This window comes from Podarcis pityusensis (genome assembly GCF_964106645.2).
Source record: "Podarcis pityusensis genome assembly, chromosome: 1".
In the NCBI taxonomy this organism is placed as follows: domain Eukaryota; kingdom Metazoa; phylum Chordata; class Lepidosauria; order Squamata; family Lacertidae; genus Podarcis; species Podarcis pityusensis.
Genome location: NC_138028.1, coordinates 114,254,617 through 114,398,795, shown reverse-complemented (window position 1 = coordinate 114,398,795; position 144,179 = coordinate 114,254,617). Strand labels below are relative to the sequence as shown.

General features: G+C 44.4%; 1 protein-coding gene and 1 long non-coding RNA gene across 6 annotated transcripts; both read left to right on the top strand.

The window, feature by feature from the left end:
• The first annotated feature begins 47,605 nt into the window (after nucleotides 1-47,605).
• LOC308458894 lies at nucleotides 47,606-68,153 on the top strand. Its single transcript, XR_013977765.1, has 3 exons — nucleotides 47,606-47,708; nucleotides 65,460-65,710; nucleotides 67,922-68,153. It is a non-coding gene; the product is annotated as an uncharacterized lncRNA (long non-coding RNA).
• A 6,614-nt stretch (nucleotides 68,154-74,767) lies between these two features.
• On the top strand, nucleotides 74,768-140,928 carry ITPRID2 (ITPR interacting domain containing 2). Of its 5 annotated transcripts, none has more exons than XM_081023420.1 (19): nucleotides 74,768-75,823; nucleotides 76,835-77,098; nucleotides 77,885-77,933; nucleotides 99,370-99,419; nucleotides 100,351-100,407; nucleotides 101,467-101,506; nucleotides 102,488-102,586; nucleotides 104,434-104,642; nucleotides 106,755-107,434; nucleotides 117,435-117,507; nucleotides 124,765-124,856; nucleotides 127,155-128,348; nucleotides 131,106-131,183; nucleotides 131,970-132,097; nucleotides 134,075-134,225; nucleotides 135,698-135,763; nucleotides 136,111-136,524; nucleotides 138,926-139,049; nucleotides 139,693-140,928. In XM_081023420.1, exons 2-18 carry the CDS (start codon nucleotides 76,912-76,914, stop codon nucleotides 139,034-139,036), a joined length of 3,678 nt encoding a protein of 1,225 aa, XP_080879546.1. In that variant the 5' UTR covers nucleotides 74,768-75,823; nucleotides 76,835-76,911; the 3' UTR covers nucleotides 139,037-139,049; nucleotides 139,693-140,928. The 5 variants fall into 5 exon arrangements, with proteins under 5 accessions (XP_080879546.1, XP_080879545.1, XP_080879547.1 ...); XM_081023419.1 differs by having other exon boundaries at nucleotides 74,768-76,198; XM_081023421.1 differs by having other exon boundaries at nucleotides 74,768-77,098; nucleotides 77,888-77,933.
• The last annotated feature ends 3,251 nt before the right edge of the window (nucleotides 140,929-144,179 follow it).

Here is a 144,179-nt window from a genome sequence, read left to right as displayed (position 1 = left end):
GGATGGAGAAAGACCAACTGAGGAGGCTTTTTGGGCCATAGTTTTCAAACATGCTCTTCTAAATGAAGGGCAAACAAGAAGCATAAAGGGATGCCAATAGAAGGAGGGTGCTCTGAAGCCCCCTTGGTTTTCTTGCCCCAAGGAGATTCTGCCCTTCTCTCTCTCTCTCTCTCTGTGTGTGTGTGTGTGTGTGTGTGTGTGTGTGAAGGAGCTGTCAATGAACCAGGTCAACCACATGGCAAGCACACAAACGGGAGGCAAGGAATGCCATTAGCTCTTTATTAACAGAAAATAACAACACAGCAGAGTCCTCTGGTTCGAATCAATCCAGCTGAGACATTGCTGAAACTGACCACTAGCTCCACCCTTCCGCCTCTAGCTTCTCACTCTGGTTCCCTCCCAAAGGCTGTGTCAAGGGGGTGGGGCTCCTCCTCTGGGCCTGTCTGGCCCGTTGCTCAGCACCCCACCTTGAGTGGGGTGTCAGAAGGGGAGGAGATTCAGCAGGACTGGGACTGTCTGTGCTCACACTGTGACTCAAACTCTATCCTGGAAGATCCTCCTTCTCCTGACCTCTCTTGATTGCACAAACACCCTACTTCAAGCACCTCCCAGCTTGGCCCTTCTGTAGACTATTCTTCAGTGTTCCACCATTAGGATCCAGGATCTAAGCTGCCATCTTTGGAGCCCTCCTTGGGGGGCTCTTGGGCAGACAGCTCCCACCACTATTCCTCAGCCAGCCAGTCCCTGAGAATGTGGTGGTGGGGATTCAATGGTATTTCCAGGGTTTGGTTTTAGAGTTGGTCTGTTGCCCTTCAGGTGTTGTTGAATGTAGGCTTGCCATATTTCAAAAAGTGAAAATCTAAAAAAACAACAAAATGAATTGGACTCCCTGGCAGGTTTTGAATAAACATACACAAATTTATCGAGGGATAATACAGAAGATAGATAATGTAAGGATGTATACAGTTTTATAATATGCAGAAGTTAACATTGGATGAGAAATCAGAGAGAGGAGCTGAGGAAAGTTGTAGGGGGGAGGGAGGGAGGGTTTGTTGGGGAGGTAGGAGGGAAAAATAATGGGGAGGGACAAGGAAGATGATTTGTTTTGATAATTTGCTATGTTGAAATTGTTAATATTTTTTTTCCAAAAAAAACACAACAAAATAACAATAAAGTGAAAATCTGGACACAAAAGTTTTGGGCAAAGTTGTTCAGGCTTTTTTTTTTTTTTGCAAAATATCTAGAAGAAAAAAAGGTATTTTGGGGGGAAATTACCCAAAACCAGGTTTTCGACTGATTACTGAAAATTCTGCCCAGATGCCATTTTTTACAGACAAATCCTGGCTATGTCTGGGAAATTCTGGACGAATGGCAGCCCCAGCGAATGCCACCTCCCATCAGTCCCAGGAAGGATGGCAGATGGACTCCAACACTGGGGTTGGTGGGAGGTGGAGTCCATCAACATTTGGGAGGGCCACAGTTTCCCTATCCCTGAAACAGACAAACCAGTCCAGCTCCCTCAACCACAACAAGATCCTTTATATCTAAAGGATTCTTCTATTGGATTCGTGGTGGGGTGGGGAAAGAACTACAGATTACCATAGATGGTTTGCTGGAAAGCTCTTACAGAAACCTCTTGGAAAGCCAGTGTGGTGCAGTGGTTTGAGTTCAAAGCCCCACTTGGCAGGGAAGCTCACTAAGTAGCCATGGGCAAGTCTCTGCCTCTCAGCCTAAACTACCTCACAGAGTTGCTGTGGGAGATTAAATGAGGAGCAGGGAGAACCATGTATGCCACATGGAGTGCCTTGGAGGAAAAGGTGGGGCATAAATGCTGTAAGTAAGTAAAAGTAAAGGTAAAGGGACCCCTGACCATTAGGTCCAGTCGTGACTGACTCTGGGGTTGCAGCACTCATCTCGCTTTACTGGCCGAGGGAGCCGGCATACAGCTTCTGGGTCATGTGGCCAGCATGACTAAGCTGCTTCTTGCGAACCAGAGCAGCACACGGAAGCACCATTTACCTTCCCGCCGGAGTGGTACCTATTTATCTACTTGCACTTTGACGTGCTTTCGAACTGCTAGGTTGGCAGGAGCAGGGACCGAGCAACGGGAGCTCACCCCGTCGCGGGGATTTGAACCACCAACCTTCTGATCGGCAAGCCCTAGGCTCTGTGGTTTAACCCACAGTGCCACCCATGTCCTAGTAAATAAGGAAGTAGTGTGCAAATAAAGCTGGGCTATACCCACCAGCAACCTAGCTGTCTCCTTCCATTATGTGGGGATAGGTGATCATGCTATCACTGCTGCTGGATTGATGCTCTCACAAACATAGCTGTAAGAGAAATGTGCTCTTTTGAAAGTCCCATCCTATCTGTCAATCACCCAGCTTTCTTCCCTTTGCCTGAAAAAATAATAATGAAAAGATTGAAGGGCTAGCTCATGACAGATGCTGACAAGGGATCGGCATGTAGCTGACTCCCTGGGAACTGCCACGGAGGTTGACTGCCATACCTTTCTTCCTATGATCCATAGCCCTGAGGGGGAGAGTGAAATGTTGCCCCGTCTCCAAGCAAGATGCATTTCTCAGAGCAGATGTTCGCTGCTCACGCCAGCATCTGGACCGAGAAGTGAACTTCTGTCAGAGCAGAAGATACGAAGGAAGTTCTTCACATAGAAAAAAGAGAGCTGCTTTGTGAAAAAAGAGAGGTACTTTCAGATCATTTCACCTCAAACGGTGCACGGGTGAATAAATGGGAATGAAATGCTTCTCAGGGGTCAATTTCAGGTAGGCAGGTGTTCTTCATAATCTTATTTCTTCAGATGTTGTTCTCAAGGTGCCACAATCAACATCACTGTGCAGAGCAGCAAGGCCCATAAGCTCAAACTGGCTTAGCATAAATGATGATGACAAGGATGAAGGGCTGGATTTATTTGTGAAAAAAACAAACAAACCCTGAGTTGAATTTATGGCCTTGAGCAGAGCATGGAAATGGAAGGTTGTGTGTCCTTCTCACTTCCTGACCCAGACTGGGGCAATGGGGGGATCATCTCTGCAAGGTGCTCCTTTGCAAGTGGCTTCTCTGTGAGGAAGCTGCTTGAAAATGATTGATGCCTCCATGCAACAGCTGCTTGGAAACTGCTTGCAAAGCAGCACCCTGCAGGACCAATGCCTCCACTCCACAACTGATGCGCAGAGGCAGCAGGCTTGCCGGGTGCTCCTTTGCAAGATGGTTCCTTGCATTGATCCTGTGTGGAATTGCTTCAGGGACAGGATGTCAGTCAAGAAGAAGAGTCGAGCAGCCCTGGGCTCTTGCCTTCTCCAAGAAGCAGCAGCTGGTGGCCTGGTATAGCCGGAGGTTTTCCTGTGTGATGCCCACTTCTCTTTCCTGCCCTCTAACAGTCCCGAATTGCTCTGGGTTATCCAGCCTAACCCACAGCTCTGTGGGTCTCTCAACCCAATTCATTCAATGTCTGAATCTGTTTGAATAGGCCAATTTGACTTGAGCTTTCAGTAAATCTGGTGTATGGCCCTACCCTATACCAACAAAATATTGATTTTCTTTTACTGTAGCCATTTCTGGCCTGGGCCTATTTTTTCCTCTTCTTCTTTTGCAACGTCATCATCATCATCATCATCATCATCATCATCACCACCACCACCACCATCATCATCATCATTTAAATTTGGATACCACCCTATACTCACAGGTCTCAGGGCATTTACAACATAAAATCACAATAGGTAAAGGTAAAGGGACCCCTGACCATTAGGTTCAGTCATGACCGACTCTGGGGTTGTGGGGCTCATCCCGCTTTATTGGCCGAGGGAGCCGGCGTACAGCTTTGGGTCATGTGGCCAGCATGACTAAGCCGCTTCTGGCAAACCAGAGCTGTGCACGGAAAAGCCAGTTACCTTCCCGCCGGAGCGGTACCTATTTATCTACTTGCACTTTGACGTGCTTTCGAACTGCTAGATTGGCAGGAGCTGGGACCGAACAACGGGAGCTCACCCCATCGCGGGGATTCAAACTGCCGACCTTCTGATCAGCAAGTCCTAGGCTCTGTGGTTTAACCCACAGCGCCACCCGTGTCCCAAAAATCACAATAGAAAAACACAAAATACGTAATAAAAACAAAAACAATCTAAAAAGACCCCCCCCCCCCAGCACATTTTAAAAGGGCACTGAATGTCAATCAGTCAAAGACCTGGTTAAAGAGGAACGTTTTTTGCCTGGCACCCAAAGGTGTATAATGAAGGCACCAGCCAAACTTCCCTGGGGAGAGGTTTCCACAAACAAGAGGCCACACATCTGCATCTCATATGCATGTGATGTTTTAAATGTGGTCACTTGGTGGTGCTGTAGCTAATATGTTTCTGTTTGACCAAAGCAGTTCCACCCTCCCACCCCTGCTTATATTATTTTCCCCACTTGCCTTCTTTATTTATTGTATGCCACTTGGTCCAAAAAGTTCAGCTCAATGTTTCTTTGTTCCCTGTTGAAACCAGAGGCAAGATGAATTGGTTTTGGAAGTTCTTGGCATCAACGTTGCCACTCTTCAATGAGCATTATTCAAAAGGAGGATAATTGCGGCATGTTGTCAATGTGTCAGGTTGTTTTGACAGATTCTCTTGTCAAGAACTGATTGGGAACCTCTTCTTAGGCACAAAGATGACTGTGTCTAGATCTGATGAAATGAAGGCTTTATTACAATGGGAAAGTCTGAAAAATTGGCCACATCTAAAGAGTATCCGGAAGTGTTAAAGTCCATGAAAACAAGGCAAAGGCCAGTTCATTCAAATCCAAAGTGATCTCATTTAATAAGTCAAGCTTTGGTGAGAAAGTTACCCCGTCTTTAAATTATGGCTTTGATTTGAACTTAGCCCAACTTGTTCAATTACAGAAAAGGCAGTGTGGTGCAGTGGTTAAAGTGTGCAGATGAGGACCTGGGAGACACAGCCTCAAATCGCCACTTACCCCTTAAAACTGTGACCTTGGCTGCTATTGCTCAGGAAACTCTGCCAAACCTACAGGGTTGTTGTTGCCAGCACAGAAGTGACAGGGAGAAGTTTGTAAGCAGCCTTGGGCTTTTGGGAGGAAGAATAGTTAGTGTCTCTCTCTCTCTCTCTCTCTGTGTGTGTGTGTAATATTCAATTTTTACTATCTTGGGACTCAGCTACATTGGCAAAGAAAAAACGCTTTCTATGTGTTGTTTATGCATTCTAACACTGACTCCAGATGGCGTTGTGGAGTTCCATTTTTGCCAACCCAATTTCTCAAACAGAGTGTTTAACTGAAATGCTTCTTTGATGTATCTAGATCCAGCTTTGTTACACTCTGGTTATAGCTACTCATGGTCACATTAAAAAGGGTCTTTTAAGAACTGTGCCCAAAGGTCCCCAGCCTCATATTCCAGGGTTACATATCAGCACAAGTTATATATGTTACTGTGATGAATTTCTGTTGTACTTTTCCTCCCCCTCAGGGGTGCCATCTCACCCTCAGGATTGTGGGTGCCCACCACAGAGCACAGACAAGTGATGTCAATTGTACACAGCTGCACATAGTTGACTTTGTGGGTGCCCAGCCCCCACAATTATATTATTGTGGGTGCTCAGGCACCCACCCACCCCTGGAGTTGGATCCTATGCTCCCCTGAAAACCAAGAACCAGTCCTGTTAGATCTGGACATACTTCTGTAGAAGTTTGCGGGGAGGGAGGGAGCAAATGCATATCTACTGCAACACTTGCTCAATGAAAAGGACATAAAGTTTGTTGTAAGGACTGTGTTTCTCTTCTTCTCTTATCTGTGGTTGCCTCTCAACCACAAAGTGGTCCTAATAATAATTATTATTCATTTATTTATGTATACCCCGCCCATCTGGCTGTGTTTCCCTAGCCACTCTGGGCAACTTCCAACAAAATATTAAAAATACAATTAAACATCAGACATTAAAAACTTCCCTAAACAGTCCTGCCTTCAAAAAGTTAGATAGTTGTTTATTTCCTTGAAATCTGCAGGGAGGGCATTCCATAGGGCGGGCACCACGGCCAAGAAGGCCCTCTGCCTTTTTCCTTGTAACTTCGCTTCTCACAGTGAGGGAACTGCCAGAAGGCCCTCAGAGTTGGTCCTCAGTATCCAGGCTGAATGATGGGGGTGGAGACTCTTCATTCCATCCAGCTCCCCAGTATCAGGGGAGGTTGGCAGGCATCTGTAATGAAAATATGAAAATCATGGCAGGGGAATAACACTTGTAGTTTAATGGTGAATTTTGGACATAATGGAGATGTAAAAGATTTGGATTATCTTAAAAGATGCAGGAGGAAATAATTAACAGTAGGTCCCACAAAAGGGAGTAGGGAAGTCCAGGAGATTCTTTGGAATCTTGTTTTTATGTTGTATGTTGCATATGTGATTGTAAAACTTTAATTTGAAAAACCAAATAAATAAATTTTAGAAAAAGAAAGCAAATCATGCCAGGCATGGCTTTTTAAAAAAGACTGGTACTCTTGTCTTTTAGCTCCCACCCATACAAGGCCTCTTAAGGTACACTGCATAAATAAAAAAGGAATATCCCCCACCCAGTTTGAAGCTGTATTTTATATTGCGTGGTGCCATAATAATAATAATAATAATTTATTTGTACCCCGCCCATCTGGCTGGGTTTCCCCAAAGCGATGAGCAACAACAACAACAGGATTTGCTTTGAATGCCATTTGGAATTTTTGCATAAAAGAGCTAACAGATGCAAAGCTCACTGTTATCCAGGCACGTGATCCTGCACTGAGCAAGCACACAAGCCAAGATATTCTCTTGACGGTGAAACATTATATACAGAAGTAGCTTGCAAGGGGGCGGAGCTGTTACACTCACTTTCCAACAGGTGGTTCACTTTTGCTTACCGAGAGCATGAGGGACAGGTTGGTGGGGAGGCTGGCACGGTGTACAATGAATATGTCTATAAAGAACTTCTCAAGTCATCAAATATTCTTGTTTATGGGTGGGTTCAGGGGGCATCTATGCTCTTGTACCTCAACTCCCAGAAAGTCTGTCTCTAGAGTCAGGAACCCCATAGCTGTACTGACAGCTTAAGAGAACACTAATAAAATCCAGTAGCTGATGGTAGGATGGCTGGGAGAGGGAGGGAATTCTTACTTGACCTCCTGGTAATAGAGTTGCTGCTACTTGCTGAGGAGGGGGTGAGAGGGACATGGCGCTGAGGAAGTCAGCGCGGTGCAAACACATTGGCAGATCCATTATGGTGCTCCCTGCTGGATTGTTTGCACCATGCCAACTTCCCCTTCCCCTCTCCCTCCTAGTTGGCAGCAGCGAATAAGTTTTGCCCCTTATCACAATGTCTGCTTCTTAACAACGTCTATTTCAATTACAGCACAGTCAAGCTGACTGAGAGAGTAAAATAGTTTGTGTGTGTGTGAGAGAGAGGGGAGGGTATCCACTCACAGAGACTCAGGAGGGACAGGAAGTGGGCTCTTTAAAGATGCTCTCACTTGTATCACAGGTGGCTGCGTAGGCTGGTAGTAAGAAGAGAAAGAGGAACAGAGCAAAGGAGATAGGCACATACGTACTATAAAAATAGTCATAAAAGTTGGTTTTGTATTAATCAATGGTTGCAGTTAAAAGTGGACCACGACTCTCTCTTCTTCTAATTGAAAAACTCTATTGGTTTAGGACACTACAAAAGAAAGCCCTAAAGTCTCCTAAGTCTTCCTGATCACCTTTCTGTTCATCGCAAGACAGATGATGTTAACTTCCGGGATGAGAAAGCAGTAAAACGTGGCTCATTTCTTCTCTATGTTTTCAACATTGTATATGGTTTGCTAATACACAGACAATGACTCTTAGACTGGAAATCTTGTTCTACTTGGGATGTTAAAGTTGAGTGCTGAGTGCTAAGGAGAAAAAACAGTTCTTCTTCTTCTTCTTCTTCTTCTTCTTCTTCTTCTTCTTCTTCTTCTTCTTCTTCTTCTTCTTCTTCTTCCCCTCCTCCTCCTCCTCCTCCTCCTCCTCTTCCTCTTCCTCTCTCTCCACACACCCACATCAAGTTTTATCATATCTGGGTCTCTTTTTAAGCATTTTTTTTCATTAGCTTTTCAAATTTTACAAATTCTTTGAAACAACCATCGGAACATATATCTCATTATCATATCTGAATCTCAAAGCAGTTTACAAAAATGAAACAAAACATCATAGCTGAACTTAAATTAAGTTGATTTTTTGAAGCTTGTGTATAGCATGGTCGCTTATGCATCACCAGTGAAGAGAAAATATATTTTCAGAAAATAAGTCAGATAGAGATTGGCATAATGTTGGCATATGTTAATTCATATGCAATTAGAAAGAATTCGTATAATTGAAGCAGAAATGCAACACATCTCTCCATAGTGGAGAAGCCTGTGACCTGTGTGCCTGCTCAGTCCAGGTACATGGACTGGCTTTCCCCCTCCTCCTTTTACCCTCACAACAGCCCTGTGAGGTGGGTCAGGCTGAGAGAGAGTGTGTGTGTGTCAATGGCCCCCAAATACCCAGTGAGTTTTGTGGCTAAGTGGGGTTTTGAACCCTGGTCTCCCAGGTCCTGGTCCAACACTCTAACCACTATACCACATTGGCTCTCCTGCACCACAGTGACTCATTTGATCAGAGTGTTTGACAGTGTCTACATGCAGTAGGTTTGAAAGCACCCCTGCTTTCACCCACCACTTCCTAGACCATTGTTGATAGACCTGTCATGGCGGCAGCCATGGATAATGGATAATGGCATCTGCAAGGAAGCTCTGCAGCCCAGCAAGCACTGAACAGGCAGGAGGATTTTGGTATATTGTCCTCAGGCTTGTTCGTGAGAATCTTCATGAGTGCAATACAAACAAACACCACAGATTAAACAAGTAAATGGAGTAACAGAATTGGAAAATAAATATTTGCTTCCAGACATAACCGACAGTTGTTAGATATCCATTTGAAGAGAAAATCCTCTATATAAAAGAAAGAAAGCATACGAAGAAACTAAATTAGGTTGTATAAAACAGGCTCTTTCTTTCCTCAGAAGTATTTGATAGAATGATGCTTTGTCCTGAAGTGTAGAAAATTATGAAGATCGCTGCTACTATTATTTATTTTGGTAATTTACACACCGCTTCTCTGAGCAGTTTATGTTCTACAAATAGCACAAATGAATACAATAAAAGTTCCACATTTCAAACCAATGCAGAACAATTAGAAAAGATCACGATCAATTTAAACAAAAATGACGAACATAACAACCACTAGTGTAGACCAGGGGTCAGCAACCTTTTTCAGCCGTGGGCTGGTCCACCATCCCTCAGACCATGTGGTGGGCCAGACTATATTCAGTGTGGTGTAGTGGTTAAGAGCGGTAGACTCCTAATCTGGGGAACCGGGTTCCCGTCTCCGCTCCTCCACATGCAGCTGCTGGGTGACCTTGGGCCAGTCACACTTCTCTGAAGTCTCTCAGCCCCACTCGCCTCACAGAGTGTTTGTTGTGGGGGAGGAAGGGAAAGGAGAATGTTAGCCGCTTTGAGACTCCTTTGGGTAGTGATAAAGCGGGATATCAAATCCAAACTCTTCTTCTTCTTTTTTTTTGGGGGGGGGGGATGAACCAATTCCTATGCCCCACAAATAACCCAGAGATTCATTTTAAATAAAAGCACACATTCTACTCATGTAAAAACACGCTGATTCCTAGACCCTCCACGGGCCAGATTGAGAAGGCAATTGGGCTGCATCCGGCCCATGGGCCTTAGGTTGCCTACCCCTGGTGTAGACCATGACACAAAAATACCACACAACCAGTCCCATCCACCAAATATGCAAGCATGGATTTAGAGATAGACAGACACTCTCACTTTTGCTGCCAACTCTCCAACTTCAGCTCTCATTAAATGGTGGGGGGAAATTACACATGAAGCTTCCATATTGTCGCAGGGTCTGCCAGTCAGTAAATCCCACAGTTCAAAGATGGAATTAACTCTTTATTAGCAGAAACACAATTTCCACAGACTTGGCTGAGTGTCAGTTGCCAAGACTAAAGGACCCCCCTGCCTCACAGATATGTCTCCTCTTCTCCAGGGCTTTTCCCAAGCAATTAGAGACTGCGCCTGCAGGCAGCCAATCTCTCCTCCACCCTTTTCATACCTCTACTGGTTCTGGGACACAAGGGAGAGGGGAGCTTGCCACAGAAGAAGGGGAGACACCCTTGACTCTTCACCAGCCTAACTCAACTCTGCCTCCTGGGCTCCCTCATTCCCCTCACTTGCTTCAGCTTCTGCCTCTGATTCTGGACTTCTCTCAACCAGACTCTCCCAGTTCACTAAACCCTGTTACCTCTTCAGCTTCTGACACATCCCCTTCCCAGTCTTCTCCCTCTGACCACTCATCATCATTCCACCACTATTCTCCAGGCTCTGAGCCTTCTTCCCTCATAATAATAATAATAATAATAATAATAATAATAATAATTTACTTATACCTCACCCATCTGGCTGGGTTTCCCCAGTCATTCTGGGTGACTTCCAACAATATATTAAAAACATGATAAAGCATCAGACATTAAAAACTTCCCTAAACAGGGCTGCCTTCAGACGTCTACTAAAAGTCAGATAGTTGTTTATTTCCTTGACATCTGATGGGAGGGTGTTCCACAGGGCAGGCGCCACTACCAAGAAGGCCCTCTGCCTAGTTTCCTGTAACCTCACTTCTCGCAGGGAGGGAACTGCCAGAAGGCCCTCGGAGCTGGACCTCAGAGTCCAGGCTGAACGATGGGGGTGGAGACGCTCCTTCAGGTATACTGGGCTGAGGCCCTTTAGGGCTTTAAAGGTCAGCACCAGCACTTTCAATTGTGCTTGGAAATGTACTGGGAGCCAATGTAGGTCTTTCAGGACTGGGGTTATATGGTCTCGGTGGCCACTCCCAGTCAACAGTCTAGCTGCCACATTCTGGATTAGTTGTAGTTTCTGGGTCACCTTCAAAGGTAGCCCTACCTTCAAAGAACCCCTTGAGGGTTCTTCAACTGATTCCTCTCACCATTCCTCTACAGCCAACCAGACATGACACATATTCTGAGTCAGACCATTGCTGCATCTAGTTCCATACTATTGACACTGACTTGCAGTGGCTCTCCAAGATTTCAGATTGGGGGTCTCTCCCAGTCCTATGTGGAGATGCCAGGGACTGAACCTGGGGCCAAAACCTTCAAAGCAGATGCTCTTCACTAAGCTATGGCCTTTCCCCAATGACTCCTCACCCCTGTAGCCCCCTGCTGTCACCAGGGAGTGCCCACAAGCATTCCTCCCCCTCACAATACAGTGGTACCTTGGGTTAAGAACTGAATTCGTTCCGGAGGTCTGTTCTTAACCTGAAACTGTTCTTAACCTGAAGCACCACTTTAGCTAATGGGGCCTCCCACTGCCACCACGCCACCGCCACACGATTTCTGTTCTCATCCTGAAGCAAAGTTCTTAACCCGAGGTACTATTTCTGGGTTAGCGGAGTCTGTAACCTGAAGCGTCTGTAACCTGAGGTACCACTGTACCCATAAAAACAAAACATTGCGGGGGTTTTTTTAAAAAAAGCAAATGTAAAAGATTTGCTAAATATTTAAGTAAATGGGACCTAGAATTAGGTTGGTGTCAAAGATCCATAGCCAACGACAAGGGATGACTTATTTTAAGCAACTGCAAATTGCATGAACATGTGGACAGTCAAATATGTAGGTGAAGGAACATTAGAGACTTAAGTGTAACTGATCGTTGCCTGTCGCCAGCTGTTCACGCAGTAACGCTGAAAGATCTAAATTGATATGGGAGCTTTATTTCCTCTGGTTCACAGTGAGGAATGCCCTTGACTTGGCTAGCGACATGTGGCGAAAGCCTCAGACATATGGCAAGATTAATTTTGTTTGGAGATGTGTGCTTTTAAATGCCTTTGAACATTCAAGCATCAAATGTTCACCGGCAATAATACATGCAAGGGAACATTTTGTAACATGCTGCAGTCCTGCAAAGCTCGATTTTGTGCACTAGTTCATTTGGGAAGAGATTTTCACCTGCAACTGAACTGGGATCTAATATAGCAGCATTAGACATGGCAAACAGCTAGCAAGGGAAAATGAGACAGATTATTTGCTTATTATAAGACATATATCATCTGTTGGTTAAATTGAGAACCTTTGCTGATTTGTTTGCCATGCTTTGTTTTGTTTTGTTTTGTTTTGGGCAAAGATATAGAACTGGTATAGCAGTTTGAGGTTGAATGATAAAATCTCACCTGAGCTGCAGACACGCCAAATGGTTTTAGGCAAGACAGTCTCTCTCGTTCCCAGTTCTCCTTCTGCAATAAGGGAGTTATGGGCCTGCCCTTGAGGGTTGTTGTAAGGATTGCTTACATAATGAACATGAAGCCCTTTGAACACCCTAGAGGAACCTTTCTCAACCTTGGGTCCCCAGATGTTGTTGAACTACAACTCCCATCATCTCTAGCTAGCAGGACCAGTGGACATGAATGATGGGAGTTTCAGTCCAACAACATCTGGAGACCCAAGGCTGGGAAAGGTTGGCCCTAGAACAGTGTTTCCCAAATTTGGTTCTCCAGCTGTTTTTGGACTACAACTCCCATTATCCCTATCTAGCAACACCAGTGGTCAGAGATTATGGTAATTGTAGTCTGAAAACAGCTGGAGACCCAAGTTTGGGAAACAATGTCCTAGAGTGTATACCTATACCATTTTTCTTTAACCATTCAAAAGGAAGATTTAAAACAACAACTCGGTTTGAAATTTTGACACTGAACCAAAATGCTAATGAATAAGTAAGATTATGAAGTGGTGCCTTCAGCCTTGCTTCTCACACATAACCATGTGCGTATCCCACATACCAAATAATTAAATCTTTATATATCACACCCACCATATTTTGTGAAGAGTGGCATGTTGCAGCAATCTCATCCAGTCCAGAAACCACTTTAAGAACATAAGGAAAGTCTGTTTGATCAGGCCAATGGATCTCTTTCATCAGTGACAGCTTGTCCAAACTCCTAACTTATTTTTGAAGGCAGGTATTTGTTCTGTCCACACCTTATGTTTTCAGGTTGTGAACTCACATGCCAGAAAAATGGGATCCAGATTCTAGTTATGAGGCACTGAAATCAATGGGCCTTAAAAGAGTTGTAATTGACTTTTGATTTTAATGGGTCTTTTCTAAGCATGGTGGCTAAGTCTTGATCTAACCCATAATTTGTGAGGGAGAAAGGAGGGATAACTGTGAGACAAACTAGGTATTAGCATATGAATCCGGGATCGGAGAGTTGCACTTTTCAACAAATGTTTAATTCTCAACTGAGAGCTTCCCATGACTGAAAAATAGCTGCATACAAGTTCCTTCAATCTTTCCAACACCTGTAAGATAAAAATAGATACTTATTTTGCATTGAGGAAGTAAGAAGTCTTGGTGGAGGAAGGTGTGGTAGCAGGTTCTTACATATAGATCTAGTTTAAAAATAGCTTGATATAGACCGATGCTGCAATTTCAACATCTGAATAGTTTTTCAGAAAGCTTTGTAGGCTGATATGTTCACTGAACTGCAACCAGCATTTTTAATTTTTTTATTTGATAGCCTTCACCTGTTTTATTATAATTAAGTAATTGATTGGTTGGAGAATACTGTTTCTAAATAGTTGACAAAACATTTAAAAAAAAACCTTTTTACACAGACATTAAATTATAAACATCTGTAGTTCAAATTCATAATAAAGCAATCCCATTGAGTAAAAAACACACCACAGCAATTAAAACAAGACAAACCAAAACATCACCACACATATGACAACATCCCCTCCTCCTATGTGCTTATGAGCTTCCACACCATCAGTGACCACAGGTGCATAATGGTTACTTTTGCACTTCTTGGGTTTTCCATGGTAAGGAGAAAATTGGATTAAATGTAAAAGAAGAAGAAGAAGAAGAAGAAGAAGAAGAAGAAGAAGAAGAAGAAGAAGAAGAAGAAGAAGAAGAAGAAAATGTCAGGTGGCATTTTGATGACAACAATGTTATGTGGATTATGAAGAAATACTTTATGTGCACTAATACCACAGTGAACTCCCATCTGAAAGCCACACAGTTTTGTAGAGCTTAACTACTGTATGAAAGGATTGTTCTGCTATAGCTCAAAATGTAGTTTTGGTGGCATCATAGCACGAGGTTGTTATTTTGCATTAAAATGTCTGTGCTGTAGAGTTCCTCTAATAGTTGGTAATAACAGAAGGTTTGAGTGAGTGAGTGCAATTTCCATTAAATGTCTGTTGAAATGTTATATGCAATTATATGCTCTTACTAAATTTGACGCAGATGGCTCTGTGGTCTAAACCACTGAGCCTCTTGGATTAGCTGATCGGAAGGTTGGCGATTCGAATCTGTGCAATGGGGTGAGCTCCCGTTGCTCTGTCCCAGCTCCTGCCAACCTAGCAGTTCAAAAGCATACCAGTGTGAGTAGAGAAATAGGTACCGCTGTGGTGGGCAGGTAAACAGTGTTTCTGTGTGCTCTGGCACTCATCACGGAGTCCCGTTGTGCCAGAAGCAGTTTAGTCATGCTGGCCACATGACATGGAAAGCTGTCTGTGGACAAACGCCAGCTCCCTCAACCTGAAGCGAGATGAGCGCCGCAGCCCCATAGTCGCCCCTGACTGGACTTAAGTGTCCGGGGTCCTTTATCTTACCTACTAAATTTGAGAGTAAGACTCATATTGAGCAAGAGGCAGTAGATTTGATTCTGTGTATTTTATAAATGTTTACTTGAAAGCATAAATAAAGGAAGTGTCCTCTTGGGTTTCTCCACTGATGAATAAACCCTAAACATGGTACTAAGGCTTCCAGAGAGCAACTCCTATTGAATTCAGTAGGATGTATTTTTGAGTAGACATGTACAGTCCTATGCTGTTAGTTATGAACATCAGATGACAGAAATGAAATCCAGATCACTTAAGTCCTGCTGAAATTAATGTGAGTTAAGGCATGCCTAGCTAGTAGGTCAGTGAGCATAACCTAGATCCGACCTAAACAGCTACAGATCGGTCTTACTATTTTGTAGATTTACAGGCTGCAGTACAAAAATGTATTTGCTGTTTATGGTTGCTGGCTTATTTGGATATGTTCTCACTGAGGTTGCCAAGTGATAAAAGTCTCTGCTAATAAATAAATGGATTAATCTGATTAATCAAATGTAAATGCAATTGCTAATTACAACTGCTAGTGGTGCTTTGGTGAGTTATGGAAGTGTGAAATAAATTAGGAAAATTACAGTGAAAAAGGTAACACCAGATTAAAAAATGCTTTAAAAACCCCTCAAACAAGTGCATTTTCCAGCTTCAGCTCCACCAATTAAATTGACCACCCCATATATTTATCAACTAAAATTTTAGATTAACTTTAGCTGAACCCTGCTTCTTATGTAATTTGACCATCAATCCTGTCAATCAGACAGGTAGGCCTGTTCTTTACTCCATTAACCTGGTAAATCCCCATTACCATCAATAAGACAGTGCTGTTCTGGGAATATCGCTTGTAATTTCTCCCTTGAGGCCCACCTGCTTTTACTGAGATAATCATATCTGTGCCTCTTGGCAGTTCTGGCTCATGTTTCCCCCAGGGAAAATCTCCAGGCAACCACGCATTTGTTGCAGAACACAGTCCTTCATATGCCATATAGATAATTAACCTGCTTTTGAAAGCCCGTCACCACTGAAAAGCGATGCCTTTTCTTCTAAAGCTGTTGTTCTGTGGCTTGTCTTGATGGTCAGGGCACAAATTTGCTGTGCTGAACAACACACGCATACACACACAACACACTCTACTTGAAGTACCAAAAAGGTGCCAGTCATGACCATTCAGCCTCACCAAAGAATGGGAGGAAAAGGTGGTTCACAGGGAAACATCCTGTTCCAATATTTGCGCTAGCCTTGCCACTCCATGCTGTCGCAGTGCCTCCCACCATTGTGCCTATGCAGTGGCGCAGAATAATCTCCCCTTGGCTCTCCTGCTGCGCATGTTACAATTTGGTAAGCAAAGCAGATCCCTATCTTTCCGCCATCGCGGCAGACTCTGGGTAACAAAACATAAGGGAGGGTCATGGTGTCTGTAACACTGTGAACATCTATCGGGTTTAGGCCTGTATCTTATTTCCTGCTCTGATTTCTGAGCTCCTAATCGGTTATCTTCCGAGACATGACCTTTTCCAACCCGGGCACAGCTGTGCATCCTTTCCCCCACCTGCTTCCTTCTTCGATGATCCAAAAATAGACATCTGTTGTTGTAGGATTATTTCTAGAGAGAGAAAAAATAAAAGATTTCTGGGCATGTTGTCTGCTGTTTCCGAGGCCAACGTGTGAATGTTTATAGCATGGCTCCACTGTAATTAGTGAAGTATGGCGGTTAAGAGGCAGAGCTGTGAACCAGCCAAGAGCCTAGTCCAGGCAGTGCCACTGGGGCAGGGAGCAGGCAAGGGAGAAAATCTCAACTCCCAGTCCCCGCCCCCCAAATACCTCCTTCTTCTTCCTCCACCTACCACTCTGCATATGTGTGGGCCAAAAAGTGGGCGAAGCAATGGAGGGGACTCTTACCTTTGTACAGTAGGCTACAATCCAACCACACAAAAATCCGAGGTTTTGGCAAAACTTACTCCCAATCTCTCTGTTCTCCATGTAGGCAAGTAAAAAGCATCCTCACTTATTGTACCTTGGTAGGGATGTGGCTCAGTCATTCAGCATCTGCATTGCATGCATAAGGTCCCAGTTTCAATCCCTGGCATCGCTACTTACGACAGGGATTGTCCCTCTACCTGAGACTGCAGAGAACTACAGCCAGTTGCTGTAGATAGTACTGAGCTACATGGACCAATGTTCTGACCTTGATTCCTACCACAGTTCAAGGACACAATCCAGCCCAAGGCAAAACCAGTCAGGGAGATTGTGGAGCAGGTCCAGTGAGTGCCTGCAGATGGGCATGGTCTGGGGAAGTCCAGAGGGTCAGATAGAAAGAAGTGGAGGACTGCATTTGGCCCCATAGGTTCCCAACTCCTGTTCTAGATGATACCTCAGTCAGGGCCGGCCCACCCATGAGGCAAGGTGAGGCAGCTGCTTCAGGCAGCAAAATTCACCGGGGCAACAGATCTTGATGTCGCTCTTCCTTCCTCCTTATTCCCGATGTAGATCTTCCCTTACCTCTTATTCCCTGGTGGTGCCATTTTGAGGTCCACCTCAGCTGCCCAAAAGTCTGACCTCAGATAATCAGATTTTTCAAAAATTATTATATATTTTATTATTACATTTATGCCCCACCTTTCCTTCTAGGCGGTCTACACAGTTCTCCCCTGTTTTATCCTCACAACATCCATGTGAGCATAGGCACCAACTCTATGGGTCTGAGGACAGCTCAGCCCCCCCCCCCAAGTATGCAGGATTTGGGGCTGAACACCCCCCCCCCCAATCTTGAGGGGCTGCAACCTTGCCAGGCCTCCCCCCATCAGACCTACCCACGGTGGTGAAGGGCTTCACCAGGCCTTGTGGTCTCCTCTCAACAGGTGAGTTGTCATGTGCACATGACAAACCTCCACCCAAGTTGCGTGGAATTCGGTGCCTCTGCGTGCGAGATAGGCTGAAGAAGCATGACTGGCCCAAGTGTGAGAATTAATGTTCAGCTGCCACAAATTTCCAAAATTCCATCAGCTTGTAATCTTTATTGTATTTCTGGGTCTGTATCTTGGGGTGGGGTTAGGGACACAAGCTACGAGACACTGCCAGGCCCCCATCTGTTAATTAACTTGTATATGTTCTTTTATCCCCCTTTCCCCAGCAATTGCTGAATGGGAACATTTCATAGAAACTGCTTAGTATAAACTTGTTGAGGCCCGTTAAGGATAAGGCTATGGATAAAACAGATAGTTGTCAAAACTGTACAACAAAACGTGAACAAGTGGGAGTTGAATTTATTTTAAGGTGGTAGGTACATGAAATACAGAAGCAGGAACAGAATCTGGCCTCTTGTTTCCAGAATCATGTCGTTATCGTGGTATATCTGCTGCAAGGTATGAGTCAGCTAGAGACGCGGAAGCAGCCTGTGGTTTGTGGGTTCATTTGGGTTAGCCAGGGAATGCCTTATGGGAACCTAGGAAGCTCCTATATACTGAGCCAGACTTTTGGTCCATCTAACTTAGTACCGTCAACACTGATTAGCAGTGGATCTCCAGGATTTCAGACAGGAATCTTTCCTCAAACCTACTTGAAGACATTTTGCATGCAAAGCATGAGCTCTGCCACTGAGCTACAGTGAGCGCCTGCTTCACGGAGCCTCAGGCTGTACAATTCTGCCAAAGAACAAATTTAGTTAACCCCTTCTAGCATGTGGCTTGGATCACCTCCTTGAGTCATCTATGAGCTTCCAGGCAAGGTGTTCTGGTCCTGGGGGGTTACAGTGTGGTGAGGTCCAAGTCCAGTCTGAGGTCGAGGGTGCGGTATGGAGGCTGTCTGTCAAAGCTGAAGCAGGGTCCAAGGCAGGGAGTCGGGCGAGGTCAGGAACTCTGGCAGAAGAGCAGGACAGGGTGCAGACAGTTACCAACAATGTTGCTCCTGCAACTTGGGACTGGGCTGGCTGGCTTTTATCTGCCCCGAGGCATAGGGCGGTCCCGGTTCACAGGTGACTTGCCTCTCCTGGCCTTAAGGCGAGCACTCCTCCTGCGAGAACTTAGTTCCCTCCGACTCTCTGCCCTGAGCCTCTGCAGTTCAGGAGAGGCTGGAGGGTTACCAGACCCAGAGGCAACCTCAGCTTCCCCTGATGGGGCTAAGAGTGGAGCACCTGCAGGCAATGGGTCCTCGATCACCTCTGGAGCCAGAGCAGATTCAGCTGGTGTCTGCTCCTGAGGATCCAGCACAGGTGAGGACCCTTCAAACTCAAGCCCCAGCACTGGCTCAGCTGGTCCTGGAGGCGGGGACTCCTGTGCAGGCTGGGATTCCTCAGGTTCAGCCTCTGAATCTGATTCCTAGGCCATCACACCAGGGCTGGACTAAAGCTGCAGGAGAATGAGGTGGTGGACTGGTAAATGGACTAGCCACCTTGGATCAGCCATCTCGTTCTTTTGCAATGCAGCCTTTTTGATCCCTTCTGACTACAGAAATCTTATAATGCCAAGAGGAATATGTCAACAGAAGTAAAGCATGTGCTGTACACTCAGAATACGGTCCTATCTCTAAGAAAAGAGAGGGACATGGGAAAATGCCTTATATAGGGCTGCCATACTTCCAGATTTTCACTGAAATTACTGGGATTTCAATGGCGGAATTGATGTCCGGGGGAGAGGATTTCCGAAAGGCAGCGTTTTGTCCTGGATCTTTGTCATGTTTTTAGGTGTTTTGGAGTTTTTCACTTTTTGAAATATGCCAACGCGACCTTATACAAAGTCTGACCATTGGTTTGTCTGTCATAGCATTGTCTACACTTACTGGCTGTGGCTTTAAGGAACAGGATTTTATTTCTGGGGCAGATAACAGAGCTCCTATTCAGGGAGCACCTATCTTTTAAAATCAATTAAGCGCTAGCCTTGCCTTTTGGAATAGACAAATCTATCAGCATTGGTTTCTATCGGCTTCTAATCTTCCCACCTTAGTTCACCACATCTTTGCATCAGCTTTCAATGAGGTCCTCACAAAAATCCACCAACTTTTCAGTGCATATCTCTTCCAATATACGTATTTTTGCATGGAATTCCTTTTAACATAACACATATCTGCATGTTATTTACACCAATTTATTAATTTCCTTATGTGCATGCTTTCCCCTAATAGGCACATTTATGTTCACGCTTTTTTGGTTGGAGTACTACATTACAGCGCAAAATTTGGAGAAGTACAAATCTCAAAGGATAGCTGCGTTTCAGTTTGCATATTGTTTTGCAAAGTGCAAATGATGTAAGTCTGCATTTCTGCCCTATCCCCATTTGCTTCTGAGAACACAGCCTCATATTTATTTTAAAAGCATATTTTATTTTAAAAGCATGTCACTTGTCATGATATATGAAGTTGCAAAACATTATATTGGCATGCTGTTCCTGCTCATTTTCACCACAAGTCTGATCTGTGCTGAGGATGTAGGACTACCTATGCAGCCTCCTTTTCATGGTTTTGAAGTGTGTTTGTGTGTGCGGAAGAGGAGAGGTGCATTTATGGTCTGCTGCTGAGCTGCTGCTACGGCTGTTCCTGGCTGTCCAGCCTCCACAGAGTTTTCTTATAAACCTGTTTGCATGGAAAGGGATGGAAGACCTGCTTTCCTGACCAATAACTGAGATTGCCACTGGAGGAGAATGAATAGGACATAGGCAGTGCCATCCTTTCATTCTCCTGCACTGATGGCCCACTAATCTCTGTGTAACATTGGCACGGTCTACTCAGGATCCTGAGACTCTCCAGCCCACATATCTAGAGCTTAGGTAAAGGTAAAGGGACCTCTGACCATTAGGTCCAGTCGTGACCGACTCTGGGGTTGCAAAGCTCATCTCACTTTATTGGCCAAGGGAACTGGCGTACAGCTTCCGGTTCATGTGGCCAGCATGACTAAGCTGCTTCTGGCGAACCAGAGCAGCGCACGGAAACACCGTTTACCTTCCTGCCGGAGCGGTACCTATTTATCTACTTGCACTTTGACATGCTTTCGAACTGCTAGGTTGGCAGGAGCAGGGACTGAACAACGGGAGCTCACCCCATCGTGGGGATTAGAACCGCCAACCTTCTGATCGGCAAGCCCTAGGCTCTGTGGTTTAGACCACAGCGCCACCCGCGTCCCCTATCTAGAGCTTACTATTGTGCTATTTTTGTATATTAAAGGCTGCCAAGTTTATTGCCTCCTGTTCTAGCCTGTTAGGATCATAGAATTTTAGAGCTGAAAGGGACCCCAAGGGTCATCTACTCCAACCCTCTGCCATGCCGGAAACTCAGCTAAAGCATCCATGACAGACACCCACCCAACCTCTACTTAAAACCTTCCAAGGAAGGACAGTCCACAACCTATTGAGAAAGACCGTTCCACCGTCAAACAGCAATTACTGTCATAAAGTTTTTCCTGATGTTTAGTCAGAATCTCCTTTCTTGGAGCTTGAAGCCATTTGTTCAAGTCCTACCTTCCAGAGCAGGAGAAAACCAGCTTGCTCCATCTTCCCTGTGACAGCCCTTGAGATATTTGAAGATGGCTATCATAGCTCCTCTCAGTCTCCTCTTTTCTAGGCTAAACATACCCAGCTCCTTCAACCACTCCTCATAAGGCTGAGCTTCTAGACCAGTGATCACCTTGGTCACCCTCCTCTGAACACGTTCCAGCTTGTCAACATCCTTCTTAAATTGTGGCACCAAGAACTGGACGCAGCATTCCAGGTGTGGTCTGACCAAGGCAGAATAGAGCAGTACAGTGGTACCTCGGGTTAAGAACTTAATTTGTTCTGGAGGTCCTTTCTTAACCTGAAACTGTTCTTAACCTGAGATACCAGTTTAGCTAATGGGGCCTCCCACTACTGCCACGCCGCCAGAGCACAATTTCTGTTCTCATCCTGAAGCAAAGTTCTTAACCTGAGGTACTATTTCTGGGTTAGCGGAGTCTGTAACCTGAAGCGTCTGTAACCTGAAGCGTATGTAACCCGAGGTACCGCTGTACTATTACTTGCCTTGATCGGGACACTATACTTCTGTTGATGCAGCCTAGAATAGTATTCTCTATTCAGTCCTGGACTGTTAGAACAAGGGTGGTTCCTAAAGACCAGCATGGCTCCATAATCGCAGTGTACAAAGCGTAAAGAATTTGGGTCTCTGCTACAATTTGGGATCTTTTAAAAACAAAGCTGCCCTTTTCTAGTACGATGCTGTTTCTTTAAGAAGCTGCTGAGCCTTAAGATGAAATTGGCGGTAGTGACAGCTGCTCCCTGGTGGTTAAAGTGTTTCCTCGCAGAATCCCATTTCTGATTGACTTTCATATGAGGATGTCTCCCAGAGGGTTCTAGCTGAGCCATGTGGGTCTTGTCTTTTGACATGACAATTATTGCCGGATGCTGAAGCAATAGCAAAAGCAGCATGCTGGAGGAATCAGCGGTGAACTACTAATGAATGTTAATGCATTGTTCTAATTTACTACATTTGTTTTGTTGATGATCTTATTAACCTTCTGATCTGTGGTTAATAAGCCATTCTATTTTAGGGTACTGCGGTCTGAAGCAGCGCAGGGAGGGGGAAGACATGGGAAATCCTGCGATGTCTGATAAATGTCAACTCCTTTCGGGGGGGGGAAGGAGTTGACTTTCATATGTTGGTTTTATGTAAGTGAATGACATTTATGTAGTGCTTGAGCATGTGTCACATATGTTCTTTCAATAATACGACATCCCTGTGTAAAGCAAGCCTAGCTTAAGTTGATGCTGGGCTGGGCTGGGCTGGGGCAGTTCCCAAAAAATGTTTGTCCTTTTCCCCAAAAAGGAAAGCATAAACTAAAGTACCAGAAAATACATTTTGAAGTATCTTAAATATTTATTATTACATTAACTTTTGTGGATTAGAAAAAAAATGCTCTGAGCTTTTGTAGACTGGAAAAAAATGCTCTGAGCATGTGCAGGTATTTCACATTTTCATATTTCAAAGTCGCTGCTTGTTGTTTTACTCACTTCTTAACTTGAGTCAGTCTCCACCTCTCAGCCCATCCTACCTCACATAGCAATGACTGATATATTGCTGACATTTTCCTATAAATTTAGGAATCTAAAGAGGAGAGAAGAACAGATTTAAAGATGGCAATGTGCCCTATTTTACAGAGGATGACACTGTGTTTGAAGGGCTCTCCAGTCCAAGCCCAGTTTAAAGATAAAGAACCATAAGCAGAGAGAACAGAGAATGGCTTTGAAGTCCCCACCCCAACTACTGACACCTGGGCAGCAGACTGAGCAGGCGTACTGATGACCTGGAAAGTCTCCCCTGCCATGGTGTTTCTATTTAAATTATAACAATTATTTATAATTTTGCATTTGTACTTGTAAACTTGCACATGCAACTGTTATGGCAACCTGTGTCCTATTTTGTCCTCGTGATACATCAAAGGCCATGCCTGAGTTCAGGAATGGTTTTTCACAGGGTACAGGGAGCTCCAGCAATGGGTGCTTGTAAAACCTCGGTCCAGGGAACAAACACCACTGGAATCCTGACTATACTTCCATCAGTCATTCCCTCTCCACCACTTTAAAGCAATTTTTAAGCTTGCAAGTTATTTTATAGAAAGAAGATTGTTTACACGCACATTTCTCACTTTTAGTCTTACTATTTTGAAGATACAGAAGAAGGCATAAAACAGCTGTAGAAGAGGACTTAGGGCTTATAGCTGTCAAATGTTAGTTCCTTTAACCAGAGGGACATACCTTTGTACACTAAAAGGTACTCTAAATGTAACGTGCAAATTAGTACACTTCCAAGGCTTCAACCAGTCGGAACTGGGCGTGAATTTTGCATAATTTTTAAACCAATGGATAAATCCTACTTGGGTTCAGTTGAACTGGGGGTGGGGGGGACTATGGAAAGCAGAGTGCTGTAATTTTAATTTTATGATACTTTTACATTTTACTATTTTAATTTCATAGGTAAAATAGTAATTTTTCCCAACTGCCCAGCAAAAACAAAAACAAAAACAAACTTCCTGAAGAACACTTTTAGTGCTCTTCTGCTCCAACAGCAAAACCACTGAGATAACTAATAGCATATTTAAATGTTATAGAATAATTTTCATTTCATTAATAATAATTTAAAGGTAAAGGTAAAGGGACCCCTGACCATTAGGTCCAGTCGTGACTGACTCTGGGGTTGCAGCGCTCATCTCGCTTTATTGGCCGAGGGAGCTGGCGTACAGCTTCCGGGTCATGTGGCCAGCATGACTAAGCTGCTTCTGGCGAACCAGAGCAGCGCACGGAAACGCCGTTTACCTTCCCGCTGGAGCGGTACCTATTTATCTACTTGCACTTTGACGTGCTTTCAAACTGCTAGGTTGGCAGGAGCAGGGACCGAGCAACGGGAGCTCACCCCGTCACGGGGATTCAAACCACTGACCTTCTGATCGGCAAGTCCTAAACTCTGTGGTTTAACCCACAGTGCCACCCGCGTCCCTTAATAATAATTTAATTGTGTTTGAAAACCCCAAAGTTCCTCATGAAGAGTGATTGATTGATAAACTACTCTGTGAAATGTAATTCTGGGAGGGGAATAGGGGCCTCCTAACAACTCTCGGTGTCCTCAGCAAACTAAGGTTCCCAGGATTTTGGAGGGAAGCTGTGACTGTTTAAGCTGGAATCATAGTGTTTTAAAAGTATGGTGTAAATGTGGCCTACATTTGTCAAATGCAGTTCAGTCCCCCACATAGCTAGAGCAAACCAAGTAATCCTAAAACCTATTGCTCTCCTTAATGTTGAAGGGACTCTGAATGTGAAAACTATTCTGCACAATGTATACTATTTTGTAGGGATCTGGGGACAAAAAAGTAGGTGAACTGGGAACCCCCCAAGTGTCCCTATTTTTCAGGGACAGTCCCAGATTTACAGAACCTGTCCCAGGTTCTGATTTGATCCCAGAATGTCTTGCTTTTGCTTAGGGTGTCCCTATTTTCACTGGAGAAATGTTGGAACTACCCTCCAGGGTTTTACTCTTACCTAATCATAACTGGTTTTGAATTATGGTGCTGGAGGAGACTCTTGAGAGTCCCATGGGCTGCAAGAAGATAAAACCTATCCATTCTGAAGGAAATCAGCCCTGAGTGCTCACTGGAAGGACAGATCCTGAAGCTGAGGCTCCAATACTTTGGCCACCTCATGAGAAGAGAAGACTCCCTGGAAAAGACCCTGATGTTGGGAAAGATGGAGGGCACAAGGAGAAGGGGACGACAGAGGATGAGATGGTTGGACAGTGTTCTCGAAGCTACCAGCATGAGTTTGAGCAAACTGCGGGAGGCAGTGGAAGACAGGAGTGCCTGGCGTGCTCTGGTCCATGGGGTCACGAAGAGTTGGACATGACTAAACGACTAAACAACAATAATCATAACTGTCTTGATTTAATCTGCATAGGTCCTAAAATCATAGATGAGGATACGGTGGTACCTCGGGTTAAGAACTTAAGTCATTCTGGAGATCCATTCTTAACCTGAAACTGTTTTTAACCTGAGGTACCACTTTAGCTAATGGGGCCTCCTGCTGCCGCCGCACCGCCGCTATGTAATTTCTGTTCTCATCCTGAAGCAAAGTTCTTAACCCGAGGGACTATTTCTGGGTTAGCGGAGTCTGTAACCCGAAGCGTCTGTAACCTGAAGCGTCTGTAACCCGAGGTACCACTGTACTACTCTGCTTATGGGGTGGGGGGGGACAACCTCCAGGCTTTCCACTTCTTAAGCTCCCGTTTGAACAGGGTTGCAAAGCCATGCAACCCTTTTAGCAACTACGGCAGCAAGTAAACTGGAAAGCGTTATTGTCTGTATCAAAGAAAAGGATTATAAGCAGGAGTGACTCATGGAAAACCTTGATAAATATTTTCATTTCAGAAACAATGACACCCAGTCCTGACAAGCGTGCCTCAACACTTGCCATTTCTTACATCCACCCACTTAGACATGTATCCCGAAACACCCAGAGATGCAGGTACATGTGTTCTGTGGGTGGGAGTCTTCTTTGGGGAGTTAAGCTAAGACGTATTTTGTTCCTCTGGGCTTAAGGTGGCCAGGGTTTATTCTAAGATCTCTTCCCCTTACCACAGAGACAGCCAGCACACTGCCTGCCCACCCCAATTTTTTGTAACCAAAAGGAAGAACCAAGAAAAAGAGGGAAGAAGAAAATAAAAATGAGCACAGAAAAGAAGCAGATAGGAAGAGGGGGAAAAAAACACAGGGAAAGAAGGAAAGACAGGAAATTTGGGGAAATGGGAGGGGGAGAGTGAGGGAGCAAGAAAAACAGAGGTACCTTAAAAAGAATGGGAGAGTAAGGGGAATGCGCCCTAGTTAATTTGGGAGAAGCCATTATTTCCTTTCCTTAACCCATTATTGAGAACTGATACACCCTTCCCATACAAAGCAAAGCTATGAAGGCTGAGCCCCCATCCCTGCAGCTTGACCAGAAATAACAGTTAGTATCTGTTTAGCTAGAGGACGATTCCACATTGTCCTCCTTCAAATATTTCTATGCTCAACTGTGGCACAAGTGATCATAGCAGATTGGAAGGAAAGGATTTGGATCACTAGCTCAACCTGTTTCCATTAAATCTAAGTACAGTGGTACCTCGGGTTACATACGCTTCAGGTTACAGACTCCGCTAACCCAGAAATAGTACCTTGAGTTAAGAACTTTGCTTCAGGATGAGAACAGAAATTGTGCTGCAGCGGCATGCCAGCAGCAGGAGGCCCCATTAGCTAAAGTGGTGCTTCAGGTTAAGAACAGTTTCAGGTTAAGAATGTACCTCCAGAACGAATTAAGTTCTTAACCAGAGGTACCACTGTATGTACTTTGGTGCAACATTAGTGGGTTAGGTCTGAAACAGCTCAGTCTGCACCTTCTTAGTGGTGAGGCGAGGGTATACTCTGCACGTTCTCAGAGATGTGGCGTTATTCTTTTGCGTGTCCTAAGTCAGACGCCTGGCATTTAATCAGGTTCGAGGGTTCAGCTTTTGTGAATCAGGATTCATCTTCAAACCCAAACAAGGTATTTCCCCAGTGTTTTCTCTCTCTCCCTGCTGTGTTTTCCGAGGTAGGGAAATACTCAAGTTGAGATAGAAACCAGTGATAAGGAAGGAAATGCTAATAACTGGGGCTCCCTCCCCTGCTCTGCAAAAAAAAGAATAAAGAAAAAAAGAAAAAAAAGTGTAAATGATGTGAAGGTTATTTTTAAGCTCTACTTTTGTGATTAAAAATGTTCCCTTCTATTGTTTGTTAACAATGCCGAGGCACTTTGGAATAAGAATGGCCTCTTTTGTTTTGGTTCAGATGCTTCTTATTTTTTAATTAAGAATAATTATGCTTATGATTGATGAGATTTTTTGTTGTTACATTTCTTTGGAGTCCAAAGCACAATGAGTAAAAGGGGGGGGGGGACAAAACAAAATGTAAAGCAAAAAAGATTCCAAGGACTTAGTCTTAGGAAATCTTTTCATATGTTTCAGAGTGTTCCCACCCAATGACTGTGTGATGGCTGTCAAAAACATACCAAATGGCATTTTGCTTGTGTGTCTTATTCACTGAGAGTCACCTTATGGTCTTCCAGCCCTGCCTCTTGATAAACAGCCACTAGACATGGCTGAAGCCGAAGTAACAATTCTATCCTCAGTGGTATAAGATGAGTAGCATTATCCAGAAAGCATATTCATAGCAAGCATCTGTACAGTGGTATCTCAGGTTACAGACACTTCGGGTTACAGACGCTTCAGGTTACAGACTCTGCTAACCCAGAAATAGTACCTCGGGGTAAGAACTTTGCTTCAGGATGAGAACAGAAATCGTGCGATGGCAGCAGGAGGCCCATTAGCTAAAGTGGTGCTTCAGGTTAAGAACAGTTTCAGGTTAAGATCGGACCTCCAGAACGAATTAAGTTCTTAACCCGAGGTACCACTGTATCTTAAACTTGTTTGTTTCAGTGGAGTTATGGGAGCCACTGCAATGCTGCTCCTTTGCATACGACTGCAGTTGTGCAAAGCCCCAAACACACAGAATGAGCAAAAACGGGACCTGTGTGCAGGAATGGCCGCAATGTAAACAAAAGCAGGGGTCATCAACCTTTTAAGGCCCATTGGGGCTGTGGGTGTCCATACCTTCCAGCTACTTCTATCAGAATTATTCTGAGCCTTGAAAAGTACATAGAGCTGGAGGAGGAAGTGGGGAAGAGAATCATTCTTCCAACTTCCTCCTTCAGCTCTCTGTACCTTTAAAGGGAGAAATGAGGTGACCACCCTCACCATCTTATGACCACAAGGGCAGTGAGGAGGTAGAGGCTCAGACATTTTGTGTGCAGCAGGGGAAATCCTCAAGGGCACCATGGAACCATAACTGTTGCTTTGGAAATTGGGGTGATGTTGGTGTGGGAAGGACGACCCATCTGGGATTTTTCCAGTGCTTTTTTTCTAAAAAAAAAAAAAATATTGTTTAGGGGTACTCTGATTTTGACTCAAGAAAACCACCATTTTATAGTTCAAATTGGGAAAAATTAATACAGTAAATGGACAAAAGTACAAAGAACATGCATTACACCGGGAAAGGAAATGAAGCCGCCATTGGCGGTGGTAACAACAAAAGTGACCAATCACCATGCTAGATTCAAATTGCTACTTCACACATTAAACGCTTGCTTCCGTCTGAGACGCAGGAAACACCATGACAGGAAATGAGACCGCCATTGGGCGTAGCAACAGAACTGACGATTCACCGTGCTGGAGAAGAAACTAAATTTTCTCCCGTTACGTTCACAAAATGTTTAGGGGTATGTGCTGGATTTTCCTATATGGCCCCAAGATTCTCACATTGTCCTGACAGTTTGGGGGGAAATGTCCCAGGCCACCGACTTACGTAGCATGAGAAGGTGTATAGTTATGGTGCTGCAGAGAAATGCTTGTATTGAGCTAAGAATCTGGCATCCTCTGAGGTGACTATTATAACAGTTTCGTATAGGACATGAGCCTTTTAGAATTGCTTGTACACACCAGAACCTGTGGTTATGGAAAAGCCCCCATTTTTTTAGGGTGGTGCATTTGTTAGAGTTGACTCAGTATAAGTCACAAAACACACATGGAAAACAGAGTTTGTGGCAGCACAGATGACTCACTACTGAAAGCCCAAATGAGTTTGCTCCTATAAAATGCTCCTGTGAGGATTTTTTAATTTGAAATCATTAATTGGATATTTTCTGAATATTGAGATATATGCTGAATATGCACCAAATATGTCATCTAATCATTATTTTATTTCAATATTATATATTTAACAGTTTATGCCTGACACTATTAAACAGGTGATACACTGTGGAATTTAGTATTTGGTGGTATGAAGTATTAAATATTCCCCCAATGTTGTTTTGCGCTTTCAAAATGGAAGCCAAAAAATGTGAGCCTTCAGCAATCATGGCATTGCATGAGGAAATGAAACAAGAGAAACTTCTGAAAATTGCTACTCTTGCTATCCTTCGAGCAGATTTTCAGGACTCACCTAGGCAAGATGAGCAGTAGAGTGTTCATTGCTGGCAAAATAAGTTGCTGGCATGGAGGACAAAATATGGAAAAGAACTAAAACAGAAGATAACCTCCAACTAGGCATGTGGTCCCTGGAAGGCTGGGCCTTCAGACTAAAAATGGTGCACCATCTCTGGGTTAGATGGACTAATGGTTAGACGTGGTCCAAGCTTTGTATGTTCAGTTTAAGAAGAGTGGAGCAAGAGCAGGAGATAAACAGGTGGTTGCCTCTTTGGCTATTGTGTAGGGAAATGTAATGGTAGAAAGCAGTTCTCTGGGGTGCAACCTGATGACCTTATGCACCTCTGAGAGGCTGGGCATCCAAGTCAAAAGGTGTAGCTTCCAAGCCTGTTGGATTCCTCCCACCTTCTCATTTCAGGTTCCTATCCTTGTTCTTGGCAAGCATGGGAAAACTGTGTGCTGGAAATAGCTGTTTAGAGTTCAGATCTAGATCATGCCTCTGAAAGTCCATCAGCACATTTTCAGAGTCCTTGGCTTCTCTGTGGGATTGCAGAAAGCCTCTGCCGTCAAAACAGCTGGGAACGGCTGCAGTCAGAGATCTGTGATAACGGCTCCCATTGTTTGTCCACTGCTGATTTTGCTGTGGTGATTGTTAGCATTGCGGGTGGCTAGGAAAGGTGGTGCCCCAAACTTGCACAGAACACTCCGGTGATAGGGAGCCTTTGCAGGAACAAAGGGGCTTCTTCTCAGGGCTGTGCTTATTTTGTATGCTTGTGTTTTGAAGGTGGAGATGGGAGGGAGTGATAGAGCACCAACTCCACTGATGGAAAGCACTAATTTTGCTTGTCTGGGTTGCATGACGACAGAGTCAGCAAAGCGAGACACTGAAGATAATAGGCAGCTACAGGACTGTGTTTTAATTAGGGGGGGGGAAAAAGTGAATCGTCTTGAAACACTCAATCTGATCGTGTGAAAATTAGGAATCTAAACTTCTGCATGATTGCATGAAAAACTGTTAAGTTCAAACAGCAGTCGGAGAGTTTCTGTCCTTCCACTAGACCTGTGTGTTCCTCAAACTACAATGTTAAGTATAAGTATTTGATTTATATCCTGCCTTTTGATCCAGAAGCATCGCCAAGGTAATGCACATCAAATAATAGAATTTTGAATTGCCAGTCATTTTAATGATAATTTTGTATTGGTTTTTTGTGCTTTTTCTTTTATTGTACGTGGACGTATTGTTGTACACTGCCTAGATATTTTACATGAGCTGAAGGTATATAAAGACTTTTAAAATAAATACATACATGCACCATAGAACTCCTCCTGCCCCTTGTGACACACAGCATAGCTCTGGGATGGCATATTCTCTCTCACAAAGCCCAGTTCTCATTACCGGTAAGTTGTTGTTTTAAGTTGCCTTTCATCTAGCACTGGGAAAAATAACACGCAAACACTCATTGCAAAGCCCTTTGGGTTTTAGGGGTGGTTTTGGGGTGTGCTGGGCAAAGCTTATCATCAGAACTCTTCAAAGCTCTGTTGGGCTGGTAGCTGCCATTTTAGATTTCCCAGGCCACTCCATTCTGAAGAACTGGGGGTGAGGGAAAAGTGTCTCATATAAGGGCATGGTGCCCCCACCTCAGCACCCACCATTCCCTCACAATTCCTCCTCCAAATGGTGACCTCCAACATAACAGAGCTCTGGTAGGTTCCTCCTAAGACCTTGTCAGTGGCCAAGAGGAACCTGGGGGGCAGTTAAGTGCAGCAACTATGCCAATGGTTATTATCATGGTGGTTATTACTTATGTAGCACTATCAGCATTCATGGCACTTTACAGAGTGGGATAATAAAATTTCGATTGTAAATTTTGATTGTAAGTCTGCCAAGGCAGAATTACTATAAAATCCTATCTTGACAGGCTTACAATCTAAATTTTCACATGGGGAGATGAGACCGTAATTCCCATTAAACCCAGAGTAGCGTATTTCTGAAGGAATAGGACCCTGTTGTAATTCTGTGCCAAAGTTACTTCATGGTGGGGATGGCGAGGGCAGAGGGGAGCAGAGGAAACTTAAATTCAGTTCTCCCCCTATTTCCAAATCAGTTTGCGATTTTATATATTTATAAAAATCCTCGTGAATATTCACTAGCATTTTAGGGTGAATTTTTCCCAATATACACATTTTTTTGTATGTAAAATTTGCCTAACATACCATGTCATTGGCTGGATAACTGCCCTGCAAAATTCAGAAAAGGTTGAATTTCAAAGGATGACTGTGTTTTGGTTCCTCTGCCATTTCAGAAAGTGCATATTGGGTAGATTCATCTTCAGATGCAAAGTGAATTGAATTTCTATACCTTCCCCCATTCTAGGGAGTGATGGTAACACTAAACTGGACGTGTGAGAACAAGTACCTCACAGAACAGGTAGCAAAGGGGTATGGTTGGCACTGTATGTTCTCAGCCACCTGGTTTGTTTGAACTAGCAGCAGTCACCATGGGGATTAACATAGTTCCTATTTTAATTGTGGCTGTCTGAAAAGCATCCTTAGGCATGTTGACTCAGTGTGCCCATGTTGCTGGTATGCCAGGAAATTCAATCCTGTAGCTCAGTGGTGGAGAACACACGTTGCATGCAGAGGTTCCAGGTTCTACCACTGTCATCTGCAACTAAAAGAAGCAAGTAGCAGAAGATTATGGGGGGAACCTCTCACTTGTTTCATAATATTGGAGGTAATGTTGTGCTGCCGGACCGGAGAAGAACTATTGTAATATTATTTGGACAATCTTCCTTGGAGTTCTTGCATTGAAAGAATTAATGAGAGTCCCAGATCGAAGACTGCAAAATCACTTAGCAGAGAGCGAGCATCTGAATACTAATTCAGACTGAACACTGAACTATTTTGAAGAACTATTGTGCATTTAGCTGACAGATGGGAGTCCTTTTTACCTTTTTCTTTTCTTTCTGTTCTTTCTTTCTTCCTTCCTTTCTTCTTTTTTTATTCCATACTTTCTGTTGCTCTTTCTTTATTCTTTCCTTCTCTTTAGATTAGTTTGACTTGTTTTCTATATTGAAAACTTTTAATAAAAATATTATTTTAAAAAAACAAATAAGGAAAGACCCTGCGTTAAACTGGGAGAGCTGCTGCCCACCAAAAGTACAAAATACTTGGCAAAGTGGACAAACAGTCTGACCTTGGTACAAGGCATATTTCAATGTTCTTGTAGTGGTCTAGATTCTCTCCCCCCCCCCCACGCCGATATATTCTGGTCCAATATAGGCCTCATCTGAGCTATACATTTAAAGCAATATCATAGCACCTTTCCCCAAGTCAAGTGTTTCCCCCAATGAATCCTGGGAACGGTGGTTTGTTATTTGCTGCTGATAGTTTTTAGGAGACTTCAATTCCCTTCACGGAGCCACAGTTCTCATTGTGGTTTAACAGTCAATCCCTATTCCCAGGGAACTCTGAGAATTGTAGCTTTCTGTGGGGAATAGGGGCTCCTAACAATTATCAGAGCCCATAACAAACAACACTTCATGATACAGTGGTACCTCGGGTTACATACGCTTCAGGTTACATCCACTTCAGGTTACAGACTCCGCTAACCCAGAAATAGTACCTCGGGTTAAGAACTTTGCTTCAGGATGCACTTCCGGGGTGGCGCCATCGGCAATGGCGGATTCCCTCTGAACTGGAGGGACCAGCTCCACGGGAAACGGGTCTTTTCCGCTACAGCGAAGGGGGAACCCATTCAAAAATCACAGGCGGATGAAGCCTGTGACCATGGGACTCAGCGGGCACCTTTAGCGCCCCCCCAACCAGCAAAGGAACCCACTAACGGGCTCCGGAGCGAAGAGGGGGAAGTGGCGCGGTGCTGAGAGTCAACTGCTTCTTCCGTGGAGCGAAGCCGCACAGCCGTTGCCGGAGAGCACTGCCTTTTTCCTGGGACAATTTGGCTTTTAAAACAATCACCCGTGAGTACTTAAGTTTCGGACAATTGGACTCTAAATAAGGATTTGCGAGCAGAAAGGAAAATTGGACTTAAAAGTTTATTTTAATTTGGCACTGAAACGGGAAGGTCTAAACAGGAAGTCAGCCTTCCGTTTCTTTGTAGATAGATTAAAGCAAAGACACGGCAAACTAGAGTTCTGAAAATCGCTTGTAAAGGATTAACTTTCATCATTTAAAATTGTTGAACCCCCTTCGGAAGCAGGAGAAGAGGGGGGATTTTTTCCGGACTGTTTAAACCTGCAGAAGTGAGTGTAAAGTAAAGTAACTTTCCACCATCTTGATCCTGGAGCGGGGTGTCAGGACTGACGTTTTTTGAAGCTCGTTGACCAGAGACAAACGTTTCTGACAGATAGCTAAAGGAAGAGATACATTGTGATTCCATTGTTCCCCTTCGCATTTTAAAGGAACAAATATTGACAAAATATCAGAAAAAGGAAACTTTGTTGTTAGATCTGTCTTTAAAAGAAAAGAACAAACAGAAGTTTTTCCCCTAGAGGGAGCCTGTGAAACTGTAACCAATTTTGAACCGGGGAGCTCGCAGCTGTTACAGATTACGATCGTGGGAATAGACTTCTGACCTTGCAGGACAATGTATTCAGAAGCTCTGTTGCGTGCTTTCTGTAAAACAAGTGCCCTACTGGAACAGCTACATGAGAAGACGGACTTTATGACTGATGCGATTAGAAATTTTGGACAGGCAGTGGGATATTACATAGAGCCCACCCAGGAATTAGATCAGGAGTGTGCCCTGACAGAACAGATGAGGGAAGAGGATGTTGCTGAATCTTGGGCGCCAGAGATGGAGGGAGCTGCGGCCCAGCAGGAACATGAATTCTTGAATTTGACAAATGAACTTGGAAAAAGCCAGATTTGGAAAGATAAAGTTTGGTTTGGTTTGGAAATGGGGGGTTGGATAGACCCCCCTATGCAGGGAGGTTTGGACTTTTTGAGTCTGGCAATGGGCCGTGAGATGTTTGGGGTTGTGGGGGCTCTTAATTTTGGAGGGACTTTGAAACATGTTCTTAAATACCACATGGAGCTTAGTGTGGACTATGGAAAAGGGGCTGATTTGTCGAGAAGGGTCAAAAGCATTGTCAAGCTGGAGTTCCCAAGAGTGAAAGAAGTAGGAGATAAGGGAAAATACAGCTATAAATATGAAGAAGAGCTGCGGAAGGGACATGGAAGGGACTTAAGGGCCTCGGACATAAGGTTACCAGGTTAATGTGCTAGATTGATGGGATAGAAAGGACTGACAAAACCCGGGTCCAGGAGGAAGAGACGCTGGATGAAGATTGGATTGTTATTTCTTTTATTAGGATTGTTTTATAATATTGATGAATGTTAGGAAAATGTTGGAACGAAATTATTTGGCTTTAGCAAAAATGTTTAAAGAATTATGTAAGAATATTATGGTTATGAGAAATTGGTAAAAATAAGATTTAAGTTTTAAGTTTTTAAGGTTTTCATAGTAAGATAAGATTAAAATAGATTAAGGTAAAGTAATGACAGAATATTATGAAATATGGAAAGGATTTGCTGCGACAATTAATAACCAGGATACAAAAAAGGGAGGAGGAGGAGGTCAAAGAAAGAAGGTAATGACAGTTAAAGATTTGAGAATATTGGACTTGTTTTTAAATGTTTGTGGTATATTTTTGTTTTTTGAGCGTGTTGTGTAATTTTTTGATTTTTATTTTTATTAATTTGTATTGTTTGTGGTTTGTGTTTTCTTTGTTTTTTCTTTCTTTTTTTCTTCTTTGTTTTCTTTTGTAATTCTAAAATTTTCAATAAATATCATTAAAAAAAAGAAAAAAGAACTTTGCTTCAGGATGAGAACAGAAATCGTGCTCCAGCGGCGTGGCAGCAGCAGGAGGCCCCATTAGCTAAAGTGGTGCTTCAGGTTAAGTACAGTTTCAGGTTAAGAACGGACCTCTGGAACTAATTAAGTACTTAACCTGAGGCACCACTGTACTGCTTTAAATATATAGTGCTTTAAATATACACTGCAGATGGGACCATAGTTTGGAGAGCTTCTGAAACCTGCAAAACCTCTTTGAATAGGAACAATCACAACAACATCATCATCAACAACAACAACAGCAAATAGTATTAGTAAGTGTGATACTGTTGACCTAAAATTCACAACTGAAAGTGAAAAACAAAAGTAGCACTTTAAAACCCTACCATGCTTCTCCCATCTCCAGAAGAAGCTCCTTCAAATACTGAGTGGCTCTTTCATACTGCCTTCAGCTCCTTTAAAAACTATTATCCCTCTCCAGCTTGGAATTGTCAAATAGACAAGGCTCTCGCACAAATTGGCTAACCTGAAGTGCTCTTTTTGTGCCGTCCTACAAAAGGCAGAGCTCCATTGCCACCAGGGCCAAAGAATGGCATGATTTAAGTTTCCTTTTTCCCTTCAGGAAAGCGCTTTTGACACAATCCATGTCCTACTTCAACCCACTCTCTCAGCCCTTCCCAGTGGCCATACAGCATATAATTCCACTTGACCTCAACATTCATTCCCCCACCCTTGATGTGACAACCGATAGAGTGAGGCCTACCCCTTGTTCTTTCCTCCTGATGAGTCATAGCTATGAGTCAGGCAGCCTTTATGCTGTAGGGAACTTGGAGGACTTTGGAAAGCATTGTGTGTTTGGGCCAAATGGTTTTTCTTAACTGCTCTGAGGGTGAGATGGGAGCGTTGCACGTATCATTTTGTTTCTCAAGTCTGCTGTTGAAAAGAACAGAGTGAAGGAGTAGTCAATTATATTTGCTGATATTTAATGTGCCAGTGTTGATTTCTGCTTTTCTTGGTGTTGGCTTCCTTATTATTATGTCACTTTTATTTTGGTGTGTTTTAAGGCAGGCTGTGTTTTGCATTGTACAGGTTTATAGCTTGAAGCAACTGATTTCTCGTAACTGACAAATACGAATTTCTGCTTAGAACAGAATGTCATTGGACGCCATTTCCCACCCACCCCAGCCAGCATGGCCAATGATTAAGAGTCATGGGAGTTGTAGTCCAGCAATCAAAAAGTCCCCTGCTGAGATTTTACTGTTTAGAAAAGTCTATACAGTGGTACCTCAGGTTACATACTGTAATGGTTCTAGGGGTTGCTCGTGCGTAAGCCGGTGCAAACACCTGGCTGGGTTGCCTGAGTGAACCTTTTCTGTCCAGACAGCCACTCACCCGTGGCTGTCTCAATCGCTGGCAGAATCCGTCAGTGGGCATTTCTTAAATTTCTTCCAGCAAAGAAGCTCTTTGACGCCTAGTCTCCTCCTACTCTCTCTGCGCGAAAGCCTTCTGCGCAAGGAGGGCGTAGGCAGCGGAGGACCCCTACTCTCCCCGCTGGTCCCTGGCAAGGAGTCATGGGACCGCCTCGCCGCTTCCCCCATCTGCCCCCCTTCTCCACTGGTGCTACGCTGATTCTCTTCCCCAGAAGATGGGCTGCCTCTCCCAATCCCGGGACGCTCTCTGGAATCCCTCTGGATTTTGCTCTCTCCCTCCGGCACTGATGGCAGTTCCCTGACATCCACCTCCTCCTCAGGACCCCCACCCCCACCCCTGGCACGATCTTCCGATACAACCTCCTCTCTCTCCTCGGTCGACGATGCAGGGAATCCCCTGAAGGAACTGTCATCATCTTCTGAGGATTCAAAACCAGCCTCCCATCCGCTCGGATCTCTTCCCGCTGGTTGAACCTCCCAGTCTGATCCTTCTCCCTCGGACACCTCCCCTCCCTCCTCTTCGGAAACAGGAAAACCCACAAAGTCCCCTTCGTCGTCTGTGGGTCCAAATTCTTCCTCCCAGAATCTGGCTAATGGTTTGGGCTTATCCGGGAACAAACCGTGGAATTCTTCCACCAGATACCCGTCAGTGATTGATTCAGCAGGGACCCAAGTGTTTTCAGACCTAGGTTCCCCCTCCCAAGCTACCAAGTACTCTACCTGGCGACCTCGCCACCTTGAATCGAGTATTTCCATGGCTTTGTTACAGTGTTCCCTCTCCTCTACCCGTGGGTGGATGGTAACCCCTCCCTCCCGTCCCGGGAACTCCCGCCCCTCCCTGTAAGGTGAAAGTAGGGACCTATGGAACACCGGATGTATCTTCATGCTGTCAGGCAACTTGAGTTTAAGTGCCACTGGGTTAACCTGCTGTATTACCTCAAAAGGCCCCAGCCGCCTAGGCTGCAACTTCTTGCACCCTCCCTTTAGGGGCAACCCTTGGGATGACAACCACACCCGGACTCCCACCCGTAAGGCCTCCCCCTCCCGACGGTGCCTGTCTGCCTGCCTCTTGTAAACTTCCTTGGCCCGCTCCAAGTTCAGCCTGAGTTGCTGGTGTAAGGCCTCCATTTCCTCCACAAATTGCTCAGCCGCAGGTACACTCCATCCTTCCTCCCCACGCCCTAGGAATGCCCTGGGGTGACACCCGTAATTGGCCATGAAAGGGCTCATTCCCGTGGACACGTGTTCAGCGTTATTGTACGCAAATTCAGCCAAAGCTAATTTCTCTACCCAATCGTTCTGTCTCTCGCTGACATAGCAGCGTAGGTACTGCTGGAGTATACCGTTCGCTCTTTCGGCTTGTCCGTTGGTTTCTGGGTGCCTCGCCGTCGAGAAGCTCACCTTGACCTGTAGCAAGCTCATGAGTCTCCGCCAGAACCGGGAAGTAAATTGTTTCCCGCGATCCGAGATTACCCTCAATGGAGCCCCATGCAGTCTAAAAATGTAATCCACAAACAGCCTGGCTGTCTCCTCTGCCGTTGCTGCATGCGAGCAAGCTACGAAATGGCACATTTTAGTCAGTAGATCAACCACTACCATGACCACTGTCTTTCCCCTTGACTTGGGCAGATCTGTCATAAAATCAATGGACACCACCTCCCAGGGCCTTTCCGGTGTAGGTAAGGGTTCCAGTAGCCCCGCGGGGGCAGCCCTTTCCCCCTTTGCCCTCTGGTATCGGTCGCACCCTCGTACATATTCTCGTACGTCTTCCCTCACTTTTGGCCACCAGAACTGCCTGGTGACAAGTAGCATGGTCTTGTGCTGTCCAAAGTGCCCAGCTGTTGGGTTGTCATGGAGTTGTCTAAGTACCTTCCCCCTCAAAGTCTCCCCTGGTACATACAGCGCCCCCTTATAGTACAGTAGCCCTTCCTTTTCCTCAAACCCTCCATTGTCTTCCTTTCCGTCCCTGAGTTCCATGATTTTTGTCTGAGCAAACTCATCGTCTCTGGTGAGCCCTGCCAGTTCTCATTTCCCAACCAACGCTCCCCCCCACACCCACCGGTCCTCGGGGAACACGTGCCTGGTCTCTGGTGGCCCCTCTCCTTCCATGTACTCCGGTTTCCGGGAGAGAGCATCTGCCCTTACGTTTTCCTCTCTTGGCACGTATCGGATCTCAAAGAAAAACTTGGCGAACTCCTGGGACCATCTGATCTGTCTCTGGTTGAGCACTCGCGCGGTCCGCCAGTATTCCAAGTTCTTGTGGTCAGTTCGGACCTGGATCTTGTGCCGCGCCCCTATCAATAAATGTCTCCATTGCCAAAATGCCGCATAGATCGCAAGCAGTTCTTGGTCATACCGTGTAGTTTTGCTCTGACTTGCTCAGCTTCCTAGAGAAAAAGGCACACGGCCTTCAGTTCTGCTTGGCCCCGAGCTGCAAAAGTACTGCTTCAATCGCACGGTTGGACGCGTCCGTCTCCAGTCTCATGGGCTTCTCCGGATCCACGTGCAGGAGCTGCTCTTCCGAGGCGAACGCCTTCTTCAGTTTTTCAAAGGATTGCTGCGCATCCTCTGTCCACGCGAACTTCTTCTTGCTACTAAGACAATCCGTTATGGGCGCTGTCAAGTGAACGAAGTTCTTTATAAACTTCTTGTAGAAGTTGCTGAAGCCTAGGAACCTCTGCACATCCTTTCTGTTTTGGGGTGCTTTCCATTCCAGCACTGCCTTCACCTTGCCCGGATCCATGGCTAGTCCTTTGTCTGACAACCTGTAACCCAGGAACTCGACCTCCCTGGCATGGAATTGGCATTTTTCCAGCTTGACCCACAACTGATGCTTCTTCAATCTCTGTAGCACCTCCCTGATGTCTCTGACGTGTTGCGTTTCATTGTCCGAATAGATTAAGATGTCATCCAAAAAGGCTACGCAATTCTTGTACAGCAGGGGCCCCAACACATGGTGCATGAAGGCTTGAAAGCAGGTGGACCCCAATTGTAATCCAAATGGCATGACTAAGTACTCAAAAGCCCCCAGGGGGGTGAACATGGTCGTTTTCCATTCGCCCCCCTCCCTTATCCTAATCAGATTGTATGCTCCCCTGAGGTCCAGCTTGGTAAAAATCTTCCCCTGCCTCACACGTGTCAAAATATCGTCAATCCTGGGCATTGGGAAAGTCACGGGTTCTGACACCACGTTTACGGCCCTATAATCCACAACTAATCTGGGCTGATTAGTCTCTTTTTTGTCCACAAAGAACACTGGACTGCCCCCCACCGCCTTTGATTCCCTTATGAAACCTCTCTTCAGGTTCTTGTCAATAAACTGCCGCAACTCCTGCATCTCCCGGTCGGACATGGCATACAGCTTACCCACCGGTAACTGAGCCCCTGGAAGCAGGTTGATCTGGCAGTCAAATGGCCTGTGTGGGGGGGCAGTCTGTCTGCCTCCCTCTCGCTGAAGACCTCTTACAAATTAGCATATTGTGGTGGCACCTCCCTTTTTTGCTCCAGGGCCACCCCAGCCACCCTGGCCACAGTCATTCTTGGTTCCTTCCCTCCCAGACAGTGTTCTAAGCAGTAAGCTGACCCAAAGGTGAGCGACCGCTGATGCCATGACACCAGTGGGTCATGTATTGCCAGCCAGCTCATTCCCAGTATTATTGGGGGTCCTGCCAGCACGTGGCCACGTGAAAGGCAATGGTTTCCATGTGTCTGGAGACACTCATTCGCATTGGTGGTGTCTGGTGTGTCACTTCCCCTTCCAGGAGTTCCCTGCCATCAATGGTGGTCACCTGCAAGGGAAACTCTAGTGGCAACAGGTGGAGCTGGTGTTCCAGAGCAAAGTCTCTGCTGAAGAAATTACACAAGCTGCCAGAATCTAGCAGCCCCTCCACTTTGACGGGGTGCCCATTTGGGAGTTCTAGCACCACCTCTATGGCTAGAGCTGCCTTGGGAGGGTCAGGCTGGGGCACTTCTATTGGTTGCTGGCCTGGCTGCTGCCCCTGCTGGTTGGCAGCCAGGCTTTGTTGTTTCCCTGCACCGGCCCTTCCTCCCCCTTCTCGTAGTGGCCTGCAGCCCCCATCATGCCTTGCCAGGCTTTTCATTGAGGGCAGACCTTTGCAAAATGTCCCGGTTGCTGACAGAGGAAACACTTCTTGGTAGTTTTCCACTCCTTTCCCTCCCTTTTCCGGCCTTCACCAGCGTTTGAAACTTCGCGCGCGCGCTCCATCAATTTCCATCGGCTCCGCCGCCTGGGAAGGCTCCCTTGGCATCTCTGGAATGCGGTTGCCATGGAAACGTTCCGCCCTTATCTCCCGCTTCTCCTGAGCCCGCGCTTCCTGGCGTACACCGATCGCAAGCACAGTCTTTGTGAGTTCATCCATCGACCACGGGCGGGGCGCTCGGGACAACTCGTCTTTCACTTCGGGGTCCAAACCCGCTTCAAACAACATTTGTACTGGTTCAGAGTCCAGATCGCACATGAGCTTGTGGACTAACATCGCAAAATGCGACCAGTAGTTTCTGACGGACAGGCTCCCCTGCTTGCACCCCATCAGCTCCCTCCGTGTCACGCTTTGCTCCACCTCGCTGGAGAACATCGCGTCCATTGCCTGGTAGAATTTCTTAAGATCTTTCAATGCATCATTCTGCTTCGCCATTAGGGGCCTGATCCATTTGCGCGCCCCATCCTGCAGTTGTCCAACAATGTAAGCCACCCTCTCCCCGTCATCCGCAAAGTCATTTTTCTGCAATTCCAAAGCATATTGAATTTCCTTTCGGAAGGCATTGTAGTCTTGGGGCTTTCCACCAAACTTGTGTACCAGCCCCGGGACCTTCCTCCCTATCGGGGTGACCTTGACCTGTGCATCCTGAGCCCGTCTCTCCTCCAGCCACACAGACAGGGTAGCGACATCCGCCTCCAGGTCTCGGTTCCTCTCGACCAGACCTCGCACCATGGCTTCTTGCTCTGTCTCTCCGGCCGGCCATGTTTGGCTCATCGTGCTGCCTCTCCGGGGCTGCGCACAAGCAACGTCAGGGACTGACGGATTGCTGTAATGGTTCTAGGGGTTGCTCGTGCGTAAACCGGTGCAAACACCTGGCTGGGTTGCCTGAGTGAACCTTTACTGTCCGGACAGCCACTCACCCGTGGCTGTCTCAATCGCTGGCAGAATCCGTCAGTGGGCATTTCTTAAACTTCTTCCAGCAAAGAAGCTCTTTGACGCCTAGTCTCCTCCTACTCTCTCTGCGCGAAAGCCTTCTGCGCAAGGAGGGTGTAGGCAGCGGAGGACCCCTACTCTCCCCGCTGCTCCCCGGCAAGGAGTCATGGGACCACCTCGCCGCTTCCCCCATCTGCCCCCCTTCTCCACTGGTGCTACACTGATTCTCTTCCCCAGAAGATGGGCTGCTTCTCCCAATCCCGGGACGCTCTCTGGAATCCCTCTGGATTTTGCTCTCTCTGTGCTGGTCCAGGGGGGAGGCTATCGTGGAGCAAGGTCCAGGACCTGAGTTGAGGGTCGGCAGACAGTCCTCCTCAGGCGAAGCAGGGTCCACAGCGAGAAGCCGGGCAAGGACAGGAACTCTGGGGGAACAGGACTGGAAGCTGGCCGAAACAGCTCTTCAACGACGTTGCTCCTGCAACCTGGGACCGGGCTGACTGGCCTTTATCTTCTCTGAGGCCAGGGGCGGTCCCGGCCCCCAGGAGACCCGCCTCTCCTGGCCTTAAGGCGAGCACTCCTCCTGGGAGAAACCAATTCCCTTTGCCTCTCTGCCCCGAGCCTCTGCAGTTCAGGAGAGGCTGAAGGGTTACTGGACCCAGGGGGAGACTCACCTGTAGGCACTGAGTCCTCAACCACCTCCGGAGCCAGAGTGGATTCACCTGGTGCCTGCTCCTGAGGATCCGGCACAGGTGCAGGCGCTTCAGAATCAAGGCCCTGCCCCAGTTCAGCTGGCCCTGGAGGCAGGGACTCCTGTGCAGGCTGGGATTCCTCTGGTTCAGCCTCTGAATCGGATTCCCAGGCCATCACACTCTCCCTCCGGCACCGATGGCAGTTTCCTGACACATACGCTTCAGGTTACACACTCTGCTAACCTGGAAATAGGTTAAGAACTTTGCTTCAGGTTAAGAACTTTGCTTCAGGATGAGAACAGAAATCGTGCTCCAGCAGCACGGCAGCAGCAGGAGGCCCCATTAGCTAAAGTGGTGCTTCAGGTTAAGAACAGTTTCAGGTTAAGAACGGACCTCTGGAATGAATTAAGTACTTAACCTGAGGTACCACTGTATAAGGTTGTGCTGGCCTGCAACCTCTCCTCCACTTTGTCAAAAAAAACAACAAAAAACAGTTCTTCTCCCATGAAAGAGGCCTTTGCTTTTCTGCTTCCTTGTCGGGGTGCTTTAGAAATCCATTAGAACGTCTGTGGATATGGGGTCATTGTTGCAAGGTAGCTAAGGATGGTTGGTGTTTGCTTTTCATTGAACACTTCTCCAGCACTCTGCAGCCTCCCCAGCTGCCACAGTTCCTGATCTGAGAATGCTCCTCAAAGTGTCCAGGAAGGCTGGTGAGAAGATTTGCAGTATGAAATAAAAGCTGAAAAGAATGAGACGAACCCCTCAAAAGTAAGTCCAACCCTATACCCCACACATTAAAATTCTCCTGAATTTTTCTCTTTGTTTTCATGAATTTTTGAATGTGATTTCTTCTCTCATTAATCAGCGGAGAATGGCTGAAAAGAAGTGGGAGAAGATTTAATATAAGTGAGGGAGCAGCACTTAGTATTTCCAGCTGAATTATCATAGGAACAACAACAACAACAACAACAACAACAACAATAATAATTTATTTCTACCCCACCCATCTGGCTGGGTTTCCCCAGCCACTCTGGATGGCTTCCAACAAAGATTAAAAATACATTAAATTCTCACACATTAAAAACTTCCCTAAACAGAGCTGCCTTCTGATGTCTTCTAAATGTCAGTTGGTTTTTTATCTCTTTGACATCTGATGGGAGGGCGTTCCACAGGCTGGACACTACTGCCAAGAAGGCCCTCTGCCTGGTTCCCTGTAGCTTTGCTTCTCACAGTGAGGGAACCACGAGAAGGCCCTCAGCACTGGACCTCAGCGACCTGGCAGAACGATGGGGAAGAATATTTCCCTCAACATAAAACTGATACTGGTGTCTCACGATTCAGTCAGCAACAGCGCATTTCCCATCTGCCGCTCAACAATTTATTGTCCAGGCAAACCTTGCCGCCCTTGAAGAAGATCTCTGCATGACCTTGGATCAAATTACATCCTGGCTGATTAGCCCCATCTGTCCTCTCTTTTCTTCACAGTGAGAGCTGTTTTTTATCACCTCCTTTGGTTAGAAGGTGCACAGCCAACTCCAAAAGTCTAGGAACAACAGTGTTGCAAGATTATCAAGGACCTTTTCATCAGAGAACCAAGATGTTCAGGTTTCGATCATGTGTGTGGTGGGAGGGGGGGAGGAGAGATAGAAGTCCCAATATTACTTTCCTCGTGCACTCCACCCTTTATTTCCTAGCAAATCCAGAAGAAGAAGAAGAAGAAGAAGAAGAAGAAGAAGAAGAGTTTGGATTTTATATCCTGCCTTTTCACTCCCCTTCAGGAGTCTCAAAGCGGCTAACATTCTCCTTTCCCTTCCTCCCCCACAACAAACACTCTGTGAGGTGAGTGGGGCTGAGAGACTTCAAAGAAGTATGACTGGCCCAAGGTCACCCAGCAGCTGCACGTGGAGGAGCGGAGACGCAAACCCGGTTCCCCAGATTACGAGACTACCGCTCTTAACCACTACACCACACTGGCTCTCAAGCCACTTTACCTCAAAAGTGCCTTGGAGAAGTATGGCAGCCACACTCCTCATCTCCTCTTCTTATGCAATGACAGGAAGCAGCCTTATACCAAGAGAGACCCAGCTCATATTGTCCACCACAATGGTTCCTAAACTTTTCCCCATGAACCACTTGAAAATTGTTGAGGGCTAGTCTTTCGGCTCTGCCACGGACGTTTGCTGAAGTGTGGAAAAACCTCTCCGGAGGTTTTCCAAGCGGCTTGGGGGATTTAGGGGGGTGCAAGGACACTGAGCACCCCCAAACCTCAAGGGGGTGATCCTTAAGGGACAGGGGCACCCAGCGGCGTCGGAGCGGATCTCCTGTCTCTTGGTTTTTTTTTTATTAATGCCCAAGAATGGGATAGAGCTGCAGACACGAAAGGGAAGGCACCCCCACCCCCGAGCTGCGCTGTCTCAAGCTTCAAATGAAAGTGGCAAGCTTTCTGTTTGTGAAAATGTAATAAAAAGCAATTTAAAAAGAAAAAAAAGAAAATTGTTGAGGGCCTTGGCAGATCACTTACTGATTTTTGCAGGGAGATAGCAAGGAGGTTGGTGTGGTGCGAACCCACTGGCAGAGCCAGTACAGTATTTCTGCCAGTGTGTTTGCACTCCCTCAACCTCCCCGCTCCCTTGCCCATCTCTCTCTTGGTAAACAGCAGTGTCCCTCTTGCTGGGAAGCTATTGAGGTGGCCATTCCACCCGGCTAGCTGCTTCTGCCACTAGAGGTGCTGTTACTGCTGCAGAGCTCTCCTTTCCCCAGACAACTCTGCGTTTGCCATCAGTGCATTGCTGTTCTCACCTGCTTCTACCTCACCCTCCAGCCCTAAGATCCTACACAACTGAGCTGCTTTAATTTTATTGAACAGCAGTTGAACCATTTACATCAACTCATAAGCAAAGGTTCATGCTTCCAGAAGAAGAGTTGACTGAAGCAGAAGACTGAGTAGGGAGGGGCAAGGCAGTCAACTTCTATTGCGGTTTTGGGACTACTTTTAGAGATTAAGCTACTGGTATTTTACTTGACCTATTGGTGATTTCAATGCTCACTTAAATTTTGATGTATGTTCAGCAATTGCTAGTTGTTGATTTTTTATATTAGTATAAGGTTGTAGTGATGTCAGGTTGTCTGCTTCTTGTGTCTGAAATGAGGCAACTTTACCTTCATGAGAAGCTCCTTGATGGACTAGGGCTCTATCTAGTCTACCTTCCTGTTTCCCACAGTGGCCAAACAACTGGATATCTCAGGGGATCCCCAGGGGAGAGCATGAACCCCCCTAAAGCCTTCTCCTGCTGTTGATCTTCCTCAGAAACTGGCATTCAGAAGCCTCTGTTGCCAGGTGCATAAAACAACATTTTTTTTTTTGAGGCAATGAACAGTAGCCATGTGGTCTACGTCCTTCACTCTGCAATAAAACCTGCACTTCCTTGAAACATATATTAGCATTGCATGACGCACAACTACCCTTCAGTGGACTAATTGAAGCACTATACAATATTGCTCACTTCCCCCTCATAATTATGGCTACCTTGGCTCAACCTTTTATTGTGTCTTCAAAATACACTTCCCTCCTTTTTATGAATGTTTGGCTAAACACCTTTGCTTCAGCCAATTTCAATAGCATTTTAATGATTTCCTCACTCCAGCATGTCCTTCCCCCTCCCCTTTGTTTTCTTTGCAATATGGAGAGAGAACGTCTCTCCTTCAGACTTTATCACTATTAACAGAATGCAATCATATGGCGAACAGAAAAATATTGGTAAAATAGTATGCTGGAAGCATTTATGGTAGTACTGAGCTCACAATTTAAAAAAACACACCATTTCACAAATTCTAGAATATAAATTTTATTCAACAGTAATTGAATCATTTCCATCAACTCATAAGCAAAGGGCAATAAGCCACTTATGACTCCAAGAAGCTGAATCTGCCTGCTAAAATTCCCATAGCTATGCTTGTTGTTTGTGGTATCCTGTGAATTTACTTTGTTATTTATTCATAATAATGCAAGTATTATTATTATTATTATTATTATTATTATTATTATTATTTCATGTATATACCACCCTTACACCTAAGAAAGCATAATATGCACAATCACTGAATAAAATATATAAAAATTACAACATTTGAAAATAGAATTACACAACCAGCATTAGAACAGAACTATTAAATCTCCAGAGCCAGTTTATGTCCCAAATGGTCAGGCAAACAGATCCCCCCCCCTGATATGGCATCCAAATAATGGCAGTATGGGGAACAGCCATCCTTCCCTGAGGAAGGAGTTCCATAGATGGGGCCACCACTGAGAAGGCTCTGTCTCAAACCACCGCCCCATGGACTGTGCCTACAGCTGAGACCAAGAGCAGAGCCTCCCTTGCATCCACACATATCAAGTAGCATATGCAAATCACTTCTGTTTGGGGAAGGGACAGGGAGATGTGTTTTTTTTCTTTTCCCCTGTCAATGTGTATGCCACCCTATTCACAAGGGGAGCTTTCATCAGCCAATAGCTGCATGTCACATTGCTTCTAAATACGCAGAAGCAGATCTGGCAAAGAGATCAAGGAAAATATGACAAGTGTATGCATATTTCATGGGCAAATCACAGTTAAATTATAATGTTGGGGAAGAGGCATTTTATTTTATCAGATTGGGGCATGAATGGCAATTATCTGCTTACATGAGCCACGGCAGTGCATTCATTCTAGTGTTGGCAAAGATCTCAGTCGAGGCAGTGTGACAGGACCAATAAATTTTTAAGCTAGGCCAGATTGTGGAATGAACTGAGTTTTGTGATCTTGTCTTTGAAAAACACCATGGGGGAACCCATTTGGGCCTCACTAAAGAAACTTCTCTTCTATACATCTGGAGATTCTTATCTAGAGCCCTGGCAAGGAAACACAAAAAAAGGGATTAAAAGATGTGATTAATTTGATATTGTTCCCTGGATGAAAAACCTTTCCCCCCTATCAGTTCAGCAATAACATAGCTATTAGCAAAGCACTTCAAAGCCTTCTGGATCCCCACACCCCAGAAGACACAAGGAATGTCAGGAACTAATCTGGTTCTCTAATTGTACTATCAACCATCATTCCTTGTTTGTGGTCGCGGGGTGAGTGGCGGTGGGGTGGAGCTTCTGCCAACTTAATTCGATTGTGAAAGGGGCAGGGAGAATATCTTGAAAGTTGTGAGTGAAAATGATGAAAAACAGACCCAATTCGACTTCCTGCTTTTAAAAAATGGATGTAGCGAGGTCATGTCTAAATTTGGAACAACTTGAGAGCTTCACTGTAGTGAATGATCCGGACAAGAACCGACTTGAATCTAAGTAAGACGACCGACTGGCTTGTAGGGAGAAGCTTGTAGCTTCTTTTTTATTGCATGAGGTAAGTGTCGAATGAGTGCCCTGACTTGTTTCTATCTTTTAGGAATTTCCTTTGTGAAAGTAAACAAGATGTTGAATAAGGATTTTTTTTTAAAGCATAATGTACATTCAGTTTATCATAATGCATCTTCAGAGCTCACAAGACCTTCTTACTGGGCAAACTGGTTGGACAAACGTGAGGGTCTAGAATTGCTTAAGAAATGGACTGTTGTTCAGTTGAATTGTGGGGTTGTGAGTTAAATTGCAACTTGTGTGATCGGAAAACAAAAACAAAAAACACTTCTTAAACTATACATTTCCATCTGTCTAGGAACTTATGTACAGTGGTACCTCTGGTTAAGAACTTAATTTGTTCTGGAGGTCCGTTCTTAACCTGAAACTGTTCTTAACCTGAAGCACAACTTTAGCTAATGGCTGCCGCCGCGCGATTTCTGTTCTTATCCTGAAGTAAAGTTCTTAACCCGAGGTACTATTTCTGGGTTAGCGGAGTCTGTAACCTGAAGCGTCTGTAACCTGAAGCGTCTGTAACCCGAGGTACCACTGTAGAATGCATGTCATATGTGATATTCCTTCATGGGCCCAATTTACTGTGACAAATCACCTGAGTGGTTTTACCTTTGTGGAAATGACTTCCACCTGATTTTTAATGATCCTCTGCAGATCCCCTTGCCTCCTACAACAGCTGCTCCAGAGTTTTGAAGTTGCCTCTGGAATATGGAATATGGTATGGACAACTACATGAGAGATGGAGTATCTGTGAAAATTTGGCATTCTAACTCGTGGAAGTGGAAATGGCTTTTCCTAAAGCATTGTTTTCCAAACTTGGGGTTCCAGCCCTAGCTAGCAAGACCAGTGGTCAGGAACAATGGTGGAGCTTCATGATCTGGCACCGGGGGGGGGGGCGGAGAGCAGGCGGGGGCAGGGCTGGCGTGCATCCTGGGGGTGTGACGCACATCCTGGGGGCTTGACGTGCCACCTGAGGGGGCATGGTGTCCAGCACGGGTGAGGGGACAGCTGCAATGGCACCCCACTGGGATCGTGCTGCCAGGGGCGCTGCGCTCCCCCCGCACTCCTCTTCCTCTGCTAGTGGTCAGGAATGATGGGAATTGTAGTCCAAAAACACCTGGAGGTCCAAGTTTGGGAAACGCTGTCCTAAGGCAAAGCCACAATTGGATATACTGCTTCTATTTCACTATGTATGCATTTGATGGAAAAATCCAAGGAGTGGATAGGGTTCAAGTATTTTTACAGATTTCATAGCAGGTGGATTTTGTGTGAATGATGGTTTCCTCACCACAGTGAGACAAGCTGCACCAGCCTCATGTGTACAGCTCTTCCTTTTTACCAGGCCAACGTACAAAGTGCACAAGAAACGTGCAAACGTGTTTTCATATTGAAATCTCTGGCTAAGTGCAATGCAGTGGCTGCCCAGGTATGGCTCAGTGTATCACCTATGAAATATAGGTGAGCATGCCTCATCTACCTGTTCCATATTCTTTGAAGGTTGAGTGTTGAAGTGTGACGTCAGTAGGATTGACTTCTAAGCAAGTATTCTTAGCATTGTTCGTACAAGAGCTCTTAAGCGGCAGAGGGTGAAATGAGATTTACAATTGCTTCATTCTCCTTCCAGTATTGTAAGTTCTAAGAGCATTATATATAAAAACCCCACAAAGCGAAAGAATGTGAAGTATGTATTAAAAGGCTGTTGAGCAAAACCCACCTATAATCATTAAGTTTTTACGCAGTGTTACAAGTGTGTAGCTCCAGATTAGGCTGACTACAGGCTGGAATGAGCAACGAATGCTCTTTAAGCAGACGTGTTCTCTACCGACATGCCTGCTGTATCCCAGCATAGTCCCTAGCATTATTGCATGCATGCTTACGCAAGTCAGCATTTCATTGGGAATGCGCTAGGGTTTCAATGGAAATATGAATGAATAACCATGCAAAATGAATCCTTCTTGCCCTTTGTTTCCTGAGATTGATTGATTCCCCCCACCCTTTGGCAAGCGGAAGTAAAACACTTTTACTGCGTCATGGGACCAGAGTGGCATAGTTAAAAGTCAGGTTGCCTCTCACCACTGCCATCATAGTCAAAATATCCCAAACTCTGCAAAATCCCCAAGTATTTAATTGTACTGTATTGTGCAAAATCAAATGGGGGAGGATCTGTTATTATTTCAGCCTGGTGCTGTTTTATTTTCCTGTTTCATTAAAACCATTGGAAAACACAGTGGGTTTTGGGAACATATGGGGGGAATTAAAACATTTTGGGTTGTTTTTGTGTGTGTTTAAACGTTCTAGCATGGAAATGCAGTTAGGGGAACAGCACCACCAGCTTCTTTTTGCCCGGTTTAAAGGGAAGGCTTAGAGTTTTCAGAAGTAGAATGAATCTACTTTCATTCCTCTAAATAGGAGGTGCAGAACCTGTTTGCAGTAATGATGGCCACATTCTCTTTAGGACTACTTTCTAAGAGCCACCTGCCAATTGTGGGTAGGGTCAGAGGTGTGGTTGTTGTTTAGTCGTTTAGTCGTGTCCGACTCTTCGTGACCCCATGGACCAGAGCATGCCAGGCACTCCTGTCTTCCACTGCCTTTGCTTGGAATCCATTCAAATCCATCCTTTCCGTATAGGGATGGGTGACTCTATCAATTTCCACTGGCTACAGTTTCTCGTTTTTTCCAGTCTTCAGATCAGTTTTCCACACTTCCACATGAAAATTCATTTTAGTGAGAATTTCTCCAATTACACACATTTCTGCATGCAGTTTTGCCACAATATACACATTTTTGCAAAGGAATTTCCCTCAACATGCATTTTTCTCTAATTTATGGAAATTTTTTGCACACTTAACTCTGGTATATATGTTTTGGCATGAATTGCTTGGCTGGCAATCTGCATTGCAAAATTCGGAGAAGTGCAAATTTCAAAATATGGCTATGTTTCAGTTTGTGTGCTGTTTTTGAAAATGTGAGTTTTGTAGGTTCCCTTTTAAATGTGTACTGAGTGGAATCTCTCCCCATTCCTAATTCCCAGTCATGAAAATACTAACAACAGAATGCAAAGCTGATTAGAAAACAAATAGATATGAAGAGTCCAACTGTACCATTCTTTGTTTTACTTGCAAATTTGGGGTGGGGGGGGGAGGAGAGGAGAGAAATGATGGAGATGGAATTATTTCCTGTATCCATTCATAGCATTCCATGCTATGTCCAAAGTTACATTGTCCATTACAGGAAGGACTGGTTTCAACACAAAAATCAAGCCTAAAAAGAACTAAATTTGCGGGTGGTAAGCTGAACGCAAACCATAATTATTGCTTTTCTTACTCCCGTGTTTCTGCATGCCAGTTGGGTGTGTCCTGTGTGGAATAAGTTATGTCTCAGTTGTTTAAGTAGGGAGGGCTTCCCTCTTTAAAACTACCTTCAATAGAATGGCACTCCAAAAGGCCGATAGGCTTTTTTATAATCTAAAACTACAAGGCAAGGAAAAAATATATCACATCTCACTTCTGCTTCATCTTTTTCTCTGGATGAATGCATCATATCCCTGTAACATTTCCCAGATGAAAATAGAGAGATGCAACACCCCTGTTTTTAAACTAAGGATCCTAGCCCAATGATTCTCTTCCCACATTATTGCCAGCTAAAAACTTACCTCTTTCTGTTGTATGTTGCATTCATTTACTCTACAGCAGCCTCCCATTCACTCATTTAAAACCCAGGATGGTTTCGCCCTTGGGGTTACAGGTATGTTAGGGGAAAAACATAATTTCTCCACAATCCGCTACCATTAGGGCTGGACTGTGGTGGGCAGCAGCTTGGGATGAGCATGTCCATATAGTCAGGATTAAAGAATGTGTCTGAACCAGGAAGCAAGGATGAGAAGCAAGACAGGAATCAGGAGTGGAGGACAAACCAGGAGACAGGTCCAAAAAAAACCCCAGATTCAGTGATGGGGACCTGCGTCCCTCCAGCTTTTGTTGGGTTGCAGTTCCCATCAAACTTGACCATCAGCCATGCTAGCTGGGGCTGATGGGAGTTGAAATCCAACATCCTATGTATCGCCCAATCCTACATGAGCTCGAGTATGCCTTGTTGCTCAAGCAAAGCTCAATTGGAACAGGAAGTCTTCTTCCTATCCAGGAAAGTCCAATGGCCAGCCTGGGTGGATGGAGTCAGTCCAGAACTTGAACCTGCAGTTTAGTGATTCATAGAGCTGGAAGGGACCCTGAGGATCATCTGGTCCAACCCCCTGCGATGCAGGAATATGCCGCTGTCCCGTACAGAGATCAAACCTGCAAGCTTGGTGTCATCAGCACCATGCTCTAACCAACTGAGCTAGCTGCAGGGAAGCTGTGCAGAGACCCAGCTCCTCCTGGTAGTTATCAATAGTTGATACACATACCTGAAAAGCTGTACAGTGCCTTGGTGTTTTTGTGCATTCACATGCTTTCTGTACTTGTACTTCTGACCCTTCACCTTGCCAACAAAGGTCCGTATAGTTAAAGCTATGGTTTTCCCAGTAGTGATGTATGGAAGTGAGAGCTGGACCATAAAGAAGGCTGATTGCCGAAGAATTGATGCTTTTGAATTATGGTGCTGGAGGAGACTCTTGAGAGTCCCATGGACTGCAAGAAGATCATATCTATCCATTCTTAAGGAAATCAGCCCTCAGTGCTCACTGGAAGGACAGATCCTGAAGCTGAGGCTCCAATACTTTGGCCACCTCATGAGAAGAGAAGACTCCCTGGAAAAGACCCTGATGTTGGGAAAGATGGAGGGCACAAGGAGAAGGGGACGACAGAGGACGAGATGGTTGGACAGTGTTCTCGAAGCTACCAGCATGAGTTTGACCAAACTGCAGGAGGCAGTGGAAGACAGGAGTGCCTGGCGTGCTCTGGTCCATGGGGTCATTAAGAGTCGGACATGACTAAACGACTAAACAACAACAACACCCTGCCACTACAAAAAAGTAGCATTGAATCATAGAATTGTAGGGTTTGAATGGACCATGAGGGTCATCTAGTCCAACCCCCTGCAATGTAGGATTTTTTCACTCAATGTGGGGCTCAGACCTGCAACCCTGAGATTAAGAGTCTCAAGCTCTACCAACTGAGCTATTCTGACTGCAGGATGGATGCCACCTTTTGAACCTCATCTACGCCTATTGCATAAACATGCATATATGAATTCAAATTTAAGGTGTTCCAGCAAAGTGTTGCTTATGGGACTCAGGTACACTGAACAGATGTGCCCAAGACACTTCAAAAACCCCTTCACGTAGAATGCAGAATGTGGCTTTAAAAAAAATATTAATTTTTTTTGTTAGATTTGCTTTAAAAAAAAGATGAATCAATTTGGCATCCCTATATGGCAATAGTAACATTTTTCATAGTATGGGAAAGGGGCACTCTAGCTTGCTTCCTTCCTCTGGCCTGATGAGAACAAAACATTAAAATGAGAAGATCTGCCTTTTTAAATACCATACTGAAGTGGCTTTTCTTCTTACAGCTGTTTTGGACACTCTGCACCTTCCAGTGAAATTATCCAGAATCTTATCTGTTTGGGTTACAGCTTTTTCTTACTTAACACATACTGTCATAACTTCCAGAGTTTGGCAGGCTTTTTAAACAAATATTGTTCCTGAAGATCCTGCTGGTTTCAGTGTTTCGTTTCTTTAATGCTCTTGTTTGTCATTAATGGAATTCAGGCACATCAAACTGATTGAGGGGAAGAGGGCAAGGAAAGGAAGCCTTTAAACGCATAAGTGACCTTCTTAGTAATAACACCGGAAGCTGCCTTTGACCACTCAGACCATTGGTTCATCTAGTTTGGGATTGTCTATACCAGTGTTTCCAAAACTTGTGTCTACAGCTGTTTTTGGACTACAGCTCCCATCGTCCCAAGGAAACAGGACCAGTGGTCAGGGATGATGGGAATTGTAGTCCCAAAATAGTGGGAGACCCAAGTTTGCGAAGCACTGGTCTACACAGACCACCACCAGCACTCCAGGCTTCTCCCAGTTAGTGATGGGGAAGAAATTAGATTCAGTTCACCTTTAAAGTTGAATCAGCCCAACTCTCACACTCCAAAACAATATGCAAACCAAAACACAGCCGTCCTTTCCAATTCACATGTGTCCCAAATTTGCGACGCCACTCTCCAGCCAAGTAATTTGTACAAAAATATGTGTACTAGGGTAAAGTATGCCTTAAAATGCACATGTTTGGGGGAAATAACATACAAAAATATAATTGGGGGGGGAATTAATGTATGGGGATATGTGCTTTACAAAAATGTGCATGTTAGGAAAAATTGCACACACACTCTGTCTATCTCTATCTATCTATCATCTATCTATCTATCTATCTATCTATCTATCTATCTATCTATCTATATCTATCTATCTATCCATCTATCATCTATATCTATCTATCTATCTATCTATCTATCTATCTATCTATCTATCTAGCTATCATCTATTACATTGCCCAGAATGTTTGGGGCAACCCAGTCAGATCGGTGGGGTACTACTACTGCTAATAATAATAATAATAATAATATTAATAACCACTAAAATGCTGATTGGCTCCCAGTACATTTCCAAGCACAATTCAAAGTGTTGGTGCTGACCTTTAAAGCCCTAAACAGCCTCGGCTCAGTATACCTGAAGGAGCGTCTCCACCCCCATCATTCTGCCCAGATGCTGAGGTCCAGCACCAAGGGCCTCCTGGCGGTTCCCTCACTGCAAGATGTAAGGTTACAGGTAACCAGACAGAGGGCCTTCTTGGTAGTGGCACCCGCCCTGTGGAATGCCCTCCCATCAGATGTCAAGGAAATAAACAATTATCTGACTTTTAGAAGACATTTGAAGGCAGCCCTGTTCAGGGAAGCTTTTAACATTTGATGAATCATTGTATTTTAATATTCTGCTGGAAGCCGCCCAGAGTGGCAAGGGAAAGCCAGCCAGATGAGTGGGGTATAAATAATAAACTATTGTTATGATTGTGATTGTGATTATGATTATTATCTCAGGAGCATGGGCTCAAGCCCCACGTGGGCAAAAGATTTCTGCATTGGAGCGGGTTGGGCTAGCTAGATGACCCTTGTGTTCACTTCCAACTCTACAATTCAATGATAGCAAATGCAGTATTGAGGGAAAATAGGAAATGGGGCTAGAAGTCATGGAAGTTGGCTGTACCATGGAAATGCTACTCAACCAATTCTCCCCACTCACCCCATGATTTTTCTTACTGCCTTCTTGTCTCCTATCATCTTGAGAACTTTGCTGTTTGGAAAATGTGCATACAGTGGTACCTCAGGTTACATACGCTTCAGGTTACATACGCTTCAGGTTACAGACTCCGCTACCCCAGAAATAGTGCTTTAGGTTAAGAACTTTGCTTCAGGATGAGAACAGAAATCGTGCTCCGGCGGCACGGCGGCAGTAGGAGGCCCCATTAGCTAAAGTGCTGCTTCAGGTTAAGAACAGTTTCAGGTTAAGAACGGACCTCCGGAACGAATTAAGTACTTAACCTGAGGTACCACTGTATTATCATATAACTTTTATGTACAAAATTCTACTTTCATCCAATTCAATGTTACAAGAGAAAAAGGGGTTGTCCCGGGAAAGCATTTTTATTTTTAAGTGTGCTTGCCAGGGAACTTAAACATATGGATTATTTGGTCTCTCCCCCCCAGGGTAAATATTGAACACATTCTTCAGCACTGTGCTATGGCACCGCCATATTTAATCTAAGATGTTCAACTCCTCTCCAGGCTGAGCAGGCCTCAGGCACTTGCCATGAAAACAGAAAGATTTGTTCTAGTATGTTACTTAAACACAGGTTTGTGTTGACCTGGATATAGGTGAGGATTGCATGCCACGGTTGCCTAACAACTGCAAACAAATGATTTAACCACATGCCAACATGAGGCAGAACTGGGAAGAGGTAGAAGAGAGGACTGCAAGCTTTCTTGTAGGGAGGCCACCCTAGATAGTGATATTGGCTATAAAGCTGTCCAAAGCTGATTCAGGACCAACCCAGACTATTTTGCTGCATGACGTGAAACTCAAAATGGCACCCCCCTTCCCATTCCACATGCAGAAGCCCACCAGACTGGCAGCTGAATCATACTTTAACCATCATTCATTTGCACCATTCTGGTGCAAATTAGGTAGGTTCATCTTTAAATGCAAACTGAATTGCATTTCTCCCTGATCCCTATCATCATCATCATCATTATCATTATCAGTCTTTTTCACCTGTTGTTTGGTTGTCTTAACTGTATCTTGTTTTGAAACTGTTTTGTGGGTCTATGGACTGCAATAAAGAGATATAGATATAGATATAGATATAGATATAGATATAGATATAGATGATATAGATATAGATATAGATATAGATATAGATATAGATATAGATATAGATATAGATATAGATATAGATATAGATATAGATATAGATTAGATAGATATAGATATAGATATAGATATAGATATAGATATAGATATAGATATAGATATAGATATAGATATAGATATATTATCATTATGTTAGTTAATTTTGTATACCATCCTTTATTCAAGGATCACAGGGTGGTTTGCAATATAAAAACGCACAAATATAGTAACAAACATAGTAACAAGCAAAGACAATACCTCCCTAATAATCCCTACCCCTGGGGTTTCTGGTTACACCCACGATGGGAGATGTTCAGGCAGGGGATAGGGAGAAAATGAGGCATAAATCTCCCGATGTTTCTCACTGGGGTCTGGGGAGCAGCAACGAAGCAAGTCGATCAGGCGCCTGGGGCAGCCCTGCATCCAAGAGCCGGGCCAGCTGCCCACTGGGTGGGGCCAGCCAGGGCAGGATGCTTTGCGGGGTCTCTGAGGAGTCTACCTGCTTCCTCCCACTCAGCTGCCCTACAGCTGAGGGGAGGCAGCGGGCAGACCATTTGGGGCAGTGCGGAGCCTGCGTGCGCCCAAGCCACCACGTCACTCCCAGGAGAGAGGTGTGGCTTGGGCGTGCTGCAGGACCCGCGGTGAGTGCCGCCCGCCATTTTGTCACCCCCCTCAGTGAGGACACCCGGGGCAGCCCGCCCCCACCACATTCCCCTTCCTCCACCCCTGCTGGGGAGTTCACTGTAACCCACAGTGCCACATAATCCCATGTCTGTCAACTTCCTCACTCTCCTCTGAGGCAAAGTGCCTCAGGACACAGATTGTAAGGGCAGTGAGAAGGCAAGAACTAAGCAACTGCAACCTCCTATTCCACTTGAAATTAAAATATATGTTTTTCTCCTGTCAGCAGAGCACGGTCTAGATTTTCTGCCCAAGATGCCAACGTGTTTTAAGCTCTGCAAGAGTGTTGTTTCAGAAAAAGGAACAACTGAAACGTGTGAGGCTCAAATGGCCAGTCAAAGTTGTACTCACACTTCCAAGTACACTGGCCTGCGAGGAAATTTCTGTTCTCCCTAATGGACACGAATAATATAAACAGGAAAGGTGAACTGTACAGAATCTATTCGCTTGTTTCTCCTCCTGCATTTCCAAGAACCCAATTACCTCTGGTTTGACAAATGAAACAGAATTACCTTGTGCTCCATGATCAGTCTTTGAAAATACATATATCTGCATTTGTGAAAGGAAACACCTGTTGCAATGCTGGCTCTATTTTTAGCTAGAAGCAGGCATGAAGGAAAGCACACAGACATCTAATGCTTACAGTGCCTCCTGAACAAAGCTAGACTCATCTCCATGAGTTCTCAAACATCCGCAGAATACCTCTTATGCCCTTCCCTGGCACTGGGCTCCCTTAATATTGGGCGCAAGACAGGGCCTCAGATCTTTAATAATAATCAATGTCCTTCTCTTACTACATCCCAGTGTAGATGAAGGTTCAGTTGAGAATGCTAAGATCTAGTTATGAGGCTCTGTTTGATTTAAGTCACCTTGTCCTCAAATTCTCTTTAACCCCTTTCCACGGTTAAACAGTCACCATCAGACCTGGCTTTCACTTCTGTATATAGTAGCTAGTCATAAAACAGTCTCTGCTTCACAGTGGTGGTTTTGTTTTTTTAGTTTAAAAATCCCAGAATCTAATCTGAACCAAGGTGCAATTTTAAATATGTCTAACCTCACCCTCCTGTCAAAGTGGACTATAGTAGAATGGAGAGTTCTGGATCAGGTCCATCAGTCGGATCCAGTTCCGCATTCTTGGTTAATGATGAGGAGGGCAGTGGCAAAGAATTAACCTCACCTCTTCACGCCATTATCCAAATTGCACCCCCTTCCCAACCTCCCCCCTATTTTCTTGAGAAATATAAATACAGTATGTCAGGACTTCCAAACCCAGATCTCGCACATCATGTCTTTGTCTGGCCTTGAATCAGAATGAATCAGAAATTCCTCATGTTGAATCTTTCCTCTTCCAACATCTCCTGACTTGGGCTTGGTCAAGTGACTCTTACCTTCAGACTTTCTTCTGTCCATTTACCATGTTGAGAGAAAACCTAATTTATAGGGTTGTTTTAAGTATTACAGGAAGACAATATTTTGAGCCCAAAAGGAATGCCCTCTGGAGTAATTTGAACAGTCCATGCAAAGTCCGTGGGTGTATTCACATATGGGATTTTAATCTATTTCCATGACTTTTCCCTAACGGTTAAGTTCCGTGTTACATTTGAGCTTGCACGCAATGCAAAAGCCACTTCTGGAACCATAGTAGAATTTAGTGCAAATTTAGCACTCATTTCCATATTGTTTGTAAACAGTTTTGTTTTTCCCTTGAAGGAAATAACATGGAAATGAGCATTGGACGTTCACTGTAGTTGCAGAAGTGGCTTTCACATTGTGTGAAAGCTCAAATGTAGTATGGAAATCTTTGTGAGCATGGAATAAACTGCCATGTGCACGCAGTCTATATAAGGGCACAAGAAGAGCTTGCTGGATGATGGCCAATGGCCCACCTAGATCAGCATCTTGTTCTCACAGTGACCAACCAGATGGCTGGGGGAAGCCTACAAACAAGACCTGAGCACAAGAGCATTCTCCCTTCCTGCAGTTTCCAGCAACTGGTATTGAGAAGTGTTACTTTCTCCAACCATATATAAATTCTGAGTGTGATGATTAATAAGTCAGATGGGAGCTGTGCTGGAGAAATGCTTGGTGCAGACATCTAAATGATATTTGTATTCTTGAGTCTCCCACTCTTTTCAACCTATCCTTTGCTGTAACTGACTGCTTCAGTTGTTGCTGTTTAAAATATTTTTTAAAAAAACAACACTCTGGCTTTTATTTGACATATTAAACTGTTTGGTAATGGTATTTATGTATAGTTGATGCATTTTGTAGCTCCGGGGAAAGAAAAACCAAGGCCACCTTGATATTGGTTCAGGTATCATAATTCATTTCTCAGAAGGTTGCAAGCCATTAATAGCAGGAACATATCTCGGAATGTTTTTCCAGTTGGGCCATTCCCAGGACCATGTCGATTACAGCTAGTTAATGATTACCGTGAATTTGCATCACTCCTGGAAAGAAACACACAAGATTATTGTTTCGGCAGAATACGCTCTTCTGTTTTATGGAAATGGATTTCTATTTACGTTCTTCTTTCCTCATACATTCTTTCCCCTTTGGAAGGTTAGGGGTAAAGACAGTGGGCTAGCAGGAGGTTAATGCCCAATCCTTTAAGCACCTCCTTTAAAGAAGATTATTGGACATCCAATTTGCAAAGGAGAAACTCCAACTCTAAAATAAGCTGTAGGTTCCAGTCTTATCATTATACTGAATAGCTGCTTGGAATCTGTTCTACTTATAACCAAGTGTATATTCCTAGGAACTGGGAAATCAAAGGCAGTTGGGCACAAAGCTAGTAGGAGTTAAATTATCTGTGTTTGAAGAGGACTTCAAACAGATTATTGAATTGAACTTTAATCCTACAGGGAGACTGTTGGGTAGCAGGATTTTGGCATAGGTAGCCATAGCATGGGATGTTTGCCCTTGAGTGCAGCGTTTTGAGACACTATTATAATCTGCTCTATGTGAGCTGTTTTAGTATTAGTCACTGTCAGGATGACTTTTAGAGGTTGCTGCTGTAACGTGCAAAGTCAGCATAGCCTAAAGGATAAATAAAGGCAGTTAATAGGTTCCAGTCCTAGTCATGAGTGACACAGACACGCTGCAGTATGTGGCTTTGGGGAAAGTCACTTAGCCTCCCTGCCCTTCCTCTGCCATCTTGATTCTTGAGATCGCATATCCTCCAACATTTCTCTGATGAAAATGAGGACATCCTATTCCATAATAATAATAATACTCTGCCCATCTGGGCAGCTTCCAACATGTATTGTTGTTTAGTCGTTTAGTCGTGTCCGACTCTTTGTGACCCCATGGACCAGAGCACGCCAGGCACTCCTATCTTCCACTGCCTCCCGCAGTTTGGTCAGACTCATGTTTGTGGCTTTGAGAACACTGTCCAACCATCTCGTCCTCTGTCGTCCCCTTCTCCTTGTGCCCTCCATCTTTCCCAACATCAGGGTCTTTTCCAGGGAGTCTTCTCTTCTCATGAGGTGGCCAAAGTACTGGAGCCTCAGCTTCACGATCTGTCCTTCCAGTGACCACTCAGGGCTGATTTCCTTAAGAATGGATGCGTTTGATCTTCTTGCAGTCCATGGGACTCTCAAGAGTCTCCTCCAGCACCATAATTCAAAAGCATCAATTCTTCGGCGATCAGCCTTCTTTATGGTCCAGCTCTCACTTCTATACATCACTACTGGGAAAACCATGGCTTTAACTATACAGACCTTTGTTGGCAAGGTGATGTCTCTGCTTTTTAAGATGCTGTGTAGGTTTGCCATCGCCTTTCTCCCAAGGAGCAGGCGTCTTTTAATTTCGTGACTGCTGTCACCATCTGCAGTGATCATGGAGCCCAAGAAAGTAAAATCTCCAACATGTATAAAAACATAATAAAACATTAAGCATTAAAAAACCCCTTCCCTATACAGGGCTACCTTCAGATGTCTTCTAAAGGTTGTAACGTTACTTATCTCCTTGGCTCGGGGGTTGCGTAACTCCATACCCTCCAACACTTCTCCCAATGAAAATAGGGACGTCCTAAGGAAAAGCAGGACATTCTGGGATCAAATCAGAAACCGGGATGACTTCTGTAAACCTGGGACTGCCCCTGGAAATAAGGGATACTTGGAAGGTCTGAGATAGGCCCATTTAATGTTGATTCGGGTGGGTGGGGGTTTGGGGGAGAGAATAAAAGGGATTTGCACAAACCTTGACTTTTCTCACATCCTTTTCTTCCCTACCCAGCAAATGGCCAGGGAAGGAGAAGACCACTTTCCCCAGAGGTCTGAACTAAAATTAGACCAAGGCTGAGGGCCATAGGCTTTTAGGAGTGATTGATTGGTTTCACAATTCTATTCATGGGAATCTGATGGCAAAACTCATTGCAATATGTGTTATCAGCATGACAAATAACACAATTGTCTTTCCACCAACGGGCTTGGAATTCTACCTGCTCAGTACATCCTTGTGATGCAGGCCAGCCTTGACTTAAGTGGTTCTGCTTTGGTCGTCTCAGCATCAGTGTCTGAGAGTCCGAGTAGTCATTGAAAAAAATGGGGCTTCACTCATGGGTCCATCGGTTGTATCTATGGTGAGGAGCCACCAGTATTTCTCAGGCAGTTGACTTTCTGGAGCTAAGTGTTTCAACTGTAACACACCGGTTTTAATAATATACGGTACTATCAGTGATATGCTGTTGCCACACAAAAATGGTTTAATGACTTCAAAGGAAATAATTAGCTGATGACTCAAATGGTAAACATGTCAAGCAAGGGAAAGGCAGTTTGAACAAGAGCTGTGGCATGTTTATTTTTTCCACTGCTTTTTATTTTATTTTTTAGTTCTGTTTAGAGAACTGAGAAGACGGTCTGCTCCTCTGATTTCCAAGGAGTTGCCTCTTCTCCCTTAAATAATCATAAAAAACACAACTCTCTCTGTTGCTTTTAACATGATGCAAAAGGCCAGAGAAGCAGCTTTTCTCATTTGCTTACTTATATATTTATTTGCAAAAATATCTATATCACCAACATTAGGAAGAAAAGAACATGCCAGTGAACAGCATGGAATCAATAATTTTTATTCTTGACTCTATGCTGTCCATTAGTGTGATATTTTACATTCATAAAACAAGTGCAAATTAGGCCACAAATCAGTAGCTTAGTACACCAAGATAGCTGGCCAAAAGTATCTATAGATTTAAATATATTCATAAAATAAGAAAAATGATTTATTTAAAAGGTTTTTTCCTTCTCTCACTTCTCTCCTTTTTCTTCTTTATGTATTTTTATATGTTTTTCTTTTCTCAGTTATTAACAGATCTATAATATTCTAACAGATGGATTCATGATACCTGTTTCTATGACCCTGTTTGATTTGTGATCTGTGTCTCTTTTCCCTCTTCATTTATTTTCAGCTTTTTGATTAGATATGTACTTTCACAATGCGGCAATGAGATAATACTACTATATCTTTCTGATTGCTTGACGACACGGAACTCGGCAACACTGAATTTTAAAAAGCACTTTATATGTGTTATAACACTGTGACACCAGATGGTGCTGTAGAGTCCCGTCTTTTGCCAACGTGATTTTCCTTTACAAAGTTTAGAACACGTTTTCCTGAAATGCTTTTTTGATGTGTCTAGATCCAGCCACAGAAACATATTTTTGAGCAATAAAAATGAGAGAGAAATACATAGCAAACACCGGGAGCTTAGGAAGAAAATTAAGCCCAGGTGGAATCCTTCAGTATATCTCAGCATTTATTTTGACAAGCCACACTTTCCTGAAACTTTCCCCAACATCACAGAAAATAAAAAGTGAATGTCTCCAATGTGCTTTTGCTAGCATCTGAAAGATGGTGTAAGTGCTTACTAACACCTCTCCAAAAAGTGTTTCCAAACAGCAGTGCTGCCAAGTCAGAAAGGTGGAGCTCTGAACCATCATTAATCAGGTTTTATAACTCTGTTGGTGCAGCAATTAGCCATGACATGTTGAGTCAAGTGGTCTCTGCTTTCATGTACCCGAATACTAAATCTCACCATCGAACCTTTTATTAAAATCAACTGCTCTTTTGCTGAATCAGTCGTCTGCAGAATTGAAAGGTCATTGTGTTTGGGTTTTGTTGTTGTTATTAGTTTTCTACAGCAGGGTTAGCTGGACTTCATTGTCCCTCGCCAGGGCAGCTGATGGTCAAGGATGATGGGAGCTACAGCCGTACAACGTCTGGAAGACTACAATGTCTCCACCCCTGCTTTACAGTAGCACTTACGGGAGTTGCCTTGGGGCGAAATCTGTTTTCTTTTGATCAAAGGAAAACATGATTGTGTTCAAAGAATATTTAGAAAGGAGAGTTAGCTCTAACAGCTAATTATCCTAACTGTGGGTTGGGGAACTTCTGGTTATAATTTTGTACATAATGGAACTCCTTGTTTTAATGCACCATCATGCACCATCTTGAGGTAGAATTAGGGCCTCCACAATCCTCTCATGCAAACTGCAAATAAAGAGGTATAACAAAGTAATAAACTTAAAACAAAATGGTTAAAATGGCAGATGAGCAGAATTAGATTATCGTTAAAATTGTGGGTGCTAGGGAGAAGTCCTCGCAAACATGTAACAAAGTGACGGGGAGCCTGTGGACCTCCTTACATTATTGGACTACAACTCCCATCATTCCCGACAATTGACCATGCTGCTGGGGATGATTGGAGTTGGAGTCCAACAACCTTTGGTGACCCACAGATTCTTCAACCCTGGTTATAACAGTTTACTAGCATACCAAGGTGCAAGTTTATAAAATGCCCCTCACTGTCAAAAAGACACTATGGGTTGCTGAAGGAATGTGCACGACCCTGAGTGCAGTTATAATTAAATAATTTAATAATTAAATTTGAAAGGCAAGGGAATTGCTTCACGCCCACAGTAGTACATTTCCTTGGAGTCATAGCAAACTGTTAGAAACAGCTGACTCATTAAGTAGACAATGAGTCAGAGCTGCATCTTTTAAAACTTCTCACACAAAGATAGCCTTGTGCAGAAGAAGCAAATTGGTGGTGCAGATGGGCGGGAAGTCAGTGGATGCAGGGCCTGTTAGAAAATTGGTGATGCCGCTACAATTTGCTATCAGCAGACTGTGCACCTTGCCAGTGGTTTTATGCAAACATTGGGTTCTCATGTGTATATAGAGGCATGTTATTTGCAAACAGTGGGGAGGTGTAGGCTTTGTCCTGGGATTCCAGAAGCTTGTTGCATAGTGACATGCTCTTTCCTTTTTATTGCACTGAGACGGCTAAATTCCAAGCCAAATTGGGTGCTCAGCACCTTTTGCTCTTGCTGTGCAGAGGTGTTTGCATTCATTCAGGTGATTCATTCCTTGTTCCTTTTCCCTTTTCACCTTTTCCTAATCTAGTACTTACATGAGATGGCAGCTGAGTTTATTTGGCCCACTTTCTCCTTATGGGTAAACTTTGCTCACATTCACTTCTATGGATTAAAGGAGGTCAGAAAGAAGAGCTGATCGGGAGAGAAAGTGCCTTGGTCCTGTGACCACATGTCTGAACCTGACACCGGGTTTGATTGGCACCACATTCTGGGCAGGGGGCTAATGTGGGATAGGAAGATAAAAGGAGGGCATGGGAAGCAGACTCAGGGAGTAGAAAGCAGGAAACACAGCTGCAGGAAATCCAGGGTGGGTTTGCCCTCTACTGGAAAAGGGACCCATAGTTTGTGGCCCATGTCTGTCATCTCTCACCATCTCCCTCTTTGCCTCCCCTAATGGCACCAAGAATAGCCCACCTGAAGCAAATTGCCGCACCTTGCCTCTTGGCAGGGCTACCTCTGAATCCCTGCATAAGTAAAAGTGTTTTAGCTCCTCTGATTCAGGTGGTGAATAAGAGCTTGAAGAGACATGAAGGAGGAGCTACAAGGAGCATCCAAAGGTCTCTTGAGTGAACTATTTTTCATCCAGAGACTTGGGACCATCATTTTAAACGATAGTAGAGCATGCTATGTTGACAGTTCCATTATAGAACCACAGATCTACAGGAAATGATCCAAGTTAAGACCCAATGTCATTGAAGAACACCTGCTCCCACATCTCGTACCCGCCTGGGTGATAAGATAAGCCTACTGTGGGCCCTCTCTGGGTACCCTGTCATTAAAGATCAAGCAGGTGATGACTAGGGAGTAAGATATTTCAGCTGTGATGCCCCAGTTATGGAATTCCCACCCCATTGAAGCATACCCATTGCCAACTCTGTTATATTTTCTGTTTTCCCTGGCTTTATAATTACTTCTTATATACCTTTATATACCTGTGGATTTATTATATAATTTGCCTTGTTGTTGTTGTATATAGAGATTTTTGTATTCCTGTTAGGTTTTCCTTGTTGCTTTTTATCGTTTTAAATTTGCTTTGTAATCTGTCCTGGGAGAGAGATCATGAATGGGTGGCACAGAAGTGTTCTGGATAAATAAAAAGTCAACGAGATGACATACTCTGGAACTCTTCATTCCCATGGCTAGGAGAAAGCTCCGAGTCTTAACTGTTTAAACAAGACACACAATCAGATAATACCCCAAGAGAGAGAGAGAGAGAGAGAGAGAGAGAGAGAGAGAGAGAGAGAGAGAGTCTGCATTGATATTGGTGTGTTTGTTGTGTTCTTCATAGAACCATTTCAACAGGTTTATTCCAAAGGCTGATGTACACAGTCTGAATGGATCAGGAGGCTGGGAAAAGGTGAAGTTGGATTAGATCCAACTTCAGCTAAAGAAAAGAAAAGAAGGAGACACTTGCGTCATTGGTCTTCAGGACTTATTCTTCAAACAATAACTGGCAAGTCAAGGGATGGAGGGGAAAAATACTTCAGGACTGCAGCATACTGGCTTCATAACGCCAATCTGATGATTGCCTATATACAGGTACATTGTTGGCACCTGTTGTTGTTGTTTTTCTTAAAGAGAGGTAGATGTCAGATAGGACACAGTTTTTAACACACTGGTAAACAGCAGGGATCTTAATCAGGGATTGCTTTGCAGCAGAAGTACCCTCCGACTAAGGTTTGTTTTACAAAGACAAACACGTCACTCGATTCTAGAGCAAAGATGGAGAGCATATGGATGTCAGGAGTCTTGCTGGATGAGACCAGGGCTATTTTTCTTGAAAAGGAGGTCCCAGAACTCACCATGAAACCCCCCTCATTCTCTTAGAATGGCAATGGCACCCACCTGAGAAGGGCCAGAATTGAGTTCCAGCAAGTTCAGGGAGAGAAAAAGGCCTGGATCAGACCAAAGGTCCATCTATTACAGTGTTTGTAATGATAAATCATCAGTATAGATGGGACTTGGAAAAACCTGAAGGAGAGCCCGGCCACATTCTGGCCACAAACATTTGTCACCACCCTGCTTCTCTCATGCTCATTTTCTGCAGGAAGACACACATGGAGAGGGGCTGAGATTCAGATGTAAAGGTCTTAACAGGATGGCAGACTCTGACTTCCACCACCTTCTTTCTCCCGTAAGGAGCCAGAAGGAAGGGCAGGGCTTTTCTTTTTTCAGCCAGAACTCACTGGAACTCAGTTCTGGCCCCTCTCAAGTGGGCACCTGAAATATACTCGGAGTCAATAGTGGATTTCATGCTCTTTATTCGGCTCATAGTGGTGAGGAGGAATGAATGTTTCCCCAAAATATCTGCTTTATATACATTATTTACACAATGGGCTGCACGTGGTTGGCTAATTCCAGGATTCTCCTGTGGGCCAATCAGGCTGTGGATTCACTTCCACCTGGAGCTGGATTGGGTGGCTCCTGCAGACCAATCAGACTGCTGCATTTTGGATCCTATTCAACTCAGTACATAACAGCACCACTGCCATTATAAGAGAAAAAGGGAGCTGTTCATGGTAAGTTCTGGTGCCTCTTTTTCTAGAAAAATAGTGTTGGGGAGGGGACTTTGCATATTAAGATTGTTCCTCATCACACTGATTTTAAAAATACGCTTATAAGGCATAATTATTATGGAGAAAAACTGCTGACATCACAAGTTTAGGAAGCTGCAAAGATGCCTTTCAGTCACTGGGAATCTGCCACAGCTGGATTCAGGTGCCTTTGGAAGAAACTTGGCCATTGCTCTTTCAGGAATAGTTGTAATGTAGTGAAACCAATTTGTCCGCAGAGCCAGGAGCTCATAAATTCAGCTCGTCCAGCCTTTTTGCAACTACAGATTAGAATTTTCTAGTTGTGATACGAGGACAATTCACACAGGAACTGATTATTACCTCTTGAAAGAAGTCGCAGCTTTTTGCAGCCTGCGTTAGCCTATTAGAAAGCGAGTGAGCCAAAGGGAGATCTTTCTTCCCTGTTCACAGGATGTCAGCACTGTATTATGTTCATGGCAAGAAAAACACTCTTGAGGAAAAGCAGATATCAAGGGCTTTTCAATGCATGTGCATCCATAAACTTTTCAGATTAGAAGGAAGAAACAGTGGTGGGTTGGCCTTATGGGTGTCCCAGGGGGCAGCTGCCCCAACTAAATCAGTAAAAAGAAATAAAAAGAAATAAAAATCTGAAGTTCTGCCCCCCACAACAAAAGCCTGCTCCCCCCCCCAAAAAAATCCTGGCTACGCCCATGGTTGGTCCTGATTTTTTTTTTTATTCATACTTTCTTTCAGGTAATAAACATGAGATAATGACTTCATCAGAGGTTACACAGTTCTAACCTCCAGAATTTGAGGATGCTGAAATTCTACATACAAAAATGAAACAATAATGTATTTTATTTTTAAAAAACCCAAGTATAGTATAGCGCGCGCTCTCCCCCTCTCTCTCTCAATTAATGATAAGTACACAATGGGTCAACCTATGTAGAACATCTTTAGCTTACCACAAAGTAGCACCATCCTTTAAGACTTTTTTTCTTTGTTATCAATGTAACACAATGAGGTAACAATAGCCACATAGCAGGGAGAGGGGCCTAAATTTTACACACTGAATCAAATCAACCAATTACTCCTTTGAGTACAGGCTTCTAAGACGAATAGGCTTTGGTTTAAGCAATGTAACTACATGCCAACTATGCCAGAAATGGATACAGTATTTCTTTGTAAACCAGCCACTGTGTTTTCCATATCTCAGGTCAATTCCAGCAACCAGTCCCACAGTGACATCCCTGCAAAAATGTTCTGTAGGCATGGCACAGGGAAGAGGACATGAACCTAGGGATGGAAGTTCTGGTTCCTTGCCAGATTTTGGAGATCCTTGGTCAAGATCCTTAATCTAGAAGAGGCGAGGATTGAAAAGTAAGAATTCTCTCATGCTGCCTCAGAATCTATTGGGTGCTCCATGGAAGAGTGTGGTTGTAGAGCAATTAAGGAGCAATTCCTTTGACTCCTTCCTCTTGAGCCAGCTGTGCCCTGGCTTTAAAGTACAGAGAATGTCCCTCTTGGCAATCATTAAGTATCCCTAAGAAGGGAAATAAACATTTAATAACTAGTTGTTGCACATGCCATGTCTTGTTCTTGAGGAGCACTATAAACACCCTAGCAGTGGTCAGGCTGATGAGTCATCCACACTAGAGAGCCAATGTGGTGTAGTGGTTAAGAGCGGTAGACTCGTAATCTGGTGAACCGGGTTCACTTCCCCACTCCTCCACATGCAGCTGCTGGGTGACCTTGGGCTAGTCACACTTCTCTGAAGTCTCTCAGCCTCGCTTACCTCACAGAGTGTTTGTTGTGGGGGAGGCAGGGAAAGGAGAATGTTAGCCGCTTTGAGACTCCTTAGGGTAGTGATAAAGCGGGATATCAAATCCAAACTCTTCTTCTGACCATAAGAAGTGCTTGAAAAATTTACAAGAGCAGGATCAATATACTTCCCACCCGACAGATTCACTTGACCCACTATTAGGCTGCTGGACCCACTACTTGACCCGCTACTAGACTGGACTAACTAGATTATATCCTTCTAGGGTTTCACTTGCCAGATAGGTTACTATTTTTATATACATGCAATATTGAAATGCATTTGCGAGTCATTTAGAGGTTTGTAGTTTGCTTGGCGCTGGGAGAGCTCATTGTTCATTTTCTGAAAAGGAATTATTTGTACTTCAATTAGTAAAACATACTGAATTCATTAGCCGTACTGGCCATACTCCAGAGAAGCACACACCCCGGATCTCGGCGTGCAACTATGATTTTTCTTCTTTTTAATCACAGCAGGTTCTCCTCTTCTTCTGCATACTGCATGCCACTAGTTAAACTCATTCCCCCGTTTTTACAAGCCCCAACAGAATACATGCAATGTCAGGAATCTTTTGGTTCTGAATGTGGCTGCTCTGTGAGTTGACACAGAACCAGGAGAGAAATGTGATCTACTTCAACTTTTACCTTATTCGTGCTTCCCCAAACCATACAGTCACCAAAGCGCCACATTTTTATTTATTTATTTTTTGAAATTCTCACTTCAAATTTTGCAATGCAGTTCTGTAACCCAAAACTGCATTGCAAACTTTGAAGGGAGAATTTCAAAAAAATTGCAGCATTTGGTGCTCGTATGCTTTGGGGAAGCACAAATTAGGTAAAAGGTGAAGTAAACCAAATTTCTCCATATATATATATATATATATATATAAATTTCTCCATATATATTATTTAAATATATATATATGATGTGCGCACACACACACAATGTGTGTGTGCGTGCGTGTGTGCGCGTGTATGCATTGCATAACAATTGTACTGGGAGAAATGAACACTAAAATACTGGCGACTTTTCACCTGTACTAAAAAATAAATAAAGTGCAGACTGTTGTAAAAATGTGGCAAACTGAGCTGAAGACTGGGAAAACAGGAGACCCAAAGTAACAGATTAGTCCAGGGGTCAGCAAACTTTTCCAGCAGGGGGCCGGTCCACTGTCCCTCAGACCTTGTGGGGGGGGCGGACTATATTTTGGAGAGGGGAGGAAATGAATGAATTCCTATGCCCCACACATAACCCAGAGATGCATTTTAAATAAAAGCACACATTCTACTCATGTAAAAACACGCTGATTTCCAGACCATCCGCAGGCTGGATTTAGAAGGCGATTGGGCTGGATCCGGCCCCCGGGCCTTAGTTTGCCTACCCATGGATTAGTCCATCCCTGGTGGCGAGCCGTCAGAACGTTTGCTTATAACATTGTCCCCATTCACTCATGCAAGCCATTGGGCACTCCTAGACAGCAAAAGTTATAAACGGCTTACCGTCTGAGCCGAGACCTTGTCTGAGCAACAAAGTCTTTCTAGTTATGTTGTGTTTCTGTCCCCATTTACACTATACGTTTAAAGTAGTATCACACTACTTAGAATAGTTCTGGCTTCCCCCAAAGAATCCTGGTAACTGTAGTTTGCTAGGGGTGGTGTGATCTAAGGGTTGTTAGGAGTTAGGGACACGGGTGGCGCTGTGGTCTAAACCACTGAGCCTCTTGGGCTTGCTGATCAGAAGGTTGGTGGTTTGAATCCCCATGACGGGGTGAGCTCCTGTTGCTCTGTCCCAGTTCCTGCCAACCTAGCAGTTCAAAAGCATGCCAGTGACAGGAAGGTAAATGGCAGGAAGGTAAATGGCATTTCCGTGTGTTCTGGTTTCCATCACGGTGTTTCATTGCTTCAGAAGTAGTTTAGTCATGCTGGCCACATGACCTGGAAAGCTGTCTGTGGACAAACACCAGCTCCCTTGGCCTGAAAGTGAGATAAGCACTACAACCCTATAGTCAGCTTTGACTGGACCTAACTGTCCAGGGGTCCTTTACCTGTTAGGAGTTCCTTGGGAAGAGGCACTGACTGCTAAACCACTCTGGGAATGTCTCTCTGTGAGGGGAATAGGGTTCTCCTAACAACTCTCAAGGGACGCAGGTGGTGCTGTAGGTTAAACCACAGAACCTAGGACTTGCCGATCAGAAGGTCAGCGGTTCAAATCCCCGCCACGGGGTGAGCTCCTGTTGCTCGGTCCCTGCTCCTGCCAACCTAGCAGTTCGAAAGCACGTCAAAGTGCAAGTAGATAAATAGGTACCACTCCAGCAGGAAGGTAAACGGCGTTTCCATGCGCTGCTCTGGTTCACCAGAAGCGATTTAGTCATGCTGGCCACATGACCTGGAAGCTGCATGCCGGCTCCCTCGGCCCATAAAGCGAGATGAGCGCCGCAACCCCAGAGTCGGCCACGACTGGACCTAATGGTGAGGGGTCCTTTAACAACTCTCAGCGCCCTTAACAAACTACAGGCATCATGAATGTTGAAATTGTTATGATACTGCTTAAAATGCACAGTACAGATGGTGCCTCTGTGTATCTCTTGGCTCTTCATCAACTACCAACACACATTGATACTGTTGCCTAGATAGATTTTCTGTAAATAAAGTATATCTATGGCTTTTGTTTAAAAATTTGTTAGTTTCCAAAACAGCCAAGAACAAAGAGTCTGGTAGCACTTTACAAGTGAACAGATTTTGTGTGAGTGTGTGCAGTATTAGATTTAATGGATGGGGATTGTTTCAATATTCCAAATGTAGGCCAATCAGGTTGCGGAGTCACTTCATCCAGGAGCCTGATTAGCTGCTCCTGCAGGCCAATCAGGTTGCTGATTCACTTCCACCTGGAGCTGGATTGGGTGGCTCCTGCAGACCAATCAGACTACTGCATTCTGGATCCTATTGTTCTAGGATTCAGCTCAGTACATAACAAATAGATTGCCCAAAGCCAGGACCCAACCATGCAGGGTGTATTGCCACCCAAAGTGGCTGCAGTACAACACAGATGTAGTAATTATCAAGTTCATTCCAGTGGATTAAGAAGGTTTCAGGCTAAATGTATGAGCTGAAGACCTGCTAGGCAGGGTGAGGTCACCACCCCAGGCAGCAGATTTGGGGTGTCACAAAAGGGCAACACTCTGTTAGTTATTGATAATTATTGTACTTCTGCTACCAGGGAGGGGGAGAGAGGATTGTGGGAGTTTGTGTCTCAGTTGCTGCAATAACGTGGAGAGTCTTAAGAACCTATTTGGGGTTTCCATTTGCTGCTCCACCTCAGACAGAGCTTTCTCTCTTACCCCTAGTTACCTGGGATCTCTCTGTTCTCTGAAAGTGCTAGAACTACAACGTGCAGGAGACACACTCCAAGGATTAATGGGGTGTTTTGCCATAACACCCACCCATTTCTATACATTTCCCATCCAAAGCCATAAGAATTCTCTCTCACGGTGTTGATATTTATGGTTCCTTTTGCGGTTGTTGCTAGCTCTTGGGATTCTTAAAATATCTATGGCTGCCCCCTCAGTCAGAATGATTGCCCTCATTGAATTTGCCTGGTTTTCTTCTTCTAAATAATAGCCATGGGGCCAGGTTCAGTGGGGTGCAAGGGTACCAACTTGAATAAAATATAAGCCCCACCCCACATAATCAACCACACACCCATTTGAATGGCATTGCCCATCAACTTTGGGGGGCAGTCACTACAAATATTTTGGGGGGGGTGAAAAGACCTCAGCCTCTAGAGGTTAGCTGCTAGGGTGGAGTGTATGTGTTAGACATAGATCTTCATTGTTGCCAAGTTGTTGTGGACACTGTCAGATATTTAACTTGGGACTTATCATAAGAAATCAGTTATATTATGATGGTAGTGTTGGTTTGGAAGTCCCAGGTGTCAGACGTAAGCAGCATTTATTCTCTAACGGAATCTGATCATGTACCTCAAAGTCCATGGAGGGTACTAGATTGGGCAAATGGGTTTCTGGGCTTGCTTCATTTTCCTCAGTGGTTGCACATATGCATGTTGTAACAGTTGTCTAAGGATGTGCTTGGCTAGCAATTGCAGAATACTCTGCCTATTATCTCAGGACTGAAGATCCCTCAGCGAAACCTTTCATCCTCTGGCTGTTGACTGGGGAAGTCAGTTGTCTCAAACACCACTCGCCACACCTCTAAATGAAAGCAATTGTCTTCCTGACAGAAGTGACACAATAGTCTCTTGCCAGCTAAATAGTTCTCATATTTCCCCTGCAAACAGAGCAACTATGGAAAGGCTGCCAGCAAAATGGCTGGGGATCTTCTGAAAGTGAGGGGATGGCAAACACGCACAAACGAGGCCTATTATTGTGTGGGTGAAGTAGAGAAAAATAATTCCAAGTCCTCACAGCTGAAGGGCCTTTGGATGCTCAGGGTGAAATGAAGCACACATTTGTTTTCATGTCCCCACCCAACTGTCTCTATTTCTATCGTTGTAGATTGGGGTGGACGACACCCCTAAACCCTATAAATCAATAATACGAACTGCAGAGGAATTCCTGAGCCAGCCTATGCTTTGGTTGTTATAACCAAGTGTTCATAGGCCTTAAGCCTCATTTCTGCCCTGATCTGGCTTTTCAGAAAGCACTAGCTACTTTAATCTGCTTAACTGCAAGTCTTAGAAATATTAAAAGTGTCGCAAATGAATTCAAATAAGTATCTAGAAAGGTTCCCATTGCCAGCAGTTTTATGGAGCGCTGACATAAAACCCAGAAGAGGATTATCAAACTTTTGCCCTTAGCAATGAACATGCAGAAGAAGCCAGAATGACTCAGGCAAAACTGTGACACTCATTTCCCCTTATTAAAAAATAAATAAATCAATTTGTTCTCTTTGTGGAGTCGACCGCTCTGTAGACTAGCTTGAGATATTTTGTTGCATAGAGTGCAGCATCAAGGCAGGGGTTTTCAACCAGTGTGCCGTGGCACCCTGGGGTGCCTTGAATGCTGGTCAGGGGTGCCATGGGCAACACTGGCCTCCGTCCCTCCTTCCTTTCCTCCCTCCTCTGATGCCCTCTTGCACCTCTGCCTCCCAAAGACTTGCACAGCTGTTTGTTGCAGCAGCCCTGGCTACAAGCTCCCCAGGCAAATGGTGCCTCTGGGGCTGGCCAGGGAGTGCTGGTTGCCAGGAGCTGAGGCAGCCTCAGAGTAAGCAAGTGGGTGAGGGAGCCCAGCCAGCTAGTCCACCAGCCCTTGGGTTGGAAATGGACAGACAAGTGGGAGGCAGGCATTGCACTGGCCTTTATTGTGCTTGCTGTGTCAAAGGCCTGCCTGGGAGCTGAGTGCCCAGGGCTGAAAGGGAGCCTTTTCACCATGCAGGCCTGGCAGCCCCCGCTGCTGCCACTGCTGCCTCCCAAGGTAAGGTGTTGGCCACACGTTCACCTTTGACCATTCTCCGTTGGACCACTAAGGCTGGAGGCATCCTCTTTCCAGGTGTGTGAGGAGGTACCTCACTTTGGGATGGGGGGGGGCAGCTCAGAGACTCGAGAAGCAGCACAGGCTGCCCAGAGGACTCCCAAGGAGAGGGGAGAGAAGGCTGAGATAGCACTGCACAAGCGAGGGTGTTCAAAAAGGGGGCTGCCAGCTCTGCAGGCAAAGGGAGACATAACTGGACTCCTGAGCCCCACAGAGGTGCCACAAAAAGAATGTAGTTGGTCAAGGGAGCCGTGCACCCGAAAAGGTTGAAAATTTCAGATATTTCAGGGGCCCTGACCCCCCCCCTGCATTTTGGAAACCTTTGGAAATCTAAGAAACTGTCATAGCCACCACAAAATACAGTACAGTGGTACCTCAGGTTAAGTATTTAATTCGTTCCGGAGGCCCGTTCTTAACCTGAAACTGTTCTTAACCTGAAGCACCACTTTAGCTAATGGGGCCTCCTGCTGCCACTGCACCGCCGGAGCCCGATTTCTGTTCTCATCCTGAAGCAAAGTTCTTAACCTGAGGTACTATTTCTGGGTTAGCGGAGTCTGTAACCTGAAGCGTATGTAACCTGAAGCGTATGTAACCTGAGGTACCACTGTACTCATTTCATAGATGAAAAACTAACAATGCTCAGGACCTCCCCCCCCCCACACACACAAAGCAGGCAAAACAAGGAAGAACTCCACCTCAAAGTTCACCTCTGTTTGATGTTTTAATTTGCCCAGAGTGACTATGGCAACCCAGTCAGATGCGTGACATAACAACATCAACAACAACCCCAAAGAGGCAATCCTGAAGCAAAGAACCCCCACAAGTTTATTTATTTCATAATATTTCTACACTGCTTGATTGTAATGTGGGGTAAGGTTGGGGAGACAAAAAAACCCCACAAAATCAAGCGGGGGGGGGGGGTGGAATTACAATAGTTTAAAACAAGTGTTCCCAAGCTTGGGTCTCCAGCTGAAGGTCTCCCCATTCATGCTTCAATGGCGGCAGGTCTACTCTGGGTTACTGTTGTCTTCCGAAGTTTTACAGCCAAGTTTCAGCCATCTACACCCCAGTCACACCTATGAAACTCAAGTCACACGGTTACTGTTGCAATGTCACCATCACGTTTTTTACTTGATGTTATCTTCTGGCCGGCCCTTTCGGAGACTCCCATGGAAAGTGCTGTACTTCGAATCAGTCCATAAGCAACACACCCACCCCAGTTTTGTTTGATTCAGGTGACTGACTAAGCCCGGGTGCGGAAGACGGAGTCAAATCACCCAAGGAAAAGTACAGCACAGAAAGGTAGGCGTTGGATAGCTCAGCTGGTAGAACATGAGACTCTTAACTCTCAGGATTCCAGGTTCGAGCCCCACATTGGGCAAAAAAGATGTCTGCATTGCAGGGGCTTGGAATAGATGAACCTCGTGGTCCTTTCCAACTCAACCGGGAGAGCGTGAGACTTAATCACAGGGTCGTGGGTTCGAGGCTCAAATGAGTAAAAAAAAGATTTCTGAATTGCAGCGGTTTGGACTAGGCGACCCTCCCGGTCCCTTCCAACGCTGCAATTCTATGATCCCTCCGGCCACTACAAGCACCCTTGTCCCAGCCCCAGGCTTTGTTTATTTTTCAAGCGACACCGCCAGCAGGAGGAGATGAGCGCGCCTCTCGCCTCGGGTCCCCATCACGTGGGCCGCTGCCGGAGCAGCAGTCAAACTCTCCTCCCGACAGTTGCGGTATGAGGAAGTCGGGGAGAGGCGCGCTCGCCTCGCTGTTCTCCTGAACCCGAGAGCAGCGAGGGCGGAGAAGACTAGGACGTGAGTACCGCGCTGTCCTTGGAGTGCGGGTGTGTGAGGAGGGATTTGGCAGGGTCCCTTCCTTCCTCCTGATCGCGGTGGAGGCGCCCGGGGGAGGGGACCTTCCTTGGCAGCCGTGGCTTCCCCTCCCCTGGGTTAGGACACCGCGCCTTCTTAAGTGCCCTCTTCCCCCTTGTCACCACCGGGACGCTGGAGGAGGAGGAGCCGGATCCTGCCTTCCAACACTGCCTGCAGTCCGCTCCCCAGGGAAAGTGGGGTGGTGGGGGGAGAGACAGCAGGAGAGAGAGGAACACCCTGATTGATGATATAAACTCTCCGGTTTCCGTGCTCTTCGCGTCCGATCAGGCTCGGGCGGGCCTGCTTTCGCCTCTGCCGGTAATGCCGCTTCATTCCTCGGCTGCTTGCTAGTCCCGGGCGCGGCGGGCGCAGCAACTCTCGGGTGGCGTCGTGGGGAAGTTTGGGGCGGCTTCGCTGGCGGGCGAAGGGCGGCTGCAGAATTTCGCAGCGGCCGGGAGCTACCAAACGCAGAGTCAGTTTCCCTCCTTCCTGCCTCCTCCCCCGGCGGCTTTGCTTGTTGCTACTAGGTTGCAACTGGAGAGGCGGAGGCACGCTTTCAAGATTTTTTTGTTTTATAGCCCTGGGAGTCGAGGGGGAGGAGTAAATGCTGGGTCGTCTTGGTCATGCAGCCGGGGACGGGGTTGCTGCTGGGTGCCTGTGGCCAGATGTGCTGCTGGTGGGCAGCTGTGGGGTGGCCCCCTCGATTCCAGTGGCTCCCAGAGGAGCGGATGCGCTAGATCGGGGGCGCCCAGCGATTCTGCCGCCGCCACCTCCTCCTCCTCCTCCTCCTCCTGCGCAACTTTTGCACAAGTCGCCCATCGCCACCGACTTGGCGCGTAATTGCGCACGGCTCCTGCTGGTGGTGGTGGTGCTGCTGCTTCCCGCAGCTCGACTCGATCGCGCGCAAAAACGAGCTCTCCTCCGGACCTTTTCTTTCTTTCCTCCTTGCTGTAGGTTGGAGGCGTTCTTCAGCAGCCGGGTGAGGGCGGGCGAGCGAGTCACCGAGAGCGAGAAGCGGCTAAGGGCTCCCGATGGAGGAGGAAGAGGTGGCTTCGGTGCGCGACGAGTGGCAAGGGGTCGCTCAAAGGAGAAAGGCCTGGGCCAAAAGCAGAGACTCTTGGCAAGCGTCGGAGGCGGAGCGGCTCTCTCCAGAGGCAGCTGAGCCGGCGCCGGAGCAGGAGATCGCCGGGGGGAAATTGCCTTTGGCTGCCGAAGGAGGTTTGTCTTATTAGCCTCATGGTTTTCTCTCTCTTTGGCTACCCAAGAGACACTCGGAGGAGTCATGTGGCACCTGAAAGGTTAACCGATTGATTGTCGCATCAGCATCTGTGGGCTAGAGGCTGTTGCTTGGGTGTCTGATGACGACCACAAAAACTGATGCCAAGATAGAGAAATGCCTTTCAGGTTTCACAGGAATCTTATTTTGATGAGCAAATAACTGTTGGGGGGTGGAACTGAACTTTATGGCTGCTATCCTAAACTGCCATACCGAGCTCTGAAGCTCTTTCTTCCTACTGCAATATCACACTTTCTTTTCACTAGAAAGAAAATCCTAATGAGCTCACCATGCTGTTCTATGCATGTTTACTGGCTGAGTTGAATGCAATATTATAACTTTTAGGCAGCAATCCTAATCTCGTTTACCAGCTCTGTTGAATTTGGTAGGACGTGCTTCTGAGTAGGCTTGTAAATTTAGTAAAAAAAATATTAAAATTGTTTTTAGGATTAGCCTGCAAAATTCCCAATTGAGGCCTTGTTGTTCATACTTTTGCTTTGTCCTTGAACGTTTTAAAGAAAATGTTGGGAACTTGGCTTCCCTTCTAGAAACTGTTGATATTGTGCCTTAGCTGGTCTACATATCATTTAGTTCAGTGGGATTTGTGAAAGCCAGCAGGAAAGATGCCCCGGCAAATGGCTACTTTTATCATTCATCAATGATAACTTCTTGCTTCTCCCCATTTCCCTTTTGTTTCTCTCTGCCCTTTCCCACCTCTCCCCATTCAGCAGGCTCTATTCCAAATGAAAAGATTGCAATATGGCTTAAAGATTGTAGGTAAGTACTTCTTGTACAGAATGATGCAGTTGTTCAATATATCCATCCTGAATCTTGTAAGATATCTAGAACCTCTCTGGCCCTGAGGCTTTTTAGAAATACCAATTGCAAATCGGTTTCCCCTTAGCTTCTTTTTGCCTCCCAAAATGTGTCTTCGTAGTAAATCACATGGATTGCAATGGATTTTCTCCGTGTTTCGACCATAATCCAACACATCTTTTAATCCTTTGCATGCTTTCTTTGGGCTTCCTTCTGAGTAAATTTGCATAGAATTAGACAAAAGTTGGGCATGCATTTAAACTCACTGATCTATAAGGAAATTCAAGCCCTCTTTATTTTGTGCTGGAATAGGCTGTGGCCAGAATATTTTGTGTGCGAGAGACAGAGATGAATGGAAAACTGCTCTTTCGGCTAAAGTTTATTATGTTGTTCAGGAAATAGCAGCTGTTCTTTGGGACGGCAGGTCCTGTTGTTGTAAAGACACAACCCATAGTGCATAGACCGGGGTGTTGTCTGAAAATATAACTGCATACCAGAAACAAAGGGAAAGTTCCATGCTGACTCGGCTTTGTGATTTCAGCTGCGATCTTAAATGCATTTAGGATGTACCGGGAAGTAAGCCCCATTGCAACTGGTTGGATTTCCTCCCATGTTTGTAAACAAGTTTTAAATTAACTGCTGCTGCAACTGCAAACCTGCTTTAGCCTGAAGTCTTATTATTTATTAGAGAGGAGTGTTGAAACCAATTCAGCTTCTGGATCAGGGTTTCTCACATAGTGGGCTATGGGCGACTTTCTCCTCGTTGTCTTGCATTGCCTCCTAGCTGATCTCGTAGGCTTTTGGTTGGATTGATGCCAGTTTGAGCAATGCCTTGCATGCTGAGTAAAGGTAGCCAGAGGACTCAGAGAAATTGGGTGTGCATGTGTTTGGAAAGAAGTAAGAAAGGAGATTCCGACTCAACATCAGGAAGAACTTTCTGACAGTAGGAGCTGTTTGATAGTGGAACGGTCTCCCTCGGGAGGTTGTGGACTCTCCTTGGAGGTTTTTAAGCAGAGGTTGGATGGTCATTTGTCATGGCTGCTTTAGCTGAGATTCTTGCATTGCAGGGGGTTGGACTAGATGCTCCTTGGGGTCCCTTCCAACGCTACAATTCTATGATTCTAAGGCACGGGTCACCAACCTAAGGCCTGGGGGCCGGATGCGGCTCAATCGCCTTCTCAATCTGGCCCATGGACGGTCCGGGAATCTGCATGTTTTTACATGAGTAGAATGTGTGCTTTTATTTAAAATGCATCTCTGGGTTGTTTGTGGGAGATAGGAATTTGTTCATTTCCCCCCCAAAATATAGTCTGGCCCACCACATGGTCTGAGGGATGGTGGACCGGCCCACGGCTGAAAAAGGTTGCTGACCCCTGTTCTAAGGGCCAAATGTAGCATTGAAGGGAAATGGAAAGTGAGATCAATACTAGTATTTAATAGTAATAATAATAATCAAATAAACAAAATGGGAATAGAAAATAGAGAGATAAGAGAGGAATGCTGTCACTGGAGGAAGAAGGGAATGTAACAGGACCAGGGAGGAGGGATAAAAGAAATTGGCAGTTTTGGGGTATGGGATAAGGTATAAGAAGAATGTGAAAGGAAACTGGGAAAAGAAGTGACAGGAAATGGGTAAAAATAGTCTTAAGAGGCAAGTGGGAGGGGGAGAAAAGGAAAATAGAAAAGAAGAAGCCTCTTAATCAGCAAATTTTGCCTAAAGTAGAGAAGCCAAGTCACAATTCCTCCAGAGCAAATGGCTGTAACTTACGTTGAAGAAAGCTGAGCTGTGGAACTCCTTGCCACAAGCAAACTGCTGTGTCAAAGTATGTAGCAATTTCCAAAGATAGATTAGATATCAGTAGAACATGATGCCTGTATTTGCCAGCTGGTTATGCCAAACTCTGCCTCCACCCACCTCTATTTTGTGACTGGCTCTGCCACTGTCCCACCATTTTGTGTTTGGTGGGCCTCGTGAGTTTTCAGCTGTCTTAAGTGAGCTGGGCCCTGGGGCTAGAAAGTTTGAGAACCCTTGTTCTAGATAAATGTGTTTTACATAACACAGTGTACCATCTGGAGAGATTTACAACACTTCATTCAGTTTTCCTGAGAGCTGAATTTAAATTAGAATAATGTATAGGTCACTTAACACTGCTTCACTCTCAGTTGCACTTCCTTAATGTAATTTACTTCACAGGGTTGTTGGCAGGATATAAATGGACACCCATTTATGGTAACCAAAGGGTCCATAGAAGAAGGATGGGGTGTAAGTGACTTTTATAATACCCCTTTTCTCTAGCTATGTACTTCATAAAATTTTGGAAACCTATGATTTTTTTTGTTTTGTTTTTAAGGTAAAATTAAAAACGAGGATTTTCAAAACATGATCATAGCAGATCAAGATAAGCCACAAGAAGTATAGCAATTCTTTTGTGTAGGGCATTATGGTTTTTTTTTTGACAGTTAATTTGTAACATAATTTGTAACATAAACATACTTTTGCTACTTCTGTGGGTCCTATCCAACTTGTATCATACTCCAAATTGACCATTGAAATGAATGGACTTACATAACTTAAATGCTTTAATGTTAGTGGATCTACTGAGCATGATGGTGGAGATCAATCGGTCTTCCAAATGACACACAGTCCATTTTCTGCCTTTCCTATTTTCCTTCTGTGTGGCTTGCTGTGATAAAGACTTAAAGCAGAGCTGTGGCGTAGACACTCCCTCCCATATACAGTGTATCAAGTTTGAGGTTGTGATCCAGAAACTGTAGCACAGAAAAGCAACGATTGGGTTTCCCTATATTTTTTTCGTTTTGTTGCCCTCCAGGTGTTGTTGAACGACAGTTCCCATCATCCCTGAACACTGGCCACGCCAACTGGGTGCTGGGGTTCAAGAGCACCCCATAGATCCCATTCCCTGTCCTTAAGGATCTCCTCCTTTATTGGACGTGATCAGCATTCCAAACATTTTTAACACCTATGTGAACTGAAGTTACTTTTATTATAAGCCAGGGGTCCAAAGAACCATGGTTCTGCAATCTTAGGGCAGGCTTGTAATGGCAGCTCCTTGTACAACATAGCAAACACTGTTTGAATGGAAGGAACGTTCAAATGCAGATTGTAGTATAATGTGAGGGTTTGCAGCTTGGTGAAAATCATTCTTAAAATCTCACTAGGGAATGCTGAGTGAAGCCTTTGGATGAACCAGCTGAATCAGCTGTCTTGGATACTGGTTATTATGGTTATGGCTGTTTGCAGTGTTCTGATGTAGAGGGTATTCTGAGCAGTTAGCTTACTGTTTTCTTTTTAGGTGTATCAGCAGGTGAGCCCTGCCGCTGCCATTATTTAATTCTCCTCTGGGCTGTAGTGTGGATGCTGACTGCTATTCACCCTGTCCCAAAACTGCAGGGAAATGAATGATGTCTCTCAGCCTGCCCCGCCCCAATGTTCTGCCTCATCCTTTTGGCTTAGATGTGATTTGGGGGTTTGAGCTATGGCCATCAAAAATTGCTCATCGTTTCCCTCTGTGGTGTTTAGTCTGGAACCATTTCTCTAAAGCGAGACAAGGGATTGATACGCTGCGTTCTCCAGTCTGAAGAGGGAATCTGAAACTCTTTGAGGAGGTACCAGGAAGGTAGAGTCAAACCTAGAAGCCTTGCAAAACTAGAAATTCCACTATTGTTTCTCCTTCAAATTCAGAATTGGCCAACCTTGTTCTTGTAAGGTGTGGAAAAGGCGACTGGAGAAAAGTTTTTCAGCACTCTCTTAGAATGCTGTTATTTATTGAATTTTATTATTCTTTGGAGTTGTACCCCACCCTTCCTCCTCAAGGAGCCCAGGGCAGCAAACATAACACAAGTTAAAACCAAAGGAAGCCAAAACATTGTAGAACAGTTAACATATCCTAAAAGCAGCTACTGTCAAAAACATCTAACATCAATTCTAGTTTAAAACAGATAAATGCTCCTAGTTGTTTCCCCCTTACTGCTTTTCTTCATTTCAGGGGAGAGAGTTTGCCATTGTCAAACAGCTGGGAATAAGAAATCCTAGCTGATCTGCTACAAATCACCCAGAGATCTACAAATAGATCCAAAGTTGCTGATGATCAAACAATTTCTTTGGCGACAGAGAGGTCTGGGATTAACAAAGCCTTAATGTTTGCAGTGTTGGGACACGGGTGGCGCTGTGGGTTAAACCACAGAACCTAGGACTTGCTGATCAGAAGGTTGGCGGTTCGAATCCCCGCAACGGGGTGAGCTCCCAGTGCTCAGTCCCTGCTCCTGCCAACCTAGCAGTTCGAAAGCACGTCAAAGTGCAAGTAGATAAATAGGTACCGCTCTGGCGGGAAAGTAAACGGCGTTTTCGTGCGCTGTTTTGGTTCACCAGAAGCGGCTTAGTCATGCTGGCTACATGACCCGGAAGCTGTACGTCAGCTCCCTCGGCCAGTAGAGCGAGACGAGCGCAGCAACCCCAGAGTCGGTCAGGGGTCCCTTTACCTTTACCTTTAATTTTTGCAGTGCACCAAAGGCATGGGATATTATAGTTCTGGTGTATCTCGTGTATTTATGCTGTGAGGGGCTATTTAATCTAGAATATGAAAATAAGTGGGAGTTTCAAAATGCTGTTTACCTTTCCCGTGCCTTGTTTGAGAGAGAATTATTTCTTGGTGGTGGTGCCTTAATAATAGCCTATAGAGGAGCAGGCTTGTCTTCTCCACCCAGGCCCATTAAACAAAGGAGAGGTGAGACGCTTCTGGGAAATGATCATTTGCCACAGGGTTATTCAGATAGCACTTTGCTCTTCTCCAGAGCATCTATACAGAACCTTCTCCATGCCCAACAATTTGCATAGGGATGCAGGGGGAACTCCTTGTCCTTCTGTCGTTCAACAGCTCCAGTCAGAATGGTAAGTGGCCAGGAATGATGGGAATTGTAGCCCAATAACATTAGGAGGGTGCCAGGTTCGCCATCCCTGACTTAGTGTCTTCCTGATGCATCTTCAAAGGAACTATCTGAATAGCAAGTGCAGGCATAGGCAAACTCGGCCCTCCAGAAGTTTTGAGACTACAGTTCCCATCATCCCTGACCACTGGTGCTGTTAGCTAGGGATGATGGGATTTGTAGTCCCGAAACATCTGGAGGGCCGTGTTTGCCTATGCCTGAGCAAGAGGCATACAGTTTCAGGGCCCAAATTCACTCACTGTCAGATCAGACATCCGGGTGCCCCACCTACAATATCTACTTTAGGGTGAAATCTTCTCCTCACGCATACCCCCCGTTTTCATCCTGTTTAGTTATCAGAGGAAGAAACTGCCTGTTTCATGTACAAAGTGGTGGTGTTTTTCAAACGAATTCCTTCAAAATGCATTCTGAAAATGAAAGGAGGTAACAAAGTTGGCCATTAATTTTTTTCTTTTAATGGTAGTGCTAATTTTATCATTTGTACCTAATGTAAAATAATTTGCCCCAGCTGTAAATCCTCCCCTGATGCTGTACAAGGCTTTGTTGTCCTGTGTAAAACACAACTTATAGCATACCGTTGAAACCCTTCCGGATCCACCTTGGGACTAAGGAGGCGCCTGCAAGTTATTGCAAAGATTAATTTCATATTTCTGAGATGGATATGGCGTTCTGCAGCCCAATTGTGCATGTTTACACGAAAGCCCTGTTGAAAAGAGGTGCAGATTTCCGTCCAGTCTGGTTGCCTTCTGTTTGTGGGCTCTGTTAGAATCGGTACTTCAAAACACCTGGGTTTTAGTGTGGCTTCTTGCTGTCTTTCAAAAGTAAATGGTCTAAGAGGTACCTCTGATCCAGGCTGCAATTCGATACCCCTTTACCCTGAGAGTAAAGCCCTATTGAGCCCTATTCAATGTCAATAGCACCATCAAAGAATAGAATTTTCAGGGCAGCTGTTTCTATATTTATCAGAGAGCAGGCTTATAAACACACTTCCTCCAGGGAAATTTCTGGCCCCTTCAGCTTCCTTTTTTTTTTTTTAAGCTCCCAATTCTTTCTTTACAGACTTTTATAGAAGGAAAATCACCTAGTTGCTCAGTGAGAGGTAAATCTGCTCTGCTGCCTTCCATTGCGGTGTTCAGGGAGCGCCAAGGCGGTGGAGTAATCAGTAGTTGGACACCTGACATTTGAGTTAATGAAATAAAATGTAAATGAAAATTGCACTTCTCTAACATGTTTAAAAGTTTTGTTCTATTAGCAATAATTTCCGAAAGCTTAGCCATATTAGTCTGCTACTCCCAAAAAATAAAAATAAAACCATTGTGTGTCACCCTAAAGTCCTAACAGATTTGCAATGCAATCCTAAGCATGCTTACTCAGAAGTTAGTCTGTGTACATCAGTGGGATTTACCCCTAGTTAAGTGTTTTTAGGACTGCAGCCCTATGGTAAGTATAAACAGACCAGAGGGTAAGAAATAACTGTGTAGCTAAGTAAAAAAAAGCTTATGCTACAATAGAGTTTGAAGAAGAGGAGTTTGGATTTGATACCCCACCTTTCACTCCCTTTAAGGAGTCTCAAAGCGGCTAACATTCTCCTTTCCCTTCCTCCCCCACAACAAACACTCTGTGAGGTGAGTGGGGCTGAGAGACTTCAGAGAAGTGTGACTATCCCAAGGTCACCCAGCAGCTGCATGTGGAGGAGTGGAGACGCGAACCCGGTTCCCCAGGTTACGAGACTACCGCTCTTAACCACTACACCACACTGGCTCTTCATAGAATTGAAGAACGCAGGAATATGCAGCTGTTCCATATGGGGATCAAACTTGCAACCTTGGCATTATCAGCACAATGCTCTAACCAACTGAGTTAGGTGACTCAAGCTTCTTTGTTTGAATTCGTTATACTATTTAGTGGAGTGTTTTTGTTTTGGCATTGGCTTACCTTGACTACCCTAAGCTGCCGTCCTTTCTACACTTTCCCCGAAGTAGGTCCAGCTGAATTCAGGAGGACCTACTTCTGAGTAGGCCCTGATAAGGTCGCACTTGTCAGTGAATCCATAAGCCTTTGTCAGCTGGGGTAGTTCAGCTGGTTAGAGCATGAGACTCTTAATCTGAGGGCCATGGCTTTGAGTCCCATGTTGGGCAAGAAGTTGGGCATTGCAGGGGTTGGGCTAGATGACCCGCATGGTCCCTTCCAACTCTATGATTGTTGCTGTGGGCTCACCTGTATAAGAGCCCTATTTTTGTTAGCAATTTGCTGTCAGCCAACATATAATCAATTGTGCTGGTTCTTACCCCAGACATGAATGTATATTCCCTGGGGATATCGCCTCTGGTGCAACCATTTAGAATATGAAAACTTAGGCAAAGATCAGAAGATGACCTAGATGGTCGCCAGATTCTATGTACAGATCTGTAGGCACAGACAATCTCCCAACTCAAACTAGTTTGTTATGAAAATCCCCAAACCCAGTTCCATGGGTGACTCTGGGTCAACTCCCTGCGGTAGTTTATTGTTGTACCTTGTTTTTAAATTTATTGTTGTACATTGTTTTAATTGTTTGTTTTTCTTCTGTGACTGTACCCCCAAGTGTGTTTTATAAGCTGGTCTCTGATCGTAATAAATTATCTATCTATCTATCTATCTATCTATCTATCTATCTATCTGAGCCCTGCTGGAGACCAGTGTGGTCTCACAGTGGCCAGCCGGATGCCCTTGAGAAGCCCATAGGCAGGAGGACACTTTGCAGCAGCTCTTTCCCCAGTTGTGTTTCTTCAGAGGCACACTAACTCTGACGGTGGAGCCGCAACACTGCCATCGATAGCCTTATACCCCATTAGTTTGCCTAACCCCCAGCACATCCCATGGGAGCAAATTCCACAGTTCCAACTATATACCCTGCCTGAATAAATAAATAACCTTTTTGCCCATCCTGAATCTTCCGACGTTTAACTTGGTTGGATGTGTGTCTGAGAGGGAGAAAAACCACTTCTGTACATTTTCTTTGCTCTGTGAATAATCTCAAGCACTTCTGTCGTGTCTGACATTTGCCTTAATTTCCAAGCAAAGCAAAAAACAGTGCCAAATGTTGCAACCTTCCTTTGCAGCCCCCTCAGTCATTTTGCTTGCCCTTTTCCTGCCCTTTGTCCAGCTCTGAAGTGTCCTTTTGGGGGGGCGGGCGCCACAACCAGAACTGTACACAGAATGGCACCGTGCAGTTAATTTACCTCATGAGCTTTTGCTCTGGAAGAACCTAAGTATATGAGGCAGACTTGTACAGAACATGTGCAGATGCCAACAACAACAACAATAACAAAAAGGAAATAAAAAAGAGTAGGTATAGTCAGAAGCCGAAGCCACGAAAACTGCCGCCAACAATGTGGCTGGTTAGTCATTTCTTGTGTGTTTGTTGTGGTCGTGTTCCACCCTTCCTCCAAGGAGCTCTGAGCGGTGTGCATGAAGGCTGCCTCATCTTATTATATGTTAGAAAATGTCCTGTCATATGAGAATGTGTCATCCCTCCACCACTCATGGCTCTCTGACTTCGTTTCACTAGCAGTTCCCTAGAGAATATAAACTCTCTCCCCCCCTCCATTTCCAGATAATAGCAAACAATTTCTTCTCTTCCCATGAGGCAAGTTCTTTAGGCTCCACTGCATGCCTTCTGTGTCCATCTTTTCCTCTTGCTTTTGTGTCCTCTGTAAGTTGTTCCCTCATGTTCCTGTTTTTGAGTTGGACGCCTGCGTTTTGTAGGGGGCTGCAGTTTACTGAGTCAGACGTTCTCTGACCACTCTCCCATCTACCTCTTCCCTCGAGTAGTCCCACTTCCTGTGCCCTCTTCCAACACCCACAGACTTTAAACCAGTTCTTACGGGCACTTCTGATAAAAGGTTGCGCTGGTTTTCCACCCTGGGTGTTCACCATAGATATGCCAAGAGATTACAGTGATGGCGTTGCTTGTCTACAGAGAATAAAGGCCAATGGTGGCTTTCAGTTGTATAATGGAAGTTGATGCCCGCATAGCTGGTCCTGTTATCTTGGCCTTGTGAGGGTTTTCCTCCACTCCCAAGCCACCTTGACCTTTCATTTTCTTGAGTAGTGCTGCTGTGTGTCATTCTATTGCAGACCATTTCCCCTTGAGCAAATACTACATTAGCAAACATTTTATGACATCACAGTAGCTCAGTTGATCCCCGTGATTAGCCCTCTGACAGATGGAAAGCAGATGGCAGCCTGTGGCTAGCCTGTTTCTGTTTGCCGAGGGTATAATTGTATTGTTCCCTACCACATTTCACAAACGGAAATAATTAACGCTCCTATGCATGGATGGGGTGGGGTGGGGGATGTTTGAGACTATGGGCAGAGTTCAGCAGACCAACAGTGGCCTGGTGTGTCAGCAAAATCCAGACACTCATGGCTTCTCAGAAGAAAGTGGGAACTAAAGGCTCCTGCAAGAAGATTTCTCTAGATGAGAAAAGCACCAAAGCAAGTCACACGTTGCTGGGAAAGTTAAAATTATGTGAAGGACACACATTGCATGGATTCTAACGTACTTTTCCATCTATAAAATGCCCCCATCTATAAGACCCCCCATATTTTGGGGGACTCAAATTTAAGAAAATGGGGGAGAGATGGCTCAGATTTGTTGAGTTTTTTTTGCGGAGGATTGCCCAGAGTTTTACAGTGGTTTTTTTTTTGGGGGGGGTTGCCAAAAATTGCTCACACGCAGCATCGACACTGACAATTGCAGGCAGCAGACAATTGCCCACTTCTCACAGCGACAGACAATTGCAAACAGACCCTTCCCCAGCAAAAAAATCCTTACCCAACTGAGAAAAGCTGTCCGCTGGCAATCACACGCATCCCAGAACAGCCACCGCCAATTGTGGCAGCGGCAGCCAATCAAAAGCAGTGTTTGCTGCAGAAGCCAATCACCAGCCCAATTAAAGAAGCAGCAGCCAATTGAAAGCAGCCCTTCTAGCAGCCAACAATTATCACTGACAAGCTCCTGCCAATCACCTATCCACCCCATTCACTATCCACGGATAAGATGAGGCAAGTTTTTGAACATAATTTTAGAGTAAAAAAACCTCGTCTTATACATGGAATAGTACAGTATTTGGAGGATGTTCATAGAATCATAAACTGGTTGGAAGGGATCATGAGGAGAATTATCTAGTCCAACCCCTTGCAATGCATGAATCTCAATCAAAGCATCCATGAGAGATGGCCATTGAATCTCTGCTTAAAAACCTCCAGTGAAGGAGAGTCCACTATGCTGGTTCTGTTTTACAGCTGGAGAAGACTTGACACACAGCAGTAAGTGGCAGAGCCCAAGAACAAGCAGCAAATCCATGGCAGGGAATTCTTAAAGCGGAAACTGCATCTGGTATTGCAGTGCTATGGTTTTCACAGTAGTGATGTATGGAAGTGAAAGCTGGACCATAAAGAAGGCTGATCGCCAAAGAATTGATGCTTTTGAATTATGGTGCTGGAGGAGACTCTTGAGAGTCCCATGGACTGCAAGAAGATCAAACCTCTCCATTCTTAAGGAAATCGGCCCTGAGTGCTCACTGGAAGGACAGATCGTGAAGCTGAGGCTCCAATACTTTGGCCACCTCATGAGAAGATAAGATTCCCTGGAAATGACCCTGATGTTGGGAAAGATGGAGGGTGCAAGGAGAAGGGGACGACAGAGGATGAGATGGTTGGACAATGTTCTCGAAGCTACCAGCATGAGTTTGACCAAACTGCGGGAGGCAGTGGAAGACAGGAGTGCCTGGCATGCTCTGGTCCATGGGGTCACGAAGAGTTGGGCACGACTAAACGACTAAACAACAACAAATTGCAGTGCCTCTGAGCATATGCGGAATGCTTTGCTCTCAGTATTAAGGGAATGTGTGTCCCTTTTCCTCTGTCAGTACCCACTTTAAAATTAAGAAGCAGAGTGACTCTGAGAAGGTCAGAGTGCCTTTACGTTGTCACTTCTTCCACAGTCATAATAAAAGAGCGTTTTCCTTTGTCCAAGGCTCAGAAGGATGAAAGCAGATGTGGTTTCACCCAAAACAGGACTCTTGCCAATAATGACTCTCCTGGCTGAATCTGATCCGCTCCAACACACTGATGCCAGGGAATGGGGTGGACAGAGGTGGTTATAGGGTATTATGACCAGTTCGGCTGCACTGGCTGCTGGCATTGCAGGGGGCACTGCAACAGTGATACAGAACAGAGCATGAGAGGTGAGGGAGCCCCAAATTTTAGCAACGCACAGGGCGCTGCTGAAATTTGAGAGCCCCAATCTGCCACTGGGTGGGCGTAACGTTGGTGGTGGGAGCTAGTAGCAGGGCCCCACTTTCCCTTAATCTGCACTCTTAGTGTGAGCAGGTCTTTTAAAGGATTTGGAATTTGTGAAGGCTCCCTACAGCTGAGGGAAAAAACCAATCTGCATGAGAACATCTCTTGGTCTTGATCTCAGCTTCACTCTCTTTACAGCCCAGCACAGATATTAGGAGTGCCTAACCCTATTGATTTTTTTCTGCATAGGAATGGGCCTCAGGTTTGTTTGTTCTGCACATTTGTCAGCAGTTCATGAAGCTGATAACCACCCTTTCCCAGAGCAATGGATAAATGAGTCCATTTCTCCTTCTGTTCCATTAGGGATTTTTATCTGCAGCAGAGTTAGCCTATGTTTAAAACTGGTATTGAATCAGAAAAGTTACAGATATCTGTCTGTTGTTTTATGGAAGCAACTTAGTTTGATCTATTCAAATTGAGGCTCTAACAAGCATCCCAGTTTAACAAAACCACACCAAGGCAATCCATTAGTAATCAGCAGTATCCATTAATCAGCTAAAATCATCATAATTGAACAAATGTCATTCCTTTACAGATAGCAGTGTAGTTTGTTATCGAAATATCAGAATTACTCACACAGGATTAATGAAACTAATATGAATTGCTTATAATGGTTTCATTTTATTATATTAATTACACATGGGTAATTTTGATTTTTTGATAGCTAATTAAATAGGAAAATTATCTTTGACTGTGTCAGAGGAATTCATACTGTAATGATTATTTTAAGCTGTACCCCACTGGCAGTAGCTAATCCTGCATCTCCTTCCCCCTGCCCTGGGTTGGGACATCACTTGCATCCACACATTCCTTAAGTAACAAATCATATACCGTATAACTTTTGGGGAAGCAGATTTGTTGTGCTGTACAAGAATGCTATTTGGTGATTTCTATTCATCTCAGTCATTCTTTATGATGTGTTATGAAGAGCTCGCAAAGAGAGCTTGCAAACACGGGCAAGGATTCCTGGAAGAAACTGAAGAGAGAGAGATTGTGTCTTTTGGAGCCCGAGGGTGTGTGTGGCTGATGGCTCTATGGGAACACAGGATCTGAGAGGTAGGCGTTCCAGCTGAGAGGAAGCCAGGCTGAGGGAGGAGTTAGCAACCATCAGCAGTCAAACTTAGCTCAGTGCAGATCCTGGGAGCTCGCAAACAGACCTCGCAAATGGGCGTTTAGTGGGGGAGTTTAAAGGGGAGGCCCAGAGTTCTGTCTCTTGGTGTGCATAGGACCAGAGACATGGAGGGCGAGGGAGCTGCTGCAGTGATCTGTCAAACCTGTGCCATGTTTGACATTCTGCCAGTGAACAAGGAACAGTACACTTGTAGCAAGAGCAAGCTGGTTGTCTTGCTGGAAGAGACTGGAATTTAGGAGTTTAGGGGTATAAACTGTTCCAAAGGAATAGGCCAAACAGGAAGGGAGGAGGAGTAGCATTGTACTTGAAGGATGTCTTCACTTGTGATGAAATCCATGACCTGGAGAATGAAAAGTGGATTGAGAATACAGTCATACCTCGGGTTGAAGTAGCTTTGGGTTGAGTGTTTTCAGGTTACGCTCAGTGGCGACCAGGAAGTAACGGAATGCGTTACTTCCGGGTTTCGCCACTCGCGCATGCGCTCAAAATGATGTCACGTGCATGTGTGGAAGCGGCAAATTGCAGTCCGCGCACACGCATATGCAGGTTGCGTTCACTTCAGGATGCGAACGGGGCTACGGGAAAGGATCCCGTTCGCATCCAGAGGTACTACTGTATATGGGTAAAAATGGTAGGAGAGAGACGCAACAGTGATCTTACTGTGGGTGTCTGCTATAGACCGCCAAGTCAGATTGAAGACTTGGATGATGCCTTACTAGAGCAGATTACCAAACATTAAGAAAGGAGAGAAATAGTAATCATGGGGGACTTCAACATCCCCGATATCTGTTGGGACTCAGACTCTGCCAAGAGTGTAAGGTCTGACAAATTCCTCTATTGCGCCACAGACAATTTCATTTCCCAGAAGATGGAAGAACCAACAAGGGGGTCATCTATCTTGGACCTGGTCCTCACCAATAGGGAGGAACTGATTAATGAAGTGGAAGTGCTCAGAAACATGGGAGGAAGTGATCATGTTCTCCTGGGTCCGTTGTTGTTTAACGTCTTTATAAATGACTTGGATGAAGGAATTGAGGGGATGCTCATCAAATTTGCAGATGACACCAAACTGGGAGGAGCAGCTAATGCCGCAGAAGACAGAATCAGAATTCAAAATTACCTTCACAGATTGGAGAACTGGGCACAAGCTAACAAAATGAATTTCAATAGGAACAAATGTAAGGTTCTGCACTTGGGCAGGAAGAACCAGATGAACAAATGCAGGATGGGGGGGGGGACACCTGGCTTGCTAGCAGTACATGGGACCACACTTGGAATACTGTGTCCAATTCTGGGCACCACAGTTTAAGAAGGATGTAGACAAGCTGGAACATGTGCAGAGGAAGGCAACCAAGATGATCAAGGGACTGGAAACCAAGCCTTATGAGGAGCTGGGTATGTTTAGCCGGGAAAAGAGGAGACTGAGAGGAGGCACGATACCCATCTTCCAATATCTTAAGGGCTGTCACATGGAGGAGGGAGCATGCTTGTTTTCTCCTGCTCTGGATGTAGGACTCAAACCAATAGCTTCAAGTTGCAAGAAAGGAGATTCTGACGAAATATTTGGAAAAACTTTCTGACAGTAAAAGCTGTTCAGCAGTGGAACAGGCCCCCACGAGAGGTGGTGGACTCTCCTTCATGGATGATTTAGCTGAGTTTCCTGTATTGCAGCGGGTTGGACTAGATGACCCTCGGGGTCCCTTTCAACTCTATGATTCTATGCACTCTTATTGCACCAAGGGCATGAGAGATCTGCACAGTAGTGAGACAGCCCAGGCAGTGTCTGCCCTGTGTACCCATGCTTGGCAGTTGGTCGCTTTGAACCCAGTGGAACTTCTGAGTAAAGCTCATAGGATTAGGCTGCCCTTCCCCAGGCCCTGTTACAGGAGACCTGTTGGTAGACTGGCTAGATGCCTGTGGAGGATAGCATAGCTTGCCATGCAGGGGTGAGAGAGACTAAGCACTCTGAAATGTCTCTTGCGTAGCGAGACTTGTTCTTTTGCATCTGGTCACTGTAACCACTCTTGCCTTTATATTTTGAAAGAGGGCTTCTCGCTGTTTGTTTCTGTGTTTTGAGTTGGGCTTCCATCCTACCTACCCAAATCGTGACCTTTCGGGCCAACGTAATCATCTATGTGTTGGCCTTCCAGGGGTTTGATAAACCTGTTTTTCCTGCTTTTTGGACTGACTGCAGGGAAAAAAAAGAAAAAAGGCAGTTGTTGAGCACTTGGCAAGTCACAACACACACTGGGTGGGCTGCAAGTTGTGTGGGCTTCTTTGAACAGCTGCGTGACAGGTAGAAGTTCAACATGTTTAGATTCCTCAGCACAAAAGGAGCCAAGGGGAGGGGAAAACATTGCCTGACACACTTTTGCCTGTCGTGGAGCAAGGGCCTGCAAATGGTGGGGTGGAACTTGCAATTCTATATTTAACATCTTGCCATTTTTCAACATTTATTTTAAGTCTTCTGAGTGACTCTGGGTTGTGTGTGGGGGATTCCCTAGTCTAAATCTTTTTCCTCTTGAGAAATGTTGATCATGACTGGACGAGTTTTAACTTTTAAAGTAACTTCTATCTGTTTTAGGACTTTGCACTAAAGATCCTCAGATGGATGTAGGAACCCAGAGATAAGTGATTTGAGCATTTTAGGACTGGGACTCCAGTGTTGTCGTAAATGTAAATGCATTTTAAATGTAAATGCATTTTAGTATTGCAACAGCCCATCTGTGGTGTGTCACTACTGCTAATGTCCAGTTTAAAAAAAATAGTACGGTGTGCTCTTGTGCAGAGTTAGCTACGTGTCAACCTCCTGGTGTCAATTGCCTTGTATAATGTAACGCTATATAGGACTGAGCTGTTAGTTTAGCTAAATCAAGGCAATCGTGTGTTTACAAGGTTGAGGGGGTCCAACCCGCTGAAATTTAGCATTCTTAAATTTCATTTATTCCCTTGGAATTTGAAGCACAGTTAAGGTGGCTGTCGTGTGTCCACTTGCTTAGGTGTAAGTCCCAGGGGGCATGCACAGCATTCAAAATTTACCAGGTGCATTTTGCACCTGGCTATCGGTTAAACCACAGAGCCTAGGACTTGCCGATCAGAAGGTCGGCGGTTTGAATCCCTGCGATGGGGTGAGCTCCCGTTGCTCGGTCCCTGCTCCTGCCAACCTAGCAGTTCGAAAGCACGTCAGAGTGCAAGTAGATAAATAGGTACTGCTCCGGCGCAAAGGTAAATGGCGTTTCCGTGCGCTGCTCTGGTTTGCCAGAAGTGGCTTAGTCATGCTGGCCACATGACCCAGAAGCTGTATGCCGGCTCCCTCGGCCAGTAAAGCAAGATAAGCGCTGCAACCCCAGAGTCAGTCACAACTGGACCTAATGGTCAGGGGTCCCTTTACCTTTATCGGCCACTTACAACCTAGGTGAAGATGCCTGGGCTCCAGAATGGTGCCTGACGTCTCCACCTTCTGGAGGTGCATGTCTGGGGATCCTTGGATCTTGATTGCCTTAACACTCTAGCAACACATCTACTGGCGGAGGAATGGGTGTGCGGAGGGAGCAGTCTGCCCCCGGCACCACTATTCCGGTAGGGTGCCATCGCGGCAGCCCCCCGGACACGCGCTGCGCACCCCCCATGTGCCAGGCACCATGCTCCCACAGGCAGCGTGTCACGCCCCCAGAACGCACACCATGCCCTCACGGGTGGCATACCATGCCCCTGGGATACGTGCCACGCCCCTGTGGGCGGCACGCCACACCCCCAGGATGTGCACCACGCCCCCGGGGGCGCCAGCCACGCCCCCGCCTGCTCTCTTCCCCCGGTAGCGGAGCATGCAGCTTCGCCACTGAACACATCCTGTAGAATTCTATCCATTATATTTTATCTGCACAATCAGAATGAATTTCAGGAATCAAAAACTCACATGCTAAAATACAACTTTTGAGCCGTCTGGCCCAAAAATAGCAGCTAGGAATTCTGTTTTGGCGACTGTAACCATGGTTTAAGGAGCCAGTTGGTGCCTAGCTTCTATATCTGAGTTTCTAACATTGACATGCTTCCAAGTAAACAAACGTAGCATTGCATTAAATCATCCAGTTGATTTCTGAAATTTGCACCTTGCCTTTCCCACCAAATGCTGCCCATCCTAGCTACCAGTACATCCTTGGCGTTTGAAGCTACAACTGCGCCAAAAGATGGACAGTCTTAATGGGTTTGCTCTGCTTGTCTTTGGCTGCTGAGGTAAAGAGAAGGCAGGGGTGTTCGCTTATTTAAAGAAACCTTATCCCTGTAGGTGTCTTTAACAAACAAACAAATCTGAATTGTTCTACGGTTTGCATGCGTGTCTTTGTTTTCCAAAACGCAAGTTTTCTGTTTTGCATCAACTGTGGTGCTCTTGTTCAAGCAGGTATCGGTGAAGTCAGGGCCTTTTTTCAGCCGGAACTTGCCAGAACCTGGTTTCAGCATCTCTCAGGTGGATGCCATTGCCATTATAAGAGAACACGGGGGGTGTTCATGGGGAGTTCTGGCACCTCTTTTTCTAGAAAAATAATGCTGTGTGAAGTGAATGGGAGCCAGTGACTCCATAATGCAGGTGTGAGCAACCTGTGGCCATTCAGATAATTCAGTCAGCATGGCCAATAGTCAGCGGTGATGAGAGGGTACCAGATTCCTCACTCCTTCCACCAGGAGGTTAGTTTGGGAATTACACTGCTGTTTTTCTGTGGGAAATCTTAGAAAATTAGGCCTCTTTTTTAAAAAATAAATAAATACATTTACAATGTACTTCCTTGTATTGATATCTGGGCTGGGCACACACACCCCTTTTTTGTTCTTGTTTCCTAAATATGTACTGCTGTTGTAGACAGCCAACAGTTTGAAAAGTCATCTTTCCAGAAAATTGGGAAAAGGCTGGTGGTTTTACAAGGAACTTCTTTTCTGGGATGTTGTGCAAAAACGTCGCCCCTGAAATGTAAGCGGGCAGTATTTAGCCAGCAGGGAAAGACTAATTCTTTCAAAAATAAACAGTACACACACTCAAGTTCAGACAATAAGAATCAGCTTAAGCTTAGGGTAGAGGATTTCCTTGTTTGTGTGTGAGGCGCCCTCAGATCCCGGGGGTTGGCTTTCCCCCAGTCACTTTTGGTTGTCCACAAAAGCAGGGCAATACGTACTTTGGGGTAAACATCACTCTGTAAGGCGAATATTCATTGCCACGAGGTGGGGGAGAAGAAAGCACCTTTTGGTTTGATTGATAGGGAGTTTGCAAAATGCCTGAGAAGAGAGAACAGATTTGACGTCTTAACTGGAGTCTGGTAGATGAGTTACCTTTCTGGGAATGTGCTGTGTTGATGCATTGCTTGGGTGATCCTCCTGAGTTTGATGCTTTTTTTCATTTAAAAACAGACGCCCTGGGGCACACCCCTTTCTACAGCTTTCTGAAATAGAAGTGCTTGAAGAGGCTGGTGGTCATGGTGGGCTTTTCTTTTTGGAGTTGTTCAACAGCTAGAAATGTTCATGTCTCCCTGCAGTGGAGATGTGGTGATGATGAAAGAAGGACTTGGTTACCATTGCCTGCCTTGTAGCTGTTCAGCTGTTCACCATGCAAGTACCGTATTTTTCGCTCTATAAGACGCACTTTCCCCCTCCTAAAAAGTAAGGGGAAATGTGTGTGCATCTTATGGAGCGAATGCAGGCTGCGCAGCTATCGCTGAAGCCAGAACAGCAAGAGGGATCACTGCACAGTGCTCCCTCTCGCTGTTCTAGCTTCTGGCTTAGCTGCACACAGCCTCTTCAGGGCCGCGGGGAGCCTTCATCCCGCTGCCCTGAAGAGGCTGCGCAGCTATCCCCAAAGCCAGAAGTGCAAGAGGGATCAGTGCGCAGCGATCCCTCTTGCTCTTCTGGCTTTGGGGATAGCCACGCAAAGCCTCTTCAGCGCAGTGGGAGCGCTCCTGCCTCTTTGCTCAAGAGGCTTTGCGTTGCTTTCTTGTTTCTTGTTTTCCTCCTCTAAAAACTAGGTGTGTCTTATGGTCGGGTGCGTCTTATAGAGTGAAAAATACAGTAGTTGCACTCTTCCCCTGTGGCAGCTATAGAGTACAAATGAAGATTGCAAATGGAATGGAGATGGGTGTCCTCTCTCTCCCACATCTCCTCCACAAGGTTCATATTCACTCTTTAGCTTCTCCCCCAGATAGTTCATATGCCACAAGTGAGCTGCTTTGGTATGCATTCCCTTGAGGGCTAGGGTGTTTGCAAGGCTGTTTGGAAGATGGAGCTTCAAGGAAAGCAAAGAGGTGCTAAAATGGCTAGAATAAGTTGATAAGCTGCCTAGACAGGGATTTTCTTTTCGCACAACCTTGGCTGGTTTGCTTTTGTGTGTGTGAGCTATTTAGAACAGAGCAATATTTTGTATAGCTATTCTCATGGGCAAAAGACTTCAAGGTTTTTGGATTCTAATTTGTTTCCATGAAACCTAAATGGTGCTTTGTGGCTGTCCCCATTTTATGGATGGGAAACTGTGACATTTAGGCATTGTGTATTGTCAAAGCTCCGCAGATATGGTAGCTGGAGAGACCTCTAGCACTCTGAAAAGCTAGTGAAAAATGTCTCTGTCAACAGAAGCTCATAGTTTTGCTCTTATTGCCTGTGTCTGCTAGTTAGTGTATATTAGGGATGGGCAAACTTTAGGCTTATGGGATCTAAATTTTTTTTTATTACTGGAACCAGACCTCAGTGCAGAATAGTGACTGAGGACAAACACTGAGAATTAAAGGCAGGGTACCTCTTAGCACAGCCCAGGATAAAGATCCATTCTGGGTTCCTCCCCCCCCCCCAATGCTTCCTTTGTTTCAGCAGCCTAATTCAGGATAGGGAGAGGTCTGCCTTTTTGCTGCTGCTATTGTTAGACAGTTGGGAGTCAGAAATCCATGACAACCTACTGCAAATTCTTTAGAAATCTACTAGGAGACCCTGGTCTGCCTTCTGCCCCTCCTCCAGTATAACACCTGTTGTGCCAGCACAACATCATCAAACAAGATCTCTGCATGTCAGATAAATATGGTGTAGGAGATCTTGAGGATTGTAGTGTCGAAGACGTGCTGGCCCCTTATTTTAGTTTTCATTTTTAGCTGTGTTTCCATTTTGCAATCGCCTCCCCACCGCTGCCACCCCAAAGCACTTGCTTAACTCAACTGCAAAGGAAGTCTTTTTCTCTGTTCTTTCTTTCCTGTGCCTGCCTGACGAATTCTTTTGAATGCATACAAGATATCTGCGGCCTCCGTCCAGAATCCAAGCTTCCTGTTTAGCATTATCATACACTTCCAAACAGACTCAGCCAACTCAGGAGGTCTTGCTGCCGCAAAATAGTTTCTTTCCAACTGTCCCAGTTTGCTCTTCAGTTACACCCCCAAAGGGCTTCATACGTTGTGCGGATCCGTTGCCCTATGTTCAAACACAAGCATCTCCCTTCCCCTCCCAGGCTATCGCTGTAGTGGGCTAAATTGCTGTGATGTCTTGTATGTAGAAAATGCAAGTGGCGGGGCTGCCTTGACAAAGCTGTTTCACTGGTAGCTGTTAATCGGCTATAGAGGTGAAGGGTTAGCTCTTGCAGCGCCAGCTTTGCTGTTCATTTACTGCTTTGTGCTAGCAGCTGATGTGTGTATCGTTGGCAACAGCCTCGAAAGGATCTGGGAGCACAGCGAGATGCTCAGAAGTGACCTGAAGCAGAGGAGAAGAATTTTAAAAGGGCCATTAAAAGCCCGTGGTGTAAACAATAAGCACAGTTGTTTAAACCCAAGCTTTTGAAAGGCCATCACTTGAAAATGTTTAGCAGAGGAAAGTCTTCCTCCTTCCTCTGAACCTTCACCCTTTGATATACAAGTGTTCCAAGATTTATCAGAGGTGGTGGTGGGGTTTTGCAGAGAAAGAAGCTGGCCAGTACTCCAGCTGTGAAAGCCCCAAATGGTCAGAGGTTGGTGCTAATAACCCAACCCTGAAATTGTACCTGCCCCTTTAAAAGTTCCGACGGCAAAAGGATGAGGGTGCAGCTGTTGCATTTTCTCGCCTGCCCTACCGTTTGTGGGTCAAAAGTAAAAAATTGTGTGCTACAGCAGGGCAGTTGGAGCAGCAGAGTGTGCGATCCTGGGTGCCTACAGCTGGTTGCATTGCTTTCGAGTTTTTAAAGAAGTCCTGGCATAACCTTTTGGCAGGCAGCTGGAAGCTCTACAAACAGCATGTAATGATACTGTGAAATACTGTAAGTATTTCCTTGGCAGCCCATCCCACAAAGATCAGTGGGACTTTAAACTCGCGCTAAAGTGGTTTCAGATTGCAGCCTAAATTGGGCTGAGAGAAGATAAAAAGAAGAGAGTGTCTGAAACAATCATAGATCGTACTCTGCTTTTAGCCAAGCAGAAATGTATGTATGTTTGTGGGAGAGGAGGGGGCGATTATGCCCATACTTTTAGCATTGGCTATATGGATGAGAAATGTTTAAAGTGCAGAATGAATTTCAATTAAGTATAGTGCTGTAGGTCTGTCTCCTTTACTCACGCATTAATGCTAAAGATGATAATAAAGTAAGTTTTTTCCCCTTTTTCTTTTGACAGACTAATTAATCACGTTAATGTTCATGTACACTTACGGCAGCACGGACAATCTTATGCTCAGTCATTTGGGAATCCCACAGAGCTTACTTCCTGCATCGGAGCAGTCTGTTAAGTTGGCAGCTGTATCAATTTGATTAAACAGCCTTTTCACAAACTGGTGCCTGGTTAGGGGCTGGTTTCCTCAAAGCTTGCTTTGCAAGTTTGTGTGCGTGTGTGTGTGTGTGTGTGTGTGTGTGCGCACATTTTCGGGAAGAGGAGGGGACGGATGTGAAAGAAGTGTGGCTTTAAGGAAGGACATGAAGAAGCAACTTTTAAAAGACAGCCATGCATGTTTTAATCTCTTCTGTGGTTTCAGAACGCCATTGGGAGCCTCACTGGATGAGCAGAGCAACACAGTTCTAAAGGGTAAGGATCCGAGGCCTTTTAAGTGCATTTCTGTTTTCCTGCTTGTTTGTTAGACAAAAAAAATCCTAATTCAAATGCAGGTTTGAGCTGACGGTGTTAGAAGTTGTTGAGCGGGCTTCTGCAAGCCTGAAAGCAGAGGAGACAAATGGATCTGCAATTTTTTTAAACTGAAGGAACTCTTAAGCAATATTTCTCTTGTGATAAAGATAAGCTGTGCTGTTTGTGTGAGAGAGAGGGAAAGAGAGAGAGAGAGAGAGAAAGGCAGAGAATGAATATTAAGTATTACACTGAGAAGTAGGTCAACCCCTTTCAGCACAATCTCTGTTGGCTTGCTCCGACCGAACTTGCCACACCTGAAAAGTTACCACTTGCGCAAACCAGAATGCAAAAGTTCAAAGTACAACAAGACGCTGCAGGTAGTGACAGGGCAGCTCCGAAGCCCTTTCAGTAGTTGCAGCTCCTTTCTTTCAATGCGCAAGGGAGACAGGGAATGTTTGATCCAGGACGTTTCCTTGGCTTGAGACTCCTTGGTAAGAGACCTGCAGGCTTGCTTAAGATGCATTCTGTGTTATATGCGGTGCAGCGGTAACCAAAGGTGCGTAGCACTCATGGCTCTGAAATGGCCATTTTCTTTAGCTTGGGCATGGAGCTCTATGGAAGTTACTTCAATGCATCTTTTGTGTCTGTTGTAAGACCTGCTCTCTGCATTGAAAATAACAATATCTCTTACCTTGAAGCAGACTGAGACACTGCAGAGCACTGGTCTGATCCCCAGATTTGAGCTTGGAGAGCTCAAATTTGGCTTTCAAGAACAAGGATTTTATATGCATGGCTGTCATTTGGTGCTTTGATTTTAAGTGGGCAATCCAGATAACTGGAAGGGGAAACCACAACGCTAGATGTTGATCACTTCAAATTGGCATCTTTTCAGGCATGCTGGTAAGAAATGGAGGAAGCTTTGAAGATGATTTATCCCTGGGAGCAGAAGGTAGGTGTGGTGTTAAAATGCATGCTTGTTCCCTGCTCCCCAAATCAAAATCAAGCAGCTTGTTAAAAGCAAAACCGTGTGTAGTGCAAGATTTGCTGAACTACAGCACTCACATGTGAGCATTGAGATTGCTTTCAGTCGAAGTCCAAGGACATATCAAGTCGATAGATTCTTCATCCCTGACCTAGTCAAACTACATGGGCTACATTGCTTGACAAATAGAGAGAAAGAGGATGATTGGAAAAACATGAAAAGTCCTTTTAAAGATCTGTTGGTATAGCTACAGATCGGTCTCTGAACTCAAAAATCAGATATGTATGTTCATCTCATTATTGACATTGGTTAAGTCTAGGGTTTGGGTTTGGTTGCTTGTGTTTTTTTTGCAGATTTTGTGTGTGCCCCTGTGCAAATGATTACACAAAATTATGTTTGATTGGATGCTGTCACAGGAGGGTGATGGGAAGAAGAATAGCTGTACCATAGGCAGGGATGGCAGCTGCTTCCCACAGCTGACATTTTGTACCCAAGATCCAGTGGCTCTGCAGGTGTCATGTATTAAGCGGACTAATGGAAGCTTTTGCTATTGTGGAGGTTGAGAGTTATGCAGAGCAGATCTGAACCATGCAGGAACTGAAAATTGAATTTAAGGAAACCTGTCATCCTCAATATACTGTGCCCAGGAATCTCCTAGGTTTATGGGCTCTCTTGTATTTATGGGCTCAGTTGTATTTTACACATAAAGGGCTGCTGCTGCTGTCTCATAGCAGCCATGATGAAACAAATGTCCTTGCTCTGCCAGTTCCCTTTCTTCGTTATACATTGGTATTGGAGCATAGTCTTAAATAGGTCTTGGAAAAGGCTTGTATGCAACCGCCATGCTCCTAATTCTAACCTGATTTGTATAGTCTACTGCAGATGTTACACAAGACGTGTTCATAGCATATATGGTGAAAAGAACTACAGCAGAATTTGTCACTGCCTATCAAGTGGCTATTGTTCTTTGGGTGACTGCATATAGTCTGGTGCCAACCATTTATTTTTCCTGTCTTTCTCCTTTAGCTAATCAACTGCATCAAACCGGCGAGCAAATGGAAATCTGGTGAATATTCACACTTCTGGTTTGGGAGTCATGTCTGGCAAGGGGATAAGCTACCAGGCAATCTATATAAAACATTAAAAAAGTCTAATGGGTTGTTACTGAAGGAGGTCCTTTATTGTGGGAAATGTTTTTGGAATCTGAATTAAGTAAATACCAGAATTTAAAGCAAAATAAACTGAAATCCAGTGATCTTAATTCAAAAACCCCAGCGGTAGCCCAGATCCCTACAGGCACAGGGCTCTTGCTGCCAAATATAAAAATACAGAGTTTCTTTAAGGTCTGGTTTAAAGATGAGGTTTGTGTCATGATTACATTACTTAACTGGAGGCGTTCCGTTCATCATGTGAAGCAGTCAGTTGAATTCAGTAGCTGGAAGGAGACGTAAGTGCAGCATAGAATACTTCTATATTGAATATAAAGAAGGTTTTGATCACATAAAATACAGATGAGCATTTCCCCCCTTCTTAACTTACACATCCAGACTCTTTCAGGAGTTGGTGAGGTTTTCCACAAGTCATTTTATGCTTATTGTCTCACCAGCTTACCCATAATATACTGAACAGTTAATTAGTCATTTGTTTTTGTTTTTTGTTTCAGCGGGTGATATTGTAGTGCAATGCACCCCCTTCCTTTTTTCCCTTTTGTTCTGTATTTCAAAATACAATTTTGTTGTTGTTTTCGAAAAGAAGTTGAATTCAGCAATGTCCCTGAACAGTGCAAAAGCTTTAGGGGTGGTTTTGTCTTCTTCCAACAATGGAGACAGCAGAAGCTCAGAGATGAGAGTGAGGGTTGTTGTTGTTGTTGTTTTGTTTTGGAGGAGTTCTGATCCTTGAGGTACGAATGTTGCAGCTGTCTGCTCTAAGTGAAGGGCGTGCATTCTTAAGAAAAGAGAAATGGTACAATATTTGATTTTTGGAGTGTTCTTGAAAGAGGAAGGAAGCTATGCTGTTCTTTCAATGCCTGATTCATTTGTGTTGTCAGTAACGGCATGTTGGCAAAGGACAAGAGACTGCAGTTTCATCAGAAGGGGAGAAGTATGAATTCCACTGGCTCGGGGAAAAGCAGTGCAACCGTTTCAAGGTAAGCAGTACTGATAACCCGGGGACTGGGGGTAGGTACAGACCTGACATTAGGTTGGGCCCACTGTCTATAAAATGCTGGCTATAGTCAACCCGGCCTCTTGCACTTCTCAGTGCTGGAGCCTGGGTGGCTTCCCATTTTTAATTCCCCATAATGCATCTGGGCTCCCGAGATAATGTCTCTGCAGAGCTGGGCTCTGGCACTGTCAATCTTTTAATAGCTCAATGGAATTTCTTCTTTCCCCCCTATTCTGCCAACAAAAATCACCAAGCTATGTTATCTGTTGATGGCCTGAGTGCCTGCTTTCTGCTTTTTTGAGGTATAGTCACAAACTAGCACCTCCCTGGAGTTTTATAAGCTGTGGGACATGCTAAATGTGATAAGGGAAGCCATATTTGTTGTTCATGTATCTACTCTTTTCAAATAGACCTGATTTTTTACATCCATAGATGATGAAAGTTGAACCTCTCATTGACTCCCCATTTTACATCTTACTCTCGCTTTCCCCCTCTATGAGTCAGAGGTGGGATGAGGGCAAAGTACCTGGGGACAGGAAGCTGGATTAGGCCCCTTCAATTGCACACCCATTTACAGGATGAAATAGCTCCCAGTTTGTACCTGAATGAGATGCTACACATGAGCCTGGCTATACTTCTGTGTTTCCATAGGATTTTTTCTAAGGACCAATGAGAAAGATGTGCATTGTTTTGAACAGCATAACACACACTAGAACTACTACATAACCAGTTACAAGATCTATTGTAGTGGAGACTAGATAATGCTATGTACCTTGGCTACTTCTGCTGTCCAAAGCATAAACCAGTTAAGTTGAATTGTTTGGAGTTGAAACTGTAGTCACATAACCCTCACCCCTGGGCATTGGTTCCATTGATCTGATGTTCTTTTTAGTAGATGTGCCCAAGATTGCATTGTAAACTTGCTTTTGAGGTGGTAGATAACACTTGTCTCAGAGGCGTGTTCAAAACTCTCAAGACTCTGAAATGGTATACTGGGGACTTAAGCATTAAACTTGCATACCAAGCCTAGACACATTTCCTTGAAAGCAAGTTTTGCTTTGATCTTGAAGTTCCTCTCAAGTCAGCAAGCCAGAGATGGCTATCGAATGCCACCTCCAGTTCAATGAAGACTACAGAAAACAGGGGCGGGCAATGCAGGCAAGCTTCCCATCCAACTTGTGGAAGGCTAGGGTCTGGAGTGAGTAGCCTCCTGCATTTGTGAAGGCTCCCTGTGCACTTTAGAACCCAGGAAAATCGGGGCTCCAAAATGTGTGGGCAGCCTCCACAAGTGCAGAAGTGTGATGCAAACTTCTTCTTTTTTGTCCTCACTATTGAAACACCTGAAGAGGGTTGTGGTCTCAGACAGGTCCAGTTCCTCATTCCTCAACACATGTTCTTGGAAGTAGACCTTGCAGACTCCCAGAAAAAAAATTCATCTCCTTGAAATGCTTAGAGCCATAGCCTACATCTGTTTGAATCAGAGGACTTCAGTTTAAGCAGGATGTAGTTCTTGCTTAAATAGTGGTACCTCGGTTTAAGAACAGTCCGGTTTAAGAACAATTTGGTTTACAAACTCCACAAAACCGGAAATAGTGTCTTGGTTTGAGAACTTTACCTCGGTCTAAGAACGGAATCCAAATGGTGGAAGGGCACCGGCTGCAGGAGGCCTCATTAAGGGAAAGCACACCTCGGTTTAAGAACAGTTTTGGTTTAAGAGTGGACTTCCGGAACGGATTAAGTTAATAAACCGAGGTACCACTGTACTTGTCTGAAGGACAATAAAAAAAGGGGGGTGGAAAGCAATTATGGGGTGTTTTTGTTTTTGTCTAGTGTATCTGAACTCCTGGAACTGTACGAGGAAGATCCTGAAGAGGTCCTCTACAATCTTGGATTTGGCCGTGATGAACCAGATATTGCTTCTAAGATTCCATCGAGATTTTTCAATTCATCGTCCTTTGCCAGGGGGATAGATATCAAAGTGTTTCTGAATGCCCAGTTGCAGCGCATGGAAGTGGAAAATCCGAATTTTGCATTGACCAGTATGTATACTAAATTAAGAGCACGGTTTCAAAATTGCTGATGTCATGTTGATGGCCTCGGGAGCGAGTGTTTGGGGCCCCATCTACAGTGCACATTTAAAGCAGGATCACACCACTTTAAATTATAGGGGCTGTAGTTTGTTCAGGCTGCAGAGAGTTGATAGGAGTCTTCCCCCAAAAAACTTTTAGTGGTTTAGCAGTCATTCTTTGTGAGGGAAATGGGAGGTCTAACAACTCTCAGCACCCTTAATGAACTACAGTTCCCATGATGATGATTTTTTGGGGGGGGGGCTGCAGCTATTTAAAGTGGTGTGGTACTACATTAAATGTATAGTGCAGATGGACACTAAATGGACTTTCCTAACAAAATGCTGAATGCTCTAGAGCTTGGAAACCCAATAACATCTGGAAGGCCATCACTGGGTCCCCACCCCTATTCCAGAGTGACACATAGTGCCTACTTGAAGGCAGTTGACCACAGATGACAGAGCAGAGGATCTACACTGGCTTCTAGTATGTTTCTGAGCACAATTCAAAGTCTTGGTGTTGACCTTTAAAGCCCTAAAAAGCCTCAGCCCTGTATACCTGAAGGAGCATCTCCACCCCCATCATCCAACCTGGACACTGAGGTCCACCGCCGAGGGCTTTCTGGCGGTTCCCTCACTGTGAGACATGAAGCTACAGGGAACCAGGCAGAGGGCCTTCTCGGTAGCGACACCCCCCCCCCCCGCGTGGAACTCCCTCCCATCAGATGTCAAGGAAATAAACAACTAGCTTAGTGCAGAGCATCTGCTTTGAAGATTTTGGCCCCAGGTTCTGTCTCTGGCATCTCCACATAGGACTGGGAGAGACCCCCGATCTGAAATCTTGGAGAGCCACCTCAAGTCAGTGTCAGTAGTATGGAACTAGATGTAGCAATGGTCTGACTCAGAATATGTGTCATGTCTGGTTGGCTGTAGAGGAATGGTGAGAGGAATCAGTTGAAGAACCCTCATGGGGTTCTTTGAAGGTAGGGCTAACTTTGAAGGTGACCCAGAAACTACAACTAATCCAGAATGTGGCAGCTAGACTGATGATTGGGAGTGGCCACTGAGACCATATAACCCTGGTCCTGAAAGACCTACATTGGCTCCCAGTACATTTTCAAGCACTATTGAAAGTGCTGGTGCTGTTCTTTAAAGCCCTAAAGGGCCTCAGCCCAGTATACCTGAAGGAGCGTCTCCACCCCCATCGTTCAGCCGAGACACTGAGGTCCAGCTCCGAGGGCCTTCCAGTGGTTCCCTCCCTGCAAGAAGTGAGGTTACAGGAAACCAGGCAGAGGGCCTTCTCGGTAGTGGCGCCTGCCCCGTGGAACTCCCTCCCATCAGATGTCAAGGAAATAAACAACTATCTGACTTTTAGAAGACATCTGAAGGTTCAGGGAAGTTTTTAATGGTTGACGTTTTATTGTGTTTTTAATATTTTGTTGGGAACCGCCCAGAGTGGCTGGGGCTACCCAGTAATATGGGCGGCACATAAATAATAAAATTATTATTATTACTATTATTATTGTGGTGGTGGTGCATGGTGGGATTCAGAGGAAAGGATATGAAACCACTTTGAGGGGGGTGGATGTGAGTTAAGGGGGCAGGGACCTGGGTGGGCAAAGGTGGTGAAAAGGGCCGATGCTGACCTCTCTCTCCTGAAACATTTCACCAGAACTTTGCTAGATGCAACCAAAATGTATAGTTTGTGTAACTTGAAAGGCACAAGTGATTTAAAGACTAGCCTATTGGCAGTAACATTTTGTATATGTGTGTGTTTTCCTTTTTCATGTAATAGTCAGAATGACATTTTAATAATGAAATGCAATAGTTTGGAGTACGAAGTAACAAACAGCTGTTCTTAAAAATAAAATAAAACGATTGGCTTTTTAAAAAAATGAATTTCGGAAAAGCCCAAGGCTGTGGGTACTCTTTGACAGAGACATTTGAGGTTTAGCAATCTGGTGGGCCTTTGCCTGCTATGTGTTTGTTTTTACCTTTGCAAGTTCCAAGCAGCTTCATTATTGACTCTTACAATGCCTCCCATTGTTCTCTTTGTCATCTCTTTGTTTTTTTGTCCTTTTGCCAGGCCGCTTTCGTCAAATTGAAGTGCTCACCACGGTGGCCAATGCATTCTCTTCCTTGTACTCCCAAGTCTCTGGCACTCCGCTGCAGAAAATTGGGAGCATGAATTCGACCGCTTCCAGCAAAGAGGCACCCAGCCCTCCTCCTCTGACGCGGAGCAACACGGCGAGTCGTTTCATCAAGACCTTGTCTAAACTCAATCTGTATGGGAGCCCGCAGGCAGGCGAAGGGGCCGGCAGCCCTGCCGCCTCACCAGTCGAGAAGGGGAAAGCCGAAAGTGGGGCTGAAGAAGCGGAGGCGAAAAATGAGCCCAAAACTCCAAAACACTTCAAAGCTTCTCTGCTGGCTACGGTAAAAGAGGAGACGCCAAGCAACCAGTCCACTGCGGCTGAGGGTCTCAATGCTTCGGGAATTTCTTCTGGCATGAATGCAAAGCAAGGAGATGGTACTGTGCCTCCTGAAACCAAGGACTCGGTTGATTATTCAGATGAAAAAGCTGCTGCTACAACATCCAGTAGTATCGAGAGTGATGCACTAGCACCAGCCAGTTCTGGGCTCAAAGTTAACGCCGAACTGCAAATAACTCCTGCTCCCGTGTTGGATAAACAGCCCTGTGCTTCAATAGCCAACCCATCCATTGCCAATCTCATGTTGCAGCAGAAGGACTCGTTTGAGATGGAAGAGGTAAGTGGAAAGGCATTTGTTTGGGCTATGTGCAAAGTCCTCCTTGGTCTCCTATGCTAGGGCTGGGCGAAATATCAATATATCATCCAAAATCGGATTGAAGTCCATATCGTGATACTGGTTTTGTAATTTTTGACCTGGCAATGTGTCATGAATTGTGGTGTGTGTGTGCTGTGCAAAAATCACAAGGTGGGAAAAACCGTAAAGCCAGCCAGTGCTTCTCTCGATTCCTGCAGCCCATGTTAACTCTGCCGACTCGGCTCTCCCCTGCCTCCTGCAGGGGGGCAGCGAATCACAAGAGCAGGTGCCGGCAAAAATCATGATGTGGGAAAAACCGTGAAGCCGGCCAATGCCTCCATATAGCTCCATCCTCATTTGAGACATTGTGATATATCAGCATACAGTGGTACCGCAGGTTACATATGCTTCAGCTTACAGACTCCGCTAACCCGGAAATAGTGCTTCAGGTTAAGAACTTTGCTTCAGGATGAGAACAGAAATCGGGTTCCGGCAGCGCGGCATCAGCAGGAGGCCCCATTAGATAAAGTGGTGCTTCAGGTTAAGAACAGTTTCAGGTTAAGTACGGACCTCCGGAACGAATTAAGTACTTAACCCAAGGTACCACTGTACTGCAATGTTTAGCTGGTGATACTTCACAATCTTGAAAACTGGATATCGCCCAGCCTTACCCAGTTTTGTATGCTCCTTTGATCTAGAGGTAGCATATAGCCATTGTGACTACTAGGAAGCATCAGCGAGCTTAAGTACAGCTGATGTGCTGAAATGATGACAAATTCTTGCTAAATAAGCATCTGCATTCTGGTTAGAGGTGTTTAAGTCCACAGGAGTGGGAAATCCAGCTTTTCCCAACAGGAATGAGGCAATTCCCTTTAAAAAAAAATTATTTGTGTTTCTAAAAATGCATATGAAACAATGAGTGTGTGCTGGGAGTGCCCAGCGGCCTTCTGGTCTGCATTGCTTTGGCATGTTTTCATCAGGCATCGCATGGCAAGCTTACATTCCTGCAGGTTTTTCCGTGCTATCCTGGGGCTCCTTTAGGAAGTCTGTTGCTGTCAAGATAGCCAGTGTGGGAGTGAGTCAAGGCAAAGTTTCCTCGGGAGCCCTGGCCTCTGCCCTCTCAGCCAATCACGATTCTCTCAAGTCTATGTCCCATATTGATATTGGCTAAGGAGGCGCAGAGGGGTGGACTGGGCGTCGGTTGCAAGTTTGCAGGGTACAAATGCTGGTGGGGCTTTGATCCTGGGGTCCAGGCAAGGGCGGGTGATGACAAATGATCTGGTCCTTCCCCCTCCAAAAATGCCACCAGGAAAAAATAGAAAGGTGGGAACACAAGAAGCTTAAGTGTACCCAACCGGGAGCAAGTAGACCAAGGCAACGCCTCCGAAAAGCCAGACCGTAGCAGAAAGGCTTGTGAGATGAGCTTTTTCAATATGTATTTGATTCTGTAGGAAACTGCAGTAAGCTGTTTTGCGTGTGTGCATGTGCATGTGTGGTGTTGTGGTGGTTTTTTTTAAAAAAAATGTCATTGAAGTAAACCTGTCACTAACACAGTGTAAATTCTGATACTAGTGCTAGACAATGATATGTAGCATATTATATCCCTGGGAATTTTCAGTGCAGCTACAGTCGGAGAGGCTTTCTTCCAGGGTTGCAAATCTTGGATGTCCAGCTTCTTCAAGTGACTTTCCTTAGAAGATTCAGGAATGAGTTTGTTTTTGTGAAGAGGTTTCTAACCTTCATTTTGTTTGCAAAGAGGGGCTTTAAAAAGAGGCACTGCTTTGTGTGGCTGCTGAAACTGCAAGGCTCTGGGAATGGGGAAGGACTTCTAATATTGAGGGTGAACTAAATTCACTCACCTGGGTCTTGCCTGTCCGCAGAGAGCTTTCTGCTCTCTACTTGCTCTAGTTGCACCTTGCCTTTCCCGACTATTCTAGCATTTTGCCATTAGCCCCGGTGGCACTGATTTAAATCCACCACGGCTGCTTCTGATGCACACTGAGATTTATATAGAATTCTGTTGTTGTTTTTAATTAGATGGGGTGGCAGGACTCAGGGCCATACTGTGAACTTGGCTCTGATCACGGTGAAGTTGAAAAAGTGGCTGGATCTGGTTATTGGCTTGCAATGCAATGCATATTTCAAAAAGTGAAAATCCGGACACAAAAGTTTGTTGAGCCTTTTTGGGCAAAGTTGTTGAAGTTTTCTGCTATTTTTAAGGAGATTTGCTGAAAAATCGACACTAATGGCATGGGTTGCCATACGCCCGGGTTTTTACCGCTTTTCAAAAATTCCACCCGGACGTTATTTTTGACGGACATATCCCAGATATGTCTGGGAAATCCCAGACTTATGGCAGCCCTATGCAACAGTGTGCCTTGGCAAAGAAGTGGTGGTCAATTATGAAGACGAGTAGAATTTTGAGACTCGTTTGTGCAGCAGCTTTCTCTTTCTGCATTCCTTGTCCATCTGTCTAGATGTTCTAGTCCAGCCTGGTGTTTTCCAGATGATTTGAACTATAGCTCCAATCATCCCTGGCCATGCTTGCTGAAGATGACTGGAGCCAAGATTCAGGCATTTTGGGGGGTGGGGGGGGAGGCTGCCGGGTTGAGGGAGTCTGTTCTCATCCAGGCTGCCGTATAACCACAAGAGAGTTCCTGTTACTCTGTGAGATTACATGATTAAAGGCTGTTGCAAGCCCAAATCTCCCATTCCCAGAAGAGGTTTGTGTCTTGTTCCAAGCCAGTTCTGCTGCCTCTGTGTGCAGTTCCTCAGAATAACTGCTCATAAGAGGCTGCCTGGTGCAGCTCTGCATGAAGATCACAGCAGTATTTGCATAGGTCACTATTGCACTTTCATAAGCCTTCTTCAGACATTACTATTATGCTATTATTATTATCCTATTAAGGAAACATGGGACGTGGGTGGCGCTGTGGGTTAAACCACAGAGCCTAGGACTTGCCGATCAGAAGGTCGGCAGTTCGAATCCCCGCAACGGGGTGAGCTTCCGTGGCTCAGTCCCTGCTCCTGCCAACCTAGCAGTTCGAAAGCATGTCAAAGTGCAAGTAGATAAATAGGTACCGCTCTGGCGGGAAGGTAAACGGCATTTCCGTGCGCTGCTCTGGTTCACCAGAAGCGGCTTAGTCATGCCGTCCACATGACCCGGAAGCTGTATGCCGGCTCCCTCGGCCAATAAAGCGAGATGAACGCTACAACCCCAGAGTTGGTCATGATTGAACCTAATGGTCAGGCATTCCTTTTACCTAATAAAACATGTGAGAGGCACGGAAGTGGGGAACCAAGCATGCCAGCTCTGCTCCCTCCTTCTCATCTTCATCCCTCGTCTTCTTTTCACTGACTCATAGAGTTGGCAGTGACTCTGAGGATCATCTAGTCTGGGGTTTCCTCAACTTGTGTCTCCAGATGTTTTTGGATTACAGTTCCAGTCATCCCTAGCTGGTCAGGGATGATGGGAGCTGTTGCCCAGCAACATAAAGAGAACCACAGGTGTCCCATCCCAGGCTAAGCCTTTGTAAGGTTCTAAGCACCTACATCAAAGTTCCCTCTGGCATAGAATCTTGTTTAGGATGAGGATTAGACAAGGGCAGTCAACAGAAGTGGCCATACTAGGATTTCTAGAAGGAAGCTGAACTATTTTGTGTGTGTGTGTGTGTGTGTGTGTGTGTCTGTGTGCCTGTGAAATCCATGTGTATTGTGAATCAAGGGATCAATTAGCCTCATTATAGAAAGGAACAGGGAAGAGAAAAATTAGGGTTTTAGCTAAACTGTGGTCATCTTGGTGGCATTCATTTCCTATTCATTGTGTGTGTGTTTCTTGTGGTACTGTAGTTTTAGACTCTAAACTGTCTTGGAGACCACTGATGGAAAGGGAAAGGTATACATAGAATCATACAGTTGGTTGGGACCCTGAGGATCATCTAGTCCAACTCCCTGCAATGCAGGAATATGCAGCTCTTATTGATAATAATAATAAATAAACAAATAAACAAATAACCACTACCGAGAAGTGCACCATGCTGTAACCAACTGAGCTATCCATGTGGATCATCTTTATTTCATTTCTTTTCAAATATCTGCATGTATCTCTGCTGGAAAATTTGAGCTCTCCTACTCATAACAGCATCATCTCTGACATCACAGCCTCTATGTTGTCCAACTTTAACATCATACTGAACTGTTACAGTAAAGCCATTCTTTGAGGACTTTGCCATTTCAAGCATTTTCCCAAGTGGTTTGGGCCCGAATAAGTGCTTTCAGGCTGAATCTATTTGGGACATGTTTCTTCTTTTCACCTTCAAGATAGACATGGCAAATAGAGGCCAAATCCCTGTGTCAGGGCTGGTGCCAGCATGTGGAATGCTCAGGCAGCTTCCAGTCAGGATTCAGGGCCCTGGAAGAGACCCACCCAGCTATATTTGAGTTGAGGTCTTCCTGCCATGTTCTGCCAGGGCACGGTGAAAAAGTCAAAATGGCAGATGCCCATCACAGATTTCAGTGGCATTACTACTGTCTTCTGCCACCATGGCAAACCCACAGAATTGGTGAGGACCTGCACCAGAACTGTGGGTTCACTAAATGGCACAGCTGGGGGCACATCTGGAATTTGTCTTGTGTGCTGTGCTGGCGCAGTGCTGTAAGATTCAAGATGTCTTTCCCTTTAGCCTTCCAGGGGTGTGGGGTGGGGAGAGGGAATGACACAACAAAATGCATACAAAAATCCCCCATTTTGTTTCCTTGGACAAAGCTCAAACAGTTTTCTTTCAATAGCATTTAATCCATTCTTTTTAAGCTGTGATAACAGGGACACAATGCCTCAGCTTGATATTTTGAAAATATGCTGGTTTCCTAAAAGGAAGTCCTTTGATATTGGATGTTTCTATTTTAATAAACCAGTATTAAGTCAGAGTTTGTTGTGTGAGAAAAGAGAAAGCAAGCAGTTTTATCACCAAAGAACATCTTGGAATTGAGGAAATGTCTGAAAGTTGGTCAGTTGTGAAATGTGGAGACTGGCCACTTGAGAAGGGAGAGAACAAGTCTAGCTGCCTTCACTTAGATGGATTCTTACTTAAACAAGTTGGCATAAATATTTGCAGTTCTTAATACCAGCCTTAGTAATTTAAAGATCACACTTTGTTTTATAGGCAGCATCACTTTGGGGAACGTGACTGGAGACGATTGTGTGACACAGAGGTTATTGCAATGGGCACAGTTACTTTATTGCCCTGCTCACTTGAGGGAAGTAGTCAGGAGCAAGAAATGCCACTCTGAATGACCAAATATTACATAAAATGATGGCTGGTGAATAAAATGATGTTGCGGCTTGAAGCACTGATTCAGATATGTTTAAATAACAAGTTTGTTAGTGGCAAAAAATTATACAGGCTACCCAAACCCATGTTGACCATAAGCTCAAATTTGGGGATTTGGAAGTTGTGGGGAATCCACCCACTTCTGGAAAAATCCAGAATCTTCTGCCAGGTAATAGTAATTGGTATTAAACCTTTTCATATGAATATTATCAAAGCTATGTTCCAGAATATGAAGGTTCTTCTCTCACAGACTAAACGTGTTACAATATTCAGGGTTTGCTACCTTTAGGTGAAATGTAACAGAAGAAAGTTTTGTATTTGTAGCTTGTCTACAGTTTGCATATAACCTCTGTAATTTAAGGAATGGCTATTTATAGTTTGCTGTGTCCTGGATTTCAGAGTTCTTTTTTAACAATGAAGAGATGTTTTTGTGTTTAGGTAGCGCTGTTGCTAAGCTGCAATCTTATATGTGCTTAAATGGGAGTAAGTACAGCTGAATTCAGTAGTGCTTATTTCTTGAGCAGACACAGATAAGATTACACTCTTAAGGCGCCTTTGCAGGCCACTCAGATACGTAGTTTTCTTGCAAACACATGCATAGAGTAACCTTTGCCATCATAATGGGTCTAGACGAAACTAGACAATACAGTTTTTCTGGCAAGCAATGAGCTGATTTCGACTGAGAGGGTGTGATAGCCTTTTTTAAAAAAAGTTTATTCTTGGTGGGGCCCCCTCCCTCCCAAGAGTCTGGGATTGAGTAGTTCAGAGAAAATTGCTAGAATGAACAATGTATATGCAAACTTGGGGATAGCAGATGGTTTTGGCATGGATTCTAATTGTTTGGACAAGACTCTCGGTTAATTTTACATCATCTAATTGGCACCTGCTACTTCTAGTATTGCTTTTGGCAAAATGTTAACATGGAGTAAAGCTTCAGACACTGTACATGCATACACATACATACATGCATACATACATGTCTTTCCACAGTTTAAACCATGATCAAGGCTGTTTACAACATGTAAATATATATACAACAAAAGTAGTTGTAAAAAAATAAATAAAACATTACAAATACGCAACCAAACCAAACAATTTCCACATAAATCACAATAAGATCCAAAATAAAAATGCAATACGCCTCCCCACCCCCACCCCACAACAGCACCCCAGCCCAAGAGTCTGTTCAGCAGCCTCAGCTTTTGTAGTTGGAGTCAGTCCTTCCCAGGCCAAGTGGAAAAGGCCCACAAGGCAGGGAGCAGGTCTTCCTGGGCTCACAGCCAAGATGGTCTCTGGTCTCTTCAGCAGCCTCAGCTTTTGGAGACCAGAACAGGCAATTTCATGTGGGTGGCAAAGAGAGGGAGAAACAGAAGGAAAAGGGAGGGTTAAAGAGAAAGAAAAGCCCAGCTACTTTTGACTGTGGCTCCACTGACTTATCAGTATGTGGCTCCTGACAAAGTAACACTGAGAGAACATGGCCCTCGAAAAGTAAACATTTGCCTATCCTTGCTATAGCGTAGCCACTAGTCTCCATTTTGCATTGCTTTGGATTGGGTGCTTTTAGTTTGACACTCTAGATGGAATGCGGCTGACACTCAGTGTGTCGTTCCTAGTCACACTCTTGAATATCCTATTCTTATATGAATTAAACAAGAATTGTGATGTATACCACATTGGTGATGATACGCATCTCCCAATCAGTTGAGCACATTAATAATCTTATCGCAATCGAGGCAATTGCCACTTTGTGTGGGGTGATTAGATTAGCTTGTGGGATGTCTTCCTTCCTTGTTTGGGTTGGGGAGGATGTGTTTGCTTAAAGGCATAATTATTCCCTCAGTTGCCACACCAAAAAGTTGGCAGCTGTGTTGTAGCTGGTTACAAGGCTTTCTCCAAACAATGGCTAGCAATAACTCACTAGAACTAGGGGAATTTAAACAGAGGTGACTGCAGTCTCATCCTACCTTGGGGCAAAGCTAACTTTACCTGCAAAACCTGTTGAATGCTAATAAATAGTAGTCACGTTCATCTTTTAGATTGATTGCAACTGGTGGTATGGTTTCTTTTTTACTTAATTTTGAAATTTTAATTTGATTCTTACATCCGGGATGGTTTTATATATAATTTTATTGATGAGGTGGCTCTCTTGCTTTGTGCAACAAGAAAAGAGACATTTCCCCCCTTGAACAAAACCTTTCCTGTCTAGTTTCTCTTTGTTGCTGGGTGGTGGGAAGTTGCATGAGAACTGCTTATTTAGCAATTAATTTAGAGAAGCTTTCATGCTGTTTAAACAAAGGAGCTGCTTTGTGCTACATCTCCCCATTCCTGCTAGCAGGCCTGCCTGCCTTGCAACATAGTCTCTGACACTAAATAGAACTTTATAGAGGGAAATGTGAGCTGTGAAACCTGTAGTGCTGCCTATTTAAATGTTTTGGGTGAATCTACTGGCCAGATTAGTCATGATTTGACAGCTGACATTGGATGGTGTTTTGAGGTGATGTCAGGCCTTGTCTGTGGTGTTAATTACTTTGGTAATAAACCTACCATGTGGTGTTATAGAATCATAAAACCATAGAGCTGGAAGGGAACCTCAGGATCATCTAGTCAGTGTTTCCCAAACTTGGGTCTCCCACTGTTTTTGGACTACACCTCCCATCATCCTTAGCTAGCAGGACTAGCAGTCAGGGATCATGGGAATCAGTGTTAGAAACTGAGATATGAAAGCTGGGAGCTAAATGGCACCTTAAACCTAGGTTATGGGCACAACAACAGAATGTCTAGGTGTGCTTTTTTATAACAAAAATAAAAAGCTGAAAATGAATGAACTGCAGCTAAAATATTATGTTTGTTTTTCACGTGGTCTCGTCTTTCCCATGCCCACCCCCCTAATATTCTTAAGAGGGTCTCTTCTCCAGTCGTCAGAGAGTAGCTGGTAGTGGGGAGGGAGAGAAAGGTCCTCCTTTCCTTCCACTCTGCAGTTTTAATCTGAATTCTCAGGCACAGTACTGAGCCCAGAGCTCAGAAACTGCTCACACTAATGAAATTCCCTGTCGCAAAATGTGCCTAGAACAATGGGAGTTTTGAACACTGATGGGAACTGTAGTCCAAAAACAGCTGGAGACCCGCATTTGGGAAACACTGATCTAGTACAACCCCCTGCAGTGCAGGAATATGAAGTTGTCACATATGGGGATCAAACCTGCAGACTTGGCATGGTTAGCACTATGCTCTAACCCAGTGTTTCTCAACTTGTGGGTCCCCAGATGTTGTTGAACTACAACTCCCATCATTCCTAGCCAACATGACCAGTGGTCAGGGATGATGGGAGTTGTAGTCTAACAACATCTGGGGACCCACAGGTTGAGAACCGCTGCAACCCATGGGTAGGCAAACTAAGGCCCAGGGGCCGGATCCAGCCGAATCGCCTTCTCAATCCAGCCCGCGACTGGTCCAGGAATCAGCGTGTTTTTACATGAGTAGAATGTGTCCTTTTATTTAAAATGCATCTCTGGGTTATTTGTGGGGCATAGGAATTTGTTCATTTTTTTCCCCTTTTCAAAATATACCGTATTTTTCGCTCCATAACACGCACCCGACCATAACACGCACGTAGTTTTTAGAGGAGGAAAATCCGTAGGCATGCCACCCATAGGCATTTCCTCTATAACACGCACAGACATTTTCCCTTACTTTCTAGGAGGAAAAAAGTGAGTGTTATGGTGCAAAAAATACGGTAGTTCGCCCCGCCCCCACAAGGTCTAAGGGACAGTGGACTGAAAAAGTTTGCTGACCCCTGCTCTAACCCACTGAGCTATGTGTGAATACTCAATTCTTCATCTATGAACCTGTAGAAATAATATTAAAAAGTCTACATACGGAATTGTATCAAGGGGAGATTAGTTAGGATCTGCTAAAATCCTAAAGCAATGGGGTAGTTTTCAGCTTTCGCAGAACTGTTCTGAGGATCAGTATTAACGTGGTTTGGACTGGGGGAGAGAGAGAGAAGGCGGTAGCTTGCAGACTTAGAGGCATGGTAGAAACCTCTGAAACATGTTAGTGGTTTTAAGATCAGAAGATTTGCCACTGGGGCCTCTACAACGCCCTTTACGAACAGTGTCTCCCTCCACCCTTTTAAACACAGCGTTTGGGGAAGACTTTAGTGAAATTCACAAGCTAGCTGTCATTAACTTTATTATTTTTGTTTGGTCTAAATAATGATATTGTGTTACTGCATCAATAAACCAGCACAGCTACCTCCTGTTGTTGTTGTTGTTGTTGTTGTTGTTTGTTTTGTTTTTAAACATTCTTGCCTAAAAATGAAAAGCTCTTTTGGAGATGATTGTGTTTTCTATACAACATTTCTCTTTTTTAAAAAAAACCCAAAACCTTCATTGCCCCTGGAATACTGATATGGTGTCTTTTTATTCCACATATATCGTGTTCTGCATGTTCCAGCTTAAGTACTTATTTTCTGCTGCAGGAAGTCTGAAAGGGATATACTAGTGATAAACAGCAATGAATGTTTACTTTGGATTGCCAAATTTGATTGCGTTGGATTGTGAATCAGCTAAGTAGCTAGTTATGTTGATCAGTGGGCATAACTGTCTGTTGGGCATGACTCAAAAAATGCTTTGATTTTATTCCTACTGCAGATTCAAAGTACAGAAGGAGAGATTCCACATGCTCTTAACATGAGCCAGCTGGCTTTAGCCAAAACTAAAAAAGGTGAGTAGGTTTCTCTCCTCTTTCTTTTTGGCCCCCTCTGAAATGGCTCTGGCACAGCCCCATTTATTTCTGACAGTGCCCATTGACATGTTGATGCAAGTACTTGGGAGCTTCTTAAATTGCAGCCCACCCAAAAGATCCTTGTCTGCTTCTCTGCCAGCTTTCAAATCATAGTGTTCCCCTTGTGAAGTGGCACTTCAAATGAGAGAGGATGAATCACATTTCTAACCTCAATGAATGGTTCTGCTTCTCTGTGTCGGAGAAACTGAAAGGTTGTGTTTTGCTTTGTTTTTTTTATAACGGAGCCCTGTCATTTGAAATGACAATTTTAAACCTTAAAATTACAAACTCTTTCAACCTGAATTGTGTGGTACATGCAGCATTTTACTGCCCTTCAGACTGCTGACTGTACAGAAGCCTCGTACTTTTGACCACACAGATTGTCTTCCACTGCAGTCCTCTGCACATGTTAAGTTCCACTGTTTCCAAGGGGGATTCTTCCCTAGTAGGTCTGTTTTCAGGGTGCAGTATTTATTCCCCTCTTTCTCTGCCACTAAGGTATGTGGGTGGCGCTGTGGGTTAAACTACAGAGCCTAGGACTTGCCGATCAGAAGGTCGGCGGTTCGAATCCCCACGACGAGGTGAGCTCCCATTGCTCGGTCCCTGCTCCTGCCAACCTAGCAGTTCGAAAGCACGCAGTGCAAGTAGATAAATAGTTACCGCTCAGGCGGGAAGATAAACGGCGTTTCCGTGTGCTGCTCTGGTTCGCCAGAAGCGGCTTAGTCATGCTGGCCACATGACCCGGAAGCTGTACGCCGGCTCCCTCGGCCAATAAAGTGAGATGAGCGCCACAACCCCAGAGTCGGTCACGACTGGACCTAATGGTCAGGGGTCCCTTTACCTTTACCTTCTCTGCCAATATATGGGCAATGCTATTGCCCAAAGGATGAAGGCAAGGGCAGTGTAGGATTCCCAGCCTGCACTATACAGCTGATGGACATGAAGAAATCCCAGAATGCATCACAGGAAAGCACCATTTGATTCCTGAGCCTTGTCTGAGCAAGGAAAAGGGGTGGGATCCTGGGAGGCCAAATTAACTGGGTTATTGTGCAGTGTGGCAAAGATATCTGCCCACCATTCAGGGAACTGATCAAGAAAATGCATTGTTCATTGCATGCATGTAACTTTTGAATGTACTTTAGAAGTTGCTATACAATATAAATAAAATAGACATATAGAGTGAATTGTGCTTCCAGTTTCAATACAGAAAACATTTTGCTACTGATCTCAAAAGTTTTGGGGAAAAAACACTGATGCCATGTGCATGTGCAGCTGACAATAGAATTTAGGTACATACATGCTTGTGTGATTGTGTGCACTTTGAGTTGAGAGCCCTATGCTCCTGTTTAGTAATAAATCAGCTTGTTATCAGACCTAGGTTTTGTTTATTAATTCTCCGAGTCCTTAAGTCCTTCAACCTTGGTTCAGGCTCACATGAAAGCCCTAGCCTTGCATTGCAAGATGTTATCTCACTTCCATCAACCTGTTTTCCACTGCCTGTTTCCAAAGCCCGTTAATAACAAAACAGGAGTCCAGATGCACCTTTCATATTTGTAGCTTGTGACTCTTAAATGGCTGCTTTGATACCCATACCAGTGTTATGCTCTTCAGCACAGAATGTTATGCACTTGTAATACATTTTTGGTGGCATTGTGCCTCCAAGGAGAAGGTCACTGTTGCTTTTTGTAACTTACTGCGGTCTGAAAAACATGTTTAGCAGGCAAGCAGTAAAACGTACAATATCTGATTGTTTTTATAATCTTTGTCTTTTTTTTTTTTTTACAAGCATGGGGGCAACCCATTCTTAGGATTTTTATGTTAAACACTGCTGCATTTTACAACTACTGTGCCATGCACAAATGCAAGCTTTTAAAAAAATGTCACTGCCCTCTTTATGAATTGTGCTTAAAAAGAAAAAAGCTTAATGTAATCATTTTTCATAATCTTCTGTTGGCTGAAAAAACAATATTGCAGAACAATCTTCCTGTACTTATGATATGATGTACTTTTTAGGTAATGCATTTTACCCAAATGAGTTTATCTGGTGTGTTCAGCACCAGCATTTGTTATTACGTAACCCGAATGGAGATATGCTTTGCTTTCTGGATTTCTTTCCTATGACTGGAACAAAAAGATACCTTTGCTCTGCACTATAAAAATGAAAGTGCTGCTGAAATGTCCAGCGTGTGCAATGCTAGTTAACTGGAGGAAGCTCATTTCAGGGAAGGCACCACTTTCCTGCCCCTCACCCCTTTCTTCTGTGATGGCTTGACCTTGGAGCAACATGAGTATTGGGGGGGGGGGGGCTAGTGTGCCAGTGTTGGAGTAAGGTAGTGATGGCCAAACTTGGCCCTCCAGCTGTTTTGGGACTACAACTCCCATCATCCTTAGCTAACAGGACCAGTGGTCAGGGATGATGGGAATTGTAGTCCCAAAACAGCTGGAAGGCCAAGTTTGGCCATCACTGGAGTAAGGCTTCAGAGATCAAGGTTTAAATCCCCTCTTGGCCATGAAGCTCACTAGGTGACCATGGGCCAGTGTTGCTGCATTTCAGTCTAACCTACCTCACAGAGTTGTCGTAGGGATAAAATGGTTGGGGGGAACCGTGAGCATGACGCTGAAGAAGAGGGTGGGTTTAACAAACCTGTAAGTAACAGTTGATTTGTTCTTTCTGGAACCCCAGCTCTCAAGTCTCTGGCAGATTGAGAGAGAAGTTGAACACCCAAGTGTCTTGAAAGCTCAGAAGTCAAATGCAATCATATGAACTTGCCTTATACTGAATCCAGCCGTCCTGTGATAAGACATTTGCCCAGCATCACCTATTTTATATAGCCATTTAAAGGGTTTATGTTGATATTACTAACAAAATACAATAAATAAAATTGTAATTTTTTTATAAAAAAAATTCCTTCCAGTATTACCTTAGAGATCAACTAAGTTAGTTATTGGTATTAGCTTTCGACACTATAGCACATACCAATAGCTAACTTAGTTGGTCTCTAAGGTGCTACTGGAAGGAATTTATTTATTTTATTTTAGTTATTTTATTTTGTTTCGACTACGGCAGACCAACACGGCTACCTACCTGTTGATATTACTAGTACTCCTTCTACATTTGTATCTTGCCTTGCCACTAATTTGCTCAAGGTCATGGTATACGTGGTTCTCCCCTCCTCATCTCATTATCACAACAACCGTCTGAGGTATGTTTGGCTGAGAGATGGGGACTGGTCGATGGTCACCAAATGAGCCCATGACTGGATGGGGATATGAACCCTTGTCTCCCAAGTCCTAACCATACACTACATTGGGTTTCTACTATACCAGTATTCAGCTTCTGGGATGGATTTACAAGTGTTTTTCAGCTGAGGAGATCAAAGTTTTGCGTGTGTCCACTGGAAATGTGAAATAATTCATTGCCACAATTTGTTGTTGTTGTTGACCATTATTTCAGTTTTGCAGGAGGTGTTGCTTCTTTATTTTTAGCAGTTGCTTCCCGTTTGGGGAGGTAGTTAATACAAAAGTTACAGATATGTGTGCAGACTTCAGTACACAAACAGGTCAATACGCAGGGCCAGCAGTTCTTCATGGCCTAGATATCTGAGAACCTCTCAGCTAGAGGATGCCATCAGAGTTGACCCTGCTAACCAGCAGATACTGGGGTGCAGCAGTAGCAACCCGCCACTCTTTCCTCCTGAGCCCACCAGCTGTTCCCCTCTGCTTCCCTGAGGTGTTTTGGAAGACAGTGTCTATATGGTTGTCAACTTTATATAGCTCTCTTTAGTTGAGCAGTGGAGAAGAGCCAACTTGCCAAAAGCCTTACATACAAAGATGGGGGACCTGTGGCCCTCCAGCTCCCATCAGCCTCAGCCATCAATTAGGGATGATGGACTCTGGATTCCACCAACACCTGGAGGCCAAGGGTTTCCTCAGGGGATGAAACAAATTGCAAATGAAGACCCTGCTCCTGCACCGCTAACCAAGTTAAGGGTCAAGTAGGACACTGCTATGCTGTTAACTCGCTCCTGTTTTTCTGGTTTCAGATTTAGATCTGAGTCTGCAGAATGCAAAATTGACTAAGGCGTAACAGGTTCAAGCCAGTTTGTTTAGTGGATAGGAATGTATGATAAGAATTATTACAAAGGGGAATTTGCTGATGTGAATTTGTTGGATTGAGTTTCAGCGTGTTTTTGAGTTCGTGTGCCCTTTAAAGCAGCCAATAAGAGCATTTCTCTCTCTTTTGAAAATGTTTTGACTATTTGTTTCTGAACGTTGCTCACACTGGGCCTTCAGGTATAAAGCAGGTATTAATTTTACTGTTCGTAATGCTTTTTTAAAAATTATTTGGTGGTTCACAAAGGCCAACCTAATAAAAACTTGCAATTACTACTTTGCAAGGCCACCATCTATTACTCAGTGGTCTGAAGATTTCACTGCCCTTTCTACATTTTGGGCACAGGGCTTATAATAATCAATCTCATTTAGATACTTATTCAGACGTATGGACTGCTTATATTAATCTATATGTTTAAATTGAGGCTGGTGGAAAAAATATTTTAAATGTCCCCCTTCTCCTTTTCTTTTTGTTATATCTGCAAATAAACATTCTAAAAATTAAAAAATGAACACCACTAAATACTTTTGTCACCCTTGTCTATTGTGGAGGAGCCATAGCTTGACGATAAGGCATATCTTTTGTGAGTTGAGTTCCCAAGTCCAGTCACTTGCAGGCGTTGCCAATTTAAAACACCTTCTAACAGGAGAGCCGATTCAGTTGGAAAGCTTGCCCCTAAAAGTAGCCGCTGCTCTGAATGACGTTTGTGTGAAGTCATCAAATTATTAACACTCATGAGCAGCAAGTTGAACCCCCTTCAAATGTTAAAAGGCTTTCTTGACTTAATCTGCTCTGTAAGACTCTTGAGAGCTCCTGATGGATTAATTGTTATTATTTCTTTCATGTGCAACTTTGTAAGAAATGTACTGACTGTCAGCTCCACGGAACCTTTAAAAACCTTTCATCAACCTTTTAAGAAACTGCACTGCTCCGTTTTTCAGCCATTCCTTATAAATTATACAGTTTCTTAAAGCGATTTAGGTGGGGAGGGGAAAAGAGGAGTTTCAGTTGGATCCTGCCAAAATGTTTACTCTAGCTGTGCACTTTAATTCCCCACAGAATCCTGAGACCTGTGTTGTAAAATGCCTCTTTGTGGCTTATTTTATTTATAACAGAACTTTGTGAAATGTGTAAAGGTCTGCCCCATGCAGGACACAGGCTGCCTGCAAGGACACCTACTAAATCCAGCAACATCCATTGACACAGTTATATGTGACCATTGCCAGCATCTGAATGTAGGAGGCTTGCCTATATCAAGTCAGACCAGCCATCTAGCTCATTATTGTCTTTACCATTGTTTCTCAAACTTGATGTTGTTGGACCACAACTCCCACCACCCCTGACCACTGGCCCTGCTAGTTAGGGATGATGGGAGTTGTAGTCCAACAACAGCTGGAGACTCAAGTTTGTGAAACACTGGTTTATACTAACTCTCAATGGCTCTCCAGGGTTTTGGGCAGGAGTCTTTACCAGCCTTACCTGGAGATGCCAGGGGTTAAACCTGAGGGTTTTTTGCATGCAAAGCAGATGCTACAGCACTTTCCCAAGGAAGGATGCTGCGCTTCCTTGGATTTCTGTGATGTGCTCCGCTGCATCCAGATGTAATTGGGCATTTGCATGTTAAATGCCAGTCTGCACTAAGTAGGTAGTGGTACTTGGCATACTGCCTCCTTGATGGCTGAAGCTCTACGTAAGCTAACAGATGGTTGGGAGCATGGCAGCCTGCACTGAATGCAGTGTGTCTAGCAGTTTTAAAAACAATGAAAGTTTTCCTTAGTTTTGCAAGAGGAATTTCAGTTTGGGACGCCTGTCTACAGACCAGTAGTTTTGCTAGGGCTGCCATACGTCTGGACACATCTGGGAATTTTTCCTGGACCCATCTGGGAATTGGGTTTCAAAAATGGCATCCGGGCAGATTTTTGCTGTATCAGCAAAATGTCCGGGAAAACTCAGATATATGGCAAGTAGGGTGATTTTTTAAAAAAAGCTTTAAAAATTATCTCCAAAACCCCAACTTGTTTGGGATTTTCACTTTTGGGAATATGGCAACTCTAGTTTTGCTGACTGTTTTTGCTGTTTTGTTTTGCAGGATTTGATATATGTGTTTTTAAACAGTATTTTATTGTTTGTTATGATTGTGATATCTTCTATCGTGTTTAGTTGCCCCATTCTCCCATTGGGAGGAAAAGTACAAGGAAATAAATACAAAAGCCAATCTCAACATTATGTTATATACACCAGAATGACTTAAGAACATGGAGTCCGGGGGGGGGGGGCTGCACAGATAATGTTCTTAATGGTTAGAGTCACTCGTGGGCAAGAAGCAGGTTTAATTCATCATTTTAGCAGGATATTTGGACTGCTTTATTTGTCTGCTGAATTCAATTTTAAGATGTGTCCAGTTTTGAAAGACACTTGACCTGGCACACAAATCTGCAAATGACTTAAGTCGGCCTGTTTAAACTGAGCAAGTCACACTGAAGCCAATGGAAATACAGTAAATCAGCAGAAATCCATAAGCTCTTCCTACTAGACCACGTTAGCACCACTTGTGTTGTACCAAGCTGAAAGCAGCTACTAGCCATGTATATTGCGCCTGCCCAATGTTTGGCAGTCCCTGCTTCTACATCCCAGACAGCAAACATTGGTTGACTTGCTGATGGGAGACCCCATGTGGCTGGTTGACTTTGTTGGCTTCATAGGTCACAAATAGTGTAGACCTGTGCATGGATCAGAATTTTCTAAGTCTCTACAGGCTATAACTGGAGAGTTCCTGCTTTTCCAGGAAGGAAGGGGAGGGGGGAACCCAGAGGGTTATTAGTGTCTACCTAAACTATACAATGCCTGTCTTGGAATTCACACGAAAGATGGCTCCTCTCATACTACCGGTAGAAATTCTTTGAGTTCTTGTTCTGGCAGTGTGATTTGGGCAAATGGTTTCAAATCACAACCTTCGGGATGGAACAGGCCAAACATTGCAGTTCTGCTCTTCGTAGCTAAATGCAGATTTGTGTCTGTGTTGGTTCACTAGATCTGCTGCAGACAAGTTTGTTTGAACCTCTTGGTTTCTCTCGCTTTCGCAGACCAGCTCTTACGATCGGCAAGTCAGCATTCTGACAGCAGTGGTTTTGCTGAGGATTCTTCCACAGACTGCTTCTTGCTGAATCAGTTGCAGGTACAAACCTTATTTTTTACCAAAAAACCCCAATGCGTACATGTTTGGGGGGAGAGATATATAAAGTCCTAGGCATATTTTAAAGTTTTTTATTGGCTCTTGGAGACTGAGTAACAGTAATGTTACAGCCATGAAGCTTTTCTCATTTTATTGCCACCAATCAGGGCTTTTCCTACAGCCGAAACTCGGCCGAACTCAGTTCCGGCCCCTCTCAGGTGGGCGCCATTGCCATTCTAAAGAGAACAAGGGAGGTGTTCATGGTGAGTTCTTGCACCTTTTCTTCTAGAAAAATAGCACTGCCAGCAAAGCTGCTTATAGGGTTGCCATATTTTGAAGAGCAAAAAAGAAGATGCTATGACCACTCTCATTTTCAATACCCCTACTATATGTAGGCTATAGAAGCTGTGATATATTGCTGTTGGGGGGGGGCAGGAGAAGAGAATAGAAAAGCCACCAGTTATGCCTATGTCTCATCCAGAAAGAATGGCCAGAGACATTTTGGCAAATTTAAAAAATCCACCTGGACATAAATTTTACTCCTGAAAAAGAGGACACATGGCAACCCTGTTTCACCATTTACAAAATTTTGTGTAAATCCCTACACAAATCTATTTGTTTCTTTTTGACTACATTTTTAAAATTATTTTTATCCTGATGCTACGCTGGTTATCTGTAGGTGTACTTCTTTTACTGAGCATAAAACTTTCTAAGAATCGCTGCAAATGTATACTTCAGTCCTTGTTGCAAATGTATATTTTGGTCCTTGTTGCATGCATCAAGAAATGGAATCAGCCTGAAGATAAACTAAAAGTCCATGTTTTAGGCTTTGACCTGCTTATAAAATAAGTATTAGGGCTCATCTGCCTTGCAGGATAAAATCACATCGATGTGCAAGTCCCCTCCCCACAGTCGCTGGTGTTGATCTGGGCAAAAATATGGTATTTTGTAGGTATATGACTACGTTCACAAGCAGTAAAATGCTGTAATGTCATGAGTAACATTCTGCTTGTGTGAATGAAGGCATTGAAAGGCAGGAAACTTGTAATGTTAGCTTGAGCAAAGCAAGCTTTGCTTGTGCCATGAAGTTTTTAAAAGACTGCCTGTCCGGTCTCTTCCTGTGCACTTCCAGCCCTTTCTGCTGGCTTGAGCAACAAGCTTCTCTGTAAGAAATGGAAAGGGATCCAGACTGAATTGCCAAAGACGACTTACCTCAAAATATTATAAATTAGTGCCCTCTGCTGTTGAACAGATTTTTCTTTAAGGAGTAGAATAATGTTTGGTATTTTTCTTCTTCTTTTTTAAGTGGCAGAAAATTGTCCATGTTTATATCCTGCCTTTTCTCCAGTGAGTTCAAGGCAGCAAACCTGATTCTCTTTCCCTCCCCATTTTTTTAAAAAAATACCTTTTTTATTTATTTTCATGGTACAGAAGATAAATTTTGAGAAAACGATTGTCACAACAGTAAACAACAAATAACTTGTCTTGATAAAATTACAGACTTTTGTCATGCCATCTGTTAAAGTTTCATTTGAGATCATGCCACATTTTCCCATGAGCGCTGGGTAGATTCCTGGTGCAGTCTGAACAAGGTAGGTTAAGCTGGCTGGCCTAAGCTCACCCAACACGGAGCTTCATAGCTAGGTGCAGATTTGAACCTGGGTTTCATCTATCGTAAGGGATGTGGGTAGCGCTGTGGGTTAAACCACAGAGCCTAGGACTTGCCGATCAGAAGGTTGGCGGTTCAAAAACCCGTGATGGGGTGAGCTCCCTTTGCTCAGTCCCTGCTCCTGCCAACCTAGCAGTTCGAAAGCACGTCAAAGTGCAAGTAGATAAATAGGTACCACTCCAGCGGGAAGGTAAACGGCATTTCTGTGCCCTGCTCTGGTTTGCAAGAAGCGGCTTAGTCATGCTGGCCACATGACCCGGAAGCTGTACGCTGGCTCCCTCGGCCAATAAAGCGAGATGAGCGCCGCAACCCCAGAGTCGGTCACAACTTGACCTAATGGTCAGGGGTCCCTTTACCTTTACCTATACCTTTACTTCATCTATCCTTATCTGACACTGTGATCACTATACCACACTGGACCTCACTGTGTTGTATATTAGAGAATTCAGTGGATTAAACATTTGACCAGCCTTGCTTTATTTTCTCATGAATGCTTATTTCTCCAATCCAGCTATCTTATGGACTCGTTTTGCTTTTTATTTTATTTTTTAAAAGTTATTTGCATAAAGGTACAAATGTTTTGGTATTTTTGTTGTCTCTTCACCACCCTGTCCTCATTGTGTTCCTGACAGGGACACGAGTCATTGCAGGCCATGGGAAGCAGCGCTGACAGCTGTGACAGCGAGACAACAGTGACATCTTACAGTGAAGAACTCAAAACGCCAATAGATGAGCAGTCCTATTTTAATGAGCTTGATGAGGAGAAATTCCTCCGCACAGAAGTGGAGCAGCGGAAGAGGGAAGCGGTTTCTGAGAGCGATGCCAGAGAAGGTCAGAAAGTTCTAGAAGGCGAAACTGGGCAGGCTGAGACCGGAGGAGATACAGAGTTTGGCCAAGGAGGATATATTAGAAAAGATGAAGATGCTCTTGCACAGGAGGGAGAGTCTGAAGTGCTGGAGGAAGGCAGTGAAGAGAGTGACGCAGATAAAAGCAGCGAGTACGAATTTCCTCAGTATAAAACGCACCACATTCTTAAATCAATGTCCTCTATAGAAAGCAGCAGTTCATCTCCTTCTTCCACTGAGCGGGTTAGCATTGCTTTGCAAAGAGCCCAGAGGAGGATAAGCGGCTCATCTGATTCCAGAGCCGGTCGCTCGCTGCTCAAATCGAAAGACTTTCTTTTCAAGCAAAGGCATCGGATCTCTGAGTTGGACTATCCATTGAGGCGCTCCCAGTCTCTCCCATCTGCACTACTGAACCCGGTGAAAGTCGTCTCCTCCGTGAATGTCCAGCTCACTCCGGGAAAACAGACATTTTGTAGCCCCCCGTCTTTTACTTACAAGTACGATACTCCTGAACAGGAGGAGAAGGAGGAGCAGATGGAAGAGAAGCCCCCTGAGGAGAGAGACCACAGTCCCCCCAGGTGCAAATCCACACTTTTCATTGCACCATCATCCCTTAGGAAAGAAGGTTCCCAGCCTGCATTGAACAAGGCGGCGGACGAACCGTGTCGGAGCAGAATACAGAGCTGCCCTTTGCACCTCCCGGCTCATATGTCTCAGTCGTCGTGCTCGCTACATTCCCTTCAGTTTGACTATCCAGACAGGCCCTTATGTGCGCATATGAGAACATTTAGTACACACAGCATCCCAAGCACCCCTGGGTCGTCTTGCAGTGGTTTGCCTTCCCCGTTCAGCTGCCCTTACTCGCTGAGGCACGCTGGGCACCGGCGCCAAGCTCAGGCCATGCATTCGCCCTCCACGGTCGAAATGCAGCTGAGGAGAGTCTTGCACGACATCAGGAACTCTTTGCAAAACCTTTCGCAGGTAAATTAGCTCATGGCTGCAGTCTGTATACCCCCCCCCCCGGTGTGTCTGTCTGGAGGATGCATATTTTGGTTGCTAAAAAGAAAGACAGCATGCACAACCGTTGTGCGGTGGTTTGTTTAAATTTCGGATTCCCCGTGGCATTTAGTGTTTCCACATGTAACTGATTTTGCTGGCAAACGGGAAAAGCTTGTCAAAGACTGGTTTTGCGAACTGGGGGCCCTCTAGGTGTTATGGATTGCAATTTCCATCATCCTTGACCCCTGGTCGTGCTGATACGAGTTGTAGTCCACCACAGCTAGAAGGCACCGCATTGGATGCCGCTGCCCAAACATTCCATTGAGTCCCTGACTACGTTGGGATTTGACTCCCCAGATCTAAGTTTGATGCTCTTATCAACTGGGTCACGTTGCCTTTCAATACAGTCATGGCAAAGCTGACGTACAAAAACTCAGTTCTGTGAAGCATGAATTAGATTTCTTCCTGCTCGGGATCTTTTATATGCAAACGTTTTAAAGGCCTTGCTTTTTATTATTATTATTAAATTGAGGCTTGAGAAGATATTTCTGTTCTGTTAGTGCATCTGATGAAGTGTAAGCCATTGGTATTCTGTGCCCTGGAGAATGTTGGCATTGCTCAGGTCAGGAGCTTGACAGAGTCCCTTTAAGGACAAGATAAGTAATGGGAGGTAAACTTTGCAGAAAGGCAAGTTTGCTCTCCACTAATTGTCTAATGCATGCCGTGTACAGCTGTGTGGAAATGTTGCATCACAACTCCCATTGTCCCTGATAATTGGCCATGCTCACTAGGGCTTATGGGAGTTGTAACAAAGGGATGTCTGGAGGGTCACAAGTTCTCCTCCTTTCATCTAGAGAGTCCTTGAGCAGGATTGTGAATCTGAGCCGTCTCCCATTCCCCAGATGTCATTATATTGAGGGCCAGCCTGGTTTAGGCAAGTGTGAAATGAGTAGTATGCCTAAGAGCCAAGCCCCGTTCACACACACAAATTAGAATAAAACAACAATATTTGAATGCCATACATATTTCTGCAGAGTCTTCATGAAGCCTGAGAGCTAGGCTAGCCATGTGTTTCATGTGCAAAACTGCTAATTTGAAAGCTCAGACTATTTTAATGCTCTGCAATAAATTTTGATTAAGTAACTTCCTTTTCGCAACCTCCTCCTAGAACGAATCCCAAGATTTTCCCCCACTTGGTACTTAACAGCCCTGTCATGTTCTAAAATGCTTGCCAGATGCAATAAACTCCGTTCTGGAGCTGGGGAAAGTTCACCTTTTTTTGAAGAGGCTTTCACAATCGGAAGCCTCATTTTATCATATGAAAGTTTGGAATGAACATAGTTGCTTCTCCAGTCAGGAGTTTCCCAGGGATCTGACACAGCTTTACTCATTCCATTTTGTAAAATGCATTCTTTTCCATGGTGTCCATAGTTAATAAAACTCCTAGACCTACACTGGACTTGCTACATTTCCCCATCCTTTAGGAGTTTGGCGGTATTGCCTCTGTGTGTTTCTGTTTTGACATATTTGGGTTTGTGTAGATAATGCTATCTGAAGCCTTGCTACTTGCACACTAACTTCTTAGATACTTTTAAGTCTGAGGAAAAGCTCCTTTGTCTGTCATGCAGCACGTATCATTATCATCTTAGCACAGTTTTGATTTGGTACTTGTATCTTAACCAGAATATTATGAACCAGTTTGCACAGGGGTTACAGCGTTGGACTTAGACTGCATTGACCTGTGTTTCAAATCCCTGCTTAATTGTGAAGTTCACTAAGTGGCCTTGAAGAAGGCATTTGGTCTCAGTCTATTTCGCAGAGTAGACAGTCTCCTATGGGCTGCTCTTAGTCCTTTGGGGGAAGGACAAAAATCACAGGTGGGAAGTTTTGCTTTGCACAAATTGGCTTCTTACCCAGAAATTTCACTGCCAAATTGGATTTTTGAATCTAAATCCATTCCTTTTCTTAGTTGGAATTTGCTCTTCACACAGGTGCACAGAGCTAATTCAGATGGCACACATGATACCGCCGTCCGTAGGACTATACCACCTTGCAAGGCTTCTGGGGGCCTTGGTGGTTTGAATACACGCACCCAGCAGAATTGAAGAGGTGCAACAAATCTGACCAGTCTCAGATTTTAGATATTGTTTGGGGCTTCAGTGTTTCCATATCTGAGGGGTGGCGGGGTATCACTGCCAGAAACACTGGCTGAAACACAGGTGGGCTGTCATTTAGGTGTGAGGGGGCTGGGCCCAGAGTTGAGGATGAGAGCCAAAGTTTGGCCTTGCTTGAAGTGCCAGCCCATTTACTCACAAAGTTGTTATAGAAAAATAAACCGGGCAAATGCAAACGACCTACCGTATTTTTCCTTGTATAAGACGCCCCAATGTATAAGACAACCTCAAAATTAAGAGATCACTATTTTAAACATAAAACAGAACATCTTTGATATTTTCTTAAATATTCAAAGTTACTGGTATATTTAGTACCATATATTTAAACATCAGCAGTGGTCAGGGAAGTTGGCCGAAGCTGCTGAGCTTTTGCGGAAGTCCCCCAGAGTTAGGGTTGCCATATTTCAAGAGGTAAAAATCAAAATTTGTTGGGCTTTTTTGGTGCAATAGCATGAAAAGTTTGTTGTGTTCATGACTGTTGTATTGACATGTTATTGCTTATTGGTCTTATGTACCAAGTTGTTAAAATGTATGTTTGTTTTGACCTCTTCTCTTCCCTTTCTAGAATGCTATGATGAGAAGTCCTGACCTCACTACAGCCCCTTACAGTACTCAGAGATCTTCTATTCTACCTCTCTATGAAGTAAATGGCATTTTCCTCTCTCTTCATCCATGTTATGTGTTTGAGATAAACTTGCGCCTATATATATGTATAAAATGAGAATGTCCTTTCATCTGGGTTCTCCCCTCCCATCTTTAGAAGATAGGGACGAAGAAAGAGATGTTGCAGTTCTCTACTCCATGCATCCAGCCCTCTCCTTCCCTCCCTCTGGGTGGTTTTCAAGGGCAAAGGACAGGGAGGTCATGGGCATGCCGTAGGTGTGGTGCTAAGATGGCTGACTCCACCAATAGGCTGTAAGTTGCTGAGCCCCAGCCCAGAGCCCAGATTGTCTCTATGAAGACAATCCATTGGCAGATTGGGCTCATGGAATTCATGGGAGACAAGGCTATAACTACCAGCCATAGTGGCTCTTTATTCCCTCCAGTGTCAAGAGGGCGGAATGCCTCTGAATACTAGTTTCTGGGAATTGCAAGTGAGAAGAGAGCTCATGTCCTGTTTGTGGACTTCTCTTGTGTTTTATTGCATATTTTAATTTTTGAGGTTGTTTTAGTGCCTCGGCAGAATGGTTTTTGTCTCTTTTAGTTATGCATTGGTTTTTATAGTTGGGGAACTGTAGCTGTAAACTGCATAGGAGGCATTTTGAGATAAGCAGTATACAAGTGAATCATCACTATCGTCGCCATCTGCTTGGCTACTGTGAAGACAGGGTGCTGTCCTGGAGGGGCCTTTAGTCTGATTTGGCAGAGCTCTTGTTATGTATTTACACAGAGTTCTGAACATAAATACTTCTCTGTATCTGTCTTCTAGAATACATTCCAAGATCTTCAAGCCGTGAGAAGGAACCTAAACCTGTTTAGAACGCAAATGATGGATTTGGAATTGTCCATGTTGCGCCAGCAAACCACTGTTTATCAGCACATGACAGAGGAAGAGAGGTGAGTGGGGTAGGGGGGTGCTCTCACCTAAGCAGCTTGTTTACTATATCTGTGCTCACATGCAGGTTCCTTTTATATTTCTACTAAAACCTTTCACATCTGTTCTCTTTCTTTCTCAAAAGCACTGTTTTTCTTCTAGGTGTGCAGCCTTCAAATAATCCTAAAGCACGCTCCTTCTCCTTTCTCTTCTGCGCATTTAGAACTGGCCTTTTGCATTCTGACTCTGCCACTTTGCTTCTGATCATCACTCACAGTTAGATTGCTGCAACTTTCTCCATGGCGGTCTTTCTGTTCTGCCACCTCTTCTCCACTCTCTTCAGAGTGCTTCTGTCAAGACCAACCTTTCGTCCCTTTTGCTCTGATCTCTGCCCTCTTGGTAAGATCCTTTTTGACGTTTGGGTTTCGTTTCATTTGGGCATTAACTTCAAGGGTCCTATTCCTTAGGACATTTAGATGTTTTGAAAGGGATGGCTTTTCATTTTATTTATTCCTCAAGGAGTTCAAGGTGGCATGCTTCTCAACCCTTCAATGTTTTTCCTCTCAGCAACCCTGTGAAGCAGTAGGTTAAGACTGCAAGATTGTGGTTGGCCCAAGATCACCCAGTGAACTTAATAACTGAGTGGGGATTTAGACCTTGGTTTCTCAGGTCCTAGTCCAACACTATGGGATGCGGGTGGTGCTGTGGTCTAAACCTCTGAGCCTCTTGGGCTTGGTGATTGGAAGCTCAGTGATTTGAATCCCTGTGACAGGGTGAGCTCCCGTTGCTCTTTCCCAGCTTTTGCCAACCTAGCAGTTCGAAAGCACGCCAGTGCAAGTAGATAAATAGGTACCGCTGTGGCGGGAAGGTAAATGGTGTTTCCATGCACTCTGGATTCCGTCACGGTGTTCCGTTGCGCCAGAAGCGGTTTAGTCATGTTGGTCACATGACCCAGAAAGCTGTGTGCAGACAAACGCTGGATCCCTTGGCCTGAAAGTGAGACGAGTGCTACACCCCATAGCCACCTTTGACTGGACTTACCCGTCCGGGGGTCCTTTCCCTTTTATTTTATTTTTACCTTAGTCCAACACTCAAACCACTTCACCACACTGGGGTGGTCTCAGGATTTCCCTCCGGATCATACCAGTCACTCTTATAGCCACCTTGTGGTGAGGTTCCGTAGAACTATTTGTTTCTGAAGATACTCATTTTATTACACACACACACACACACACACACACACACACCTGCCATCCTCCTAAAGAGATAAATGTGCCCTGAGTTTCTTCTCCCCACCCCATCTTAGTCTTTCAATATGCTTGTGGTAAAGGTTTGCTTGAGAAATAGTGACTGAGCTCAAGGTCAGTCATGAGTGAGTGAAGATTTGAGCGTGTGTCTTCCCAGGCCTAGCCTAAGGCTCTGCTCATGAGTTTCTTGTCTGATGTCTGCTACATGCATGGTAGCCCTTCAAGCCAGCCTAGTTCCACTGAAATCCCGTTTCGTTTTCACTGTAGATTCTGTAAGGAAAGAAAAGGGTTGCTTCACTCTCCCATCCATGTATTACGGCATCTGCATGACCAGCTCTCTCCCTTGCTTATATAATACGCTGCTCCCAATAAATACCTGGACCACATCCAAACCTATATATAGCATTTAATTTACAGATTTGCTAAATACATACTAGTTAAGCTCTGTAAGTCTTGTTCCCCGCCCTAAGGGATTAGTTTTTTTTTTTACTAATTTCATCTCCAGTGGATTTTCCTCATTAGTTTGCAAAACCAAAATTAAAGCCCCATGCACTCCTGTGGAATGCACACATTCCTTCTTTCCTCTGTTCCCTTTTCTTGGTTGCTATATATTTTCATATGAAAGTGCATATATCTGCATAACACTGGACTGATATGTTATCATTCCCTCCACTGCTTTGGATGATATGCCTATTTGTGCTCTGCCAACAGGATTGTATATTCCCCTTTCCATTTTGTTTGCTTCTGATTTAGATACGAAGCTGATCAACTCCAGAGCCTGAGGAAATCTGTCCGCATGGAGCTTCAGGAATTAGAAATGCAGTTAGAGGAGCGCCTTCTTACTCTCGAAGAGCAGCTTAGGAATATTCACGTGTCTTCACCTTACAGGCAACAGACACCCATGGTATGTCTTTTGTCACAGTCCGTCTGTGCAGATATATCTGTGCAATGGATGTAGAAGCACCAGGTAGATATGGGGCGAGTTATTCCCTAATACCCAGAACTTTGTTATGCCACCAAGCATTAGAACAGACACATTAAGCATTTTTGTTTTGGGGCAGAGTATTTTTTTCCCATGCAGATCCATGTTCCAGAGGCTAATGGAATTCAATATTAGACATGCTAAGCAAATTTTCAAGTCAGTGTCAAGAGGGAAGCCCAGATTGAAGGCCTGTAGCCCACAGCCTCAGAATGGTGAGGACATGCACATTCAGCAGAATGGTTGAGTTTGTCCTGTGGGTATTTGTACTCCTTTATTGTTAAAAAACTAAGAGACAGGCAACTGGGCTTGGATTTGTAGGCCAAGAAGAAGTTGGGGCTTGCGTTGCTCTGTCAATACCAACAGGCATAAAACATGGCCTGTGTTCTCCCCTAGGCTCACAACTTGCTCTGGAAGCATTTCCCCATGTATTTTAGGGTGGTGTAGCTCAGATGTCACTAATGATCCAGTTCAACAATCCACTAATGATCCAGATCAACCTTCCAGCCCCTTGATCTCTCTGGCATACTTCATATGAACAAACCTGAAATAGAAAATGATAGAGGCTTATATTGACAGTGGCCCAATCCTGGCTTAATAAACTAGGGTATTTCTGAGCTGTTACATCTCCTTCACTCCTCCCTTCATGTCAGCAAGGAAACAAACCAGGAAGCTACAACTGACTGCAGCTTTCTGTTACATGTGAATGGAGAACTGGGGTTCATGGCCACCCCAAATGACAAACAATGGTTTCTTGTGTCCACTCATGTAAAGGGGAAACAAAGGGGCTGCATGTGTGTCAAGAATTTAATCATATGAACGGAGCTATTACATTTGAATGAGGGGTCAGAAGAAACTAAACTAAAGAGCATGTAGAATATCCAAACTCTGTCCTTTCCCCCCATCAGAGGGGGGAAGTTCTAGACAGAATAGCTCAGCTGACTACAGGTTACCCGATAACCAAATGGTGACCTCTGCAGATTCAGGTTGCTTTTCTTTGGAGATTCCAAAGGTTTAGAAGACCCAGGGATGGGTCTGAGGAGGAAAAGGAAACATGGCGTGTGTGTTTTTGAGGGGGGGGGGGACTAAGACCCAACTAAGTTGTGCCAAATAGATCAACTGAAATCGATGAACTTAAGCTACTTCAGTCCACTGATTTCATTTGGTCTTCTCTGAGTCCTGACTAACAGTGTCCATATCCTCTAAACTCTTACTGCTCTTTAAATATTTTTCTTCCTTACTATGTCCTGGAATCATAAATGCAGAGGTAGCATAAAAGGCTCTCTGGGTCCTTGTTTTCTCAGAAAGTTGGCGGTGTGGCACAGGCCACGAAGCAATTTTGAGAGCTTCCAAAAACAACAACAACCCCTAATTTCTGTGGGGTTTTTTTCTTCCAGGGCATGTATGGGAGCAGAAGCACTGATAACTTGTCGTGCCCTTCTTCACTGAATGTGATGGAGCCGGTAAGTAACCAAGACAAAGGCTGGAAGTGAAGGCAGTGGTATTTTCCAGTCACATTGAGATGTTTCATTGGCAGTGATACATGAATGGATTGGATTGGATTGGAATGGAATAAATGTATGTACAGAACATGTGAGATACTGGGGATGCTGTCAAATTCATGCTAGGCCTTTGGCTATTCTGAGATGCAGTGTGTTCCAGTAGGGTTGAAGGCATGGTTTGTAGCCCAAGGATGAGGCGTAATTTTTGTGCTCCTGTTCCAGCATACATTTGGGGTTTTGCCTGTCTCACAAGACAGTGAGTAAAGCAGTTGTCTTGTCTTCCTCCCCCACCTCCCATAATTCCGTAGGTCTCTGAACTCATTCGAGAGCAGTCATTTCTGAAGTCTGAGCTGAGGTTGGGTCTGGGAGAACTTGGAATGGAGATTCCGCCGGCCGACGGCTCAGAATGTGCTTTTGATCACGGACATTCTGACTCCTCTTCAGTGTGTTCCAGCCAAGCCAGCAGAAAAGACAGTGCACACTCATCTGAGATGATGGGGAAGGCCAAGCCCCAAAGCAAAAAAATCTACCGAGCGTGTGTGGCCTTGATGCCCTCTCCACCGGCAAGAGCAGGAACAGGGCAGCCTCCTGAAAGCTCTGAGGGACACACAACGTCCAGATCGGAAGTGGAGCAGAAACTTGAAAAGATCCCTCTTGTGCCTGCGGTTGAAGAAATTCACAGAAGTGTGGAGAATGATGAACTGCAGCAAGTCATACGAGAGGTGAGCAGCAGGCTGGCTAGCATTTTTTTGACAGGAGCGTTTGATATCAATGTTTTCTTCTTAATGTGGCTAAGAAGATTCGATTGACCTCACCGAACTCCAATCCCCAGGGTAGTTTAATGATCAATCCCTCTTCCCAGGAAATGGGGAAATGTAACTCTGTGAGGGTAATAGGGATCTACTAACAACTCTTGGCAACCTTAACAAACTATAGTTTCCAAGATTCTTTGAGGGAAGCCATCAGGTTGCTGTTTGCAGCAGTTGGAAAGCTTTCTTTCTTCTTTTGGCCCAGCCTTAGTTCAGATCTTTCCCAACAGTATCAAGAGATGTCAGGGGTTGAACTGAGACGTCCTGCATACAGAGGATGTGATCTTTCTCCGAGAGTCTCATACTCCGTGCCGGGCTTTGGAGAAAGTCTGGTGCTGTTATGGTCTAAGGACTAATGCCATAAAAGTTATTCAATTCTTCTCATGTTTCCTCAGAAGTAAGTCCCATTGTGTCGCTAGTCCCTTAAACACAGAAGTTTGCCAAATCACACATTGTGTGTATGTTACAGAGTGGGTTTGTTTAATGCTGGCACCCACTTTGTTTAATATATCTCTTTGCATCTCATAAATACCGAAAGTCTCTGCCTTGCATTGTTTGCTTCCCGAAGCAGAATGAATCCATTGCAGGGAAATTCATTAATATGCATTCTTGATATTTCTTCACAAATGTTAAACTCATGGCATTCTGAACAATTCCTCTCCCTGTGTATACATGAATTATCTTGGCTTGTAGGAGAAAACAGCATAAACAGTATTCAGTGTTCCAGAGCATGCCAGAATAGACTGTAATGTGTGTGAGCTTTTGACCTGTATCTTTTTACTGGAATGAAAAGGAACCCGCTATCCTTTTCTCCATACTCCCACAGAAGAAAACTGCAAAAATGCCAAGATACTTAACTTTGTTCTCTCTTGCTTCGAAGAAAATGCAGATTGCTTTCTTATTTATGGAATATAAAAAAATGCAAAATATAAAATAAAAGAAGACTGGAGCTAGTGTTCTCTACTTAACAGAAATCGGGTTATTGGGGAATAGTATCTTGAATCAAATTGTTTCAGGAATACTTGATTTGAACAGTCTGCTTCTTGATACTCTCCATTTTACCTTTTCAAGACACCGGTCCACTTTTGCAAAGTCACACTGGTGCCTTTCAAGGCACTAGTTTCAAGGTGCCTTTGGGTGATAGCCAACATTAATCATTCTCAGCATAGATCCATTGAAATCATTGGACATCACCCTCTATTTTGAAGAAGCTTCTCTAGAAAGAGTGGCAGGTCTTACACTTAGCTGTAAAACATTTTTAAAAATCAGACTGATTGCAGGTCCATTGGTATTCTTTCTTGTGTGCCACTTTCTAGATGCAAAGTTGGATTCTTTGCACACATGCCTTACTGCAGCGAGGAAACTTGGACGCAGAGACAGCATCCTGCCCAAGGTCACACAGGAAGCCTGGCTGTAGCAAAGCCAGGAATAGAACACAAGTTGCCTGTTCCTTTCCACACAGATGGATCCTTTCTCTTGCTTGCTCATCCATTAGCTCCGCTAATTTGGGAAGCCTTTGTCACTTCATTTCGGGATGCACCCAATTTATTTATAGCCTTTGTATTCTTGGGTGAATAGCATTCGTCCCTTAAGTGGCAATCCCGCCAGCACTGGAACGCAGAACCCTTGGTTCTCAGCACAGCGCTGCTGCTTGTGGTCAACCACCAGGACTGCAGTTTGGAGCAATTTCCTGGGCATTAAATAACCACTAGACTGGCTCATTCTCCAACCACACCCCTCCTGCCCCTTGCTGCCCATTGGATTCTCATAGACAGAAAGAATGATAAAAGGCTTTATGTTAGGGCTGAGTTTTTGGACAACAGTGGTCATCCTGGCTTAGGTATCTGCCAATTTATTCCTCATCTTTGGCTCCTAGGTTATTCTGCACCATGAACTCATGGGTCTGTTTCTCAGTATTGACCCCCCTCCTTCAGTGTTGACCTCCAACAATATTCTTGTAGGATTAGAAGCACAGTACAGAACTTAGGACACATCCACTCCATACATTTAATAAAGCACATGGCTTCCCCACTAATAAACCTGGAAACTGTAGTTTACCCCCTCACAGAACTACAGTTCCCAGCACCCTTAAACTACAGTTTCCAGGATAAGTTGGGGGAAAGCCATATGCTTCAAATGGATGGTGTTGCAGATATAACCCTGGAAAACTGCCTACTGCCACATTCCCCCAATTCCACAAGGAAAGATTGAATGGGATTGGCCCAACCTATGCAGTTGTGCTTAGCCTTCAGTGAGCTACAAATATAGGGGAAGGATGGTAAATGTAGACAAACCTGAAATGTCTTCTTTTCAGATCAAAGAATCTATCGTCGGTGAAATCAGACGGGAAATTGTAAGTGGACTGTTAGCAGCTGTCTCTTCCCCTAGCAGATCTGCTAACGCTAAGCAAGAAACGCAACCGTGAATCGGTACTACAGGTAAATATTTCAGTGTTGCTGCATGCCAGTAAGTGCTAGCAGGAGGGTGGGGAAAGACCATGCAGATTACATCAGAAAAGAATGTAGGGGCTGAATATTACAGAATTGCACTACTGCCTCCACTTTCTCAAAGTTGGCTCTAGCAACAATGCTTGGCCACCAGTGGGTGGATTCCAAACCATTAGCCTGGGGTGTTGAAATGCATGTGTTATATATAATATATATACTTTTTCTTAAATTTTCTGTTTTACAATTTCAAATACTCATTTTACATCCTTAAAATATCCTTCTTCTCTTTCCATAGTTCATTTTACGTATCATAAATCTCTGCATATTTTACAAAAACTATACCATTCGGTATTCCATTATTGCACCCACCAAAACTTATTTACACTGTTGAATTTATCTTAATGCTGCCAGCGTTTTCAGCTATACACAATTATTTCCCATATATTCAATAGATGTTTTCCAATCTTCTTTAAACGTATATTCTTCTTGTTCTCTTATTCTATGGGTTGAGTCTGCAAGTTGTGAGTCCCGGGTGTTGAGATGCATGTCGCTGCTTTCACCGAATAAATATATATGTTTTTGATTTGAAATGACAATCATGCAATAACTCTCTCCCCCCTCCCCCCAATGACAGGTTGGCATGTGGTCCAGGGACACTGTGGAATTCTCCTTTTGGAAGGCTGGATTGGTGTGTCTGCCTGCACTCAGGAGGACAGAAGTGAAGGCTACTGTATACAGTTTGTAGTTTTGTGCTGCTTAATGTTCCACTTCAGCTCCCTCTGCTCCGATTGGGACACTCTACATCTTACTACTGCCCATGAACCACCTTCCAAGCCTTAATATTTATTTGTACATTCCTACGGTTCATTTGTGCATAGTGTCTTGCTATTATTATTATTATAATTATTATAATTATTTCTGTGTAGAGGTGTTCCTCGTAAAACTTGAAGACTTCCTTGATCTACCCCAGTTATAAATAGCCTAGGATTGTCATTGTTATTTTATATATCTATGTAAAAACCCACTGACCTCTGTGAGGTATTTAACTGTGCAATAACTGATTCACTCTGAGAGCTTGAAACAACTATCCTGTTTTCACTGCTGTTACCAAGTGCCACTTCAAAAGAGGAGAGTAACCTGTTGTGGTGTTGTTGTTTTAAAATGCTGTAACTCTTGGGAGAAGCTGTTGTTTGCAAAGAGTTTAGAGAGCTAAATGAACTTATGTAAAACTACTAAGAACACTTACACCGAGAGCCTTATCTCTGAGCAGTAGACACCTTTTAAAAATAAATAAAATTTTCTGCTTCTTTAATCTTTCTCCTTGGGGGTTTGCTTTGTATTGTTTTAAAAATCCTTAATATATATTGATGACTTCTCAACGGTATCAGGAGGCAGCCTTTTTCTCCTTTTCATAAAACAGGTCTATAAAACACTAGAGGGTTTTTCTAAGTGGATAGTGCTGTTGTTGTGGGGGAATCGGAATGAATTGTTCCCCTTTTTCTGAAGTTTTACTATGGCCCAGGGAAATGTATCAGAACAGAAATGTATCAGAACAGATGAAATTGTATGTTGGCAGGGTTTTCAGTTTCTTTTACATGTTTTTTTGTCAATGGGATGCTAGACAGTCAAGGTTTAATAATGTCTGGATTATTGCCACTGGGATTCCTTATGTTTCTGTGGTTTTGTTTTTTGTTTTTAAAATATGTTTTCAACTAATAAAATCAAGATTGTGTTGAATACATAATCAAAACTAGTAAAACTATAACTATCTTTTATGAGAAAAGTCTGTCAAAGTGCGTTTGGAATGGACATAAGGGCTTTCATATTAAAAGGGGCTGTTATGCCAATAAAATATTTATTTTGCCTACAAGTGTTTCAAACTCGTTATTTTCATTGGTTTTCAGACACTGGAGTCTTCTGGCTGGGCTGGGAGAGTTATGTGAATAGATCCTTACATAGGCATTTGAGAGAAGAATTCAGCTTGCATATTAATCCTGGTTTATACATGCAGCAAAATGAGATATTAGAACCCTGAGCTGGTATAATGGACTGAACCACTTCAGGTGATAGGTGGGGGTGTGTGTATGTGTCATGTATGAATGTTCCTATACATTACAAGAGACACACAAGCCGTGTCCAGTCATTGTACCATTCAGGTTGTGCAACTGAAGTTGATCAGGAGCTCTTGCACAACAAATCTGTTACCCACTCCTGACCCCTTTTAAAAAAAGTGACTTTTTGATATAACGCTGCCCATCTAACCTGGTTGCCTCAGCCACACTGGATGGCTCCCAACAAAAAATAGGGGGGGGGACCCCAAACAATATCACACACTAAAAACTTCCCTGAACAGGGCTGCCTTCACATGTCTTTTAAAAATCACATAGCTGTTTGACATCTGCTGGGAGGGTGTTCCACAGGGTAGACTCCACTACCAAAAAAGCCCTTTGCCTGGTTTCCTGTAAGCGCACCTCTCACAATGAGGGAACCACCAGAAGGCCTTCAGAGCTGGATCTCAGGGTCTGGGTTGAATGATGTGGGTGGTGACACTCCTTCAGACCAGAGATTATGGGAGTTTTAGTTCAGTAATCATCTGTGGGGCCAAATGTTCCCCATACCTGACCTAAAGAAAAGGCTGGATTCAAGGAATTTACTGCTGAAGGGAGCTATTGGGCTAATGTCTTGCTTAAGAGCTTCCTGTAGGTATCTAGTTAGCTAGTGTGAGAACACTTCTGGGTTGGATGGACCTTTGATCTGATCCAGCAAAGCTATTCTTCTGTTCTTATTTACCTATAGATTAATGTTGGGTGTCAATGGAACAGACTCTTCTTGGTTTTTTGCTACCATTTCAAAAGCTACATAAAAGGTAAAGGTAAAGGTAAAGGACCCCTGGACGGTTATGTCCAGTCAAAGGCAACTATGGGGTTGAAATGTTCATCTCGCTTTTCAGGCTGAAGGAGCCAGTGTTTGTCCACAGACAGCTTTCCGGGTCATGTGGCCAGCACGACTAAACTGCTTCTGGCACAACAGAACACCGTCATGGAAGCCAGAGCGCACAGAAACACCATTTACCTTCCCGCCACAGTGGTACCTATTTATCTACTTGCACTGGTGTGCTTTTCAACTGCTAGCTAGGACAGAGCAATGGGAGCTCACCCCATCACGGGGATTTGAACCACCGACCTTCTGATTGGCAAGCCCAAGAGGCTCAGTGGTTTAGACCACAGTGATACCCATGTCCATAGCAGCTCATTGTCACCACAGTTATGACTCCATGCTCCTGGCTATTTAACATAGCCTTGAGCGTACCGGTAATTTGGTTGATGCATAGATCCAGAAGTTGTCAATGTATATAGGAAATAGCATGATTTCCCCCCCATATAGTATAGGGTTGTTGTTGTTGTTTTTTGCAGCTTCCTGCCACATGCAACAACCATCACTGAAGCAAACCTACTCAAACTGGCCTTAAAAATGACTTTCATTGCACTGAGGAGGGCGACACCTACACAAACAATCCTTCAGGCTGACATTATGATGGCGATGAATGTAAGCAATTTATTGGGCTCGCTGGCCGGGATCCCAAGCACCACGCGACTAATTGTACATGCCTACATGGGTTTCAAACAGCGGCCTTCTGTGCAATGTGTCTCTTTAATTCTTCACAGTCTCCAAAAGAGCTTTTATGTTCTCCAGTAGTGAATAAAACAGTGTCACTTGTTCTAGATACCAAGTTTTGCTCATCTACACCGCCGCCAGAGACCCTAGGGTAGGGTTGCCATATGTCCAGAATTTCCTGGACATAGCCAGAATACAGTAGTCGGAAGCAGTGTCCAGGCAGAAAATGCTGAAACACCCAGGGAAATCCAGACATATGGCAACCCATTTCGGTTGCCATAAAAATAGCTCAAAAATTTCTGACTCCCATCAGCCTGCATTGCCAACGTTCAGAGATGATGGGAGTTACAAGCCAACTTTTAGAAGGCAACAGGTTCATCACTCCTGAGCTACATGTTTTGCCGTTTTCTAAACCATGTTCATAGACATGGACACTACTAAGAACTATTATTGAAACACAGGAAGTAGTAGGTGGCCTCCGGAAATTTTAGTATCTTTACTGAAGTTGCCAAGTGACGTCTGTTTTAAGCCACTCTATCTTTGTCAATAATCATTTTCTTAACAACTTTTGTATTTCGCATGTACACTATTTAAGCTTGGAGTGGGGTATGGGTTTTCGTTTTCACTTTTGTTTTTCCACTTGACACTTTTAAGTGTCTTTCATATTTTATGATCAATTACTAATACTTTATCCAATTTTAATCTGTATGATTCTGTACTTTTCTACTTCCCACACTAAAAGAGTAGTGGTACTCGTGTAATGTTTGGGAGGTAGGGTTAATGTTTGCCTTATTCTTTTTTTAGTATTGAAATAGTTGAATAAAAATGCTGTCGCACTGCTGAGCTCAGAATTAAGCACATTTAAATCTAGGGTCCGAATATTTTGAAACAATTGCTCTTTTTCCCAATCTAAAAAGAGATTCTGTCCTTTCTATTCATTTTTTAAAAACATGCAATCAAAGTGGAGGAAATGCTAACTTTTCATTTCTTGTTGTATTTGTAAATCCTTTCTAAATATTCCTGCAAAATTAATATAGTTTAAAAGTCAATTTCTATCCTCATTATTTTTTTAAAAAATGGTTATTTTTTACACCATGGCTGACAAAAAGATGACCCAGACTATTATTCTTTTTAATGCTGCTAAATCTTCATATCACAAACGCAGGTTCCTGGAAACTCAACTGATTTTCAAACATTGCAAAAGCCCTAAATACTTGATTTCCTGATTAAATACACTAGAGCAGAATTCTGATCTAAGCTCAATGAAATCAATTGAGCTTCCTTCCACGTAATTGTGTTTATGAACTGGGTGTTAGCTAGCCAAACATTTATCTCTTCTATTGAACCGTATGTAGCTTTAAGAAGACAGCAGTGTTTGCAATTTATAATAAGGTTATGCATCTTTAATCTATCTCATTTCCTATAAGCAGGCTTTGCAATTTCTACGAAGAGCAGAAAGAAATGCCTATCTGTAAATCAAATGTTTACATATTGCCTCTCTCATGG

Coding starts and splice junctions, on each gene's coding strand:
- ITPRID2 (XM_081023420.1), top strand. CDS start 76,912: ATGGAGGAGGAAGAGGTGGCTTCGGTGCGCGACGAGTGGCAAGGGGTC. Junction 117,508..124,764: donor TTTAGCCAAAACTAAAAAAG/GTGAGTAGGTTT, acceptor TCGCTTTCGCAG/ACCAGCTCTTACGATCGGCA. Junction 131,184..131,969: donor CTATTCTACCTCTCTATGAA/GTAAATGGCATT, acceptor TCTGTCTTCTAG/AATACATTCCAAGATCTTCA.